Source organism: Mustela putorius, unplaced genomic scaffold (assembly GCF_011764305.1).
Source record: "Mustela putorius furo isolate JIRA1106 unplaced genomic scaffold, ASM1176430v1.1 tig00000224_pilon_pilon_pilon, whole genome shotgun sequence".
NCBI classification, from domain to species: Eukaryota; Metazoa; Chordata; class Mammalia; order Carnivora; family Mustelidae; genus Mustela; species Mustela putorius.
In genome coordinates, this window is record NW_025421321.1 from 6148702 (window position 1) to 6273372 (window position 124671).

General features: G+C 40.1%; 1 protein-coding gene and 1 non-coding gene across 2 annotated transcripts; both read right to left on the minus strand.

The window, feature by feature from the left end:
- Nucleotides 1-2679: 2679 nt before the first annotated feature.
- MRPS9 (mitochondrial ribosomal protein S9) lies at nucleotides 2680-67699 on the minus strand. Its single transcript, XM_004764378.3, has 11 exons — nucleotides 67509-67699; nucleotides 56155-56334; nucleotides 36047-36109; nucleotides 35931-35961; nucleotides 22590-22669; nucleotides 14140-14225; nucleotides 13000-13075; nucleotides 10372-10537; nucleotides 9324-9432; nucleotides 5591-5760; nucleotides 2680-3879 (listed from the first exon to the last, which is right to left on the minus strand). Exons 1-11 carry the CDS (start codon nucleotides 67641-67643, stop codon nucleotides 3788-3790), a joined length of 1188 nt encoding a protein of 395 aa, XP_004764435.1. The 5' UTR covers nucleotides 67644-67699; the 3' UTR covers nucleotides 2680-3787.
- Nucleotides 35758-35898, minus strand: LOC123391410. The gene has a single exon (XR_006606093.1). It is a non-coding gene; the product is annotated as a U4 spliceosomal RNA (small nuclear RNA).
- Nucleotides 67700-124671: the final 56972 nt, after the last annotated feature.

A 124671-nucleotide genomic window follows, 5' to 3' on the forward strand; every position in this document is an offset into this window, starting at 1 on the left:
ACTTCCTCCTTCCTCCACTGTCACTGGTGCTGCTTCTGGCTCGTCTCCCTCCTTCAGGCTTTAAACTTCTCTTTTGTTTTTCCTTCTTCCTGCCACACATCCCTCCTTGCTGGTTCCAGCCATGTTTCCAATGTGTCACCAGGTACTAGCCTCCCAACCCGGCCACTGGCCTGATGCCCCTTCTGAGTTACAGCCCCTCATTTCCAACTATCCCCAAACACCTGAAACTTCATCCCAGCCCCTCTGGTGTCACTGTCCCCTCTGTCGCCAACTGCCCTTCCTATAGTTGCATTCTCTGCATTACCTGCTTGCTCTCCTACTTGTATCTGCCCCTGCCTCCTACAGCCAATCACCAAGCTCTGCTCCGGCCCGCTCTGGGACATTCTGCACACCCACCCCCATTCTGGTCCCCCTTCCTTCAGTCACAGCGGCCTCCTGATGGGTCCCCTACTTCGAGTCCCTCCTGCTCCTGCAACAACTCTGATCTTCCTGAGGTAGACACTCTCCCTTGGAGGTTCCTGAGAGCTGCCTCACAGGGAGGTGGGACCTAACACACTCTTTTGTTACAGGCTGACCCTCGTATAGTGTGGGGGTTCGGGGGCCAATCCCTGTGCAGTAGAAAATCCATATAGGACTTCTGACTCTCCCAAACATAACTACTAATAGCTTACTGTTGACGGGAAGACTTACCCATAACAAATAGTTTACTATGAATTTTGTGTATTATATATTTCTATAATAAAGCTAGAAGAAGTGTTAAGAAAATCCTAACATACACAGTACTGTACTTACTGGGGGAAAAAAAAAATCCAGATATAAATAGACCAATGCAGCTCAAAGGTCAACTGTTGGGCACCTGGGTGGCTCAGTGGGTTAAAGCCTCTGCCTTCGACTCGGGTCATGATTCCAGGGTCCTGGGATCGAGCCTCACATCGGGCTCTCTGCTCAGCAGGAAGCCTGCTTCTTCTTTCTCTCTTTGGCTGCCTCTCTGTCTACTTGTGATCTCTGTCAAATAAATAAAATCTTTAAAAAAAAAAAAAAAAAGTCAACTGTACTGTTTGTTATGATCTTACCTAACAGTTAAAATTTTCAGAGTCATGTTGCTTATAGTTTGAAATCCTTGTTCTAATCTCAATCTTCATGGCTATTTCCTTGAAGGAGAGATACCAGGCTCAGGCATGCCCCGTGGGCAGCAAGCGCAGACACTGCTCTGTGATGTCCCAGGTCGCCCCAAACCTGCACCGCACCCTCCACAGCAGCAGCACCCCCGCCTGCTGTGCCCCCCACCACCCCAAACACCCGTGGACTTGCTTTCCGCCTGTCTTTCTCCTGTTGCCGGGGTCTGCACTGCCGCCACCTGCCCTTGCTCCTGTCTCAGCCAAGTCTCCTGTCCTCTAGGGCCCTGGCCCGTGGCTCTGTTACTGGCTTCCCTGCACCAGCACCCTGGTCATCCCCATCCCCCAGATGTCTCCTCCACGAGAAGCACTGGCGGGTGCTTGCCGAGACCTCAGCGGACCCGTGCCACACAATGGCGGGACTGCTCCTCAGTTCCTGCTCGTCGAGGTGACAGCACGCTCTGACAGAAGCGGAACAGAAACTGCCCCAACTCCACAAAGAATGCTGTAGAGAACCTGAGCACGTTGCCTACGATGCCATCCGAGATGAACAATGCACTGGGTACAATGTGGGGGTGCCTATGCCCTCGTTTTCCTCGGATTACCGTATGGTGTAAGGATTTCCAGTGTATGTACGCATTTTAAAAAACAAACTTACTAAGAAATCAGTTGTCCTAGAGAAAGGACAACTGAACATCAAGGATCTAATTTTTGAAGTATTGTTTTTATTAAAACTATATTAAAATGGATTTAAGGCACCTGTCACCAATTACCTTCCCCCCCCCCCCAAAAAACCTATTGCAAAATTAAAACAAAGTTAAAATCCAAGTTTCTTATATTAAATAACTTTTGAAACCCTGTAACAAACTCTTCAATTTAATACTTAGCTCTGACCGAGGAGTCCAGCTGTGGGCAGACACCTGTCTATGGTCTTTCCGACCCAATGGAGGCGATCACAGAGCCCACCCCAGGGACGCAGCCCTCCCCACCCCTACCCTGCAAACAGCCAGGGTGTGGCAGTCTCTGGGCAACCTGCAGTCTAGAACTTGCCACCTGGGTCCTCCCCTTGCTGTTCTGCCTCTGTGAACTCCTGGCCTACCCACCTTCCTTCAGAGCCTCCGCATCTCCTTCCACAGGCACCTCTGCTGAGCCCTCCATGGGCTGGGGGAGCGCTCCCCCAGGTTCAGCATCTTGCTTATGCTACAGCAGGAAGCGGTGCAGGCTTCACTGTTAATTTCACCTGGCTTACCTTTCCAGCTTTACTGAGGTAGAACGCACAAAGTTGTAATGTATTTAAAATGTACAATGTGATGATCTGATCTGCAGTAGTCCCCACCTGTCCCCTACTCCCCGGCCCGTCTGTACTTTCAGATACCCAAGGTCAACCAGAGTCTGCAAGCAAATACTGCTCCCCCTGCTGGATCGTCAGAGGGTTGGAAGGGGCCTAATGCTGTGCCCCAGGGCTCACATCCTTCCCCTTACCTCACCTCCTCCCTGTGGGCAGTTCACCATCTCACACCACCATGAGGAGGGTGAGTACAGGACAACAGGGTATTCTGAGAGCTACCACATTCACATAACTTTTATTACAGTATACTGTTACAACTGTTCTATTTGATTACTAATTATTGTTGTTAATTTCTTACTATGCCTTATATATAAATTAAACTTTATCATAGATATTCATGGATAGAAGAAGAAAACCTGTCCTATATCAGGTTCAGTACTATCTGTGGTTTCAGGAGTCCACTGGGGGCCTTGGGATGTATACCTGTGGATGGGGTGGGGGGGACTACTTGTATGTATCCATGGGTTGTGAAAGGTTCCTACCATCCAGTTTATTAACCCACCCATCACCTCCTAGTTACCCCCCAACACTTTTTTTTTTTTTTTTTTTTTTTGGTGATAGTGCTTCAGATCTACTAGGCAAATTTCCATTATAGAATACAGAATCACACACCATAATCACCACCTTAGATCCTCAGAACTAAGTCATCATCTAGCTGAAAGCCTGTATCCAACCTGGAGGGCACTGTGTTTGGGGAAGTAAGCTGGAGTAGACAATACCACACGTATGTATGTAGCCTCTCAGAGCCGAACTCCTACAAACAGTAGAGTAGTGGCTGCCGGAGCCTGTTGTCTTAGGCTGCTCCTTGGGACACTCGGCAGTTCAGCCCTTTCTGGCTCCTGACAGACTCCCACAACCGACCTCATTCTCAACAAGCATTCTCACCTCTCATGTTGTAACAATGGCTGTAGGGGAAAACAAGAGAATCAGGAGAAATGAGTTCTTTCATTAAGTTAGCAGTGTAGCTCTCAGGTCCCTTCGTTTTGGAGGCTGGGCCTTCTCATCCGCAAACTGAGATTACTCAGTTGACTATATGCTGTTGAATGTTCCTTTCAGATCTAATATGCCAAGATTCTATGAATCATGCTTCTAAAAAACTACCTTCTGAGAAAGTTTAAAAAATAAAGCAGAATGAAGTTAAATATTTTTTAAAAATTATGTTTACAAGGTAACCTTTACAAAATAGCATTTAAAAATAAATCCTCTCCCAACTCAAATGCCTGATAGTGTTGCCCTCATACCAGCCAGCAAATATTTATTGTATGTCTGCCGCATGCCAGGCACATATACACGGCGTTTCCTCTCCTTGCCCGTGAAAGAACACTTAGCGCTTCTTCCAGGTAAACTTTCTGCGGGCTCCCTCTTGGCCTGGCTTCTTCCGTTCTCGGACACGTGGATCGGCAGTCAGCAGTCCAGCTGCGGTGGAGAAAGAGAAGTCTTTATGAACCATGGAAAATGCACGCTGCCTAGCAGGAAAGCAAGCAGACCTGTAATAATTTACCAGCCCGGTGTAAGCGTCAGGACAGCAGTTTGCTCTCACTCTTTTAGGATGGTTCCCCCATTTCAGAGACCAACACCAGGTACATCATTTGAGTCTGTTCTTCTCCTAGGAGGCCTATGGCTCCCTGTAGGTTTTTTAAGCCGTTCCACTAAAGAGAAGTCTGCTCTTGGGTGCACGGTCACTATTCACTATGACTGCACTGATACTGCCTGCTTATTATTACTGATGTGAAAGTTCTAACACAGACCAGAAGCAGAAAAAGACACTATACAGCAAAGTAAGAGGAAGTAGGTGGACACTGTAGACTTAAGAACATGAATATACAAACATACATATACAGTATGACTTAACAAACTTCTAGAAGCGTTCACTCTCCTAACCACAAAGAGTGAATATGATTTCTAGGCAAGTGATGAGTTTCTCTCAGCAGACGCCCCGAGTAACATGCCCCTGAGGTGGCCAGAACCACAGATTTCAAGAATAGCAGTGATGAGAAAGCTCTTACGATGCATTGATAAATATGTAAACAGACCATAGTTTTGCTTCTTTTTTTTACTCTTTACACTAAGCACTTCTCCTCCCTGTAGACAAGCTGTGGGTATCTTATTAGGAGTATTTGAATGGGAGGAAAGCAAAGGCAAATTTCAACCACTTGTTATATACCCCTAAGTTTTTGCATTTACTTGTCTTTAATAAAAAGGGCATAGAATAAATATTTTGGACAAAATGCAGACAAGACCTGTCTAAATTCCAGTTTGAATTGTAAGTAATAATGCTTTATTACTTTTCAGTATGCCCACTAGGTCAACCTGGCAGAATTATGAAATAAGGTCCTACAAGTTACTAGAATGACCAGACATGAACCCTACAAAACAGCGAATTGTTTATAAGCGAATGGGTTTTTAGACACTTCAGGAGTCAAGCAGCCTAAGCTGGAAGTGGCGCCTCTACAGTGCAGCAGCTCATGCGGGAGGAGACCGGCCTTCTTCCTTGCCCAGAGAGGCGCTGCATGGCCCAGTGGCTCGGTGACTCGCCCGGGCCACACAGCTGGTTAGTAGTGCCCCCAGTGTTCTCTCCCGCTGGCCAATGGTCCGAAGACAGGCTGCATCAGAAGTGTTGAAAGCAGCGCCCTAACGAGCGAACTGATGGCCTGTCCTTTCCCGCGCCGCGGACGCTTGTACTTGTGGCGAGGTGACAGAGTCACCCAGTACTCAGTCATATCACAGTGGAAAAAAGGAAATCTCCAAAAATGTTGGAAAGCTACAGTATGGGCTTCATCATCACATCTAACACAAGTCCTGTGATGAAACAAAAACAGTCACTGACCCGTCTGTTATCCACCACCACAGAGCGGCGCTCGGACCCTGGCTCAGTGGCTAGGCCGAGGAGGCAAAGGAAAGCTTCCCTGATGTTGGGAGGGCTCTGTTTCTTTTCCTAATTCAAATTCCCCTCACAGAGCCCAGCACGGAAAAGCGCAGGTACGGCTCTGGAACATAGAGAAGGGAAGCCAGCCAAGGGCAGGCCCATGTAGTTAATGGAATCTTTTCTGATTTTGGGGAACTGGCGCGGGAACCAGCGAGCACTCCCAGACAGGGTGGAGACAACCACCCTCTCCGCAGCTCCTACCTTGTCTCATCCATTCGACCTCTTCCTCGGTGACAAAACTGCACAAGGCTCTGGCCACCGCCAGACGTATGGCTCCAGCCTGGGATGACCGCCCACCGCCCGAGACCATACAGGTCGTGTCGTGTTTTCCAAGTCGATCGAGGAAGTGGAAGGGGAACATCAACTGTTCTCTGGAACACATCGCAAGCAAAGGCAGCTCACTATCGAGATAGTTGTGTTCTCCGCTACTCGCACTGTCAACATTCACAGAAAGCGTATCAGGCACACCGGTGTGCCTGCTTCAGTCACCCCTAACAGAAACACCTCCTGGTGTTTCTGACGTCGAGAAAGCTCTGCAGACAGCCACATGTCGTCGTCTTCTTCCTGGATAGAGCAATACACACCCTCTCACAGTTGAACCCTTTTCTCTCATGAGAACCATGCAAAGCTTGAAAATAATCTTGTAAAGAAGTCTCAGAGCTGGGAAATTCCACTAATCAGCGGCATCTCCCTGGATTCGGTGATAAGTTATCGAATGCCAGTTACAGTCACTAAACCAACTGTCCCATTACATACCTGTGTGATGTAGGACACATCCTGACGTGCTTTGTGTAGTTATTAGAACCACATTCAACTCCTCCCCCTCCCCACCCCCAAAACACCTCTTCCTATGACTGGTTCCTGAAGTGGCAGGGCCAGGCGACACAGTGCCAGCCAGTCCACTGCCCTCGGCAGTCCATGCCTGGCTGGGCCCTGCAGGCACCCCAGGAGTGGACAGTGGAATTCAGAGAGAACGTGGCACCAGACCTTCTCTTGCTCAACCAGCAAGTGTCTGTTGAACACTATTTATGTCCCTGGTCCAGTCACCACTGTCTCTGTCACGTACGTTGATCTTGCTATTTTGCCCTAATATCTCTAATGAAGATTTAGGAAAAGCCGATTTGTTGTGCACGGACTTGCTTTTTCTGACAGTGTAGCTTTCTAGGCCCTGAATAAAAAAGCTTATTATACCACAGTGATGCTGAAAGATACGGAAAGGACATTCAAGTGTTACTCCTCAAGCTACAGATGGACAGAACCTTCTCTCTGAACAAGAACCTTCCACGGTTAATGAGAATCTGCAACAGGGATGCTGTTTTAACAGGGATGAAATGACAACAAACACAGGCTCGAAACTACATAAATCCACACTGTTTTTTTTTAATAAAGCAAACCAAATAAAAAATAGGAATTTTATAAAAAACAGAACTGTTCTAGTAGCCATAAAATCACAATAACTAAAGAAAATTAGAGACTGATAAAGTAATTCCACCATTCCACTTTTCTAGCAGGGCAAGACAGGCCAAGACCGAATCTATGAGATTGCCATGTGGACGAGTGTGTGGGGGTTTCTGGGTTGTCTGACACAAGTAAATGGTTAGTGATATAAGTGACATTACTGAGCAGTTCTGGTCACCCACTTGTTTGGGAGCTTAAAAACTTACCTGTGTTAATTCCTAAAATTCTAAGATTCCCTAACAAATGCTTATATAAAGAAATAGTGACAAATTCAGAAAAAACACATTCTCTAATCTACTCCAGATACACTAGAGTGACTGAGCCAGGGGTCAAGGTAAGACAGACCACCCAGAAGGGTCTGGACAGTTGGGAAGTCGGTGCACACTGAGGAAGAAAATTTATATGTAAGTGTGATCCAAAGGATAACAATTGAAGATGACTGTATATAGCTATTGATTTAACTAATCTGGACTGCAAACAAATCTGTGCAAAAACAGTCTTCCTCTGCTCTCGGGCGTCTCCAATGGAATCCTAACTTTAAAAAATCAGATCTATTTTGCTCTTTATTATCTACTCAAAGTTATTTTGAAAAAAAATATAAAACAATCTCATTTCTATCCACTCGGAACAGAACTCCTTATGGCACCAATTCAAAAGCTTATAATTCAGCATATGTACAAATGCATGATCTTTTTGATTTTTCTTCAATTGCTGAGAATGCTAACCTTATCTCCCTTATTACATGGCTAGTGCTGTGTGAGGAACATATTTCTTTGGGACAGATGATCAAGAGTTGCATTAGTGGTTGGCTGACAGAGCAAAGGCCTTTCCAAATCAGAAGGGTTATTAATCTTTGTATTCCACAGTACTGGGCACTTAGTAATAAATGTCTGTTGTATAAGTGAAGGAAGGAATGAATGAACAAGAATTTTCTGATAACACTGGGAAGGCAACACAGTCAACGTTCATTCCCAATGATCTATTTGTGCAAAGAGCCTGAAGAAAGGACTCTGCAAAGACAGCTAGCTAGTCATCCAGCTGACTTACAGGTGAGCACTGGAGAGATCAAGTCCAACTCTCCTACGCTAGAAGACAGAACTAGAAGCGAGATCACTTGATAGCCATGCCCAATCCCTACAACCACTTTAACATGATGAGACGGTCCTGGTGCCCATTTCTGCCAAGACTCTTGACTTAGGCTTCCCAGTCAGAGAGGAAGTCTCTTGATGAATGATATAATATCCTAAATAGCTCTGTCTTCACAACTTCACAAGATGGTATACACCAACAGTCCTCAATAAATGCCTGCTGAATTCAAATTGGAAAATACGTTCTAAGGATACCACTGAATGATGAGATCAAGCCATAACTGAGATTTATGGTTAAATCATCAGGAGTTATATCTGAAAGCAGACTAACTGGTCAAATGCCATTTCCCCAAGCAGTTTTCTGTGCTGACGTTCCGGGCCTCTCTCTGGCTTTTAAGGGAAAGAAGAGCTTCCTCTACCCCTCTCTCTGTGAGAAGGATGGAAGAATTAGTCTACTTCATTTGAATGGAGATAGAGTGGGTTACTCCTCGACGCAGACACATATACCAATGAAATAAACATACATTTCCCAAAGTCATTATTCAGTCCAGAAACTTCCACGACATTAACAGCGTCCTCTTTTCCTTACATAAGCACTGAGATCAGCAGAGCTTTTGCCCCTTTTCACCCTAAATAGTGCACTACACATTCAGGAAACAGGAAGATTATGGAGGTGGGCCTAATCATGCAGAACTTGTGTTACTTGTGGATAATGACAGTAACTACTAGAAAAATAATAACCGTCTCCAAAAGAGGCCTTTAGATAGTGATTCACAGAGATCGAAGATGAGCATATTTAGAGGACATGAATTGTAATACTTATTTATGATTAATGTCTATTTCTCCACGGGATACAAAGCTCAAAAAATAAAACTGCCATATTTGGCACCGGGAACTAAAGCAAAGCCTGATGAGCTCTTATTTTAACACATCAACGTCAGGTTTCTTTGCTTGCTCAATATGTAATCAGTTTCCTCTGAGTAGGAAAAAAATTCAGAGTGATAAAGCAGATTTTTTCTGGTATTTATGCTGTTAAGGGCCAAGGTTGGTTTGTGTTGCTTTGTGCACATATGCCCTCCAGCTAGGGAAACAGAAGGTGGGACTCGATTCTCCTCTCATTTTGGCTCAGTCTGCATTTCAGACAAAAAGATACATCTAAAATACTCAACTTCCAGTAGGATCTGATGGAGACAGGAAGATTCAATTAATGAGGAATTCTACAGAGGCCTTTTCAAAATCTGGTAAATGGCATAAAAAAGATAGTGACAGCTTCCCTCTAGCTAGTTTGATTTAAATTAATTACATCATTCAGAAATATATAATCAGAAAATCACAAGCCTTTTTAATAAATATAAAGACAAAACGCAAACGCAAAACGAGAAACAAACCTGTCTTGTGTCACTGGAAAATAAAGCAGGTAATCAATTCCATTTACTTTTATTCTTCCACTTCCATGCTCATAAACAACTGCTTCTGCTTTTGCGCTCTTTCTTTTACCTTTGTAAATATAAAATTTCTATTAGTAAAAATCTTCAAGGCGAATGTTCTGAGATAGGTAAAATGACATTAGATTTTCTTCCCCAGAAGGACAATATACTATTACACTATATGTAGGAAAGTTCTACGAGTATTACAAGTCAAACAAAAATAAAACAGGCAAACTACACCATAATCAATGTAATAGAGCTTACTATGGGGTAATTTTGTTCCTCAACTCTATTTTAGGAATACCATAATCATTTAAAATTAGTTTCAACAAGTGATGAAGTAATTCATATTTATTAACCTTACTTTAGAAAAACAACCAATTTACAGTGGTCTTCTTTGATAATAAGGATATATCTAATCACAGAACTTAAAACAAAATATGAGTAGTATGATACAATATAACTGGTAGAAATGAAAAGAATCCCCAGCAAAGGTCCCATTTCTTTGAAGTGCCAAAGGAAGAGTTGAAGGTTTATTATTTATTAGGCCAGGCCTTAAGAGCTGTGTCAGAATGAATGTCTGCGTGGCTCCAAGGAACATGCGAGGTTGATGGCCTCAAGTTTTCAGGTCTCATAGTTTTGGTATCTGATAAGCAGGTTCCCTGAGCATTTTACAGGGGAAACCTTTACTACAAACAGTTTTTGTTTCTGGTAGTTGAAAATGTGAAAATAAAAAGATTTCATATAAATCTGTAAAAATAAAAAGTGTTAACATGATGGGGTAGGTACGCATCCACATTTTTTCTTGGGACATGAGAAGGTTCAGATTTTTGAAACTTCAACAGTCTTAAGAATTAGAATATCCAATGTAGCAGTAGCAAAAAAACAAAAACAAAACACCAAAAAAACCAAATGAATCAACTGAATACCAGGGAGTGATAGCAAGTAAAAATAATTGTCGTTTCTCAGTTTTCACGAAATTTATTTTCTCCCCACAGAATGTCATTACCTTCGCTGGTGCTGAAGGCCATTCCTTGCTCGTCATACTGCACAGGTTCAATCAGGTGTTTTTTTGATTGAATAGTTACACTCCTACGGAATCTCTGTACAAATTCTTCTTCGGCACCACAGTGCAGTGTCAATAACCTTTCTAGCAGCCGAATGAACTGTGCATACTGCAGACAATAAAATCAAAATTCATTAGAAGATGCAAGTGTAATTGCATTTGCTAAATTTTTTCTATTTTTGTATACCTGATCTTTCCAATGTTGCTTTTCCTGATGAATTTTGACAGGATGACACTCCCGCACCTTCATGCTGCTTTTAAAACACAGCATGCAGACACCGCGCCTCCCCGTGTAGCCCTCAGTGCCCAATCTTTTCTTTTGAGAAACAAAAGAGACTTACCAAGCAAAGAAAAATCAGTTTCTCTGTATTATAATTACATGAAATTGAGGTTTAAATTCATTTTCAAAAAATATTTAGATGATCTTCAAGTGTAATTTCTACTCTTTTATTAGCTGGATCAAGAGGAGGTTTAAAAATAATTTCCAGTTATGTATAGTAAAATGGGGAGAGTTTTGATTTCGAGAAAATGCCCCTCTTAAATTATATTTCATAATACATTTGGCAAATATATCTTTAGCTGTTCAAGCTGTGTTACTTTAATGTTTATGATTTCCTTTAAAACCGAACAATCAAGCTATTTAAAAATTCAAGAGATACTTGACTTAAAGGGCAACCTCTTGAAATAAATTATCGCTGCTACTCTGTGCGTTTTTTTTAATAGTTCTCGAACATGTGATTAGAAAGTAAACAACTTGGTATTAACCCCTTAAAATTAGACGCCAGAGTAATCATTCTAAAGTGTTTATGCAGAAGGAGACAACTAATACTCGAGATCCTTAGTTAATGTGGAGTGTGAGACCCAATTTTTGATAACCTTATTTGTGTTTCTGTCGACCCTAAAAATCATATGCCTCTGTCGCCTCTGACTTTATCATGAACATCTGCCATTAATAACCTGAAACATGGAGAAATCTCAACAGTAAGTTTAAAAAGATTGCTTCAATTACTGCTTCCCATGCTGTCACAATAAAAAAGGGGAATTTTCTAGGTAAGGGTGACAGACTTCGCCACCTGCGGTTCCTGGACTGACACAGCTCTGTTCTTTCCCTCCATTTCCAGGCCTGTGCCCTCTGCTCTCAGCGGTTCTCTCAATTCTACTGCACACTGACCATGAGCATACAGAGGGGTAGCTACAAGTCTGGCACGGCCTTTCTAATGCGCTGGGGGAAGAAGTCCCTACCTTCCTCATCTTGATACCAGCCAGCAGCTTCAGGATTTCTTCTGCTATCCAGTACCCCAAAAGTATAGCAGACTATCATCTACGCATCTACTGTCTATGCATAAGAGATATATACATATCATTACGTGTATATACAGAAAATGCATATATTTGTTTTGTTTTCCCAGTTGCACACCTCTGAAAAAAGTCCTTGGGATGTTTTCAAAATGGAAAAACAGAACCAAGAAACAAAAGCCAAACTTGCATTATTTAAAAAAAAAATAAATCAAAGCAACCAAAAAACACAGGAAACAATGAAATGATACACTAAATGAAGAAGCAAAGAGAGATTTTTCAGTTAGATCCAAATGCAGCAATAGTGACTTGGCAGTTAGGATATTAGAAATTAACTCCAGATCTACCACTCAACAAATGCCTGACACCTTGTTAAGCAAATTGCAACATTTCCAAATCATTAATTTCTCCAATATGTTAAACGAGAAAAAGAGCAATTTAAATACATGACTTAGAATCAACATGGGTGGCAAGGTACTAACAATGTTAGCCAGTGCCATGGAAGGAAAAAGCCTTCTTGGAACAATTTATGAAACTTACACTCAAATATTCTACAAATAATCTAAATTTAGCACATCAACATATTTAAAACCATCAAATTTCCTCAGATAATACTGGCACATATTAGAGCACTTAGCAAAAGAGCACTCCAATTAAAACCTAAAGCCCAAACTTTATAGGGTAGAAGACTCACCTGGGGAGCTGGTTAAAAATATGAATTCCTGGGTGACACCCCTGGAAATTCTGAGCGAGGGCTGAATCTTAGGAAACTGCATTTTCTAATCAGTTTTCTGGCTTCATTTAAGTGATTCTGACATAGGTGGTTTCGCAGATTCCAAGATGAAAAATACCGCCCTTTTAGAAACTACACACAAGTAGGCCAGGGAGCGGCAAACTGCACAAAGGCAACCATGTGCTCCCTTCTTTTTCTACTTAACCTGTGATAACTCCTTACACTTGTCATTATTAGCTTGTAAAATTAGCTCTCTGCTTTACTGAAGGAGATGAAAAATGACACCTGCCACGTTTCCCAAGAACCGCTGGCAGAGGACTACAAGGGCACTTGTGGATAGGAGGATCTGGACAGCAGGCATGTCACCTTCCTGACCGCAATAAGGCCCCATGGCAGAAAATGACTATAAATATGTTTCAGAAAGGGAACTGTCTTAACGAACACCTGCCCCTGAGAAACATTGCTGTGAGATCCTAAATACAGCAATTGTCTACATTCTTACTGTACAAGGTCCCCTTAAATTTAAAAGATTAATTACTCACATCTTGATCTGATAGTTTTTCCACTAACATTTCTTCTAGTTCCTCCTTAATCAGCCATCTGCTGCCAATCAGGTCTCTGTTAAAATATCACATATATTCTCTTTTAAATTAACCATGCAATTAGAGTTCTATCACAAAAGATCCCACATGTAGTAGCAATTCTTGATTGGGAAACAAATTTTTGTATTCCAGAGCATTAAAATTTCACCCAAGTGAACTATTTTTGAGAAGTGTTATTTCATTCCCTCACTCTACTTTAAAAAAGACACCCAGTCTAGCAAATGTTTTGCTGGAGGACTTAAACATGCTCTTGTGGAACTCATCTGATACACCAAGATACCAGGTTTCTTAAAAATTAACACTGCACTTATTTTTCACTATTTACCTCAAAGGAGAAGCAATGGACACAGAGTTGGCCTGCCTGTGGAATAAAGTAATCATCAAGTCCAAGTAAAGAGCTAGCGGTCGTGTGTACAATTTTGAAAAGGGATTCTTGAAGACTTGTGTCTTCTGCATAAGAAGTAGTAAGTGGGGGCTGCCTGGGTGGCTCAGTGGGTTGAGCCTCTGTCTTCGGCTCAGGTGATGATCTCAGGGTCCTGGGATCAAGTCCCGCATCAGGCTCTCTGCTAGGCAGGGAGCCTATTTCCTCCTCCCCCTCTCTCTCTACTCGCCTCTCTGCCTACTTGTGATCTCTCTCTGCCAAATAAATAAAATCTAAAAAAAAAAAAAAGAAGTAGTAAGTGAAGCAGCAGCCCAAAATCACCCAGCTGACAGATCTATCCTATCCCTGTCTGTCCAATGGAAGTCCAAATCTTAACATTTATAGGCCTTGTTTTTGGCATTTTAGTAAATACACAGCTATATAAACAAAAATTCTGAAGACCTCATCTTCAAATATAAGTGCCATTTAATTCATAAATCTGGAATGAAGATAAAAATAACAGCAGTTACATCTACTTCCTCCCAAAAACTCACAAAAAACTCACCTGTTATTTTGACCCCTAAGTTTAATGATTAATGCTGAAACAGGGAACACACTTGTAAGCTTTAAGTATGCCTAAATACTAAATACCACCAATGATAAGTGGCATGTTTTTCATTCAAAATTTTCATGTATTCTAATGCAAGAGAAGAACTTACTTGGTTTCAGTTTTTTCTGAAAATAGACCTTTGGCTTGCAACTGACTCTGACGTTTTTCTGCTTCTAGTAGCTTTCCATATGCTTCCTGTGGCAAATAAAATACATGCGCTAAAATAAGAGTTCTGGTACATTATGACTTCTATTTCATATTTTCCCTGTGAGCATTCCTCAGTTCAGAAGGGACCTCCTCACAGAATCTGGCTGCACAGCAAATAATACTGAAAATACTTTTTAATTATACTGTTTCTCAAACTAAAGGACAGTGGTGTAATTTCAATGAGAATTTAGTATAATACACAATAGCATACATTAACCGATTTTTAAATAATTCTGTAAGATATTTACTCTATAAAGAACTCTATTAAAAAAAAAAACTCCAGTGAGGTTGGTAAGCACAAAAGAAAGCTACAAACTATTTTTCTTTAAGTTCCACAAACAGGACAAAAAATTATCCTGTTAAATTTATACAGCAATATGCACTTTAAATTCAGGGAATTAACCAGCAAAGTTATGGTATTTACAGCTGAACTACTTATCTAATATTCAGTATTTATATAATATTTAAGTCCTCACCATGTTAGTCTATATCTTAAAAAGTTTTCTATTATATTTGTTTTATTATTTGATTTCTTTCCATTAATTTACTTCCCAACAAAGTCTTGTAAATGTATGTCACTTGTTAACTTTTAATATAATCAGGGGGAAACTGCCATTTTGGTAGAACTTGTAAAATGCAATAATCTGGCAATGAACAGTATCAATAAAATATTTTCCAGGAAATCAGTTTACAAAAGTAGAATCATGCAAGTTGTCTCCTAGTTTTTTGACTGAACAAGTGTTCACTGAGGACTCACATGCAGTATGTGTGTATTCACTTACGATTTAACATAATCTACCACACTGATACCTCATAGTAACATTTTCAAAGGATGAGCCAGAGATGATATAAATGACATTTTTACCCTTGCTGATCATGTCACCTTCCAATATCACCAGCTACTGTCCAATAATGAAGATACAACCAGTTACTGTAGACATGTCAATCCATATCCCAGTCTTAGTAATTGCAGATTTTGGAAGGGCAACTTCTTGTGGGCTCTGATTAAGCTGCCGTAAAATTCACAAGGTTGCTCAAGAAGTTTGCTCTAAAAAAATGGAAAGTGTCTCTGCACAGGTCTCTGTCTGTACGAGCATGCATACATTAACTGCGTACATGGGGATCTCAAACAAAGTGAAACCATCACCAGTTCGGTAACTGCAAAGGTCAGTTCCCAGGGAAGCAGCAGCAGCACAAGAGTAGAACTGGTTAGAACCGTAATTTCTCAGGCCCCAACCCAGACTTTCAGATGAGGAACCTCTGGGGTGGGCCCACTGATCTGTTTTAATGACTCCAAGTTACATACACTGACTTTTGGATCTAAACACTAGACGTACCAGGAGCCTAGTACAACATAACATAACAAAGGGAAAAATTCAGTTAATTCTATTCTCTTGTTCATTATTAAGTGTAACAGTCTCTACAGCTATATCCATAGTACAAATCCATTGCCTGTGGCAACAGAACTACAACAGTCTACCCCCAAGAAAGCAAAAATGAATGTGAACCATCCACATGTAATATGTATACCTGCTACTCAACTTAAAACTCTACAATTTATCTCCAAAGAATTGGTAAGCCTCATTTGACTAGCTGTGTAATTTATCTCCCAAGAACTGGTAAGTCTCATTTGACTTATAACTCATTTTAGAAAGCTAAGGTACTGGGTTGTGACCCCAACTGGATACTGTATCGAAAAAAATTCTGTACACCTGTTTCTAGAAAGGAATTCTCAAATGCTCTGACCAGGTAAAATAAAGGAAGAAACAAGAACCCACAAGAAGTAGACAGACTCCACGCACACTGCATCTCTCTGTACACCTGGCCCCAGGCTGTTGGCAGGCCGGGCCCAGCCACACTGCTACACCTTGGGGATCTGGGGAACAGAACAGGTCTCTCTGGTCCGCTCGAATCTGGACGTTCTGAGGGTACGGAAGCCAGAGATGTAGTATCTTTCAAATCCAGCCAGCCAAACAAACAAACAAACAAACAAACCAAATCCTAGAGAACACCACCAACAGTAATAAGATGCCTTCTCTGGTTTGTAAGGCTGTTAATTTCTGGAATAACTACAGCAACTATGAAAACAGTAATAATAATGAACCTGCCTCATCATCAAATTTTGAGTCACTTGTGGACTGCTAAAGTAATCATCATTTTCCAATGACTCTGGACCAACTTTAAGTCCATGCTCTTCTTCACATTTTTTTTTTCCACTGTGCCATTACCTTCCATGGTTATATTTAGCTCCATAATCACTTGTCAATAGTGCAAGTGAGATAATCAGAAAAAATGTGTACTATGAGAAAACCAGCCAAAACCAGTACATGTCAAATTTCAAACATGGTAAATTCACTTACAGCAGATGCTTACACTTTGATGGTTGTAATCCATCGAACTACATAATTCATACATTTCTTTAAATAGGAAAACATGCATCAGTATTTAGCTCAGTGCCTGACCCATGGTAATGGTCAAGAAATGACAGCAGGGGGAGGGATGGCATTCAAGAGTCTAACAATGGAAACACTTTTACTGGTGGACCATTTCTATTTATTCTTTCTCTTCTATATAATAAGACCACTCTAGAGATTCTATCTGTTAGAGACAACAGCTCTCTGGAAAGTAGAGTCTATAGCTTTAGCTCCCTGAAGAGATGTGTACTAACCTGCATCAAAAAATCCCAGAGGGTATAAAATATGTCAGGAACTGTCAGCATCACAGATTATCACTGGTAGCTTCTGGTATATTGTTAAGTTTCCACTTAATTTTTAAAGGACACTAGAGAATTAGCGTGACCCCACCCATACTAAGTTTATATACAGTATTTAATAGTATAATTTTCAAATATGACAGGAATAACCCAGATGTGAAATGCTGAATCATTAATCACAGCTATGATTAATATTTCATAAAATCAAAGCAAGCCTATCCACCCCTCATGTCATCAGATTTCCATAATGTATGAGTCAAATTTAGAAGGTGCCTAATTTGAAAATACCAGATGCTCAGGTTGCAGAAAAGGGATGCTTAAACGAAATCCTTCCAAGAGCATGAGCAATATGATTTTTTAGTATCCTTCTCAAATCTGTTTTGGCTAGGTTAATCATGTAGAAATTCCAATTTTAGGAAGGGTAAACAAATAAAATTTCTTGTGGGGGTGGTATAGAAGTCTATGATACCCAAATGATACCCAAAACATACAACAGTGAACTGACAGTAACTATCCTCTTAGATACTAGTTAAGTAAGAGGAAAGTAATGGACTTAAAATATGCATTTGTGGAAAAAAAAAAAAAATCACAGAAAATCAGATTTCCTAAGTAGCAATCATCCCAATTTTTGGCTACTGGCATATAAATGAAATAAAATGAAATAAACATAATACGGAATTCATTTATCACAGTTACTGCTATTTATCTAATGTTTCAAGTGACATATCACACACCCTTTGCTATCACTTTGTGAATACAATACACTGCATATATAGCCTTAACAGAGCAGGCAGAAATGTCACCACCACCCTGCAGCTTTTTAAAAATCAGCACTCTGCACAGTTTTAAGGAGTTATTTCATAATACCTCATTTAGAGAAGGATCACTGTTTTAACTCCATTTTTAAAAGATAAGGGCACGAAATCAGAGATTTTAAATATTCACCACAAGGTTACAAAGATGATGCAAACTACGTAAGAGTTCTGTGGCACTAAGTCCCAGGACTTTTGTTTCTTGAAGTCTGGGATCTTCACATAGTGAAGTCACTTCTAGGGCTGTTGTTCTCGTGCTTTATGAACACAGACGGTTACTTAAGTCATTTAAAATAAACCAGATAATTTCTAAATAAGCCAGGCTTCTTTCAAAAGGCAAATGAATCCCATTTATGCATAAGTTATCAGGATTAGAATTACTTGGTTTTCTTTCAAATTTTAACCTTTTTCTTTTCACTTCAGCAGAGTAGTTTAAATAATATATAATGATCTATTTATTCCTTAACTTCCAACTTTTTTGGGAACAGATTTCATCTGTGGCCATGTAATTCCTTCAATTTACAGAAATCCTTTGAAAATATTCCACTGTTTACTATAAAGTGAATCCTAAAATATAAATGAGGCTTATAGATTTAAGAAGCTCAACTCCTGGTGCAGTAAAAACTGCATCAAAAAGAGATGCACAACTGTATCACAGAAATTGGGGTGAGGGAGTTTGTGTGAAATGTCAGCAAATGCCCAAGGTATTTGATAACTGATTTCTTAAATGTCTGTACGGCCTTTTCCAAGCACTGGTCTCATGGAACATTAATAGGGGCTCCGGGCAGCAAAGGTTCCGTGACTCAATGTTTGAGCAGCAGTAGGTTACCGCAACAGGCTTCTTTACTGCCACACTTTATAATGCTATCCCGTAGCTCCTGATGGAGTTTCCCAGGACTCAAGGGGCAGCACTGCCAAACTCACTTCATGGCAGAACCTTTGTCATGAAGAATATTTTATTAACTGTGTTTCTTAGCAAACTTTGGGAAAGGCTGCAGTAGACAAGCCCAGACTAAATGAATCAAATTTTATAAAAGGTTTCCACTTTGGAGTCAAATAATCCCTTCCCGTAATGAATTTTAAATAATTTTCAATTTGCTTATAGTGAGTGAATTTAAAATTTTTCAAGAATGTGTATATATTAATGAGTAAACCTGAATTAACATTTTTCCTACAAGTAAAGGCTTTACCCAAACTCAGCCATGGCTGTCCAGGTTGTAAATGTCTTGCTCATGGGTAAAACCAGGCTCCAGCTGCTGTGGGCAAGGGGAGCCACCCCCCTGCCCCCGCCAGACTGGCAGGCCCCAAGGGCAGACAGACCACCCTTCCACCCTGTCCCTTGACTGTGCACACATGGCTTTCTCCCTCATCTAGACCAAGGCTATTCACAGCTCAGCTGCACCATGGCATAGCATTTTCTTTAGTGCACACATACCTTTATCCTCTTTAAAAAGTCTTCCCTTTCCTTTACACTTCGGCTCAGTTGTTGCAGGAAACTTCTCTTCTTCTCCCTCTGTTCATTCCTTCTGCTCCTGAAACCCTAAACTCAAACTCTAAATCATGTCTGAGAAGTATACAAGTTCTACTCATCATATGGCCATTAAGGAAATGGAAAGCCATCCATTTCTGGTGAGAAAAGACAGATGAGCCAATGCCATCAAGCGTGGAGCTCCCTTTTCAGTACTCAAGGACCTTCTGAGAAACTTCTTAAGTCTCTTACTTCTTTTTACTTAAACTATTTTGTACTCCTTAAGACACTACTTGTTTGTTCAGTCCTATACTTTTTACATTACATATGTATCCCACATCCACTACAGTGTAAAATAAGTGGGTTTATACTGACTTTCCCAGGAATCTGAAGACATATATTATATCCATAGGAGAAAGGCAATCCCAAGGAAGGGGGGCAACAACCTTTGGAAAGTAACACATTTACAAAAGCTGAGACCGCTACGGATCAGCACGTTTCCTCCACTCCACTTCACGCTTTCCTATCATACTTCACATCTGGGCAGGAACAATAAATTGCTTCTTTCTTCTCGTCCTCATCTTCCCTCAAAAACCTCCCTGCTTCTCCACGAAGACCGGATGGACTGATGACAGGCCAATTGGAAACAGTGTTCACTAAAGCACTGGAGGTTATCCTTAACTATAAGCCACACAGGGACTCTCTTGTATTAGTTGCTGTGAGGTAATACATAAGCCTACTACACCAACAGTGACTAAATACCAAAAAGAGGAACTGGCATTATTACAGAAGACAAAAAGGTTAACTGATGTCAGAAAGGTCTCCTGGCCAGAACTGCACACATATTTGAGACCCATGAGGTTTTTTGTTTGTTTGTCAAAAAGCTTGGCCCACGACTGCCATGCCTCACAAAATTACAGTTAGCTAACCAGAAAACCTAGTTTGCCTTAGGGTCTTTTTACGGTGTCACATGGTAAGAACCTGTATCAAAAGAAATGGCAACGGCAAAGATACACTTCCAAGTGTTTAAGGCCTGCCACAGTCTTTGGGGGTCGACTCCTTGTTGCAGTGGGATCACTCTCCCACAGAATCGAATGGCATCCTCACCGCCCTCCCCACCCCAAGAGGAGGCAGAACAAAGGAGTGAGCCAACACATGAAGCAGTTTCAAGTTTTATCCTTTTTTTCTTTATACCCGATGCCTGGCTTCCCTACAAAACCACTTCTGTAAAGTGACCAGTGGATATTTAGTCACAGTGCTTCAGAGTAGCAGAGGGTCTCTAGGAGGGTGATCAACCTGCACCATCTAGGAAACGAGGCTGGCACGACCACAAGCTGTTAAGAGCATCGGCCATACAGGAAGCTGATGGGCGCAGATTTAGGAAAGCATTTGTCCTTTTTTTCCACGCATACATTTACTTTAAGAGTCCATAAAAAGTTGATTTAGAAACGTAAGATTTTATTAATGATTTGAATTAAAACACTCAGGTCAAACCAAACAATCTGTCATTCATACATGCAAACTGTTCCCATAAGCACTACAGCAAATGCTAAGCCCCACACTGCCTGGGGAGTCAAAACACCCGACACAATGAACAGACCTAAACTACAGAGTTGAACTAGAACAGAAAAGCCTGAAGAACTCAGATCTATGTAACAGAAACTGTATTACTCAGAACAAAACAACAACAACAAAAGAAAACCCTTTATTAATCAGTTGTAATTTGACATCTTCAGTCAGACTACGGTAGTGAAACCGACCGTTTTCTTGAGCAGTACCTTCCTAAAACACAGAAACCAACCCAAACCGATGTTAGGACCCTTCTACAATGTGTAATTTCTTCATTATGATGGAATGCAACAAAATATCTTGCCCTTGGGTTGCTCAGTTTCAGCCCAAACAAATGCAAATGGCTTGTCAGCTGACAGCTGTTTGATAAGGCTCCCCTACAAGACCTGCATACTTTACTTTTTTCCGTGAAACTCGGGATGAAAGGCAGAAGGCAGGAAGAGAATTAATGTAGCATACAGTCTAAAGGCAATGCTACAACCGTGATTAAGTAGAAAAGTTAAAAGGCACAGATTTTCCACAGCTTCGCTGCGTGCAACCCATCCGTGTAACAAGTTGACAGGCCTAGCGCGTCAGCTCCATCATCCCCTCCGACAGCTAAAACGCAGCATTGCATCCCTTTTCAGAGAAAATTTGCGTCTGCACCATGAAGCGTTGTACATTATTTCTTAGCACTGCAGGGGGCTCAAGTCCATATGGAACCTTCACAAATATTACCACAGATCAAACCAGCGGTGTTTGGAGGCAGATTTGACATACCTATTTAAATGAACAGCAGGAGTCCTCGGGCAGCCTCGGGCTGCGGGGGAGGCTCGGCGGAGAGCCAGCCGCAGCTCCATTAGTCAGCAAAGACACACTCTACATTTATCATTCATTTCATTTCTGCCAGGGCAAGAAGCTCATTTGCCCAAGGTCAACAAAAAGCGAAAAGAAGGTTTTCTTTTTTTTCCCCAAGAAATAAATGTACCTGACAAGTGGGGATTTTGTCCTTTGGGTTTGTGGAGCACAAATAAACACCAGAGAGTTCTAAAAAAGCCGAGTGAATGTGTGCCTGGGATTCAAGCAACCTGAAAGCTGACTGAGGCCGGGGAAGCCCGGTGCATGTTTTTGCAATTTTTTAAAAACCGTATAATGAAGAAAATAAAACTTGACACCATGTTCTTAAAGCAAGATAGGTTCTGTTGTCCAAAACTGGGTATTAGCAGCTAGCCATTTTATTCGTAATACCCTAGGGAACCCCCAAATTTGCATGCTATCAGACACTCAGAGCACTGAAACAACAACGAGAAAAACCTGCTCCCGGTACACTCAAACGCAGTTGCAAGTCAACATGTAATAAAACCATTTCTTAGGTCTTTGGAGGGCACAAATTCTAGACTCATAATGCTGCATTCGCCTCTGAAAGGCAAAAACTGTATAGGATAAACAAAAAGTACAGACAACAATTTGCCCATGGCAAATGCTTTACAGCCCCTGACAGCAGCCTTACCCTCCACGCACGTGCATGCCTTATGACTGAGCGGAGCACCCACCTCCAAAAAATGATCTCAATTTTTAAATACCAGCATTTTAAAACCAGACATTCAGATATAAATTCTATGGTGTTTATTTACCTTTAGCAAAAATGGTTAGTAAGATATAAAGTCTTTCGACATACTGCCTTACCTCTAGAGATCTTAATTTTGCTCAGTCTGAAACATACTAGGTAAATCCTGAAGCCAAGCAAGATCTCTGCTACAGTCACTTAAGCTTACAGTTCATATTATTAATCATCGATGTAATATACTTACATGCATTAATGAATAATACGACTGTTTGCCGGTATAAAAGAGAAAATGAAATGGACGGCCATCTTCTCCCCACTGGATTGCTAATAAAAAGCGAAATGAAAATAAGCAAAAATAAAAATTTATAGGTATATTTAACTGAAGTTAGGAGACATGTCTACAATTCTGATTAACTTTTAATGACAAAACAGCGTTAATATTTGGAATTTTAGTATTTGGTTCAGCATGTTTAACATGCTGGAAACTATTTAGGATATTTAATATTTCACACTCATTAACATAAAACTGTTCATAACTGATAAAATATTCCTGTGCAGTTCATCATGAGAATTTCTAGAACTTGTTTTAAATAAACACACATAAAATAGCAAAAAATCATCTTGTTAGAACAAAGAATTTAGGTTTGGCTAAAAATACAACACACTCCATATTCTTAAAAAGGGACGCTGATAAAGTCAATGATGTCATACATTCAGGAAATTAGGAAAAGGCATAAAATAACAAAGAAAAGACTAAATGGATTTTTCCATGCCACATTATTTGATCCAACTCTGTGGTAACACACCTCTTAGAACTCCAATGTCTAAAACAGAAGGGCCCCCACAAGGTGTTATGTGTAATTCCTTTTGAAATACAGATGGTCATTCACATCTAATAAACACCAAACAAACTGAGGAATGGACTCACTGTAGTAAATAAACCAAACCTGACTCCACATCCTTTGCCCTTATTTCTACTGTTGTTTCTTGGTTAACCATTTGTGGGAACTTCAATATGTTAAAGGTACACTCCTCTGTCAATTACAGAAGTTGAAAACTCTTTTCTCCCAATCTAACACTCACTTCTTAAAAAAATTTTTTTTTAGAGAAAGCATTTTTTTTTTTTAAAGGAATGAGGTCCTTTATCTTTTTTTTACCCCCCCATGGGGAGGGTATGTGAGACAAACACAGACAGCCTTAATGTGTTGAAATCCTTTGTCACCCACCTTTTACTTTGGTTTCCAGTGTCTTTCATAGTCAAGAAGTTTAAAATATATGCATACTGTAGAATCTGTCACTTTTCTCTAGAGCATGGTTTATTGGCTGTTTCTCACTATCACCCCTACTAAGTGAGCCTCGCTAGACATCTTTTTCTTTAATTGCCTCCCTCCCCATGAAACTTCAATATCACAAATATACCATAGATCTGTTGATGTATACAGAGGTCCTTTGGAGGGTCATAAACATTCTAGCAGTTCAGCCTTTACTCACCTCCTATGAATCCATTTATGTCCCCTCAGGGACAATATCACTTCTATGGAGAGAGCATGCTTTAAGACTTTGGGATTTCTAAAAACTATTTTCCTATATTTTCTTCTGGAATTTTTATTTTTATCGTGCTCAGAAATTTCATCTATTTGAAATCTATGTTCATCAGGCAGAATCCAAGTTATTACCTTGTGCAGCAAAGAGAGTCTTTGTCCCATCAGTTTTTTGATACTACACTCTCCCACTGAGTCAAGGTTTTTGTTGTTGTTGTTGTTGTTGTTGTTTTTAAGATTAATTTTAGAGAGAAAGAGAGTGCACTCAAGCAAGCACGAGCAGGGGGGAGAGGCAAAGGGAGAAGTGAATCTTAAGTACACTCCATTCTGAGAACAGAGCCCAAAGTGGGGCTCGATCTCATGACCTCGAGATCACGAACTGAGCCAAGACCAAGAGTCAAACGCTTAACTGACTGTTCCCATCCAGATGCCCCACTACGCTCTTGTGTTGAAATACCACCTGTACAATAAGTAGGATATTTCTGCTTCTGAGGGTAACTGACATTACACACAGGACACTTTAAGTGAATATATTTAAAACAAAGACCAAAATTTCATAATAAATTCTGAAGAAAAGTCTTGACAGGGATTTTAGCTTGAAAAAGAAAACTAGATTCTTATATGCCAAAGGCAGTGGATAAATTAAATACTTCTCCAACATCATTCTCAGACTTCATGAAATCCTGCATATTTTCCAATAGTTGTAACTTCACTATGCAATCCATTTGCATTGTATGTAGTGTTAAAGGAGTCAGAAAGTGCCTAAGAAAGACAAATATCATTGCTGCACATAAGACTCTACTGTAAAACTTGGGAGGGGTTTTTGAGTGGGTCTCATTTTGTGTGTGAGTATATAGAAGTCCGTGTGTATATACTTGATTTCATAATATTTCATTCAATCCAAGATGTCACAGATTTTAAGATGCCCCATCATGTGTCTTATACAAAGAAGGAAGGAGAAAATGCTGAACATCATGGTTTACATTAATTGTAAAATTAATCCTGTGGTCAAAAATGTTAAAACTGAAAAACTCTCTTAGAATTCACAAAAAATGACATTAACAAACATGCTGATGCTGAATATTCTAATCTGGTCCATTGGTCTGTCAGGACACTGCAACACCACCACCTTGGACTAAAATAAGCTTTTGCTGCATTTGATAGCTGATAGGGTAAGGTTCCTACATTACCCTTACTTCTTTTTAAAAAGTTCTCTCTGCTTCTTACACATTTACCCTTTCAAATTAAGCTTATAAATATCTCCCAAAAGTCCTACTGGGACTTTGATTAAAATTATATTACGTTCGGGGGCTCCTGTGTTGCTCAGTTGTTATTCATTTGCCTTCTGTTCGGGTCACGATCCCAGGGTCCTGCGATCGAGCCCCACATCGGGATCCCTGCTCTGGGAAGCCTGTTCTCCCTCTCCCACTCCCCCTGCTTGTGTTCCTTCTCTGGCTGTGTGTTTCTCTGTGTCAAATAAATAATAAAATCTTAAAAACAAAACAAAACTATACTACATTTGTTCATTTTTAAGGAAGTAACTTTCCAATATCTTTCCTTACAGAACATGAAATCTTTTTTCTAGCTATTCAGACTTTCACCTATGAGGTTTATAATTTTATTAATTTTCATATTTACTACATAATAATTTTCCTAATTTTCTACATAAAAACTCATGTATATTTTTCTAAGTTTTACCTGTATTTTAGTTTGTAGTGTTCTTGATACTGTCCCTTCATTTAACTATGTTTTCTATAAAATTAATTTTAAGCGATATGCCCTTCTTTCACTATTTTTTCAACGCTTTTTTTCTTTTTTTTAAGAGCAGTTCACAGCAAAGTTGAGAGGAAGGTAGAGATTTCCCATATACCATCTTTGCCCCCAAATATGCATAACCACATCCATCATAAAACATCCCCTGACAGTGTGGTACCTTTGTTACAAGTGATGAATCTACTCTCTCTGGAGAATTATTATCACCCTAAGTCCACAGTTAACAGGGTTCACTCCTGTACACTTGGTGACTTTGGATCCAGTACTATAATATCATACAGAGTGGTTTCAGTGCCCTAAGGATCCTCTGTGCTCCACCTACTCCCCTTAACCACTGGCAACCACTGACCTTTCCACCGTTTCTGTAATTTAGCCTTTTCTAGAATGTCATATACGTAGAATATAGTAGGTAGCCTTTTCAGATTGGCTTCTTTCCCTCGGACATTTGCATTTAAGTCTCCTCCATGTCTTCTCATGGCTTGACAGCACCCTTCTTTTTAGTGCTGAAGAATATCCCATCATCTCTACGTACCACAGTTTCATTACCCATTCAAATGCAGAAGGACATCTTGGTTACTTTCAAGTTTTGGCAATTATGAATCAAGCTGCTATACACCTTTCTACAGGTTTCTGGGTGGACCTAAGTGTTTAACCGCTTTGGACAAATACCAAGGAACACAAATGCTGGATCATATGGGAAGAGTTATATTTAGTTTTGTAAGAAACCGCCGAACTTTCTTTCAAAGTGGCTGTACCATTTCTGCATCTCCATCAGTGATGAATAAGAGCTCCTGTTGCTCATCATCCTTGGCACAATTTGGTGGTGTCAGTGTTTTGGACTTTGGCCATTCTAAAAGGCCTGTAGTGGTATCTCACTGTTGCTTTAATTGGCATTTCCCTGAGGTGAAGCATCTTTTCATGTTTACCATGTATATACCTTCTGTGTTATCTATTAAGAACTTTGACCAATTCTTAAATTGGGTCGTTGGTTTTCTTACTGTTGAGTTTAAGATTAAATTCCTTGTATATTTTGGTTAACAGTTCTTTATCACATACATCTTTTCCAAATATTTCTATAATCTGTGGCTTGTCTTTTCATTCTCTGGACAGGGTCTTTCTCACAGCAGAAAATGTGAATTTTAATGAAATCCAGCTTCTCCTTTGGTGTTGTACATAAAAAGCCATAGCCAAACCTCAGTCTTCTGGGTTATTAATTACTGATTCAATTTCTTTAATTGATATAAGCTTATTCAAATTGTCTACTTCTGGTGTAAGTTCTGGCAGATTGTATCTAAACTACAAGGAATTGGTCCATTTCTTATAGGTCATCACATCTGGAGGCACAGAGTTGTTCATGGTATTCCTTAATGATCTTTTTAATGTCCCTGATCTGTAGCAGTATCCTTTCTTTCCTTTCCAGTACGAATCATCTGTGTCCATGCTCCCTTCTTTCAGCTAGCCTGACTAGAGGCTCATCGATTTTATTGATAAAATAAAACTGACGTATAAAATCTATTATCAAAGAACCGGTTTTTGTTGATTTTCTTCACTGATTTCTTGTTTTCAACTTCACTGACTTCTGCTATGATTTTTATCGTTTTTTCTTCTGCTTACTTCAGATTTAATTTGCTCTTCTTTGTCAAGTTTCCTAAGATGGAAGCTTAGACAAGTGATTTTTAGATCTTCTTTTCTACTATACACTTTCACAATGCTATCAATTTCCCTCTGAATACTTCATTTGTCCACTGTTTTTATAAAGATTAAATACCAGAATTCCCTTGCCACAGACAAGGCTGAAATTGATTGTTCTAGACTCTTTCAATTTATTTACCTATGTCTACCTACCTACTGATATACAGAGGACTGTCTGCATGTTTTTTAAAAACACAAATGGTATTAAGCTGTATTTACATTATATACTTCTTACAGACTATTTGTCTTCCCCTGCCCCCAAAATTCATGTTGGAGCCTAATCCTCCATGTGCTGGTATTTTGGTATGGGGCCTCTGGAAGGCGATCAGGTCATACGGGCAAAGCTATCATAAATAGGATGAGTGCAGTCACAGAAGGAACCCCAGAGATCCTAGGCCCCCTTGTAAGAACACAGGGAAAGACAGCTGTCCATGAACCAGGAAGCGGGCTCTTGAAGTGAATAGATTTCTTGATTTTGGACTTCCAGCCTCCAGAACTAGGAGAAATACATTTCTTTGGTTTGTAAGCCACCCACTGTACAGTAACCTGAATGGACTAAGACAACACTACACCATTTTCACTTCCTTTTCTCACCCAACAGTGTGTCTCATTTGTACTAATGCAACTGGAGCTGCCTTTTTCACTTTCAATTTGGGGAGTGAAAGAGAGGGAGTGGGAGAGAGCGAGCAGAAACGCATGAGTGAGGAGCGAGGAGTAGGGGTAGAGGGAGAGGGAGAGAAAATTTTAAGTAGGCTCCAGTGTCTGTGCGGAGCCTGATACTAGGCTCGACCGCACAACCCTGAGATCATGACCAAGCCAAAATCAAGAGCTGGCTGCTTAACCGAGACCAAGCCACTCAAAACCCCTGGAACTAGCTCTCTCTTGATTATCAGCACATTACTTCACAGTAGATTCTCCGACATTTAGTTAGCTACCCTATTTAGTGAACATTTAGACTGTTTCTAATTCCTTGCTAACACATACTATTTACAATTTCTAATCTGGTAAGTGATAATGATCTATCATTGTTTTATAAAACACTGTTTCTGATCTGATAATTCTTATGTTTACTGGTTACTTGTATTCTCACTTATGAATTGACTATTTTCCCCTTTGCTTACTTTGTCGGATGCTTAACTGACTGAGCCATCCAGGTACTCCTGATGCTTGCTTTTTAAATTTATACTGCCTTTTTTCTAAAGAGAAGTTTTGAATTTTAAAATAGGTAATTTACCGATCTTTGTCCTTTTCATTTTTTTGTGACTTAAGGACATAATATTATCCATTATTTGATAGTTGTATGTTTATCCTTCAACTAACAACTTTAATTCTATTCTAGAGTGTGAACTTCTTAATTCCAAAATCATAATGAACTTTTAAGTCTTGACCCAATTCTGTCATGTTCTGGATACACTCTATTTTTTTTTTTTTTTTTTTTACATTCCATTGAGTGGATTAAGAAATAGGACACTTCTGGGCCACCTGTGTGGCACAGCTGGTTGGGTGCCCAGCTCTTGGTTTCAGCTCAGGACATTGCCTTGGGGTCAGGGGATTAAGCCCTGTGTTGGGCTCTAGTCTCAGTGCAGAGTCTGCTTGAGATGCATTCTCTCTCTCTCTCCTTACCCCTCCCACCTGTGCTAATTCTCTCTCTAAAATAGGTAAATCTTTAAAAAAAAAAAGGGGGGGGGAGTGGGGGACACTTCTGTCCACAGAAATGTGGATGCCTGTCCCATTTATTTTTTAAAGACTGCTACAAAAATAAAACAGAAAATGAGAATAATCCAAATGCTCAGCTGAAGAAAATCATCCTTAGTAAAACCAATGACAAAACAGAAGGAAAGTGAAATGCAACACTCCAAACTGAATTAAATATTTTCAAACAAGCATTTGGGTTTACTGGAGGATACTCTGCATCAAATCTTCAAAATATGAGCTCATAATGGACAAAAAAACTGAAAGTAATGAAACTTGATTAAACTCAGAGAAGAATTAGGAAAAAAGCTAAAATCATCAGAAATGTAGACTGATTTATATAGAAGAAATAGATTAAAAGAAGAAATAGAGGGGCGCCTGGGTGGCTCAGTGGGTTAAGCCGCTGCCTTCGGCTCAGGTCATGATCTCAGGGTCCTGGGATCGAGTCCCACATCGGGCTCTCTGCTTGGCGGGGAGCCTGCTTCCCTTCCTCTCTCTCTGCCTGCCTCTCTGTCTACTTGTGATCTATCTCTGTCAAATAAATAAATAAATAAATCTTTAAAAAAAAAAAGTTTAAAAAAAAAAGAAATAGATTAGAAGAATAGATTGAAAACATAATAAAGGACACTGGAGGAAAAACTACAAAGACCATCAAGAAAATGAAAATGAGACAAAGAAAAAATGAAGATGAGTCAGAAAGACAGACTAGAAAACAACCAAAGAAGGAATAAAATTTACATAACTGGAGTCCCAAGGGGCAAAACAAAGTGAAACAGAACTAATATTTAAAACTATTAAAAAAACCTTCCTGGATATAAAGAACTTGAATCTACAATACCGAAAGAGCTCACTGCCAGCACAATAAGCTAACTTTTCATAATCAACTCAATGTCATACTTCCACAAAGCTACTAAACAAAGGTAAAGAATCCTTAGGACCACCAGGAAAAAAGATTAAATGACTTATAAGGAAAGAATAGCTGGACTGATCTGAGACTTCTCAAGAACAACAGACAAAGCAGGACAACAATAGCACAGCACTTCTAAGAAACTCAAGAAAGTGTGAACCAAAGATTTTTCCCTCTAGCCTAGCTGTTCTTCAAGTATCAAGGCTATAGGAAAATAATTTTAAACACGTCAGTGCTCAAGAAATTTTGTAATCTATGACCTCTCTTTGAAGAATCTACTAGAAGATGAACTCCATTCAACCAAGAGATGACAAGGGAAACTTTAACAGAAGTTTAATAATTTAATTATAGATGTAAAATTAGAACAGATAAAGTGTATACAAAGAAATGTTGAAAAAATAGAATACACCCAGATACCTATTTTTCTATGTGCATATGTAGATATGTATTTGTAAAGCTGGAATTCAATGTTTCTGAAACAGCTCCTGTCCACCAAAATATAGGTGAGAAAAATCACAATTTATTTGTTACCAATGTGACCATTATGTTACTTAAATCATCATTACACGCCATTCCATACTGATTTGTGTGGGTTTGGCCACCATGTTGTCAATCGGCAGGATGCTCATATTATCTCTGTACAATTAGCACTTTGCCCTTCACCTATACTGTGGCACGTTTTTATAAGAGTACCACTTAAGGGGCACCTGGGTGGCTCAATCGGTTAAGCGTCCAACTCTTGATTTCGGCTCAGGTCATGATCTCAGGGTTCTGAGACAGAGCCCCAAGTTAGACTCAGCATAGAGTCTACTTGAGTCTTTCCCCTCTTCCCTCTCCCATCCCCCTTTGTTGCTCTCCCCGACTCCCTGCAAGTGCTCGCTCTCTTTCATGTGTGCCCTATCTAAAATAAAACTCTTTAAAAAAAAGAGTCTCATTAAAAAAAATTACAACTCACATAGTTTAAATATTTTCAATATTCAGATATCCAAATAAGGATATTCTACTGTAATTCTAATATGGTTTTTAGTTTGTGGTCTGTTTTTTCTAGGTGGGCAATCTTAACATCTATGAATAATAACTGACTTATTCCTAACCTCTGTGCCTTTTTTAATCACACTGGTTAAGCCTTTCAAAATAATACCGAATACCACAGGCAAGTGCAGGCATACTTATCTTATTCCTGGACATAAGATAAAGTAATTCCAGTGCCATGCTTTTTAATTTAATGTGTTTGTTTCTCATGATAGTTTTTCTCAAACTAATAAAGTTTCTTTTTAGTTCTAGTTTAAGAGTTTCATCAAAAAATGCTGAATTTTGTTTAATGACCTTTTCTTCATCTATGAAAATATTTACTTCCTGACTCAAGCAACTCATTAATAAATTCCTAATGTTAAACCATCCTAATATTCCTGGGAGTAAAAAGGTCTTCTGGTATTTTCTCTTAATATTTTATTTATATTTATATTTATTTATTTATAAACAAGTATATTTTATATTATAATTATATTAGTATAATTTAAATAAATATAAATAATATATTTATTTATATAATATTCATATATTTATTATAAATATATTATACATAATATATAAATATGTTTATATATTACTTATACATTTACATATTATGTGTTTATATATTATATAAATAAATATAAATATTTATATTAAATATATATTTATATAATATATATCATTTGTTTATTAATTATATATTTATTTATATTTATATTTCTTTATTTCGTTTGCTATCATTTTATTTAGTGAGAACAGACTACAAGTTTTTATGCAATTCGTATCCAGATCTAGTAATTGTCTGAGCCTTTAAAGTGAACCTGAAGGTTTTGTTATCTTTCTGCTCTGCAACAGTTCACATAACGTAAAAGTTCAAGCTTTCTCAAGTATGACAGAACTCACAGAACCTCTGGGCCTGGTGCCTCTCTGATTAGATCTCTGATCACCTCTGACTTTCCCAGCTTTTAGTCTAACCAGTATTCTCCCTAAGATTATTACTACCTGTTTGAGAATCAGGGAAGTGTGGCAGTGCTTTGCAGTTGAGATTGTTAGGGCCTACCTATATCTTGTTTCAGCCACTTCCTTGTAGACCTGCAGTTTTGTTCTCTCAGACTGACTTCTTGGGTGTTCAGAATAATCTGCTATTTATCTAGCTGTCTGAAGGATGATGCACGTTTAGGGTCCCACTACTCTTTCACCATCTTAACTCTAGCCCCTCTGCCTCAGCCACTTCCCAGCTGTGTTTTTGGTAGATTACTCTCCAGGTTTTAATTCCTTTATCTGTAAAATGGGGCACGTAACAGTATCTACTTAATGAAACTGTTGTGAAGATTATGAGCAAATACAAAGCACTCAGAACTGCGCCTGGCCCACTCGAAGTTTCAATAAATTCTAGTTATTAATTAGGATATTTTTCAAATTAATTAGAATAAAGCTACCCACAACAATCTTTACTTCAAAAATATCCTCTGAAGGGACTGAGCCCCACATCGGGCTCCCTGCTCAGCCGGAAGCCTGTTTCTCCCTCTCCCACTCCTCCTGCTTGTGTTCCCTCTCTTGTTGAGTCTTTCTCTGTCAAATAAATAAAACCTTTAAAATTTAGTAAAAATAAATAAATAAAAATATCTTCTGAATATTATTGAAAATGATTAATATTGTCCATTTATGTTTTTTTTCCTTGACCAGACTTGCCAGATGTTGATCAATTTCACTGGCTTTTTCAAAGAACTAGTTGGCTTCATTTATCCTACCTCATCTTTAAAATTTCTTCATTCATCAATTTCGTTCCTTTCCTACTTTCTTGAAATGAATACTGAGTTCATTTATTTCCAGTCTCTGTTAATGTCTATTAACTATGTTTGCCTCTGCATAATACCTGCCTATATCCCATAGGGTTTGATATGAACTGTTCTCATCTTTCTACATTTCTAAATAATCTGTAATTTCAATTCTGGTTTCCTCTTTAATCCAACAGTTTTATGGTTCTAGTGATCTGAAGTCAGAGGATCTAACCTATATAATTTCTACATTTTTGGAACTTGTTAGATTTTCTCTATGACCTCTTACATCATAATTCTATTAATATTCCATTAGCATCTATACAGAAAAATATATTTTTGTACCTGTATGTGTAAGCTATAATATCATGCTGTGTTATTCGAATTCTTTAGAGCCTTATTTAACAGCTTTTGCTACGAACATTTCAATGCTAAATGCATGGTACAAAAAGGTTCATGGTCATCAAATCCACTTAAAGGATATTAGATTCTATCAATATCAATTAACATTCTTGTCTCATCGAACCACTCCTCGACCCCCCTGAATTCCATTTCATCTCGTTAGGTGCTATTCCTTGCGTCTGTCATCAATCTGGCATATATCTTTGTTTTTCTGACATTTTTATCACTTGCCTTAAACAGTAGAGCAAGATTTTTATGTTAACTCAATCTGGAAGCTTCCATCTTTTAATAAAGGAAGTGGTGGCACTTTACAAGCATCATAATCTATTCAAATCTAAATTTTGCTGATTTTTTAAGATAAAAATTAGTCTGTCTTATGTTTACAAAGTATAGCAAAATTGGTAGGTAGGTGGCAAAAAATATTTTGCTAATTCTAAAGGAATTCTGTCTAAATATAGTTAACTGCAGTATGTAATAAAACCCCACCAATACTGACAAAATAACAGAAGCATTCTGCAGGGATGTCTGGAAGTTTCAGTTGTTACATTCTAGCTGATAGTAATGACAAATTTCTAATACTGAGAAGCTGGTATGATTTGAAAGAACAGTTTTAAAGGCACAGATATACAAGAGATGCAAAGAGACAAAGAGACAGGACATGTAAGTGAGGAGCCTGTGAGGCTGATATATAGAGAAGCTACTAAAAACAAAAAAAAAAATCAGTTACCACATTTACAGAAAAAGCCATTAAGTTTCTATGTCCTGTATATACAGTTCTACTTCGATAAACTTGAGCTGCACCTTTAAAACGGATGTGCACTTGTAACACAGCCTTCGTTTATTATCTCCCCAAGAGCTCTCAGTTGAAATGATGTTATAGTTTATAATCAACTATGTCAGAGAAATGAAGAAATATGAAAGACAATTCATTTATAAAAGGGCCCCTAATTTTTTTAACAAGATTCAAAATAAAAGTTATCATTTCAAAGAGCGAAGTAGAGAAGTAGAATGAAAGAACATCTAGCTCTGGGTGCCTCTGGGTGGCTTTCAGTCAGTTAAGTTTCTGCCTTCAGCTCGGGTCATGGTCCCAGGGTCCTGGAATCGAGCCCCACATCGGGCTCCCTTCTTGGCAGGGGGTCTGCTTTTCCCTCTGCCCCTGCTCATGCTCTCTCTCTCTTGCTCACTCTCCTTCAAATAAATAAATAAAATCTTAAGGGGAAAAAAAAAGAGTGCCTAGCTCTGAACACAGGTTAAGACTTAGCAGATATATCAGTGCAAAAGAAATACATTTTTTTATTGAAATATCTTCTCTCTTACCAATCTCTACTGAATCAGCTCTAAAAGAGACTGAGTAATGCAGCCTGTACAGTAAGAATTTGTGGCTACCAGGCTCTTCTCTATGAAATCTACACATCTTTGCTGCAGAGTTAAATGCTTTGGAAGAGTCAGCTGTGTCCATTCCCAAATCTATTTATTACAACTGTATTTATTTCTGTAATTATGTGAATTAAGTACTATATAAGCAGATGATATATGAGTAGAAATAGAAAAGACGATTTTTGGTGCTGTGAAAACGAAATTGAATGCTTCAGAAAAACGGAAAGGCAAGCTACTAAAAAAAAAAGTCTGTTCCACTTCATTGTGGTTAGAGGAAAAATCTGTAGAAATACAGAAATATTCTGCATTTAGATTTCTTAGAAATTTAAGTTCTTTGTTCCACTGTGAGGAAACCAAAACTAAAAAACTTTGATAATGGGGATAAAAGGAATGGGGAGAAATAGATACCTACTGAAAGAAAAAAACCATCTAGAGTTATTATAGCAAAAGATTGATGAATAAGTATAAATTTATACTGAGCGTTTTAAAGAAGTAATTTCTAGCTTTAGTACTTAAAATTTTTTGTTGTTGTTTTTTAAATTAGGCTTAATGCCCAGCATGGAGCCCAGTGTAGGGCTTGAACTCATGACCCTGAGATCAAGACCTGAGCTAAGATCAAGAGTCCAAGGCTTAACCCACTGAGCCACCCTAGCTTTAGCTTTTTAAATTAACCGATAATTACCACCAGTCAACACTGGCTAATAGGCTTTCTTTTAATGTAAATTGGAAAACAGTAATTATTATTTCCTGGCAACCTTAAAGCCTGATGTATGTTTTCTTCAAAATTTAATTTTACACAGTTAAGAGATAAAGAGAAAATCTTAGAAGAAATCAAAGAGAAGGCCAGACAGGATGATGGCTAACTGCTTATCAGAAACAATGAAAGACAAAAGACAATGGAATTATATCAACAAAGGAAAGAGCGGGGGTGGCAGTGGGGGGGATGGGGGGTGGGAGGGTCTATACTCAGTGCTTCCAAAATGAACAAAAATTTTCCATTTTTGAATAAAGGTGAATTAGTCTCCAGCAGATCTATACCAAACTCTTCCTCAAAACGGCATCTTAGAATGCAGATAAATGAGTGTAACACTAGTATAGGCATAAACTCTAACCTGATCTAATTGTAATATCATTTAATTAAAAAGAAATAATTTGTAAATTCTAGTCATTTATTATTAGTTATAAAATATTGCTGACCAGCCTCACAACTGCCATGACACAGGGGCATGTCCCCACCATATGTGGGTGGCTGCTGATACGTAACCTGACATTGCAGTGAAGGAAGCACTGCTCATTCATTCTTCAATTAGCAATAATCAGCAATAATCGCGCCTCAGATAAACCTCATTGGCTACAATACTGCCACTGTGCAAAGCTACTGCTCATTCATTAGGAGCAAACTTACTTACCTCTTTGTTTTGGAAAAATCTGTTCAGGATGCTGTAAAATAAATTACAGTGCATTAATTACTGTAACATATTACAGACCTAAGTGAAATTTTAAAAATATTAGTGAAGAAAATTACCTTCATTACTGGCCTGGCTTGCTTCTCAAACAAACCACTCGGAAAAAGGTAAGCAATAGCTCTCTGAAAATATACACAAAGGTTAATTAACAACTGTTATAAACACAAGTTAATGTTATGACTAATACTTTCTGAGTGCTTAGTACATGCCAGAGATCTCATAATCTTTTAAACAGGAGAAAAAAATGACCACATACACATCCCCCAGAGAAAAATTATTTGTCACTATTAAACTGTTTATTAACAATTTTCAAGTGTCAGTTTCAAACATGCATGTGCTCCCACGAATCCCTCTTTTGTTTTTTATTATTATTTTTCAAGATTTTTATTTATTTATTTGTCAGAGAGAGAGAGAGCACGAGGGAGCAAGCATAAGCAGGCAGAGGCAGAGAGAGAAGCAGGCTCCCTGCCAAGCAAGGAGCCCAATGCGGGGGACTCAATCCCAGGACCCTGGAACCATGACCCGAGCCGAAGAAGGCAGTGGCTTAACGGACTGAGCCACCCAGGCGTCCCCAAATCCCTCTTTCAAAAGCAAACGGGAGGTGCCCCTCTACAACCTCTGTGGTAATGTGCTCAGGAGCCCCACTTTGGACTCCCTGTTAGCAGTGCGAGTATCAGAGACCGAATACTGAGAAGAGCAGGCTCCAAGCCTCACCCACCGCGACAGCCCCAGTGTTTTTAGATGCTCTCTGAACTCTTCCTAAGAAGTTTTGAGAGGTTTTTATACTACATTTTCCCAACCGGGTTCTCTGAAATGTCTGTCTCTCAATGGGGACACTATTGGCATTCTGAGTGTGACAACTCCCTAGTAGGCAGCCTTGTCCTTCCCTGTCCTGTAGGTCACTTAACAGCCCTGGCCCTTCTCCACCATCTCTGCTGGTAATAACCCTAGCACCTGTGACAAATCTTGCCCGCACACATTTCCAAAAGCCCTCCACCTCCCAGGACTGCCACCAACTTGAGAACAACTGTGTAAGCCATGCCAGTGTCTTCGCCAACACCACTCCTCACAATCAAAAGCAAAGCACATGCGTTTTCCTTTTTCTCAAATGGTATCAGATGAGAAGTCTGTGGCCTTGGATCTTATTAGCACTGCATCTGAACTCTAAATGAACTGGCAGCTCACGCAGACACAGCGCTGCTCTGTGGAGAAGCTGTTCTCAGGATGGGCCTCTGTGCCCGCCCACACAAAATGCTAAGACCGGATTCCACTCCCGAAAGTCAGGGGTCTGTAACCTGGGGCTTATCAATTCAGTTATCTTAGGGAGCCCATCTGTGTCTCTGAGTCAAGCTTCATTCTCCCATTTGGGCTTCTGGCAATAAAATGGACACTTAAGAAACCCTTCGATCACACAGCAGAGTGCTAATTTTGTGAACATTTTTTTTTTTCTTTTTTAAAGCCAGGGACTTTCCTTCTCTGAGGGAGAAAAGGTGGACTTTTTAATAAGTGATGTTGAGACAACTGATTGCCATTTGGAAAAAGATAAAAGTGGACGCAAACCCGACACCATATACAAGGATAAGCCGCAGATGGGTCAGACGGTCGAACACAGAAAATCAAACAAGTATGAGGAGAAAACATGGCGAATTCCTCTATATAAGCTACACCTCCACAGGCAAAACCAACACCATCACAGGTTATTCGCTGATTTACAACCGCAAAATATTAGAACCCCCACTCCAAGGTTGGCTGCATAAATGATGGCATGTCCATGCCACCAAGCACTCTAGCATAAAAAAGGATTGATAAAAGCAAGACACAAGGGAAATGTGCTTAGAGTGTGACCTTTGGTACAAGAAAAAAAAAATAAGAAAATACATATAGGAATGGGGAAAATATACATAGGTTTCATTCCACAAGGAACGGTACAGTGTAAACAAATAAAAATGATCATTTATTAAGGAGGAGGCGGCAGTAGGGTGAGGGCTACAGGGATGAGTAAGGCTTTCCTGGGGATGCCTTTATTCAGCTGAACTTGGAAGCACAAATATGCTGATGTATTAAAGACCAACATTTTCAAAAGAAACTCTAAAACTTAATATAAACAAAATAAACAAACCTCATCCACTAAAGTAAATGCGGATACATTTTTTAAAGATTTTATTTATTTGACAGAGAGAGAGAGAGAGAGAGAACACAAGCAGGGGGAGTGGGGAGAGGGAGAAGCAGGCTCCCCACTGAGTAGGGAGCCCGATGTGAGGCTGGATCCCAGAACCCTGGGATCATAGGCTGAGCTGAAGGCAGAGGCTTAACAACTGAGCCACCCAGGTGCCCTATACAAACCTAATTTCTAATGACAAAGACAACAACAACAAAACACCACAACAGCAAAAGAATTCTTCAACTTTACTCAGAAGGCTTATTGTTAGTAATATTAATATTAAAATTCTGAAACATTTTGTGTCTGTTCTAGCATAAAGTAAATAAAGGTATCAATTTTATGGTGACCAAGATGTTACTCAAGAGAGAAGATACAAACATAAAAGAAATGTAATGTTAAGTTTGAATTAGACAAACCAAAACATACTTGGGATCTTTAAAAAATATTATTTCCTGGATTATTCCTATAATATTTAAAAGAGATTACTTTTTAGTTCTGACCCCTCAAAGAGCACAGGCTTAATGAAACTCTAGAATCAAGGAGTGGACTCTAGCAACCAAATCTTGGTTTCTAAATACAGTTTCCTAGTATAAAGAATAGAGCATCTCAGGAAAAGGATTAATCCTAGGCCTAAGGCAGGGAAAGTAAAGAATAAGCCTGAGACACCTTCCTGTGCCAGAAAACAAGGAAGTGCTCGAAAGGACAGAGAAACCAGCTTCAAGAAGCTTCCATGGACTACACTTGCGACAATGTGAACATCAAAAAGAACAATGACAATGCCTGGTAACATACTCAATACATACATGTTGAAGAGTGTGCCTCTACACACACACACACACACACACACACACACACTCTCTCTCTCTCTCTCTCACTCTCTCTCTCTCTCTCACTCTCTCTCTCTCTCTCACTCTCTCCAGGGTTCTGAGGTAGGAAGCAAGGAGAAAAGGAAGGCCTCTTTATGAAACAATACCAGTTAATAAAAGTAGAAGGAATGAAAGATGTAGAAAATCACCGTTTTATAACCTCCAAAGTAATCTTCAATTTCAGCCAAGGATCACCAGTGGATGAAAAAGTCATTGGCTAAAAGGTTACTGGGCCCTAGAATATTCAAATGGACTTCAAATAATCACCCTACAGATGACTTAGTTATGAAGGGAAAAAAATCACTTTTACAATAAAGAGGTCAGTGGTCACCACATTAACCAAGGGGTCAGATGTACATCAATAGTGGGACAAGCTCATTATATACCTCCTGGTGTGAGGGAACAAGAAGTATACAATATCACACAAGTATTACCCTTTATACATTCTAAATCTAATCACCAGGAGCAAGCAGAAAGCCAAAATGTAGACAACCATGTAAGACAAGTGGTCTGGATTCTACAAAACTAGCTAGCTATAAAGACATTTTCGGGAAAACTGACGAAATTTAAGTATAGACTATAGATTATAGAGTGTTACAGATTTATTGTTAATTGTACTAGATATAAACGTGGTTACCATGGAAAAATGGTATGAAGGATGCATGTATGTAGGGCTAAAGTAAATGCGGATACATTTAGGAGTTAGGTGATATGATACTGCATTTTCAACTTACTCCAAATAAGTTTTATATATACAGAGAGAAAGGGAATGTGGCAAAATGTTAACTGTCAAATCTATGTAAAGGTATGTATGTGCAAGTGTCTTTGTATTCACCGAATATTCAAGTTTTCTGAAAATTTGAAAAATTTGAAAATAAAAAGATGAGAAATGTTAAAAATTAAAAAGTTAAGTCCATCGGATCTTTCCCAATCTAACCTGTCTCCGCAGGGCCACCATGAGCCTACAGCACCTGTAGTAGCCCAGCTAGCCTTCAGGCCTGGTTCCCACAGTCAGCTATGGCACTCCCAAGGCTGGTCAGACATCTTAGCCTAGGGGCTACTGACTCAAGGCCTGGGTGAGAATAACAGCATGGAAGACTGATGTACAACTCTGCAGCCCGGGGTAAGCATGCCAGGATTACACGGCTGAAAGTCCAACCAACTTCTGAATCAGGTTCAAGCTGTCACTGGTATCATTTTCAAATATAAAAATTACTAGTACTACATGAACAATGAAAGAGTTCAAGAAAGCAATGAAAATGTAAAGAATTTCAAACCACAGCAGATTTCTCATGAAAACTAAGACATACACAAGTCACGAGGAAGTTAATCAATAGAACTTGAAAATAAGGAACTGACTGCAAAGGGTGTCTAGGTCTTACAGGCAATCTCTGTATTAAAAAAAAGTTAGTAAAGATTTTGGTAAAAATATTCTGAAATTTCCTAGAAGGATCAGAAAAAGTAGCACTGCCTTAAAAACAACAACAACAACAACAAAAACCCAAAAACCTCAGCTAAGAAAAAACACGTATTTATTAATTCATAATTCCACATTATATTAGATGATAATGTTGATTTTATTTATTTTAGAAAGAATGTGCAATGCAGAGGGGGTGGGCAGGAGCAGAGGGAGAGGAAGCAGACTTGGTGCTGACCATGAGCATGACACAGGGCTCAATCTCATGACCCTGAGATCATGACCTGAGCCAAAACCAAGAGTCAGATGCTTAACCAACTAAGTCACCCAGGTACTGTAGGTGATAATAATAACACAACCAACTACACTGTATTGTATTAACTATATTATACTATATTATATACTCTATTACTAATTACTGACAGGGCATGTACAAGGTGCTCTGCTATACTGTACCAACTATATTATATTTGTACCAAATTACATTAGGTTTTGTACTAAGTACTGTGGAAAAGGTCCATAGAGTAAGACACCATGTTAGATAAACAGCAAAATCACAGGCTCAGTAAAAATAAGGAAAAACAAAGGATGGCAGAAAAAAGAATGAATGAAGATACAGAACATAAAAGAGTTATCCCTCCAAATCCGTATTACATCTTTTTCACCAAATTATGAGGAATAGGTTTTCTAATTCCAGGGGAGTTATGATGTATTAGTCATAAACTGGTTACTTTTTAACCAAACAGAAGATACAAAACAGGAAAGGCACAATAGGAATGCACATTTCGTCATCCGTCCAGCATGCAAGGGAGAGTGGGACCACCACCTAAGGCAGCACTTCCATTTACCTACTACAGGCACTCTGAAGAGATTTCTTACAAATTTTGAGGCTAACAAAGGACTACCTGGATTTTATGAAAAAATAATTTTGTTGGCTTTCTGGGACTGCAGTTGTTAAAACTCAAGTAGGTGAATACCGTTTTTTAAAAAAAAAAAAAGAATTTATAGGAAGAAGAGAATTTTGAGTGTGTGCATGAAGCTGCAATGTTTGGAGCAGAGCACCATGTGCTGTAACAGAGTAAAAACCCTTACTCTCACTGCACTTCAGAATTCACAACAGAGAGTGCTAAATATCTAAGTAACGTAAGACCTTTACTACATCCTATAACCACAAAAATATTCTCCAGGAACACCATTCCCAGTGATTTTAACTTGTGAGAACATCGGCTTTATCTAGTTGTTGTGAGGATGAAATAAGGTATTTGCAAAAGCACAGCACCCCACAGGCACTAGACAAATGTTAGCTATACGAAAATGTTCTATGTGAAACACTTTCCACATTATTTTGTATTAAGACTTAAAGTAGCAAAGATAAGAACCTGGACCTCCTGAAATTTAGTATCTGAATGTGCTCTTCCCCGCCGAGGTCAGGGAGCCAACCTAGGTTTCTCAGAAAACGGATTTACTTCTCCACTGGCATCAAGGACATTCACCTCGTTAGAGGTAAAATTAGGAGAATAGCCTAACTATGCTCAAAGGAAAATAAATTGACCATTTACTGTGAACCAGTTTTACCTCAACCAATTTTATTCAACAAATACTCATTGTACCTAAGTTACAGGGACTCTGTGAGTTTAGGAAGCTATAGTTCCTGACCACATTCTAGCAGCAGAGACAGATGCATACATAATCTCAATTACGGGGGTCACTGTCACAGTACACATGGAATAACATGGCTTAGTAAAAGGATATTTTACAGGACCTGTGCTGCAGCTATTTCTAGGTTACACAGATGGAACCAAGGGAAGTGGTCACGAGCTTTTTTCAGCAATACTTTTCATCTGACTTCTTAGCAGTCACTTGTCCCTTGCCAAGTCAGGTCTTTTACATACTGTTTTCTCTGCCTGGAATACCATTGTTCCATCTAACATTTTCCTGCTTCTCTTTTGAGACCTAGCTCAAATGCCAGCCCTCCAGAGCGACCTCCCCTGACTCCCCAAGGGCTCTGTCATTTCCCTTCTTTGTTTACACCTGTGGGAGTGCTCTCCACATTTGTCTCCTTCCCTATGACATCAGTCACAATGGACAGAGCTCTCACGTCTCTCTAGAGACTTGAGAAGATCACTGGCCAGTCTGTTATCTTCTCCTCATCCTTCCTCCTGGCTTGAACTTCCACACTTCTTGCAGCAATCACACAATCCTTTCATTTACATACCAATTCCTGCCCTGGGTGTGAGCCACCTACACAAGACTCCCAGTGTCACCCAGGCCAATAAACCCCCTCAATTCCCATTTCTATCCTTAGAAGCACACAACCACTTTCTCAACGACCTTACTCTTCAGCCCAAATTCTGACCCTGCGATTGCTTGGGCTCACCAAGCCTTCCTCTGGAACCTCATGACCTACAGCCAGGTCTCTACCACAGAAGGTTGCTGTTTTCCCACTCACAGCCATGTTCTCCTCCTACCTCTCTCCAAGTTCTTCCATGGTCTCTTGTAAACACAGCTCTGCTCCTCGCTTAAAAGCTAGTTCCCTCAGAGCTCCATCTTTGATTCTCCTTCTGTCAAGCAAATTCATGCAGAGAGGCTAAATCTATTTCTTTAGTTTCCAAACCACTCCCAACTGTCAGTTGTCTTTAGGATTGCTCCACTGAAGTATCCTAAAAGCACATTCATAGCTGCTCCTCAAATAACTTACTTTTGCCTCCTCAAAGTTCTTTCTCCCAGGCCCTGTTACCAGTTCTTTGGATTTTACCTTGGTCATATGTAGAAGGTGCTCTCAAAGGCAAAGGACCTTGGTTTCTTAGTCACCGTTGCCCACCCCAGAGGGAGAACATTGGCAGGTATCATAGTCCCCCTTACTTGCGGATGATACGTTCCAAGACCCTCAGCAGCTGCCTAAAGCCGCAGACAGTACTGAACCCTATATATACTATGCTTTTCCCTATACATACATGTCTATGATAAAGGTTAATTTATAAATTCGATACAGTAAGAGGTTAACAAATAACAATATACTGTAATAAAGTTATGTGAATGTGGTCTCTTTTTCAAAATACTTTATTGTACTGTACTAACATCTTCTTGTGATGGTATGAGATGCTAAAATGCGTATGTAATGAGATAATGTGAAGCGAATGATGGAGGCACTGTGATGTAACGTTAGACTACTAGTGATCTTCTGATATGACAGAAGGCAGATCATCTGCTTCTGGATGGGTAATAGAAACCACAGAAAGCAAGACAATAGGTAGCAGGGGAAAACAGTACGCAAAGGGTAAATAAAGAAGCAAACTGAGTGCACAGTCCTTGAGTGAATCAACTAGACTATGTAACACTTTATAGACAATTAGGGAAATTTAAATACAGATTAATATACAAATGATCCCATACTCGGTCATATACTCAGCCATACTGAGTCCCATGCTCAGACTATATTAAAATTAATTTTGTTAAATGTGATAATGGTATTGTGGTTATATAGGAAAATATCCCAACTTTTTGGAGATGTATACTCAAGTATGTAGGGGTAAAGTATCATAACTTTTGTAACTGACTTTAAAAGAAAATAGTTCAGTGACACCTGGGAGACTCAGTCGGTTAGACTCAGGTCATGACCTCTGGGTCCTAGTATCAAGCCCCAGGTCAGGCTTCCTGCTCAGTGGGGAGTCTGCTTCTCCCTCTCCCTCTGGTCCCACCACCATACCCTCCCCATGTTCTAAGAAAGAAAGAAGGAAGGAAGGAAGGAAGGAAAGAAGAAAAGAAACTAAGAAACAAAAAAAAAAAAGAAGAAGAAGAAGAAGAAGAAAGGAAGGAAGGAAGGAAGGAAGGAAGAAAGGAAAAAAAAAACAGTTTAGCCACAAAATATACAGGGGGAGCAAATATGGCAAAATGTTATTTAAACTAGGTGATGGTCACATGGTATGCATTATACAATTATTTCCTCTTTTCTGTATGACTGAAATTTTTATAAGAAAAAGCATACAAATTAGTGTTTATGGCTATCGCTATTGGCTTAGACTATTTCAGTTTTTCAATTTTGGTTCCTACTCCCATGTAATATACATACATAAATACATATACGTATGTATGTATACATGGACATATATACATATATACACACACATATAAGTCATGAAGCTTTTGCTCGTTTATAATTGAATAACCAAACAACTGAAATTGTTTTAGTAAACCTGTTGTTTCAGTCAGGTAAAAGCAACCATTTCCTACATTTCTAAATTTCTATTTATTCTTACAGTGTATTTTTGAACTGTTTTCAAAACCAATTCTTCGGATATTTAGAATCATGTCATTGAAAAACAATATAAAAATGAAACTGCAGAATATTACTTTTACTTCCAAAGTATTTCCTTTCTTTCAAATAACACAAGGCAAAAAAATACAAATTCTTACTTATGGGGAGATCACGGAGCAATCCTCTGGTTAAACAGTCCAGAAGAACTTTCTCCAACAAAGGAAATGTCCGATAATCTGTGGGCTGATATGATATGTAGCCCATGTGGTTACTGTGCATTTGACATATGGCGAGTGCAACTAAGGAATTAGACTAAGGAACTAAATGTTAATGTTAGTTAGTATTAACTAACTTCAAACAATTCCACACAGCTAGTGGCAACCACACAGCTCGACTATTTTAACCAAAGCCCTCATGCAGCATGACAGTCTTGCACTGATGTTACTACTGTGTATCTCAGCAAGGTTTTCAAACTCCATTAAATTGGTACAAAGTTATAAGATCTGTGATTTAATTTTACTGCTCTACCCAACAAATACCTACATTCATAACAGAGAATATTAACAACCAAATTGTCTTTGAATAGAAGATTTCTAGAATGAATCTGGTCATGATAGCCATCCCTCTTTTTCTCTTTATGAAGTGAGAGCATTTTAATACTTCAGATTTGTGATTTGATTCCCTGAGGGTTTGAATGGAGAACTCAGTATTATGGAAACCACGTAGAAAGCTGAATTTCCTGACTTCTCTCTTGGAACTACTGAGGCCCTATTCTACTAACCAGAATGACTTTAACTTCCTGTGTCTAAGGCAAGAGCACTTGGATTTTATACCTCATTTCAGCCTGGATTTCAGAGCTGGGGGTAGGAAGTAGAAACATTTACATACAGGAAGTTGCAGGAAAATATAGGTATAATATACATACAAGTACTCATATGGGACAAAATGAAAGTAACATCACAAAAGACTCCAGATACCCAATGAGTCTTCTTGCAATGTTTATTGATTCAGGACAGCTCTCATTGTCCTCCTCCCACCTTCCATATTAATCGTAACTTGCTATGGGAAAGAAAAAGACATAAATATCCAGTTGTGACCAACACTGAAAATTCCCGCTTGTTGTACATCTCCTTTCTCCTAGAAAAAGCAGAAACAAAACAAAACCAAACTGTCAAAAAACAAACCAAAAAAACCAACCAAACTAACAACAAAAATGACAAGCATCCACTTCTTTCTTAAAGCCTCGGAACGCCTACCTGAAGGAACAAGGTATCCTCCAGAGCCCATGAGGACAGAGCCTTGTCTGCAACATGCCCTCCAGGGGACACTCCAAGCCAGACTCTGCAGGGCCTTCAGTCCAGGTCCACAGTAACTGTCCCCACCACCATGTCAGAGGCAGGAATGGTGAGGGGAGGAAAGCATGTGTCAACTTTCTCTCCAAAGCCTGGTGCTAGTAGGGACATGGCTTCTGGACATTCTGCACATTTGCCAAGTATGAGAACATGTGTGCTACAGTCTGCTGTTCCAGAACCAACCTCACCGGCATGGCCTCACTAAAGTCCGGCATCTCCTGTTAACTACTAGAAGCTCTGCATTAGCTATGAGGGCACTGGTCTCTGCAGTGGGAGCAAGACCCATCAGGTAGCACAACAGCCTTACTGTTTCCTGCCTTTCATACCATCTTCTTACCCTAGGAGCCCCAATGATAAGATTATGCCTTTCCTGACCAGGATTACTTGGTTTTAATTCAAGGTCAGGCGAGGAGAGGTTAGCTCAGTGGCCGGCACATCCCACACCATAAAGTAGTCTGTTAGGCTCTAGTGACTTCACACCTTATTTTAGTAGAAAGGCATTTGTGCAAGCCCTTCCAAATATGGCATTTAACCCTCCATCTCCCTCCATACCCCACTAAATTTGCCCCTTTGGCTTCCTCAGTTGCTTTCTATTAATAGCCACAGGCTCAAGAGACTTCCTCAAGCTTTCCTTGTAGGTGGTAGACAATATCCTCACTCCTTACAACTGACAGCCTCTGGCCCAAACTGGAAAAACATTTCAAAGGCTGATGTCTTGAGTCTTTGGGGCTTTCCAAAATACCCAACAGGAAAATACTATTCCCAGTTCAACATAAAGCTGTAGATGGTATTTCAAAGAAGAGAATTATAATAAAAAGTAAGTAACAAAAGTGGTTAGCGGCATAAGGGCTTTTCCCATAAAATTTTTAATTAAGGTAAAAATTTAGTTGGGAAACGTTCAGAAGTACCAGAAAACAAAAACAAAAACAAAACAAAAAAAAAAAAGGCAGGCAAAGAAAGTGTTAAAATACTTGTCATTTTTAAGCAATTTTCCTGATATAATTCAAAAATATCTGTATTAGGATGGTAAAAGTGCAGAATTTAAATATTTTGATAAGGTGAAATTAAGTCAACCAGAAAATCAGAGGAAGGTGACGAGAGAAATACTTGACTCTCTGCTAATGTTAACCCATCTATCAACTATAATGTTCTCGAATTCCCAGGTGCATTGGGCACTTAGCAGGCGCTAGAGACGCACCAGCAAGACATGGCCTAGGTCTTCAAGTATCTTAAAATTAGAGGAAACTGGGCATTTCACATGTGAATTGTGGTTCTGCCCGCTTAGACTATGTTTTTCAACAAAAGAACTAACAAATTTCCTAATTATCTGGTTATGTAAACTGAGAAGCACCCAGTTCTTCCACAAAGACAAAAGACAAAAATCGATGCATTTGTCCCATGAACAACAGTTTGAACTTCTGAGGGTTCATGTATGTGCTGATTTTTTTTTTTTTTTAGAAATTTTAAACATCAAATTTATTCATAGATGTTTTTGTGTTGATTTTTTTTGATAAATTAGCACAGTACTGTAAATGTATTTTCCTTATGATTTTCTTAGTAACATTTTTTTCTCTAGCTTGCTTTATTGTGATTATACAGTATGTAATAGACCTCACATGCAAAATACGTGTTATCAACTGCTTATGTTATAGGTAAGGCTTCCAGGTAACAGTAGCCTTTTAGTAAGTAAAGTGTTGGGAGTCAAAAGTTACATGTGGATTTTGACTTTAAAGGGGGTCAGTACCCCTAACCCCTGCGCTGTTCAAGGGCCAACTGTCTATCAGTTGGGACTCAACTCCTCAAGAAGCTTGGAAACAGTATTACTAACCTAATGTTGTTATTTGTTTTAGGTTAGCATTTGTGTTTCAAAAGAACATTTTCTCAGACTAGGAACCAGATTCCAGATGCAGACTGTAGTTTAACACTGGTATGCAAACACCAAATCATTGCCTTACTCTAATTTTGAAGCTGTTGATGACTTACTCTTTCAGTCTGAAGTTCAGTCAGAAGAAACTCTGAGACAGAGGGAGAGAGAGAGAGAGAGAAAAGAGCATTTTCCTATAATAAGTTCTAGCTTAGTATTTCCTATATTAAGTTCTGAAATTTGTATGGAATTCAACGTGGCTAAGTTCTTAGGTATTTTAAACTTATGTCACACATGAAAAAGTCGTTTCATTTTTGAAGTAGGGTTCAACGGTTGTTATTTGTTGTCACAATAACGAACAAACAAAAAAAGCCATACTTCTGGGCGCCTGGGTGGCTCAGTGGGTTAAGCCGCTGCCTTCGGCTCAGGTCATGATCTCAGGATCCTGGGATCGAGTCCCGCATCGGGATCTCTGCTCAGCAGGGAGCCTGCTTCCCTCTCTCTCTCTCTGCCTGCCTATCTGTCTACTGTGAACTCTCTCTGTCAAATAAATAAATAAATAAAATTTAAAAAAGCCATACTTCTTTTGGAAATAAAAAAGTGGAGTATACATTTAACGGTAAGTATAGGAAACTTAAAAAATTTATTAGACCATAGTACTGCTTGCCTGGATCTAAAACAAAAAAATGCTGACAAAAATAAAGAATATAAATTTAAAAAAAATTAATCCAAATAAATCATGGACTATGGCAATTCTCCTTTGTGTATATGATTCCTACATTTTCAGATTTTTAACTAGAATACAGGGAATTCACGGGTTCCCTAAAATGAAGGCAAAGTATTTAACTACATTCTTAGGCTTAAATCAAAGTATAAAAGGATTGCAGGCTCAACCCAGGAGGAGCACTGGGTCAGGAATGCAATCTCTATTAATTAGGTATCCCAGCTGGGCAGTGGGTCTGCAGCTGTTAACTTGATCAATGACTTACCTAAATGTCATCTCTACTGATTCGCTTATAAATTACCAGCAAGTGAGACTAATGTACAGGTGCTAATTTATTTAAACTGTTCTCTACAGTTCTACATAGCTTTATAAACTGCATCTGGCACCTAATGTTAGCTGTCAGTTGCACTTAGACATGCCTGTCCTAACGACTCTGTTCATTAGAAGTGAGCACAAATTATGAAATATTGTGAAAAATGATACATCAAATGGAATGGGCATAGCAAATCAATTAGAGAAACTTCATACAGCATATTCACACTTAGGAGAATAAAACATTCTGGTTTCAGAATGAGGTCTATAATACCAATTAAAAAGTAATTGGTAGACTTCAGCAGTGTTATATATCAATTTGCTGGCTTTTTTCCTGAAATTCTATAGTTATGGAGAACTCAACTTTAATTCCCAAATAAAGACATTAGTAAATGCAAGTGCAATTTTGTATCCATAAAACTTAATGCAAGTGAGATGTCTCCAACTTAAAATTGGTAACTGCTATCACTTCATTCAAAAAGGAAAATGCAAACAGCAGTGGTTCTCAACTTTCTTCTACGCTGACAGCAGATTTCGAAATTGCTGTCACCCAGTGTCTGCTCCAGCTTAATAACATGTTACAGGGTCACCGGACAAGGCTTTCCCTTTGGGTCACTGAAGGAAATCGTTGCAGCCCCGCCTCTGTTATAGGCTCTGGGGCTGATTTCTTTACAGTCTTCAAACATGCAGAGTCTTCCCTTGGCCAGACTGTAACCACTTTGAGCTGAGTTACAGAATCCACTCCAGTGCAATGTTCAATCTGATGGTTCAGTTCTCTTCATGGTAACTATAGGGTGAGAGTCAAAAATATTTTTTACACACTGATCAACACTTGGCAGCAACCTGTGAAAGGCTGAGGAATGAGAGTTGAGAACCACGGCATTAAGATACATTTTCAAAATGGCATGCATGTCAGCACTTGCAGCAATGGGAGTATATTGTATACATGGACACCTGTATATGTGTGTCACCGTATATACTACTCACTGCTAACAAGGGGGCATCCGCTTTCCTTCAGCCATATTTCCCACAGGTGATCAGGGGCATCATAGTGGTTCAGTGGGAAATTGCAATAGGTGGTTTCTTTACAAAAGAATTTAAAATATTAGGCAAAGATGAAACTATCTTGAAATGGGGAAAATCTGTACTTGCCCATGACTAATTTCTTTCCAGTTAATTCATTGTTTCACAAACCAAAAATAACTTTTCATATAAATGCAATACCAAGACTGAGCATTAAATATAAAAAAGTAATTTTGTAGAAACAATTCTAGCAGATACACAATGCTGGAGCTTTAATAATAAACTTCTAAATAATGTTAACTTTTAAGTAAATATTAAAAATGACAATCATTTTTATTCACAAAATTTTATGTCATATCCTTTCTATTTTACCAACTCACATTTGTACTCTTTTTAAAAGCCTTTGTAACTGAAAGAACACTAACATGTAAGATTAGCCGGGTGTAATTTTCACATGTTCTATATGCTGGACTCAGTAAAGCCAGGGGCCAGATTTCTATTCAATTTCAACCTTCTGGAATAAAGTTCTAAACCTAGAAATCCACCAAAAAAAAAAAAAAAAAGCCCATGAAGAGCTAAAATAGATGACCTAAATTCATGATTTTACTTAGTAGGAAGGGCACACAGGTCCTGACGCCAAGTCCAAGGGCTCTTACATTTTAATTCACAGGGCCTAAAGTTTAGTTATGCTAGAAGCCTGGAAGGCGAGAGCTGCCAGAGGCAGACACACGCAGACATCCTGACAGGAAAGGATATGTCAGGAATCAGTCAGTACAGGGACAAACAGAAACTACGAGCCCCAGCCAGGGTATCAGCTTAACAACCACACTAAAAGGAAAATCCTGAGGCACTGTAAGGTTAAATTATACTCACTGTAACAAAGTTGGGGGAGAACCCTATTTTACCCAAAAAATTAATCTTTGAAAGTGTGGAAAAACAGACTTTGCATATAGGAAGACCTTGTATAGCTCTGGATTCCTATTTATAACAATAAATACCAACCCCATAATGTTTTTCTAAAGACTGAATCTGGTAATGTAAACCAGGTTCCCAGATAGCATCTTGAATGTATATAGGAGGTTTTCAATAAATGGTGATATTTTTCATTACAAGTAACAATTAAAAATAGGTTTCCCTTTTCTGGAAACTTCACTTGTGTGGAATATCTAATTTTCTGATCACACATAAAGTAAGAGAAAAATTACTGTACCTGGTTTTAAATTCTGTATTAAAAGCCAAACACATTACAAAAGAATTACAAGCTCTAAATATAGAAAAGCAATCATGATGTTCTTCCAAAAATTATCTGGAAGCTTAAAATATTTTCCTGGTTTTGGATATCAAATTATTTGGTTTTGTCTTTGGAAATAACTAAGCATTCTGTTAGTATGAGAACACTACCTAAGACTCATTAGCTATATACTCTTTTTCAGGTTACACCAATAGCCAAATCTCAAACAAAGGTAAGAGTTTTGAAAAGACACAAAACCAGGAACCACAATGGGTATATAATTTTAACACTTTGGTAACAGTTGGCTGTCACTGTCCTCTTTTGCTTTTACATCTACTTAGACGCCAAAGAGAGTCCACTAAATTTAATAAAATGCCCAAAGAGTTCATTGATATAAAATGTGAGACTTAAGTGAGGCAGATCAATTACTAACACAGCAGAATTACGTCACTGGTGTCAAGGAAAGGGGCTAACACTTCCTCGTAGTATTTAGGCTGGGTGAGACAAGATCTCAACCTGTGTGTATGACACCACCTCCAGTGTCAATCACTCCATGATAAACCAGTATGTTCAACAGTACTTCCTATTGTTCTCAACACACAGTCATAGGTGGGATGGAAGATTTGTGTGACAAAGGCAATCTTGAATGTAATTCAAGATTACATCCTTCACTCCTAACAAATGCTTAGGAGTGAAGGATTCAAATTATGGTAGATTTTACTTACAGCATTTAATAGTAATAGTAATAGTAATAGTAAAGGTAATAGTAATACAATGGCACCTAAATTACCAATGTGAAAATTATACAGTGAGCCTAGGCTTTCAACCAGGTAAATGAATTAAATTATAGGCCATGTCGACTACCTGAAAGTTAAATCATCTTGAAAATATTTTTAACAGCCCAAACAAATAATTCTGATTAAAGATCCAAGCACTGAACTAACCAAACAGTTTTTAATATGCTATGAAAATGGTTATCTTCTCAGACAGAATTACAAAATCATTGAACAATTCTATTTCTTTCAATGAGCTAAATATGCTCCATGTACACCCAAAAATGTAGTAAACTCAGTTGGGTAGTAGAAGCCTCTTGCTCAAAACAGTTACTCAGGGACACACAAGTCACAGGGAGAGGACAACGGACCAGTTTTAAATGCAAACAGTAATATAAAAAAAACTACCCCAAAAAATCCCAGGGCCAAATGATTTCAACCAAACGTTTAGAGAATTAATACCAACTATTCGCAAACTCTTCTAAAATAGAGGAAAACACCTACCAACTCTATTGAACGAGGCCAAGTATTACCCAGATATTAAAATGAGACAGAGACACATATAAGAAAACTATAGATCAGTATCAGATGCAAAAATCACAACAAATACTATCAAACCAGGGCACCTGGGCGGCTCAGTGGGTTAAAGCCTCTGCCTTTGGCTCAGGTCATGATCCCAGGGTCCTGGGATCTAGCCCCCCACTAGGCTCTCTGCTCAGCGGTGAGCCTGCTTCCTCCTCTCTCACTGCCTGCCTCTCTGCTTACTTGTGATCTCTGTCTGTCAAATAAAATCTTAAAAATCTGTCTGTCAAATAAAATCTTAAAAAAAAATACAATCAAACCAAATCCAACAATGCATTAAAAAAATCATTCACCACAATTAAGTGATGGATTTATTCCCAGATGCAAGGGTGTTCGATATTCACAATCAAACAACATGATACATCACATCAATAAAAGAAAGGATAAAAGCCATATGACCATCTCAATAGATGAAGAAAAAGTAACAAAGCACAACATCCAGTCATAATAAAAGTCCTTAATAAGGCAGGTTTAGAAAGAATATACCTCAACATAATAAAGGCCATAAATGAAAACCTACAGATATCATTATACTCATCAGGGAAGAACTGAGAGCTTTTCCCCTAAGGTCAGGAGCAAGACAAGGATGTCGACTCTCACCACTTTCATTCAATATCGTACTGGAAGTTGTAGCTACAGCAATTAGACAACAGAAAGAAAAAAGGCATCTGTAAGGAAATAGTAAAACTTTCACTATTTGTAGATGACATAATACTACATATGGAAAACCCTAAAGACTCCACCAAAAAACTACAAGGACTGATAAATGAATTCAGTCAAGTTACAGGATACAAATGTGTAGAAATCTGTTGCATTTCCATATGCTGATAATAAAGCAGAAAAAAGAAAAATTATGAAAACAACCCCATGTACAACTGCACCAAAAATTATACGATACCAAGGAATAAACCTAACCGAAGAGGTGAAAGACCTATACCCTGAAAATTACAAAACACTGATGAACACTGATAAATTGAAGATGACACCAAGAAATGGAAAGACACTCCATGCTCATGGACTAGAATAACAAACACTGCTAAAATGTCTATAATACCCAAAGCAATCTACGCATTTAACACAGTCCCTATCAAAGTACCAATAGCATTTTTCACAGAACTAGAACAAAAAAATCCTACAATTTATATGGAGCCACAAAAGACCCTGCATAGCCAAAGAAATTTTGAAAAAGAAAAACAAAGCTGGGGGTATCACAAGTCCAGACTTCAAATTATGTTACAAAACTGTAGTAATCAAAACAGTATGATACTGGCACAAAAACAGACACATAGATGGAATGGAATAGAAATCAATGGAATAGAACAGAAAACCCAGAAATAAACCCACGGCTACATGATCAATTAATCTTCAACAAAACAGGAAAGAGTATCCCATGGGAAAAAGACAGCATCTTAAACAAATGGTGTTAGGAAAACTGGACAGCCACATGCAAAAGAATAAAACTGGATTGCCTTCTTTCACTATACACAAAAATATATTCAAAATGGCTTAAAGACCTAAATGTGAGAACTGAAACCATAAAAATCCTAGGAGAGCACAGGCAGTAATTTCTCTGACATCGGCCATAGCACCATTTTTCTAGATATGTTTCCTGAGGCAAAGGAAACAAAGCAAAATTAAATTAATGGCTCTACATCAAAATAAAAAACTTCGGTACATAGAAGCAAACAATCAGCAAAACCAAAAAGCAACCTACAGAATGGGAGAAGGTATTTGTAAATGACATATCTGATAAAGGATTAGAGTGTGTGTGTGGGGGGGATTATATATATAAACACAAATGTACGTTCTTTATATCTCATATATATATTACATATAAAGATCATACACAACTCAACACCCAAAAAGCAAATAATCCAATTAACAATAGGCACAAGACATGAACAGACATTCTTCGAAATAAGACATCCAGATGGCCAATAGACACATGAAGAGATGCTCCAACATTACTCCTTATCAAGGAAATGCAAATCAAAACTACAAAGAGATGTCACCTCACACCTGTCTGAATGGCTAAAATCAACAACACAAGAAACAATAGGTGTTGACAAGGATGCGGAGAAAAAGGAACTCTCGTGCCCTGTTGGTGGGAATGCAAACTGGGTAGCCACTGTGAAAACAGTATGGAGGTTCCTTAAAAAGTTAAAAGTAGAACAACCCCACGATCTAGCAATCACACTACTGAGTATTTACCAAACAAAAAACAGAAAACCAAAAACCAAAAACACTAATTCAAAGGGATACATACATCCCTATGTTTATAACAGTATTACTTAAAATAGCCAAATCACAGAAGCAGTCCAAATGTTGTGCATGTGCACACGCACACACACACACACACACCTCTCTCTCCACACTGGAATATTATTCAGTCATAAAAAAGAATGAAATCTTGCCATTTGCAATGACATGGATGGAGGTAGAGTGTAATGCTGAGTGAAAGAAGTCAGAGAAAAACAAATATGATCTGATTTCACTCATGTGGAATTTAGGAAACCAAAAAAACAAAAAACAAAAAAAACCCCACAAAACATGAGCAAAGGAAAAAAGAGAGAGAGAGAGAGAGAGAGAGACAAACCAAGAAGTAGACTCTTAACTATACAGAACAAACTGATGGTTATCAGAGGGGAGGGGGTGAAGGGGCTGGGTGAACTAGGTGATGGAGATTAAGGAGGGCACTTGTGATGAGCACTGGGTGATGTGTGGCAAGTGTGGAACCACTATATGGTATACCTGAAACTAATACAACATTGCACATTAACTACACTGGAATTCAAAATAAAATTGTAAAAAGTTACAACAAACTTCAAAGTGGTTAAATTTAAGTATCTTTGCTAGGTATGTTGGGATGTTTGACAAAAAGTTTTTTTTTTTTAAAGATAAAAGTATTATTTATTATTACTACTTTTATCACGGTTAGAACAACTCAAGAGTGGAATAATAACAGAGTTCTAACTTTAATTCTCAAATCATTTAGAACATGCCCTGACTTTGAAAATTCACATATTTTAGTTAAGATAATAAAAAACACTCAACTCAGGTTTACTTATGGGATTTCTATAAACTTCACTATATTTTCATCACCATCTGTTTTACCATTTTGTAAGAAAGCGGAGTTTAAGACTCCACAATAGGATAAATGTTTCCAAATTGTGTATGAGCATTCACAGTGGCTCCTAAAACCTTGAATCAAGAAAATTATCCATTTCTGATTAAAATCTAAAACTTACTACGATTCATAATGCTTAAAATACAAAGTAGCATCTCTCTTTGAAACCTTGGTTCCAACTTGCAATGCATAGTGGTAGTTGTCCTTATTCTGACAGTTTGATGAAAACTAACACAGAGCTAGGGGCACCTGGGGTAGCACAGTCGGTTAAGACAAAACTCTTGGTTTTGTCTCAGGTCGTGATCTCAGGGTCATGAGATCGAGCCCTGCCTCCAGGCTCCGAGCCCAGCACAGAGTCCGCTTAAGCTTTCCCTCACCCTCTGCCCCTCCCAGCTAGCATGCTCTCTCGTTCCCTCTAAAATAAATAAATCATAAAGCAACTCTACAGCAATTACCTTCCCAACCGACAACTGCACTTACGTCAATGTCCTCTTGCGTGAAAGTTTCTGGATCTTCTCCCATCATGTTGGCTAAATGTCTCTTTCCTATGTTGAACTCTTCAATTTGCTTTTTAATAAAATCCACTGTGTAAGTTTCACGTCTTAAGGCTGCAACATTTTTCTTTGTTGTTACACCTGTGGTGTGCCTTAGCCTTAATATCTAGCAAAAAATATAAACAAAAAGAGAAAAGATTTTAAATTAAAGATTATCTTTAGGCTACCACCTCTAAATGAAACAGGATGTTCAAACAGTTCTCTTTATTATAGTACTCAGTTGGCAAGAGTCTGGAAACAGGTAAAAAGGATTGTTAAGAAAGCCACTGGAAATTGTACTCCACTTATAAAAGCTTGCTTTTAAAAGCCTCTGCTTACAGTTTACTGGCATTTCAACACATTAAAACCCCCCAAAGCCCAAATATGTAAGTGATATGCTACCTCCTTATCTACTACAAACATCCACATTTGATAGCACTTGGCCAATGTCAACTAGTTGTGATATTTGACACACAGGCAATGAAAAGTAAAATGACACTCCCTCAAAAAGAGGCAAATGCACTTGCAGACAGAACTGAGCAGGCAGAAGACAAGAGAAGGAAGAAGCATGTACTGGGGGACAGCACACTTTGGCTACTAGAAGTCACCTTGTTGTAAAGTACAAACATGGCCCATCTTTCAGGGCCTCAAAATAATAGTTTAGCTTAGCTTGAGACTATTCTGTGGTCCTATAAGTTGATACAGGGAAGAAACTGCTTCACTAAGCACTGACAAGATTTATCATTAACTTGGTTCAATACACTAACTTACAGAAATAAGGGCTTTCCCATCCTTTTAAACTATCAGTAATGATATCACAATTGCTGCTGTTGATCCTTTTATGCTGTAGCACTAGGAATTTCCCCTCAAGGCATTAACAGTTCACCTACAATAAAGGGTGCTAAAGAACCAGAAAAATGTTTTCAAATGACTGTTCAGCCACATTCAGTGGCTGGATATAACTAGAAAAGATATTTCTGGTCCTGGCTTTTCTCAAAATCTTAATCTGTGGTTCTCTACTTTCATCCCAGCCTCAACAATTTTAAACGCTCTTAAGCAATTCAGACCTTAAGAACTATAATTCTTAGTAACTCCTTCACTTTTCTTTTTATTAACATAAATTTTCTCTGGCACATACCATCACCAACCCATCCCTGCCTCATCCATTCCCTGACCCTTTGAGAACCAGAGATTTAAGTAACTATAATAATTTGTCATCACAGTAACAATAAAAAGCAGAAGAAAAAAATACAGGACAAATATTATAATACCCTATTAATAGTAAAAATTATGTTCTTAAATGCTCACAAATCTAAACAGTGATAAAATGATTTCTTGTTACTCTTAAATAAGATAGGGCCATTTAAAATTCCATGAAACCATCTAGTTTATTTTTCCTCAGGGGAGCACAAAGAACTTTCTCTCTTTATATTATTAATTAAGAATCTTCTTTTTTTAAGATTATATTTATTTATCTGAGAGAGAGAGAGAGAGGGAGCACGAGCAGGGGGAGGGTCAGAGGGAGAAGCAGGCTCCCCTCCTAGCAAGGAGCCTGATGTAGGACTTGATCCCAGGACCCTGCAATGATAATCTGAACTAAAGGCAGATGCTTAACTGACTGAGCCATCCAGGTATTCCATTAATTGAGAATCTTAAGATGCTTTATAAATATACAGTGCTGCTAACAATTAGTAAAACACGACTCAAACTTGCTTACATACAGTGAGCCTGCCCTATTACAGCGTCTTTGTACACCCCTGCTATCTTTCCCCACTGCCAGTGCCAACAGCACCAAATCCTCATTATAAGTTTTGCCATCTTACTCTATTTTTACTTTTTCCAGGGTTTGCTTCTGGTTTTTTTTTTTTTTAAATGATTTCATGTTTTCTTTGAACACGGGAAGATGTTGCTTCCCGTGTTCAAAGTGAAGAGAAAATGCCTGTCTGCCCCAAGAATCATGGCAAAGCTGCGGATTTGGAGGAGAAAGCCGCTGTCCCTGTTCCCCTGCCAAAAGGATGATTACGAGGCTGGTTTTGTAAGTCACATGACAAAAATGTTTTTGTCCACAACTAAAAGAATCCATTCATAATACAGGTGAGCCTACTACACTTTTTACCAATCACCAACCACAGCCCTCAGGAGAAATGAGTCTCCCAGTGAATACGGGAGACTTCCCCTCACTGAAATAATGAGTTCTAAAGGAAGAGTAAGATTAGGAGGGAAGTGATGAGTTCAATTTGGGGCATGAAAAGTTTGAGATGCTTGATGGGCATCTTGGGAGATATAAGTGTCCTCAAAGCAGATGGCTCTGTGGGTGAGTATACAGGAGAGACTGGAGCTGGAGATGCCGTCTTGTTAATAATCAGCACGGGACATGATGTGACACCATCTAAGTAGGGGAAATGGCAGGCATTAGTGTTAAGAGTAAGAAACATCTATTTTACTAGGCAAAGAAACAACACAGTTTGTGAGGGAAAGCATAAGATTACTTATGTATTATGGCCATTATTTTTATGAAACAGGACAAGAGATGGGTCTGCAGAGTTAAGTGGGGGGACAGGTTTGATGGACTGAATACTCCATATTCAAAGAGCGATGATACAATGGTTGTAAAGAAGACAGAACAATTAAAGGAAGAAAATAAGAAAAAATCTTAAGCACCCCTTTATACTGGATGTGGGCCAGGAGAATAATGCCAAAAAAAACAGTTATTGAATCTATATTCATAGAATAGCTATAATATTTTATTAATTATCTTCCTGTTTCCTATATATTTCCTTTGTATGTTTCAGTGGTACATTCAATGTACTAATTAATTCAGAAGAGTTCTATCATAAGGCAAATTGTACCTTCAAATTATAAAGTATTCCATTCTCAGGCAATACTTTTACCTTGAATTTAATTGCCGAATCACAATATTGCAACCCTTTCAAACTTCTCTTTGCCTTTTCCTGGAATATCACTACCCATATTTTTCATTTAAATTTTAAATCACTTCAGGTTTTGAGTCAATCTGACTTTTTTAATACATGAGAATATCCTATTTAAATGGACTTAATAGATACTGTCTCATTTTTTCATCTTATTTTGTCTTTATCGTTTTTATGTTTTCATTCCTGTTTTCTTTCTTTTGCTAGATGGTCTATAGTTTTTTATATTTGTCTTTTGATCCAGCAATTTAAATACCATACAGCCTACTTTGATTTTAATAGTGATCACCTATAAGTCTCTTAAGAAAGTGTTTTAAATTATTTCTCCTATCAACTTCAGAAAGTAATACTCACTGAATTCTCACTTATTGTTTACTTCTTCGACCATAGGAATTATCTGTTTTTCTGTCCTCCAACCATATCAGCTTCTCTCAGTCTTACTTCTTATCCCTTTGTTCTGCATCCTGTATGATTGTTAAACCTTTACTCCTTGGGTTTTCTGTTTTCTGCAGTGTTAATTCTGCAGTCACTCTGAATGTCACTGGTCCATCTCCAAAAATCTTTCCTTAACCGTTTCTTTAATTGTATCTTGTCTTATAGCCTATTTCATACGGCTCTCCCTCACCCAACCTTTTAAGAATGTCCCTGACAGTTAGTTATAGTTAAAATAATTCTTCCATTTTGTTCAGTAAATTTCCTTTGTGTTTTCTTCATCTCTCTTTCCCACACTGTTCCTTTTCTTTTGTTCCAATAACACTTTAATATCACCTCAAGCAAGAGAGTTGATTATTGCCTTGAGGATTCATTTTCTTCACCTGATTTAAAATTATCTTGTATCTATATTCTTCAGACTTTGTGACATGTGGTGGTTTTCTTAGTTCTAATATAAATGAGGCTTAAAAAACTAAATTTTTTTATTGTTGTTCACTTCAGAAAGAGTTTTGTTTTTTTTTTTAAAGCCCCCACTTTGCTATTTTTCATAAAATCTCTTTAGGATCTTTTCAAAGACATTTGTATACATTGCCAGAGAATATGACACTCTGGAAATTCCTATTTATTATAAAGCCATCACAGCATCAATGCCAGATTACTGAATAGATTTATAAATGTTCTAAATTATTCCAGCAAGGATTCACACAAAAATATTTACATTCAAAAGAGTCCATTATTCATTAGTACAATCCGTTAAGTAAGATGAGGTTAAATGTGAATCAACTAGGTCTTTAGCTAGGAACAGCCAGAATTCCTGGAGAGAACATGCTTTGCTGATTGAGTACAAATCCCCAACAAAATTTTCTACAGGTTCTACTTCCAACTGAAAAGCTGTAACAGTGAATTTTTCTCACACTTTGCTTTTAGGGACTGGTATAGATACAACTTGACAGATTTGTTTCTTTTTTAAGATAATCAGTGGGTCAGACAACTATAATTTCAATCAAGCAGGTTGCCAAAGAAGCAGACACATCCTGACAGAGCAGTGATGTCCCAAATTTGGCCAAATGCCAGTGCCACACACTACTTTAATGATATTACGAGTATTAAGGAGTTTCCTTTTTGTTCAATTGGATAAAAATGGAACAAAGAAGAACTGCTGCTAATTTTAAAAGAAATGGCAAAAGAAAAAATACTTTGAGGAATAAAAAAGAAAAGTAAAGACTAAAGTCAGATTAGAGAAAACATGGATAGAAACAATATAAGGACATCAAGAGAGAAAGGATAGTAACCCTTTTGAATGAGTTTATATTTTTATCAACTAGCATTCTCTAGATGCAAGCAAAAGAAAATGACTTTGCTTAAGGAAAGGAGACATTTCTTAGAAGACTAAGAGGCGCCCAGGACTATACTTGAAGCAGGCAGCTAAAATCAGGTACTCTAATGATACACAACACATTCAAGAAGTCTGTGGCCATTGAGATAAAATGCTATTCCAACTTTCCTTAGCTCTTTGCTCAGGATCTCACCCGCGGGACTATCTAATGAGGCTACCTTGGGTCAGATGCCCCAGATTACAGTTCTTCCCCATTGTATCTAATGGGGAGGAACTCATTCCTCCTGAGAAAACAGGAGTGCCTGGTGAAAGGGAAATGGACACCAGGTTAAACGAACAAGGAAATCTACTACACTACTTGAGCAAAATTTCACCATTTATATTCTTTCCACAAACTTTTAAAACTTAGAGCCTCAACATACTTCCCAATCAAATGAAATATAGGGGCTTTGCTTGAATTGTACTTTAAACAAACCAACTATAAAAAATTATTGCTGGGACAACCAGAGAAATTTGAACATGGAACAGGTAATAGATGATATTAAAATTATTGTTCATTTTGTCAGATATTTGCATAGTGGCATGGAAGCTATGTGTTGTTGTTGTTGTTTAAGATTTATTTATTTATTTGAGAGAGATAGCATGAGTGGAAGGTAAGAGCAGAGAAAGAGAAGCAGACTCCCCACTGAGCAGGGAGCTGGATGCAGGGACTCGATCTCAGGACCCTGAGATCAGGACCCAAGTGAAGGCAGATGCTTAACCAACTGAGCCACCCAGGTTCCCCCATGATGGGTTTTTTTTCCCCCCCTTTTAAAAACTGCCTGTTAGAGATGCACATTCAAGTGTGTGTGTGTGTGTATGGGGAATTGTGAGATTTATATAAAAGCTCACAGGAAAAAAAGGGAGACAGATGAAACAGGATTGGAAAACAGTTACAATTATTGAAGTCAGCTGACTTATACACAGGGTTCATTATAGTATTCTATTTTTATAAATGCCTGACAGAACATGGTTTATTTTTCATAATAAAATTCTAAAAAGTAAACTATTTTACAAGTTCATTTGACAAATTTGGGCAACTACAATGGGCCAGGCTATCTACAGAATTTTAACAGAAATAACTGTCAAGCAGAACCGAGTTGGTGTTAAAATGAGAACACTGCCATACCGAGAGAAGGAAATACGAAGTATGGTCAAATTGCAGTTTTCTTACTTAAGTTACCAATCTATCTGGCAAAAAGAAGTGTGGCAGGTGATCACATGTATACACATGTGTATATGCACATGTACACATGCACATAATCCTATATGTAAGAACCCTTCCCAAGTTCAAATTCAGGAAATGAGTGAGCATCTAGGAGGTATCTATGGGCACTGTACTACGCATCAGAATAGGGATACAAAGGTTATGCTATTTATCTCAAGAGGTTTACAGCTAGGGGAAAGACCTAAATACACAAGACACTTATTTCATAAAAAAGAAGTAAATGTGGGTCTTTCATAGTTGCAAACAGCTTTCAATGGCTCCCAGTAATTCTACCATTGGTATTCTTTTTTTTTTTTAATTAAAGATTTTATTTATTTATTTGACAGAGATCACAAGCAGGCAGAGGCAGGGAGAGAAAGAGAGGGAAGCAGGCCCCCTGCCGAGCGGAATGCCCAACATGGGGCTCGATCCCAGGACCCCAAGACCATGACCTGAGCCGATGGCAAAGGCTTAACCCACTGACCCACCCAGGTGTCCCCCAACCATTGGTATTCTTTCTGTTGTTCAATCTCCTCCCCTTGAGCGTGGTCTTCTGTAACTTGCTTGAGTAACCTCTTTCTAATGACCAGAATATTACTAAAGTGACAGAGTGTCACCTTTAAGATTATGTAACAAAGACTGCGCTCCCTCTTTTTCTTTCCTGTCCTGATCAACCTGATGGAAGCCAGATGTGGTATGCTGTACTACAGAGACCCACATGACAAGAACTGAGGGTGGCCTCCAGCCAACAGCCCATCCAACAGCCTGCAGGATATGAATCCCACTAACACCCACAATGAACAAACTGGGAGAAAGATTTCCACCCTCCAGCCCCGAGACAATTAGAGCCACAGCCAACACGTGGAATGCTACATTATGGGTGACCCAGAAGGAAGACCCGGCAGATTGCAGATTGCCTGCAATCCTGACCCATAGAAACCATGAAATAACATATGTTTGCTGTTTATAAGGTGCAGAATTTGGGGGTAACTTGTTAGGCAGCAATAAGTAACTAATTCATCATCCTACTTACAACAATGAAGCATAATAAAAGTAGATTTAGTACATTAACTCTATCCTTAAAAGGACAGGATGAGATCTCAAAAAAAAAAAAAAAAATACCCTTATCCCATCAAAGGAGTTTTAAATTCCATTGCTAATAAAATGGGATTTTTAAAAAATTCAAAAGTTACCTAGGGGAAAACATAACCAATTTACCGAGCTGCAGACAGCATTTGATACAAATGGAAGTCAATTTTTAATTTCAAAGAGTTTTTAAGCAATTTATCAGTAAACTTTATTAAGACCCTATCATAAACCAGCCGTATGCTATGATAAATACAGGACATTATAATCTCTAGGCACCCATAAGATGAAAGAAGGAAAGAACAGATACTTAAGACAAGAACAATGTTTTTACAATAAAAACAAAATACACAAGGGCTAAGCCACCAAATGTTATTGGTCATTCCTTGGCAGACAGTCCGATTCAACAAGGGCGGCGGGTATTGACCCAGTGAACACGGAAAGTTTAAGCACTAAGTGTTTGGTAGAAAATAAAATTAAAAGGATGTATCATTGATAACTGGCTTTCAAAACAGAAAACTGGTCTACTGGTTTTCCTTATTATAAAAGTCAAAGGGGTGCCTAGCTGGCTCAGTCAACAGCATGCAACTCTTGATGTCTGGGATGTAAATCCAAGTCCCATGCTGGGTGCAGAGATTACTTAAAAATAAATCTTAAAAAAAAAAAAAAAAATCAAGGGCACCTGGGTGGCTCGGTCAGTTAAGCATACCACTCTTGGTTTCGCTCAGGTTATGAACTCAGGGTCCTGAGATGGAGCCCCAAGTTGGGCTCCGTGCTCAGCGGGGGGGCGGGGAATCTACTTGAGGATTCTCTCTTCTCCTCTTCCTCTGACCTACCTCCCCTGTGCTCACACACACTCTCTGTATGTAAAATAAACAAATCTTTTTTAAAAAGTCATAAATATTTCAGAAAGCTAAGTTAACATTTTTACATTATATTGATAGAGGATTTGGGAATCCATGGGTAGCCTTTGTAGGACATCATGACTGTCAACTGCTTATAATGCCAGTGCGGCTCTCACTAGTTTAAGACAAAAAAACAAAACAAAACAAAAAGCCCAAGTACCTTAGTATAGCAAAACAGATCATAATCTGGGCCCTGCCAAAGTTTCTTATCTCTCACCATTCTTGCACAAATTACTACACCAATTATAACTGCTATAACCAATTAGTTGTTGCTGCTAGATCCACTGACTGTAGGTCTCTGTCCCTTCTGTACCTATTAACATCATCATAGAACAGAACACCTCTTTTTTCATGGAGCTCCTAACTGCTCCTGAAGACTGTATCATCTCCTTTGAGAAGCTGCCCATCACTCTATCCATTTCAACCCATTTGCACTTCTGTGCTCTTCTGTACTTACCTCTGCAAACCTTTATGGTAAACTGTGTGTAGGTCACCAATATTCAGGGGTTTATAACCTGAAGTTTCACCATTCACAAATAAGATTCCCTCCTCCATCCCGAATTTGGTTTACTTAGATATTTGTAATTGTAGTGGCATTAATACAAAGCATGTATATAAGATGGGTACACAAGAGGAAGTCTGCTAGTTAGGGTCCCAACTAAGCACACAGGAGTCATAGTTTAATGGAACTTGTTTCTTTTTCCAGATGGCATCAGTGTTTTTCACTTTTTTGACTGTGAACCATAGTAATAACTACTATTTAGATCACCACCTAGGACACACTTATACATATAAAAAAATGCAAAAATACCCTATGAGATGTATTTGTTATTATTATTCCATCCTTTTGGAAATATGGCCCCTAAGAAAAATGTAACTATATTTTTCTTTTCCTGAGTGAGAAAGAGAGCATGTTTGTGTGTGCGCAGGTGTGGGGGCAGAGCGAGAGAGGGAGAGAGAACCCTAAACAGGCTCTATCCCCAGCCCCCCGTTTTGATCCATGACCCTGAGATCTTGACCTAAGCCCAAATCAAGTTGGATGTCCAACCGACAGAGCCACCCAGGTAGCCCAAGAAAAATATAACTATTAATGTTAGATACAGAAGTGAAGGAGTATTAATATTTAAGACAGACAAAAAAAAAAACTTTTATGAATATCTTTAATCACATATATGGTAATAGTAAGGGTCTGAGTGGGGTCAGTTAAGTCCTTTAGTTATACGTGAGATGCGCTTCTTGTGGTAAAATATAAGCTGTGACACTACAAAGGAATTTGGGGATTCGGCAGTTTCAGGATCATCCCTGGAGAGTACTAAGGGTCAAAACTGTCTGGTAATATATTATTTGATAATGATTTGTTTACTTCACAGTGGCTGGCTCAAGTAAAGTGCTCAGTAAACATTTACCATATGGAGGGGGAAAAAAGCTTTATTTTAGTCAAGGAGATGAAAATTAAAGTAGCAAGGAGAAATCGCTGTTCACCCATCTTCCTGAAAAAAATAGCTAATGCCAGTAGAAAAGCATATGCATGCTCATATATCAGTGATGGGAGTGTGGATTGCTACTGCCTTCCTGGAAAGCTGTGGAAATATCTATTCAAATGTAAGATGTACACATACTTTGCAACAATAAACTCCCAACTGGAATGCTCTTCTACACAAATAAAAGGAATAGTACCTAAGAATTATTACAGAATGTTAACATATTAATGGTAAGAAAACGTTAACAAAATAAATGGCCATCAACCATTACCACTAACACATATGTATGCATATGATAAAAAGGATCATAGAGAAAGACAGAGGATACACAGATTCTGGAGTCTGAGGGAGGGAAAGAAAGTTAGCACCGCTCCCACCCCACACATACATACATAAAGTGTCAGCAATGAAAACATTCTATATGCTACAGCCCCTTTTATAGCTAACTAAGCATATGCAGGGAAAACATACTCGAAAGAGATGCATGAAAAGATGAAAGTTTCAACATATTTTCCAACAATAGAGTATTAAGAGGTGCCCGGTTGGCTGAGTCGGTTATGCATCCAACTCTTTTTTGGCCCAGGTCATGATCTCAGATCCTGGGCTGGAGGCCCAAGTAAGGCTCCACGACTGAGCAGGGAGTCTGCTTCTGCTTCTCCCTCTGCCTCTGTGTCTTCCCATGCTCATGCTCTCTCTCTTTCAAATAATAAAATCTTTTTTAAAAGTATTAAAAAATAAGTGATGGATAAATGAATAGATGGACTGGTTGATTTAGATTAAAATATAAAAGATTTTAAAATTTGATTAAAATATAAAAGAAAGATAATTTTAAAAAGCATTCCTTTTTTCAATAGTTTCTATATAATATTTGACTTCTTTACAATATTTGGTACTTGTTTATCACTTTCCCTACTTAAAACATTCGCCTGTTTTCCAGGACATCACACTGTCTGGTCTCCACCCTACTTCTTTAGCAGTTCATTCTCAATCTTTAGGGTGTTCTTCTTTCTTGACTGCTGTCCTTCAGGACCTGTCCCTCCATTTATAACAATTCAGGACAGGTTCACTAGGTGTTTGAATTCACTTCCAGAGCCTTGATTACTATCTACAAGTTAACGGAGGCTTTGTAAATCAGATCTCTCCTTGAACTATAAACCTGTCAATCTTTGGGCCTACTGGAAATCTCCTCTTGGACATCCCAATTAAAACTGTATAATAAACATAATTACATCCGAAACTTAACTCATTTTCTTCCCTCTCAAAACGTTTCCCTTCTTTTGAGATCCCATGTCAGCAAATGGCACCATCACCCAACTGAGTTCCGTGAAGCTAAAATCTTGGCTTCTCACTGCTCTCAGGAGTCAAGGAAATGTGAAAGTTCTGGTCTCCATCTCTCCAGAGACAAGATTTTGGGGGAAAATTAAGAAAACAGAAACTGCACAGATGCAAGGCACTTTTAAAGTCACTACTGTCCATCTCATCCACTGTGACTTTCTCCAGTAAGTCTTCCAGCCTACTGCAGAAGTCCAGTTCTCATTTACCGTCCCTGGCGCGGCCCTCCTCCACACTGGACCGCAGGCAAGTCGGAAGGACCCGACCCACCACACCTAAGGCATGGACTCCCCTCAGCTTGGCAGCCAACTCAAGGAAGAGGGGTGGCTCTAGTTCTGTCTGCAGACAACTTCCTCACTGCACCCTACGAAAACCAGAAACAACCTGGACTGGCCGCTGCAAACCAATACCCATTTCTCCTCTCTCAACCTCAGACCTCAACTAAATACCCCAGACCCCTAAGTCCCCGTCTGAGGGCACGTGAGACGCCAGAGGAAGGTTGCGGCCGCGTATCCACATCTTTGCGCTACACGAACCAGTGCTTCTCCCTTACCTGGAATCCAGTATCTGTCTGCAACTCAGCAGCCGCGGCTTTCCAAACGCCTTGTCTCCGGGTGAGGCTAACCCTACCTCCGAGAAAGAGCCGGTAGAAAGCTGCTGCGCCGCAGAACACACAGGGAGTCGCCATATTGGCTACCAGAGAGCCCGGCGGCCGGGCAAAGGGGCAGGACTTGATAAAGCCTGCGCAGGCGCGGGTGGGAGCTGGGTTCCGGGGGCTGTCGGGAAGAAACAGGGGGCGTGTTCTGCAGGGCGGAGCGGCTCGTCGCTGGTTGGGTGTGTGAGCCCTCGGGGCGTGTCCGACTCCACCCCCTTGCTCGTCGTAGTCCTAAACTGAAGCGCTTGGCCTCTTTCCTCTCCCGCAGCTCCTGAATTCTCTGGTGGTTTAAGTCTCGGTAGACTTTCACGTGGCTCTTCAACCAGCCCTTCCTTCCCTGTCTGGGGCTGCACCTCGAGCCGGCTCTCCTCGAACGGCAGAACTCGCGCCAAAGCAGAGGCTCTTGTTCTTGCTCACGCAAGAATGAACTCCAAGCCTTGGCTGCTTTATATGTCTTTCTACCATGGGTTTCCCCTTCTCTCTACCTTTCCACGCTTTCAGGGTCCAGGGTCTCCACCTGCCTCCAGCAACTGCCAAACCACTCTACTTTCCATGGCGCTCACACTAATATTGTTGAACTGTATAACGCGCAGGCTAAACCATTCACAGATGAGGACGAAACAGCCTTAGCCATGTTTACGCGCCTCTCCTTGCAGTGTCAGCACTAAGCCTCGCTTGAAACCCAATCAGAATTAAATGCCCCGTCATGGAATAAAAATGAGTATAACTTGCTTCCGGAGACTTGTGGGCCCTTGAGAGTAACAAAATACATTTTTCTACAAAATACATTTTTAAATGATGCAGTAAGCCGCTCTGAAAGGATTTCCAAACATTTAGAATGGAAGGATCAGTAAAATTAAAACACAAACACACAAAGTTGTCAAGAAAATACATATACCATCATTTCTTAAAACACATTTAGTCATTAAAAAGGTAGAAATGACATAATCCCAGAAAAAAAAAAAACTGTTCTTTTAAATGGAATGTATTTTGCTGAATTGAAAACTCACTCTTGTTCTGTTACTACCTTTTAGAATAGTAAAACTTTCATCAGAAATTGGCAGAGGTTCACAAATTTGGGAACCAAAACTTCATAGCTCATTCAAATAGGTGCCTTTAGACAGCAGTTCCCACACATTGTCACAAAAAGGTTTTTAACTTAGTTGTGGGTATTTAGTTAAATAGAAAACAAATAAATATGTGGAAGCAGAATTTTTACTATTTCTTTTTAATAATGACATTCTGGAACATATAAGAACTAAGTAAGTTTGGAAATTAAGGTGAGGGATTGTAGGGCTTTTTTTCTTTTCTTTTTTTTTTTTCTCCTAAAATCCATGTTACAATATTTCATTAGATTACAGTAAAGTGAATGTAATACATTTCCTGCCTCTAGGGGCAACACTTGGACTGCTGCATGAAATTTCCCATGTAGCCTTTGAGTTTGGAACAAATATACCATTATAGGTTGACATTAGGTACATAATTTGGAGTCAGAAGAAAAGACTGGAATCAGGAATGTGCTGGTAAACTTTTAAAATATGTAAAAAAAAAAATTGTAGTTTTACCACACAGCTAAAACTTAGATTCATTTAAGTTTCCTCTCATTTTCTGAACACCTCTTATGTCAGTGGCATCAGGCATCCTAGGCACAAGGCTCATAAGTCCCGAAGGTCCAATATGGTGGAATCACATCTAATGTGAGGGTTTGGTTCTAAAGTCAGCTTATAGTCAAAATGAACTAACAAGTGCTGCTGAGATGTGAGGTAGCAATAACTTGTAGATGCTTCTGGTGGGAGTACAGACCTCCTGAAATCAACCAATCAATCAATGATGTTAAAAGGAGTATACCCTACAATCCATCAATTGCAGTCTTAGGTATATAGCCTGTATTATCATAAATTCTTGGGCAGTATACCAGAAGACATGTATCTATGTCATCAGCGAGACCACTGCACTCAAGAAACTTCTAGAAGCTCTGATTAATTGTAAATTTTTATGTTTTAGAAAATAACAAATTGTCAGAGGCAGGCCTCTGGCCAGGGCGGCCTCCGCCATTAAAAGATGGCGCCTGGCTAGTTGCCAGGTTAGGATTGCCTCCTGAGACTAAGCGGAATGCCCAAAGAGGAAGTAAACAGCATTGGTTGCTAGCGAAGTTGTTCGTTTAGGTGCACAGCCTGATTCGCTCCCTCCTGTACCCTGCTCGCTGATTGGTCATGTAAGCGTATATAAGTGTGTAGACTTGCGGAAATAAAGAGGGAGAAGATGCATCCGAACTGGGGCTTCTTGTCGTCCTTGTGGGGTGAGGGCGATAACAAATGGCTGGAGCAAGAAAAAAAAACAAAAAACAAACAAAAAAAACCTTTGAATACGACCCTCCCCCCAGAACAGACATCTGGGCAGATGAATCATGAAGTATCTGAGTTTCATTATAATGTTAAAATCCCCACACTGAGAGGAACATAGCCTCATTAGCATAACATACAACATATGTATAGACATGTTTTCTGAGTGGGAATGTGTAACTCTATGCCTGACCATTGCAAGTGACGATGAAACCTTCCCCTCTAAATATCCATCCCAAACCCTAATAAAATGAACTTCCTTATCCCTGCTCTGGGAGACACAGCTTTGGGAAGATTCACATGATCTCAGGCAACTCCACCTGGTGTAGTCTCTGTGGCTAAGTCACCAAGGAGCAGACACACATCAGTGCATAAACATAAGAATATTCATAACATTCTTTTCTGGGTTTTTTTTTGTAACAGCAAAAGTAACCATTTATTGATCAGAGGATGGATGGATGTCAATGACAATGAATGAACCACAACCACACAATATGGATGGGTTTCATCAGGTAGAGAAAAAAAAGTCACATATGCTTACCTAGTCTGATTCCATTTATATAAAGTTCAAAACCACGTAAAATGAAACGAGATATTGTTTAAGGGTCTATCCCTATCTGTCATAAAACCATAAAGAAAAGCAAGAGCATGATCAACACCCACTTGGGAATAGTAAATAACCCAGGAAGGAGGGAGAGGGTGCCGTGAGCAGGGCACACAGAAGTGTCAGTGTTCCTGCTAATGTTCTTTGTCTTTAGATGACTGGTGGACATACAGGTGTTCATTTTATCCTTGAATTTCTAAAAATATAGATACACATAACAGGTAGAGCTGATTTCATCTCACCTCCTGCCGTGACTCACACCAGGAGATGTGGCAGGCTATGGTGGGAGTGTAAATTGGTACCAATTGTTATTTCTTTTTCCTGTGTTTCTCGTATCCCATTTCCTTACTCTTCTCTTCTTCAGTATCCCTTCTTCATCTCTTTCTTCCCCCTCCCTGTGTAGATTGCTTAATGATGAATGATGTCATTTCCAGAAAAATCGTACACACACGCACGCACACACACATACACACAGACACACACCTTTAAAAGATTCCTGGAACTAGAGTTTCGTGAATCAGTGTGAAAAAACTTAGCCTAAAAAAAGCACAAAGTCTTCATGGGTCCACAGATAACTGAGCTCTTCAGAGAACTTCAGGTCAAAGATGAACAAACACTCCATGGTTCATGGAAAGTGCACTGAATTTGGATTAAGAAATATGTGTTATTGTCTGAACTCTGCCACAAACTCTTTGACACTTGGTGGTTCGTTTAGCTTATGGAAAACCTACGTTCCTCATTAGTGTAACTGAGGGGTGGATGAGATCAGTGGTTCTCAAAAGTATGGTCCTCAGAGCAGGAACCTCAGCATTCCTAATTACATTGTATATTAAATTGTGTCCAATTCAGAAGATGATGAAGTCCTAACACCCAGTACCTCATAACATGAACTTTTTTGGAAATAAGAGTTGTTCCAGAAGTAACCAGGTAAAAAAGAGGTCACTGCCGTGGGTCTTAATCCAATATGGTAATATTTTAGGAAGTCTCAGACCTCCAGCCTCCAGAATTGTGAAATAATAAATTTCTGTTGCTTAAGGCACCAATTTTATAGCACTTTCTTACAGCAGCCCCAGGAATATACCCAGTGTATTGTTTTTTTAAAACGTCTACAATTTTTGGTACTCCTCCTTTTTTATTTTTTAAGAGAAGATTTTATTTATTTGAGAGAGAAGGCATGCACAAGAGGGAGTATGAGTGAGAGGAGGGGCAGAGGGAGAAACAGAGTCCCCACTGAGCAGGGAGCCTGATGCAGGACTCGATCCCAGGACCCCGGGATCATGACCCAAGCCAAAGGTAGACGCTTAACTGACTGAGCCACCCAGGTACTCCGGTATGCCTCCTTTTAAAAGGTGAAGTCCTTCCTTTAATATATGAGCTGGATTTAATGACCTATCTCTGAAGGATAGACTTTGGATACTAGTCACAAAAGCTGGCTTCCTGCTTGCTCTCTGTCTCTTGAAGCACCCACTCTGGGGAGAATTTAGATGCTGTGTGGTGAGACAGCCATCCGGAGAGATCTGCCTAGGGAGGCACAAAAGTCTCTTGCTAAGAGAGGTGGGAGTGAGCCATCCTAAAACTGGGTCCTCCAGCCAAGTCTTCATATGACTTTAGTCCCCAACCAACAGTTTGATTACCACCTCATTAGAGATCCTGAGCCAGAGACACCAATCTTAGACTCTGGGCCATAGAAATTATGCAAAAATATATGTACGTTCTTAAAAGAAGCCACTATGATATGGGGTAATTTGTCATGCAGCAATAAATAAAAAACACACCTGGGAATTCCTTAGAAATGCAAATTCTTCAGTCCCAGTCCAGACCTACTACATCTCGAAGTGAGACCCAGCATAAAGCCTTCCAAATCATTCACAGTTCTTGTCGAGAATAGATTCCATTACATTTCATCTGGTGTCAGTATCCTTTCATCCCGGCCATCTGGTCTGACCCTGCAGATTCCTATGTGCCTTTTGTGTGCATGTGTGGTTAAAAAATACATAATATAAAGTTTACCATTTTAACAATTCTGAGTGTATATAGTTCAGTGGCATTAAATACAGTTACAGTGTTGGGCAATCAGCACCACCATCCATCTCCAGAATGTGTCAATCTTCCCAAACTGAAACTCTGTCCCCATCAGACACCTCCCAGTCTCCCTCTTCCCACTCCCTGGTAACCACCCTCCTCCCACTTTCTGTCTTCATGTATTTGACTATTTTAAGTACCACAGCTAAGTGATATCACACAGAATTTGTCCGTTTGGGCCTGCCTTATTTTACTTAGCATACCATTTCCAAGTTTCACCCATGTGGTAGCATGTCTTAGGATTTTCATTCCTTTTTAACGATCAATAGTATTCCATTGTACATAGGTTCCACATTCAGTCTATCTGTCCATCCATCATGGGACACGTGAGTTGTTTCCACCTTCTGGCTATTGTGAATAATGGTGCTATGAACACTTGTGCACAAGTGTCTATTTGAATCCCAGCTTTCAGTCCTTTTGGGTACATGTCCAGAAGTGACATTGCAGGATTCATGTTTTTAATGGGGCCAGACTTCCAACTTAACCTACCCAGGCAGGTGCCCACACATCTTCAGTGAAATTTAAATCTACAACTTAAAAAGTTTTTATTATCTAGACCAGCTAAATACGCGGTATACATGGAATAAGGAAATGAGTAATGCAAATTTCACTGAAGTGTAAAAATATTTATGAGAGGTAATTTTAGTACCTAATTGCTATATATGAAGCTTCTATAACAGTTTAAAAACTGAATCCATCTCAGCCTGCAAGTAAATCTATTCTCCCCAAATGCATATACTTTACAATATTAATTGCATTTTAATTAATAACAAAGAGAACAAATATCTTCTTTGGTGTTTTCCCCCACTGCGTTCAATGTGGACGCAATCCATCCACATATGCTCTTTACCCACGAGCTGTCAATTATGCTTGCTATAAAAGACACAGCACTTAGGGAGCTGTCAGTCAAGGCTGTTATGATGCTTCAAGAATCATTTCTCCAGGCTTCGTTATCAAAAATAAAACAAATTTACATGGAGCATAAAGGTGGATCGATCACACCATTTGCTGTGCATTGAAAATGATTTCCAACATACATAGTTTCACGGCAATGTGCTTAGGGCCAGTGTCTTCTTGACCATATTTGTAATTATTTTGCATAGATTAAGACATTTTTTTTTTAAGTGCAAGTAGCCAGTAGAAGTAGATACTCTGGGTGGTGGAATTAGAAGTGGTTTCCATGTTAGGAATAGTAGCATGTACAAAATGTTCTACGACGTTCTGGGTATTTCTTTCATCCATGCCCTCCCTTCGCATGGATTTGACTCGGTACAGGACTCCCTTGTGATGAGCCCTGAACAGAAGTAAAGAAGGTCTAGAAAACGGGAGCTAAACAGCCAAGCTTATAGACTGAATATAGTCAAGATACTGGGATTTCAGAACAAAACAAAACAAAAAACGGTTAGGAAGGAATATAATTGGAACCAATAAAATCAGTGAGGGCCTGGCTAAAATAAATATAGACTTAATAATCAAATGCCAGAACACTAGAGCCAAAATAAACTTCCCCAGGCATAAAGAGACTATTTTAGGACAAAGAGAGGAGGTGCCACTTTACACAGCAGGGAGTCGATTTTAAAAGTGGATTGTGGGGAAGAAGTTGATGCAGCCTGAAAATGTAAATAAGTAGAAGATTGTCATCTGGGCCTGAAAAAAAAGAGATGTTCTGAAGTATATTCTTCATTCTTATGCTTTTGAGGAAGTGAAGGTAAGAGCAACATATGCCAGCATTTCTGAGAAAGCGCCTGCATTTCGATGGACCATGAGACGCAATTCTAAGAAATATGGAAGAGAGCTGTATAAATTATACATCGTATGCAAGTGAACACACACAAAATATTAATTGAAAGAGTATTGTGTAATATTACATGGCAGTCGCTGGATAAAACTATCTCATCTCTTTATGAATAGTTTGCTGTGATTAGATTGTAAACACCTGCGTGGTGTTATTTTGACTTTAGACTCAAAGTAACAGTTTTATCCAGGGTCTAAGTTTTGCCTCATTGGATCGTAGCAACATCCTTACGAGGGAGCTACTATTATTATCCTCATATTAGACATAAGGAAGTTGAAGCATGGCTGTGTTAAGTAATTTGTGTAGGGTCTTACAGCTAAGGAGGTCTGGAGCCGAGCAACATGGTACCAGAAGACTCATGCCTAACCACACTTCCATATAATGTCCTGTCCCAGGAGAATTGTGAGTTAGTTAACCAGCGTGTCTTGAGAACCCTAACTCTCCCCTTTATATGTTCTATCTGCTTGCTGTTCATCTCTTCAGGGACCCATTTCATTTGTCCTCTTGGGTTAGCATCCAACCCTGCTTAATTCTGTCTGTTGCTCTCACGCTTCTCACCCATCCCATCTCCTGTGTAAGGGCATGAGAATACATCTGTCTACGTCGCTCTTCAGATACATTTTCTTTTGTTTGCACAGTGGTGTGTGTGTGTATGTGTGTGTGTGTGTTGAGTTCAAATGTGCAAACTTTGGGTTGACCACATACATACCCTCCATTCACGGTGTCCCCTCCACTCTTGGAGCCCCACTTCAGGCTGTTCCCACATATGCTCATATTCTATCTTGCTTTCTGTACTGCCCACTGTGGCTGCAACACACATGAACTTGAAAAATGTTTCCTGATATAAACATGAACCCCAGCACTATTCAGATTTTGCCGACTCAAAGATAGCTAGGAATGCTGGGGCTCTAGGGCTCAAAGGATTTGACCAGAAGGGCCAACCAAGGAACTGGTTATTTCATAATCTGGAGGCATAGATAAATCCACCTAGGAACTCTGCTGACTTTGCCACCCAGCTGAAAAGTGGAAAGTTATTACTTTAGGAATTGAAGTGAGAATTCAGTCTATACAAAAACTGTGTCTTTATCACCCAATATGTATTGATACCTACTTTGCAATGCTCTGTGATAGAAACCATCTGAGTATTAATATGATACCTGTCTTTCAGGAGCTTATAAACTTATAGGCAGAAAAAGATATTTACACAAATATCATTCGAGAAAGACTGTGATATGGTCACGAAAGAACCGCAAAGTAATTTGGGAGTTTGAGAAGGAAAACATTACTTCTTGCCAAATGGATCAAGATGGCTTTATTTCCCAAATCTTTTATAGAGCTGTAAATCAAAATAAGAAAACTTTCTAACTCATTTCTTTACCATATTGCAGAATCACTTTCAAACCCTCTCCGAAAGCATTTAACCTACCCCATTTTATAATACCTACCAAGTAGGATTTTCTATCTCAATTTATCAGATCAGGCGATTAAAAATTATTCTTCACTATCCTTAAATGACACTTAAGCATTTGCATGTCCTTTCTCCAAATTCCACTGAAGACACATTGCTGGCCCATTTTCCAAGTGTTTTCAAAAATCGAGTATCATATCTGAAATCTGAAGTTGTGTCCAATTTCCAGAAGCATATCACAGCCTACTGTCTGATTAAACTATCTCATCTCTTTATGAATAGTTTGCTGTGATTAGATTGTAAACACCTGCGTGGTGTTATTTTGACTTTAGACTCAAAGTAACAGTTTTATCCAGGGAAATACAGATTCCTGAAATAAGCATATCCATTTTCAAAACCAAGCTTTTAGAATTACATTCTTAATGACCTTTGAAACTTACAAATGTTTATGCCTCTGTGGTAAGTCCGTGATTTCCTGTCATCTTATATATACATCTGGCACTTTTAAGACATAGGTTGCTGACCTTAAGGCTCACACTTGTCAAATATTCATGTTTCTTAGAACTTCTTATCCAATCAGCGAAATGTATTTCTTTCTTTCTTTCTTTTTTTTTTTTTTCATAGAGAGAAATCACAAGTAGATGGAGAGGCCGACAGAGAGAGAGAGAGGGGAAGCAGGCTCCCTGCTGAGCAGAGAGCCCGATGCGGGACTCTACCCCAGGACCCTGAGATCATGACCTGAGCCGAAGGCAGCGGCTTAACCCACTGAGCCACCCAGGTGCCCCAGCGAAATGTATTTCTTTATGCAAGCAGAATCAAGACTTCAGTTTAAGAATTAAACGACTTGTACAGTTATTCCAGAGAAGATAGAATTGATACTATGAGGTAGCAGGACTTCCAAAGTTTCTAAAATACATTTGGCCTGTTGGAAAGAGAGAATGTAAGAAAAGAAACAAGATTTTAGTTTTGATCTTCTATTGTGTGTCCACAAGCGCGCATGCGCGCGCGCGCTGGTACACACACACACACACACACACACACACACACGATTTCATTGTAGATTTGCAGCTTCCTAGCAGCTAGGAGGAATCCTTCCTGACAGAAGGTACAAGCTTGGGTTAATTACACTGTGTCAGTTTCACTTTCAGGCACTGGTATCCACTCTTAACTGGTTTCAGCAGAAAGGGATTTACTCAGGTATTCAAAATCTCATTGAAAGGGCTGGTGGATCAAGCCGCAGCTGCACTTTGAGGAACATCTCCCTGAGGACCACATAGCTATTACGTGCACCAGCCAACTGGATATGCCTCACACTCTGCTCATCTTCTCCCACTTAAACCAGTGACAAATTCCAGTCTCACATGGATACCTCTGATCAGCGGAAACGAAGGCATCCCTGGAACTCAAGCTGCAAGGGAGTCTTTAACTTCCCTGCTTTAACAGTACAGGGAAAAAGTAATTTTGTAATTGCTCTGCTCACTCCTAACCCTGTTTCACACAGTACCCGGGATCTGGAATATACAGGTTGGTGAAAGGAAGGAAATTGGAAGGGCTGTTGAACAAGCTAATACGAGGTTTTTGCAACAACCACTTAATAGGGTATCACAAAGGGGACTTACGCCTCTAGTAGATGCTTACATGAGATGAATCTGAAGTCCTTTTCAAATCCCTCGAGCACAGGGTCCATGTGTGTTTTGTTCATATTATATCCCCAGCTGGGCTGTGCCTGGCACAATACAAGGCAATCAATAAATGCTTGTTGGTTAAATGAATGATTACATGAAACATAAAATAGCTTTTTTCGTACTGCCGCCATCCTTCAGGAGTCTAGGGTCATATACAGATTATTTTCCAATTTTTGTTAGATGTCAGTTAGATAGCTCTGATAATTCTGTCATTTGATTTGCTTTTCTTAAGGAGGTCTAAAATTGAGAATTTGTGAGCACTTTCGAGTCCACCTTCTCTGTATACTGTCAGCTACGTTTATGTTGATGCCTGGGTAGCTCAGTGTAAGTGTACTGGCCACTACAGTAACAGTGTGGCTGCCCATTGGATCCATTTCTACTTTTATTGCAGAAAAGGACCACTGATGATTTTTACCCCTCAGAGAATGCCTTCCTTCTAACCTTAGAAAGTGGCATCTTAGACCTCGAAGCAAGACAAGGGCAACATGATGAGTTAGAAAATAATGATCCTCAGATCTGTATCCCAAACAGCATGTCCTCCATATGACTGTTTCCCAAACAGCATGTCCTCCATATGACTGTCTCTGTGATTTGGGGTGAAGGATAACAAAGAGAACTGCCGTTTTCTTGGTAAATGCTTCTCTCTTTTGTTTCATATTCATAATACTTGAGGGTTTGTTTATTTTTTTTACTTATTTTTTTACTTATATTAAAACCCTGGTTTTTTTCATTTCCTAAGAAATTTCACTGATGTTTCATTTTCTGTCCAGACATCTCCATTATCTTCTGTGTGAAGACCCAGTGTGTACATATCTCCATAAATGAGTTATTGTAATGATTATTTAATTGAGGTACCCAAAGTTCAGCACCTTTAGGAATTAATTAAAGCAAATGGATTGCTCATTATACACAATTCCATGTTTTATTTTACAAATTTCCACTAAGATTTGTCTTTCTCTAAAACTAGATTTATAACCATATCTAGACCAAAATGTACACTTTATTCAATAAATTATATTTTTCAAAGGGTTTTTTTTTGTATTTTACCTCATTCGATTCTCACAGCAATCTAATTAGAGTTTAAGCATACCAAGAACTGTCAAGTTTGGATACCCTAGCTTGCATATTTTAAGTGTCAAAAGCACATATTAACATTGGGAAAGTGTTATTTGATCTTTAGAAAGAAAAAAAACCCATTAACCCTATGAAAATAAAATACTTCAAAGGAAAAATAAGACATTATCTAGGTAGATTGGTTGTGAAAATGGAATTTCTTAAATTTCTTAGATGTTCTCAATTTCTTCACACACACACACACACACACACAATCAAAATACCCTGAACAATGTGAAAAAAATACTACAATGATTTTTTTATATAATTTCATGACTGTAAACACTAACTTGCCCTAAATATTGGTATCCAGGTTTCATGACTACTTCCTTGGCCAGGAGTTCAAGCTTATTCTCCAAGTTCATATTAAGTAAGACTGAGTAATTAAGAATTTAGAAAATCAATTGGCTGAGATATCCCCCCCGCCACCTTTCTCTTTTCCTGGCCATTTTCCTCCTTTGACTTATAATCCTTTCCACATAAACCTTTTCTCTTATAACTTGATATTAATATCCCTCTTTTTTTTCATTGTGGTAACATACACATAATGTAATATTTACCGTCTTAACTATTTAAAGTGTAGGTTCAATGGCATTGAGCACATCTGAGCTGTTGTTAGACCATCACCACCATCCATCTCCAGAACTCTTTTCATCTTGCAAACCTAGAGAAAACATTCCCCCCTCCCAAACCCTGACAACCACTATTCTCTTTTCTGTCCTTACCTTGTGAATTTGATGACTTAAGGAACCTATATGCCTTTTGGTGACCTGCTTATCTCACTTAGCATGATGTCCTCTGCAGTCTTAGCAGCTTGAATATATCAGCCCACTGCCTCCGGTTCCAAAGTTTCTGAACCAAGTCTGCTGATGATTCCATTGAGGATTCGTGTTTGTTAAGAGCCACTCGTCTTGCTGTTGTCAAGATTCTTTCCTCATCTTTGACTTTCAACACTTTGATTATAATGTGTCTTGGTGTGGTTCCTTCAGATTTATTCTGCATGGATTTCATTGAGTTTCTCATTTATAACCATGTCTTTCATTACATTTGGGGAGCTGGGGCCCATTATTTCTTTAAATAATCTCTCTTCCCCTTTGTCTCTCTTCTCTCTTTTGAGATGCCCATTATGTGTATGCTGGTTGGGTTATGGTGTCCCACCAGTCCCTCAGTCTCTGTTCATTTTTCCTCAATCTTTTTTTTCTTCTCTCAGACTTGAGATTTTCCATTTTTCCATACTGATGCTCACTGAGTCTTTCTTCTGCCTGCTCAAATCTGCTTCTGAATCCCTCTAGTGAATTTTTCATGTCAGTTCTATTACTTTTCAGTTGCAGAATTTCTGTTCCTTTCTTTTTTTAGGTTTTCAAATCTCTTTTCTGTTATTTTTGTTTTGTTTATACACCATTTTCTTTATTTTCTCCATGTCTGCCTTTAGCTCTTTAAGCATCTTTAAAACAGATGTTTTAGAGTCTTTGTCTAGTAGGTCCATCATATGGTCTTTCTTGGGGACAGTTTCTGTTGTTTCCCCACCCCCCACCCCCTTGAAACGAGCCACACTTTGCTATTTCATTGAATGCCTTGTCATTTTGTTTTATTGAAAACTGGGCATTTGAATAAAATAATGAAGTAACTCTGGAAAGCAGATTCTCCCTTTTCCCAGGGTTTGCTGATTTGGGTTTTGTCTTTAGTTTTTGATTGTTGTAGGCTGCTCTGTTTGAATAAAATAATGAGGTAACTCTGGAAAACAGATTCTCCCTTTTCCCAAGGTTTGCTGATTTGAGTTTTTGTCTTTCTTTTTTGATTGTTGTAGGCTGCTCTGTCCTGGGGATCAGCCTGAGGTATAAACTAAAGGTCTTCTCAAGTTTTTTCTGAGCCTGCTCTTTTTCCTGAGCACGCATGACTTTCGAAATTCCCCACTATATATGTGGTTGCTTTTAAATATCCTAGAGCTTAACTATCTGGCTCCCAAAAGAGGAAATGAGGTGTGGGGTGGGGGGACAAAAGAAAATTTTAAAAGACCTTGGCCCTTTAAATCCTCCACAGTCATTTCAATCTGAAGAGAAGAGGTTTGTAACAGTGAAGGGAGGAAGGCAACAATGCCTCTCTGTGTCTGCACTCTGCGCCTGTTCTTCTGTGATCAGAAACAGCAATCAGTGATCACAGCACAGATCCCGGATATTTGGAGGCAGAGTCCTTATTATCCACCCTGGCTCCCTCAAGCTGTATGCAAGCTGCTCTTGAAACATGTGCACAGCTGTCTATTGTAGGGCCAGAGGATGGGAGATGGGTAGTTGCTACAATGAAATTGACTGAAATTAAGTGCAATTTACCATCCAGAAAATTTACTTCCCCTGGAAGTAGCAAGCCTTCAATAGACTCCAGAGTTCCAAAATAGTTATAGCAGACAGAATCTGCCAGTGCAATTACTGTCTAGGTGGGGAGACAGATTCCTGGTGCTCCCCGCTCTGCCATCTTCCCAGAATCCTCCCTTCATTTTTATAAGATACAAGGTGGCTTTCTTATTATTTCTTAAAATAGTTCTCTTTGTTTAGTATTTTTAAGACAATGAAATGTTTCCTTGCAGATTTCTGCAAAACTCTGACTAGCTTGTCCCTGCACCAATTAAATAATGTTTAAATAAATACCAAATAACATATTAATAGGGAGATAGTCCGATTATTTTTGCCCAAAGCAAGACATTTTCCCACTAAAATGGTATCATATCAAGGAGTAGATTTTTGTTTGTTTGCTTGTTTTGTTTTTTATAGACTATGAACAAAAGCCATATTAGGAAGGGCAATAGATATCCGTTTGCAAGCGCCATCGATATTGAGACCATATTCTATGCCAAAGGTTCTTTACATTGCCTGCATGTTGAAAAAACACTGCCATCTGGCCCTAGGCCCAGAGATTGTGATTGAATGGTCCGGGGTATGTCCTGGCCTTTGGGAGTTCTAAAAGCTCCTGGGTGATTCTAACGAGCATGGGAATCTCTGCTCTATGCTCTCTTTCTCTTGTGGCAATGAGCATGCCACTCAAAATATGACCCCTCAGGCATCTTTGTACTCTTCCAGGACAAAACTTATGATTTCTGAATGAGCACTGTCCTCATTTTACAATTCCGGGATATTGTCTAATGTTCCTCTGTGTATTGGACATAGCTGGGGCTCAGCCAGATTCAGTTGGATCTCTTTTATTCTTCTGCACCCCTCCTTTGGCTTCTGTATGCTTTTGCTTGTAACTGTCCACACCTGCACCTTTCTTTGGAGGTCTGCCCAAGGTCGGCTGAAGTCACTTTAGGCACAAGTACGGAAAGCAGGAAATGCCTGGGAGGTCTTGCCTCCTCCGGGAAGCCCCTAGCCCATGGCTGACTGGTGCAGACAATGAAAGCCCAGGCTTTCTTGCCTGCAGTTGGGATAAACTGAGGCAAAACTTGTAACCCAGTTTCCCTGCCAGGTCAGGTTAGTTCCTCTCTTCAGTGAACTTTGCATGAGATCATACCCTCGCTTGCTTTTTCCCTTTCCCTGTCTTGCTTCCCTCATACCTCATTAGTTTCTTCGGGGAGCACTTCCAGAAATAAACTATTTGCATGCTTATCTTTGTCTCGATATCTGCTTCCCGTGGTTCCCTGGTAACTAACCCTAGAAGTAGGTTAGTTAAGAGAGGAAAGAGAAGGTAAGAGAAACAGAGATTGGAAACAAACGAACCAACTTATTCTGCAACGCTTGAAGAAATTTTAAGGTCAATGAAAAAGACTTTCTATGTTTAAACTTTTGAAAGTTTAAAACATTATTTTGTGTGTTTTCAAAAAACTGCCCCAGGCTATCATGCCACAACTGCTGATATTTTCATCTATTAGGAAACAGCACCAATAGCGAAATATTTTCATATATGTGATCATTAGTATCAAATTTGCAGAGATGAGGATATGTATTGTGCCAGCATGACTTAACTGGGCTGACTTTGGCAAACTTACACGTCCTAATTATGTTCTTTGGTTACTGGCATGAAAAATCATGACATGCCCATGCAGGGACATAGCTCCATGAAAAGTCAGGGAAGACAGGATTTCTCTTCCACTCATGCAAAGAAAACATTGGGTTACTTTTAAAGAGGTCATAAGAGCTCAAGAATCATTTTGGACCAGTTGCAGGTAAAAAGCATAGTGGGCTTCAATCTTCTTTCTGACACATAGCATTTCTGTAAGAGATGCTCATTTTCACCCTGAAGACTGTAACCTTAGCAAAGAAGTGAATGCAACCTGAAGGTTAAAAGGGACCTGAGCCTTCAAGTCTCAGTAAGGAATTGAGGCCAACAGCAGCATCGAGGTAGTTCTTTTCTCAATACACAGATTCTGAGCCTGAGTAAAAGGCTTCATTTTCCAGAGCTGTCAGTCTGATGCATTTCTTGACAATTAGATTTACTAAAGAATTTTATAGAGAAAGAAAAAAAGAGAAATTAAGCAAAATGCCCAGATGTCATCTGTTAAAAATGTTTTATTGAGACAATAAACAAATAACATCAACAAGTACTAAAATTTTAATTAAAATATGATTTACAATGTTGCTATACACCATTAGAAGCGTTCTTATTGATAGGAAATAAGATTGCATTGTTTGTATCCTTAGGACACTCAAACATCCCATTTGACTTTGTGGGTCTCCCCCCAAGTAGGGCACTCTTACGATGTACTTTCCATGCCCATGAGCATGAAAATTTTCTTCAACACTTTAAAACACAATGGCGGTATCAATCGTTGCCTTTCATTGCTGGCTACATCACTAAATAGATGTATATTATGTTCTCGTGCCTTCTGCTCAGAAAAATCTAAGTATTGCATTTCTGTCAATTCATTGATTGAAGAGCTTCCCCCTCAGAATGTTGACAGCTGTTTCAGACGTTTATAAAATAACTTGGATAACAGCTGCAAACGGATTGGCTAAAGAAGATTTGGAAGCATGTAATTAGCATTCATCAGATGCACACATTTCCATTGAAAACCCTCTCCAACCCAAAAGTTGACTACCAGGAAGCTGATGACTCTTGTTCAATCTGGGAACAGGCCCTGCTAACACTTAACTTTCCATTAGCTGATTTAAAAAGGAGCATATTAATATAGTTACTATTGAATAGTATTGAATGTGTTATTGGTGAATGCCGTCCGTAACTGATTTTGTCCTTTATGAAACCGACAAGCATCGTGTGAGAGTGGCAGGCCATTTCTTAATAATGTAAATAATGGATAAATTTCTTGTACTTGAGCAGATGTAATTCCCAGATATAAAGTAGAAATACACCCAGCTAATTAATTACCTTTATGGACCAAAAAATTGCCCTTTGCAAGAAACAACAACATGTATATCTTTGTCACCCCTGTGTTAAAAAGTGCCTTAAAAGCCTCCAAGTAGGGGTGCCTGGGTGGCTCAGTGGGTTGAGCATCTGCCTTGGGTTCAGGTCATGATCTCCAGGTCCTGGGGTGAGCCCCACTTCCGGCTTCATGCTCTGTGAGGAGCCTGCTTCTTCCTCTCCCTCTGTCCTGCCCCCAACTCCTGTGCATGCTCTCACTGTCTCTCAAATAAATACATAAAATCTTAAAAAAAAAATCCTCAAAGGAAATGTCAAAATGTTAACAACGGATGGTTAGTGTGACATGACCGTGGGAGTTTTCCCCTTCTTCCTGTATATCGTAGGTATTTTATTTTAACATGTGATTCTTACATGACTGAGAAAATAAACTTTATATGAAAAGTCTTTGAGCACTTCCAGGATGCTACAAGCGTACCTTCGGAAGCCAAAGGAGCACTAGTCTTTCTTAACTGTCTTGAAAGGCCCTTCCGTTTAAAAAGAACTTCCCCAGGCACTGGGGTCCTATGGACATGTAAGTAGATATCACAGTGCTTGCTACATAAACAATGAAATGCTTATCAAAGGGCTGGAGTCTTCCAGAGAACGAGGATGTGCAAATGGGCTCACGTTAGGAAAGACGCTATTTTCTCTGATTGGTAGTATGACTACAGATCTGAATATCCATATAGAAAACATGCTACCAGAAGAGGTGATGCTACTCGGGAGCCCCGCCCCAAAGCACACCCAAGTCTGTGCATTTGTTCAGACTGTCCAGTCTCTCTGGCATCCATTCCTTCTTCCTCACTCAGTATGACTTCTTCAGGGTTCCTTTGGATTGTTGGCTTCTTCCCTGAGCTCGTCCCTCTTTCCTGGACGAGTGTGCCTTCCCCTCCTCAACCCCATCTCCTCTCTTCTCTAATACAACTGATTTGGTTCTGGGTTCATTCTTAGAGACCATGAATGGCTCTCTCACCATGGCCAGGAGTTTTTAGAGACAGAACTGGCTTCTTCATCACTCACTCACCATGATGAGATATCATCTTTTTTTATCTTTGTCAATGATGCCTGTATTTATTTTAATTTTTTTACCAGATATGAAGGACTAATAATTTTTTACAGCTTCATTGAGGTGTAATTGACACACGCAGATTGCACTTCTATAAAGTGTACCACTTGATAAATTATTAGATATGTACCTCTGTGAAATATCCTCACAGTCATAATAATGAACAGATCTACATGCCCAGAAGTTTCTTTGTGCCCCTTTGTCATCCCTCCATTCAACCCCAATCCCAGGTGACCACTGAGTTGCTTTCTGTTACTAGAGTTGAGTTAGAATTTTCTAGAATTTTTTGTAAATGGAATTATGCAGTATATACTTATTTTTCAGAGAGAGAACTCTGATTGCTTTAACTCAGCTCTTTAAACGTTCATCCACATACTTCTGTATCAATAGCTCATTTGTTTTTATTTTTGAGCAATATTCCTTGGTAGAGGTTAATCAAAACTGGTTTATCCATTTGCTTAATGTTAATGGGTCCTTGGGTTCATATAGTTTACAAATACATGTTTGTGTATTTATATATCTATAAATATACATACATATAAATAAACATACATATATATTTATATATTTATAAATATACATATATATGTCATTTATAAATACAATGCAAGTTCTTGTGCAGACATATGCTTCCAAATGTTTAACTTTTTAAGGAAGTGAGTGTTGCTCTGGATCCTTTCCAACACTTGGTGTAGTCAGTCTTTTTATGGCTAGCAATGTGGTGGGTATGAAGTTATGTCTCATGGTTTTCATTTGAAGTTCTCTAGTAACTAATAATACAAAGCATCTTTTCACGTGCGTATTGGCCACCTGTATATCCTCTTCTGTTCATATCTTTGCCCATTTAAAAAATTGCTTGCCTTATTCTTGAATTATGAGTTCTTTATCCTTTATCTTTTGTCAGATATATGTTTTGCAAATAACTTCTTCCAGTATGTGGCTTGCCTTTTCATTTTCTTAATATTGCCTTTTAAACATTTTTTAAAAGCTTTCATTTGTTTATTTGACAGAGAGAGATCACAAGTAGGCAGAGAGGCAGGCAGAGAGAGGAGGAAGCAGGCTCTCTGCTGAGCAGAGAGCCCAATGCGGGGCTCGATCCCAGGACCCTGAGATCATGAGCTGAGCAGAAGGCAGACACTTAACCAACTGAGCCACCCAGGAGCCCCTTAATATTGCCTTTAGAAGAACAAAAACTTTTCATGTCAATGAAGTTCAACTGATTTGATTTTTCCTTTTATAATTCATGTGTTTAGTGTCATATTTAAGACCTCTTTGTTGAACCCAAGGTCACTAGGTCTTCTCTTATTTTTTTTTATTCTGGTTGTATTTTAGTTTTTGCTCTTATGTGTAGATATATGATTTCAAGTTAATATCTTTACATGGTATGACATAAAGATTGAGGCTATTTTCTGCCTATGGTTATCCCATTATTCCAGCACCATTTGGTGAAAAGATTATCCTTTTGTTGATGAATTGCCTTGGCACTTTTGTTGAAAATAAATTTACCGTATATGTATAATTCTATTTCTAGAACCTCTATTGCATTGATCTATTTGTCTAAACACCAATACCACACTATTTTTTTACTGTGACTTTATTATAAAGATTAAAAACAGATAATTTAAGAGGCACTTGGGTGGCTCATTTGTTTGGGCATCAGACTCTTGATTTGGGCCCAAGTCATGATCTTAAGGTCCTGAGATTTGAGCCTCACATCAGGCTCTGCACTGAGACTGCTTGCGATTCTCTCTCCTTCTCCCTCTGCCTGTCCTTGCTGGCACACTCTTTCTCTCTCTCAACATAATTAATTAATTAATTTTTAAAAGCCCAGGTAATTTAAGTCCTTTATCTTTGCTCATCTTTTCCAATATCATTTTGGTTATTCTAGGTCCAATGAATTCTAGGACACCCACTTGAGCTTCAGTGACCAGGGTCTTTCTTGGGTCTTCATTGCATAGGCATGATTGATAGATTGCCATGTGGTTGACCTCAGTCTTGAGGCCAAGTGTGTGACCACATGCAGAAAAAAGGAGGTAAGGATTTGGGAAGGAGAGGCAAAAAAAAAAAAAAAAAAGGAATGCTAGTTGGATGGTGAAAGTCTGGACACCTCTTGGGGAACAAAAACTGATTAAAATCCAGAGTGGTTCAAAAAAGGCTTTTACCGGGGGTGCCTGGGTGGCTCAGTTGGTTGAGCAGCTGCCTGTGGCTCATCATGATCTGGACTTCCAGGATCGAGTCCCGCATCGGGCTCCCAGCTCCTTGGGGAGTCTGCTTCTCCCTCTAACCTTCTCCTCTCTCCTGTTCTCTCTCACTCATTCTCTCTCAAATAAATAAATAAAATCTTTAAAAAAAATAAAGGCTTTTACCCTTTTTTGGGTAAAAAAAAAAAGGTAGAATTTTTTACCAACAGTAAAAAATGTTGGTGGGAATGCTAACTGGTACAGCCACTGTGGAAAAGAGCATGGAGTTCCTCAAAAAGTTAAACATAGAACAACATTACAATGTAGTCTTACTAGATATTTACTTAAAGAAGGCAAACATACTAATTCGGGGTGCCTGGGTGGCTCAGTCACTTAAATGTCCAACTCTTGGTTTTGGCTCAGGTCATGATCTCAGGGTCCTGAGATTGACCCCCAAGTTGGGCTCTGCACTCAGCATGGTGTCTGCTTGTCCCCCTCCCTCTGCTTCTCCCTGTGCTCGTTCGCTCTCTCTCTTGAATAAATAAATGAAATCTTAAAAAAAATACAAAAATATTAATTCAAATGGATACATGTGCCCCTATGTTTATAGCAGCATTATTTACAACAGCCAAATATGGAAGCAGCCCCAGGGTCCATTGACAGATGAATGGATAAAGATGTGGTTCTTTCTGCCTGTGGACACCACCAGGTAAGAATTGTTAAAGTCTCCCCAGTTCCACCACCATCATGTCAAAGTCAGTCTCTCAAAGAGCCTGAACAGGTGCGGAAGCTATTCATTGGAAGTTTAGTTTTGAAACAACCAAAGGAAGTCTGAGGAGTCATTCTGAGCAGTGGGGGATGCTCATGGACTGTCATGGTCATGAGAGATCCAAACACCAAATGTTCCAGAGGCTTTGGATTTGTCATGTATGCCGCCATAGAGAAGGTGGATGCAGCCACGAATGCAAGGTCACACAAAGGGGAATGGAAGACTTGTGGAACCAAAGAGGGTGGTCTCAAGAGAAGATTCTCGAAGACATGGTGCCCACTTCATTGAAAAAGATTTTTGTTGGTGAACTTAAAAAAGACACTGGAGGACATCATCTAAGAGATTATTTTGAGTAGTATGTGAAAATCAAAGTGACTAAAATTATGACTGACCAAGACAGTGGCAAAAAGAGAGGTTTGCTTTTTTAAAATTTGATGACCATGACTCTGTAGACAAGATTGTCATTCAAAAAGCCCATATTGTGAATAGCCATGACTATGACGTAAGGAAAGCCGTATCTTAGGAAGAGATGGCTAGGGCTTCCTCCAGCCAAAGAGGTCAGAGTGGTTCTGGAAACTCTGGTGGTGGTCATGGAGGTGGATTTGGTGGGAATGACAACATTGGCCATGGAGAAGACTTCAGTGGGCAAGGTGGTTTTGGTGGCAGTCGAGGTGGTGGTGGATATGGTGGCAGTGGGGATTTGATAGTGATGGAGTCAGCTATGGAGGTGGCAGGAGCTTCAATGATTCTGGCGATTACAACAGTCAATGCTCAAATTTTGGACCCATGAAAGGAGGAAATTTGGGAGGTAGAAGCTCTGACCCTTATGGTGGTGGAGGCCAGTACTTTTTTGCCAAACCACGAAACCAAGATGGCTGTGGTGGTCTCAGCAGTAGCAATAGTGATGGCAGTGGTAGGCAGTTTTAATCACTGCCAGGAACCAAAGCTTAGTAAGACAAGAGAGCCAGAAAAGGGACGGGAAAGTCATCAATTATGACAGATTTGTGAACTCTGTCAAGCAAGTGGGGGCAGGGCCTTGCTGCCACAAAGAAGCCAGGTTTCAGACAATACTTACCTGCTCTGGCAAAAAACTTGAGAACTGGATTTGTGACTAATTGTACAACAAGTTATTTTAGTTTCTGTTCTGTGGGAAGCATAATGCATTCCAACAATGGGTTTTAAGGTTAGATTTTTTTTCTTTTTCCATCCATGCTATTGATTGCTAAATACAACAATCTGATCATGAAGCTGAATAGATGTGTCTAAAAAAAATACATATGCATATATATATTACTCAGTCATGAAAAATAATGAAATCTTGCCTCTTGCAATGACGTGGATGGAGCTAGAGAGTATTATGCTAAGTGAAATAAGTCAAACAGAGACAAATACTATATGATTTCACTCCTATGTGGAACTTAAGCTACAAAACAAAATAAGTGAAGGAATAAAAGAGAGAGACAAACCACAAAACAGACTCTTTATTACACGAGAACAAACTGGTGGTTACCAGAGGGGAGGTGTGTGGGGGATGGGTTAAATAGGTGACGAGGATTAAGGAGGGCACTTGTATTAGATGGAAATGTTGAATCACTACATCATACACCTGAAACTAATCTTACACTGTATGTTGACTAACTGGAATCTATTTATTTAATTAATTAATTATCTATTGATTTATTTTAAAAAGATTTTATTTATTCATTTGACAGAGAGTGACACAGCAAGAGAAAGAACACAAGCAGGGGAAGTGGGAGAGGGAGAAGCAGGCTCCCCATGGAGCAGGCAGCCCTATGCAGGGCTCAATCCTAGGACCCTGGGATCATGCCATGAGCCAAAGGCAGACATTAACCGACTGAGCCACTCAGGTGCCCCAACTAACTTGAATTTAAACAAATAAAAACCTTATGAAAAGGTTTTAACAATAGGAATGGTTAACACACAATTTAATAACTTTGCTGTGTAATGCATATGAAGGCCCCCTTTTATAATCACAACGCTTTATAGAATTTATATTCTCATAAATGTGGGCTGAATTGTGTTATCCCTAAATTTCTATTGTAGGGGGTTTGATGTTCTAACTCTCCATTTCCTCATAATGTGACTGTATCTGAATCAGGATCTTTGAAAAGGTAAATTAAAATGGGGTCATTAGGGTGGGCTCTAGTCCAGTATAGCCGGTGTCCTTCTAAAAAGAAGAGATCAGGACACAGACACACACAGAGGGAAGGCCATGTGAAGACACAGGGAGAAGATGGCCATCCACAAGCCAAAGAGAGAGGCCTCAGAAGAAATGAACCCTGCTGGCACCTTGATCTTGGACTTCCAGCCTCTAGAATTTTGAGAAAATAAATTTCTGTTGTTAAGCCACCCAGTGTTAGGTACTTTGTTGGGATAGCCCTAGCAAAATGATATACAAAATACAAAATATATACAAAATACAAAATAATACACAAAATACAAAATACAAAAATGATCACAAAAATATAGTGAGAATAGTTTAATAAATACACAAATCAATGAATGCCTTATGTACATAAACCAGGGCAGACCAAGTACAGAACAGAGGAAACCCAGGCAAAGCCAAAGTCTAGAACTAAAATTCACCTTGAGAAATCTTGAAATCCATAAAAACCTGGGGCGAGGGACTGGACACCCAAAAGGAGATCGGGCCAAAATTACCCAGATCCAGCCATTTATCCAGACCTGGTGTTCATTTTGGCAAGTGCTTGCTTACATCAAACCCCAGCCTGTGGGCCAGCTCCTTCTCACTGGCTGTTTTTGTAAATAAAATGTCATTGGCACCCAGCCATAACTATTTGTTTACATATCGTCTAGGGCTGCTTTCGTGCAAAATGGCAGAACGGCACGGTTGCTACGGAGGCCATATGGCCTGTGAAATCTAAAATAGTTCCTAAACTTTACAGGAAAAGTTTGGAAAGTTTGAAATGAAGTGGATATTAAACAAAGTGTTTCCCAACGGGTGATGAACTTGCAGCTGTTCAGGCCCCTCAAGTTCAAGGTGACTCACGTACACCTACAATGGAACTCTGGGAGCCTTGCCTTCCGGGGCTGGGGGTGGGGCAGGGGTGACCTCATGGAACCCTGAGCTGGAGAAGGTAAAGAGGCGCCCTCAGGGCACTTTGGAAAATGCTGTTTGGACAAACGGAAAGAAGGAAAGGTGAGTTAATACAGCAGACAGGCTGAGTACAGGGGACTGAACCCAGGACGTTTTGAGAACCCAAAGGTCTGGAAGACTGTTGTCGGGGACTCAGGCAGAGAGCACCCAAGGTGCAGGAACGACTCTGGAGAGCACCTTTCTGTTCTGGAAGCAGAAGGGCCAGACCCCCAGATGTCAGCAGGAAGGAAGTCTTCCAGACCCTGGCTCTCCCAGCGGGGCTGACTCAAAGCTTTGTGGATGTCCTACCCTCCCTGCTTTCCAAGATTTCTAGAAATTCCTGAGAGCTTACTTCCCTTTGGTCACGTTTGTCTCCAAGCTCCTCATTTCAGTGAGGCTGTCTTACCTGCTACACATCAACCCGGATGGAACATCCAACTGCTTCTGTGAGTTCATTTCATGCACATGCGTGTATACACACACACTCACTCACTCACTCACAGAAAGCACTCAGCAGAAGAAAATATTTTACTGTAAATTTCTGAACCGTGGCTCACAGAGTTCTTCACAACTGTTGTCCTTAAATAGTCTTTGGCTGTTTAACCAAGTGGTACATTCCTCTGGGCTGCGTTTCACTGCATCCTCTCCAGCCTAGACCAACGCACTCTCCCCCACCGTCTTCTTCGTCCACATCCTTCCCCTTTTCCTCTCCACCTGCCTCTCAAGAGTCAGGAAGAAATGCAGCCCTGGTAGCTATCCTCTTTGAGCATCCTTAATACGTTATCCCTATGTTCTTGGTGCCAGCGATATTGAAAATCTGATATACTTTGGCCCTTTGTATGTGATTTGCTTTTTCTCTGTAAAGATCTGAGAATTTTTAGTCATAATTTTCTTTTTCAAATTCTTCCCCTCTGTGTTTCCCCTGGTCCTTTCGGTACTCCTGTTACCAGCACATCGACTCTTTACTACTTCCTTTCTTTCTCTTGTTTTAAAATTCATTTCAGAGGTAGAATTAATACTTTCTGCTGGGAGGGTTCCTCGACCTGATCTTTCGCTCATAAAAATCTGCTTTCGGTGGAATCCATGCTGACTTTCACTCTACCCATTCAATTCTTGATTTCGGCAATTACAGTTTTCAATTATTATTTCCACTTGGTTTCTTTTTTTAAAATAACTGCCTGTTATGAAATAGAATTTAATATTCCATTTTCTAGGAGGAAAGGAATAATGAAAGACTGCAGGTTGGAAAAGTTCACAGGCTAGGTAATAAAATCAATTCTACCTCCGAGTAGAGTACAGTAAAGTTGAGAATCTCAAAGACAAGAAAGTTTAGTGTGTTTTCTTTTCAAAAGGGAGTAATCTGTAAATAGCAGCCATCTTTCTCTTCTTCTTTCTTTAATAATGATAATGTGAAAGTATGGTATTGGCCATTAAGTTCGGTAGTCTTTTTCATAAAAAGTTTTATTTACTTATTTTTTAGTAATCTCTGCACCCAATGTGGGGTTCAAACTCATGCCCTCCAAGATCAAGAGTCGCACGTTCTTCTGACAGAGCCAGCCAAGCACCCCTTATGTTAGATATTTTTTATCATGTCCAGGAGATAGTATTTTGTTTTTAGCTTTCCAAGAGTTTTTATCCCCATTACAGTTAGATGTTATTTTTAACTATATAATTTCTAAAACCTGCATGTTATAGACTAATGCTGTTTGTACCTACTGTTGGTACCAATTGCTTGCCATGAGCAACTTTTAATTCACACTCTGCAATTTATTAGACAATAAATGTCTTGAATTCTCTTGTAGGATAGTGCCGAGACTCTTACTTAGTCTGCCTTTTTCCTTGAAGCCTGATTGAAATTTGACATTTCAGGGCAGCTGGGTGGCTTAGTCAGTTAAGTGTCTTCCTTTGGCTCAGGTCATGATTTTGGAGCCCTGGGATGGAGCCCCACTTTGGGCTCCCTGCTCAGTGGGGAGTCTGCTTCTCCCTCTCTCTCTGTCCTTCTCCCTGCACCTGCATGCTGTCTCTTTCTCTCAAATAAATAAGTAAAATCTTTTATTTATTTATTTTTAAAGGATTTTATTTATTTGAGAAGGAGAGAAAGAGAGCTGGCCCACTGCTAACTGGATCAGTTGAATTTTATTTTATTGATTTATTTTTTAAGATTTTATTTATTTATTTGACAGAGAGAGATCACAAGTAGGCAGAGAGAGAGGAGGAAGCAGGCTCCCCGCTGAGCAGAGGGCCTGATGTGGGGCTCGATCCCAAGACCCTGAGATCATGACCTGAGCCGAAAGCAGAGGCTTAACCCACTGAGCCACCCAGGCGCCCCTGGATCAGTTGAAATTTAAATACTGCTTACTGTGTTCTTCCCTTCTGAAAGCCCTGGTTGACTTTATTCAGAATTGTTTGCTCTTCTGTCATATTTCCAACTCTTTCTTGAGCAACACATCAAACACACTTGCACCACACACTGGATCTTTAAATTTAACATTTGTTTTTTTATTTATTTGAGGTAGAGCCTGCAAGTAGAGTGAGGAACAGAGGGAGAGGCAGGCTCTCCTCTGAGCAAGGGAGCCCGATGTGGGCCTCGATCCGGAGACTCCAGGATCATGACCTGAGCCCAAGGCAGATGCTCAACCGATTGAGCCACCCAGGCGCACCTAAATTTGATATTTCAAGCAATGGTTCCTAAACTTGAACGTATATCAGGATGAACTGAGAACTTGTTCAATCACACGTGGCTGGGCCTCACCCCTGGAGTTTGTGATTAGCAGGTCTGGGGCAGAACCCAAGAATTTCTGTTTCCAAGAGCTTCCAGGAGATATTGATGCTGCTTAGTCTAGGAACTGTGTTTTGAGAAGAACTCATCTGAAGTCAGGTGAGGCTTAGGTCAGGCTGAGCTAGATCAGGCTCTTCTAGCTCTGGTTGGTTCTCTCTCTCATGATGCTTGTGCTTTCGTGGCTTGGTTTGGTTTTGACAGAAAGCTACTCATTATCCTTGTTTGTTTCTTTTTGCTTATTTATTTATTTATTTATTTATTTATTTTTGGAAGGGGGAGAGGAATTCTGGGGACTTGGGACAAAGGGGCATTTATGAAGAAAGGATTTGTGTTTGCTTTTGCTAGATTTCTGGGGACACTAGCAGACCATTCTAGATTAAATTCTTGACTTGAGGTTTTTTGAAAGGCCTAGTGAAGATAAATTCAGGCTTTTTCACTCATTGCCTTAAGGGTGGGTAATAGTTTTGCTGCTCAACAACCACTTTTGAGACTGGCCATGTCTTTCCAGTCCGATGAATAGGGGAAGTGTTATTTCTAGTTTAACTCTACTGTGATGGTGTCACCCTTTCATGTTTCAGGTTGGCGGGGTAGGAGTTAGGCTCCTATTTAGCCCCTACTTTGGACCTTTTCTTCCACCCCTGTCTGCTGAGCTGCTGAAAATTGCTGATTAGGCTCACGAGTCACCAAAGCTCTCAGACTGAAGGTAGAACGCAGCGCCCTGCTTCTCTGTTCTCTGAGTTGTAAACATTCTCTCTTAATCCATTTTGTCTTTTCACTTTGTCTATGGTATTTTTTCGACATAGAGCAAATTTAAATTTTAGCGGGAAAATCTAAAAATTATGTTCAATTTTCTCTGGCTTCTGGATTTTATGTAGAAGGTCATTTTCCCATAAAGGTTTTTAATAAAACCTTTCTTTAAAATTTTCTCTAATAATTTTGTAAACCATCACAGATAAATACACATATGTACATAGAGATATATGTATCTCACAATGCAGGAATCAAAGTTTAATTTACTTAAAGTGGATATTCAGTGGTTTCATACCCACATATTGAATAATTCCTTCTTTACCTACTGATTTAAAATGTCACATATTTCATATATCGAATGGATATGTATTTCTGAATTACATTATGATATGATAAACTATTTGTCTATTACTGACATAATAACATGCTACTTTAATTGTAATAGTTTCTGAGGACATTTTCATATTTGATAAGACACATCTCTACTCATTATTCAGTTTTTCAAACATTTCTTTGCAATTCTTATGGAATTACTGATCCAAATGAAATTTTAGATCAATTTATTAAGTTCCTTCAAAAATTCCTTTGGTATTTTGATAGAAAAAGCATGATGCTTATATATGGCATTGGGAAGATTGACATCTTTATGTTATTTGAGTCTTCCTATCTAAAAGTACTGGGTTTTCCCATTCGGTGGGGGCCTTATTTCATGTTTATCAATAAAGCTGTGTAGTTTTTCTTTTTTTTTACAGGTTCATATATGTATATTTTTTTCTTATTGAATATTTTTTAGTTGTCATTTTTGCAAATGGGATTTTGTTTTCAATTCATTTCTAACTACTTATGGCTAATTAGAAAAAATGATATTAACTTGAAAATGCTTATTTTTTATGAGATACAATTAACATGTAACATTATATTCACTTCAGGTGGTTTTGGTCTAAGTAGACAATCATATATTTAAATAGTATTTAAATTTTTTTGTTACATCTTTTTATAATGGATATAGGATTTTATTCATATTTTGTACCTATAAAAATCACTACCAGTTATTTGGCTTTTATTTTTGATTTATTAATGTAACATTTTACTTTTTTTAGAGAGAAAGAGAGACAGAAAGAGAGTGTGAAAATTGGGGGGGTGGGCAGAGGGAGAGACAGAATCTTAAGCAGTCTCCATGCCCAGCACAGAACAGATGTGGGGCTCGATCTCATAACCCTGAGATCATAACCTGAGCAGAAATCAAGAGTCCAGATGCTTAACCAACTGAGACACCCAGGGGCCCCACATTTTAAATTTTTTAATGCTGAAGCATCTTATCAATCCAAAAAATAAATCTTATTTAGTTATTTTATATCATTGTAGAATTTACTGCTTGACTATATATGCTGATATCTTTCTTAGAATTTTGGTTATTTATTCTTATGCTATTGTTTTCTCATGCAGAACATGGTATGTGTCTGCATATAACTTAGGGCAAGTTCATTTTGGGTTGTTGCTCACCTTTAAATGAGATGAGTTCTTCCCGGACCAGTTATCTATGGGAAGTGCATGTCAGACAGCAGGCAGGGTCATGTTCCAGGCTGGCAAGAATTCCTACAGCAGTGATCTATGTGATGGTTTATCCAGCATCACTCTTCCTGCTTCTCAAAGCTTCCAATCAAACCAAGGCCAGGGACATCGCAACAACTAGCTCTCAAGAATGATTTCATTTGCCCCTCTGAGTGTGTTACTTACTTCTGAGGATGGCGCTTTTATTTCAATCAGGATTCAGTGGGGAAAACGGAATTCCACCAGTTATTTCAGCAGAGTGAGTTTAATATTTGAGCTTGATTAAACAGATACTGGAAGATGGAAAGTGAGAAAAGGGACACCGACTTAACAAAGCAATAGGAACTGTAGGAGGCACCTACCACTCTCAGCACAGGAGGAAGTCAGGAGAGAGCCTGGGGTCATCACAGCGTAGGAACTTGGTGGGCGGGGGAAACAGACCGCTCAGACGGAGGTCAGCCAGTTGGTTGCTATTTCAGAGGGGATAAGATGATGTTCTAGAACGCAGAAAAATCTGGAGACTGAAATCAACTCTTTGTGGACCCAACGGCCACTACTGGGATGAACCCCAGCCCTGGACAGACCCTTTCCTCTTTCTGTTCCTTTTCTAGCGCGCCCCTAGTGGCAGACTCCAGCAGGAGAAATGTGCCAGCCCCACGGGATGAGTGGGAAGCTGAGAGCGGCTTCATGATAGGCCTGGGTCACTGGGGATCTCTGGACACCTCCCACTTCTGTTTCACCTTCCCCACCTTTGCCAGCCCTTCCTCACCGCTATGGTTCAGGGTTACAGAGGTGTCCTCATTTCAGTGGAAACGAATTTTTCTTCTGTTTTTCGTTCTTTGAATATTCTCATTGGTACATTTTTCCCCCCCCCCCGTCCTCCAGCATGATTTTTGAGGATAGGGAAGGGTAATCCTCTTTCCCCCACTATTTATCTTATTTTTTTAAAAAGATTATTTATTTATTTGGCAGAGAGAGAGAGTGAGAGAGAGAGAACAGAGAGAACAAGCAGGGAGAGTGAGAAGCAGGCTCTCCGTGGAGCAGAGAATCCAATCCCAGGACCCTGAGATCATGACATGACCCAAAGACAGATGCTTAACAGGCTGAGCCACCCAGGCACCCCTTTGCTTCACCATTTAAGAACTTGAAGTCATAAATGTGCTATTGGCTCTTTAAGTTCCTTAAACAAATCTTGATCTCTCCCAGCTTTGTGGATAGCATTTTATTTTGATTTATTTTTTCTTTCATCACTGAGAACATAGTTGTCTTTTCTCACCCTGATAAGATGCATAATTGTTACTTAAACTATCTTCTGCTTTCTACAGTCATTTTCAGAAATAGGTTTTCCTTCTGTATTTTGAGAATTATGCTCTGTATCCCCTAATGAGCAACAAAAAAAGTATGTACAGACAGACAGACACACACACACACACACACGGACGCACACGTGCTCACATACACACTGGACTAGAATGAGAAAGAGTCCATCTAAGACTTGGTTCCTAGCAGTTAACAGGATGTGTAGATTTCCCTAGGCCCCAAGCATCGGTCATTTTTATTTTGCTAGAATCTCATTCTCATTTATATTCCAGAGTTCAGATTGAATTCGTTGCATGGCCCAGTTCTGAGTGTTTGGCAGCTATCTGTAAATGTCACTGCGTGGCGTTGCAATGGTGGAAGGATGGGGACCAGTGAATTGTGTGGCCTTTCCGCTAGCTTCCCCTAGGGATGCCAGCGGTGTTGATTGAACGCCCTTTCCAATACATGTAGGAATCCGTCAAGAGGATACCTGTATGAGATCCAAGATAAATAGAATTGAGCCTGGGTCTACGTACCAGCACTAGCACCAGGGCCTTGTTGACATCGCTTACTGAGTGATGAACAACCCCTGTTGGGGAATTGGAGAATGGGAGGCACACATCTAACCAGGTGAAGGCTTCTGTGAGCCACCCCCACTCAGCGTCTTCTCTGGGGGACCCATCCTGACTTAATGACCAGGATTTGGAAACCTGTGCTTGGCCTTGACGAGACCTCATCTTGGCTCTTACTGCCTGTGCTCATTACCCACCCTGCAATCTTCTTTGTTAGTTTTGTTGGAAATTTTTATTTTGAGGGGTGCCTGGGTGGCTCTGACCAGTTAAGTGTCTGACTCTTGATTTCGGCTCAGGTCGTGATTTCAGGGTTGTGAAATTGAGCCCTGAGTTTGGCTCCATGTTGGGGATTGGAGTCTGCTTGGGATTCTCTCTCTGCCTCTCACTCGCTCGCTCTCTGCTTCCCCCCTCTCTAAAAACAACAATAATAACGACAAAAAAAACCCACAAAATTTTAGAATTTTATTTTGAAATCACTATAGAGCGGCCAAAATCTAAGATATAATTAAATGTTAAAAGAGTCAAAATCGCTCCAGTTGCAGAAAACCTTCTTGCAGGTTTCAGGTACCCTTCCCTAGTTCCTCTCAATGGTAACATCTTACACAACTATAGAATAATGTCACACCAGGAAATCGACAATCCACAGATCTTCCCAAATTTTACGAGTTCTACATGCATTTTGAGGGACAGGGATCTTGGAGGGAGAGAGACAGAGGGGTAGGGGAGTGTGTAACGTCCAAGTGTATGTTCTGTGTAAATTCAGGTACTCACTGCGACAGTCAAGACACACAAGTGTTCCATAACCACAGAGGCTCTCTCCTGCTTTCTACTCGCAACTACCACCCCTTAACCTCTGGCAATGGTCAATCTAGTTTGTCTCTATAGTTACATTTTTTAAAGAATGTTATATAAAGAGAATGGTGCGAAGATTTTGAGTGATGTGTGTGTGTGTGTGTGTGTGTGTGTGTGTGAGCATGAATCCCTGGAGATTTATGCAAGTTGTTGTGTGGGTCAAAAGTTTGCTCCTTGTTATCGCTGAATAGTATACCAAGGTCTGGACATACTACAGGTGGTTTACCTTTTGCTTATTGACGGTCATCTGGTTTGATTCCAGTTTTAAGGTATCGTGAACAAAACAGCTACGAACATTTATGTGCAGGTTTTTGTGTGTTCATCAGTTTTTATCTCTCTGGGATAAATATCAAGAATGTCATTACTGGTTGTATGATAGTTACAGGGTAAGTTTTACTAAAAACCACCAAATTGTTTTCTCGAGCTGTGGTACCATTTTACATTACCACCAATGAGGCCTGAGTGATCCAGCTTCTCTACATCTTCACCAGCATTTGGTGTCAACATTATGTTTTTTTTTTTTTTAAGATTTTATTTATTTATTTGACAGAGAGAGAGAGAGATCACAAGTAGGCAGAGCAACATTATGTTTTTATTGTTGCTTTAAACAACTAATGGTGTGTAATGTTATTTTGTGGTGATTTTAAACTACATTTCCCTGATGACTAATGAAATTGAACAGTTTTCTCTGTGCTTATTTGCCATCTGTGTATCCTCTTCAGTAAAATGTTCATGTAGTTTGCCTACTTTCTAACAAGAATTGTTTTTTATGATGAGCTCTGGGACTTCCTTACATAGTTTAGATATAGTCTTTTGTTGAATATGTGGTTTTCAAATTATTTTCTCTTGTTAGCAGTTTGTCTTTTCATATTCTTTAAAAAAAAGATTTATTTACTTGAGAGAGAGAGAGAGAACACAAGTGGGGTGGATGGGCAGAGTAAGAGAGGGACAAGCAGACTCGCCTGATCTGGGAGCCCCAACACGGGGCTTGATTCCACGACCCTGAGATCATGACCTGAGCTGAAACCAAGATTTGGAGGCTTTAACTGGCACACCCAGGTGCCCCCATCTTTTCATACTCTTAATGGGACCTTTCACAGAGCAAATGTTTTTAATTCTGTTGAGTTCTAATCTGTTACATTTTCCTTTTATAGGTCACACCACAAACTTTGGTGTCCAGTGTAAGAACTTGAGGACTTTGCCCTGTGTTATTTTTTTTCCAAAGTTTTATATTTTATGTTCAGGTCCATTCATATCTTTTTTTTTTTTTTTGAATTTTTTTTTTGAATTTGCTGCTAAGTGAAGACTAGTGTATCTTGTAAGTTACATTACTATTACTAGCCCATGACTATTGCCACTAGTAGAATGCAGGGGGCATCCACACTACTTTCTCCTTCCTCTTCTTGCCTAATTCTCCAATATACAGGACTGATGCGCTATATGGAGACATGTGTCTCCCAGGAATGCTTTTTAAAAGTTTTTATTTATTCATTTTAAGTAACCTCTATACCCACCATGGGGCTGGAACTCATGATCCCGTGATAAAAAGTCTCATGCTCCTTCACCCAAGATGGCCAGGTGCACCACTCCTAGGGACATTTTAGAAACTATTAAGCTTAGAACTAATTTGCTATCTCTAGGCCAAGTGATTTTCTGATTCTTTTCAAACTGTCTTTTTACAACACCAAAAGGAAAGGTGAGTCAAATTCAATTCCCTTCTGAATGTAGTATCACAGCAGTTCTTGGTTATCACCTATGCAAATTCTGGCCCTCTACGGGGAGCTTCTAGCTTCATGGTAAGGATTAGATCCTCAGACGTACCACTCTATCTGCAATAATCGAGACTTTAAGTTTGACTTAGCTGCAAACTTCTCCCCTACCCAACTGGTGTCTTCTGTAGGAGGCCCAAGGAAACGGACTGTGGCCCCCTCTCCCTTCCCCTGGCTCTGCTCCCCATTTGCCCATCAAAGCAGAGGGAAGAGGAAGCAGAAGAGTGGTAAGTGAGTAGAAGCATCGGACTGCGACTTTCCTAGGACAGTACGCTGCCCTCTGATCCTGGAAGTTATCAAGTTTAGTCTTAATTTTGGGGCATTTCTGTTAATTCTTCGGAGATTCTTGTCACTGGGGCCTTTTAAGCTATAGTTCTTTCAACCCAGGGGAATGCTTTTCTTGCAACTTAATTTGTATAATAGACTAGAGTTAATTTCTTTGTTGACCAGCATACCTTATCTAGAGAAACCTTTTGATTTTCACAATGAAACGTATCTTTTTAAGACAGATAAAGTAGTTGTTGATATAATCACCCTTGGCAGATTAAGATCTGTTAGAAACAACCTCCCTTCAGTAGAAAGGATTAAGGAAAGGGAATCCTGGTTGAGAGGGCTGTGATAGCCTGTAGGGCTTGTAACAGCTATCGACTGTTGTGTAACAAACCACCCCAAACTTGGGCAATTTGGGCTGAGCTCACTGGGGTGCCTCTCTGGTCTGTTCCCAGCTTGACTTTTCTTGGCAAGACACACTCCTGTGTTCGGAGCCTCAGCTGGAAGTCTGGGACAGCTGTGAGGCCAGCTCCAGATGCTGTTTCATTGTCCAGCAGGCCAGGCTGGGCTTATCCACATGGTGGCCAAAGGGTTCCCAGCAGGGCCTCTGGGTGGCTCAGTCACTGAGCGTCTGCCTTTGGCTCGAGTCGTGATCCTGTGGTCCTGGGATTGAATCCCACATCGGGCTTTGTGCTCAGTGGGGAGCCTGCTTCTCCCTCTCCCACTCCCCCTGCTTGTGTTCCCTTTCTGGCTGTCTCTTTCAGTCAAATAAATAAATAAATAAAATCTTAAAAAAAGAAAAGAAGGAAAGAAAGAAAAAAGAAGGCGTTCCCCGCAGCAACAGAATCAGCAGCAAGATCTCTTGACAGCTGGGCTTGGAATGCACACAACCTCACTTTCCTGCATTCTGTTGTTCAGACCTGGTCCCAAACAGTCAGAATTGAAGAGCTGGAGAGACGCACTTCAGGTCTCAAAGAGCGCAGTTGCAAACTATGACTACGTTCAGTAAAGCTTTAACCTAAATGCCTTCTTCTCATCTTCCCCAAGAGACTAAGCCAAGAGACAGAAAATAGGGAACCAGGAAGAGCCAAGCCAGACTATAAGACAGGTTGTTAAATTACTTCTCTGCCCACTTAGAATCCTCCTGAGTAAGAGTGCCCAGATCACAAAGGCAGTGCTGCTTTGGACCAAGGAAGTGAGAATAGAAAGATGAGAGATTAATGCAATTTATGTCTTCTTTTTTTGGTGCATAGTTATCAAATAAATACACCCTTTGATTCCTTTTATAAGTACTGCATTCTAGGACTGTTTAAATAGGGCCCAGGAGAACTGAAATAGGCTTTCTGTAAATAGCCCAAGCTGTGACCAAGGCCATTTTGTAATGAAATTCAAGTTCAACCACTGATACTGTATGCAGATGCTATATACTATTTTCCATTTGTTTGACACTGAGTGCGGGGAGAGGAGGCATTTGCTGCACAATTACTATCTCCCATCCATGTGTTTTTGAAATTCTTTGGTCACCACAAATTTATTGTGCTTGGGTTTAAGAAGACATTTTTTTCCCCTTGCATCCATGGCAAATAAGTTTTTGAAAAGACAAGTTGCAAATGTACTGAAATGGTCTTAATCTAATTTTCCTGTGTATGAGTGAAGGTTCAAGGCAAAACAATAAGTATGACAAACATTTTGGCCTATTAGCCTAACTATTTAGGGTTGTTGATTTTGAACTGTTTTCAAGGTTTCAATAACATAAACGTATCAGCTGGAAATGAAACATTTCTACCCATTTCCATCCACCAACTCAGATGGAAAAGCCCATATATTTTTACAACTTAAAAAATCAGTTATTTTCCCAGGAAAATGCATGAGTGGAATGTTCAAGACACTTTCCAACATTACACCTGCATTCTGGAGACAGAATCAGCTTCTTTGTGTCTCAGGAAGGGGAAAAAACACCGACCACTGCATACCTCGTGGCTTTGCACAATGACACTATTTAGTATGATATGTATTTAAATTATAGATGTGAACCAGGATTTAGGCCCTTAGCCGGTACGTAATGACTGACATTATTGCTGAAGTGGCAGTATGATGTGGTGTAATATGACGGTGGAAACTTGACCCATTCTGTCTAGATTTTTGGTACACTGCTGAACATTATTGATGTTTGTTTCTCTGGGTAAATGGCAGAATCATGCAAAGCGTTAAAATATATATATATAGCAAAGGTATACTTTGCTCCTTTGGTTCCGACATTGTCACACTTTAGAGTAATCTTAGCATGAAACTGTTCAAATACCTACCATCCTACTGGCTGAGTTCATAAAGTATGTGAACATCTCCTCTTGTGAACCACTGTGTCCAGGGCCTCCTTTGAGCTGTCTTGTATTTTCCAGAAAGAACAGAATGCATTCGGCACTGCAGACTGCTGAATTCCCCTTGTCCATTTGCCTTTAAGTATATTTTATTCTTAAATGTGCAATTCTCATTTTTCCCAGGAGAATTTTTGTGTCATAAATAGAAAGTTACTTATTTCTGTTTTTGTTTGTTTGTTTGTTTGTTTGTTAGGTGAGATACCAGGGTGTGAGGGAAAAAACAAGGGCTTTGCTGTCAGACACTAACAATTTGGTCCAGAATGCATCACGGCCACTTTCTAACTCCTTGAACTTCAGCCTCACATCTGTGTCACTGGGACGATAGCCCCAGTGATGCAAGTGGTTGGTGATAATTAGCACTAAGGAATGTAAATTTCTTAGCACATAGTATGCCAGTGTGTCATAAATAGTGGATATAATTATAATTGTACTTTGCCCAGAATATGCCTGTATGTTTGTGTATAGTTCATCTTTTAGTTGTATATTCTAGAATTTTCTTTTTCTATGTAAAACATTTTATTTATACATTGAACTAGTGCTTACATTCTGTTAGGCTCATTAGTGTTCCTGATAACCACTTAGCCAGAAGCACTGTACGGCAGTTCGACACCTAAGTGGGTTCTGTGGGGACAGAGCATGGTAAACTGCGTTGTCTGCTCAGTATATGGTGTTCGGAAATTGAGGGGGTTGAGGGCAGGACACTTGTACTTTTGTTTTTGAAATTATAAACTCTAGTCGGTGACATTTATCCTGATGAGCCCACAGAACAGTGTATGATAAAATGACCACTTTCTAAAATGTTACTATTTGATCTTTTATTTTTAAAAATTAAAAAAAATAATTTATTCATTTCAGAGAGAAAAAAACAACCAGTGGGGGGAAGGAGCAGAGGGAGAGGGAAAAGCAGACTCCATACTGAGCTCAGACCCCACTTGGAGCTCGATCCCACAACCCTGAAGTCACCACGTGACGAAACCAAGAGTTGGATGCTTAACTGACTAAGCCACCCAGGCATCCCTAAAATGTTATGATTTTAAATAATATTACTATTATCTTTTAATAATCTTATAATAATATAAGATTATATTATTATAATAATATAATAATTATTGACAATAATCCTAATACTTTTAATAATGATTAATATTATTAACAATAAATAATAATTATTATTATTCAATTATCTTGAATTATTTTAAAATGCTTTTAATTATTTAAAAATGATACTCTATTATAACTTTAGAAACCTGTCAGTGGAATTATGCAGTATTTGTCTTTTTGTACCTGGCTTATTTTACTTAGCATAGTGCCTCAAGGTTTGTCTGCATTGTTGCAAATGGCAAGATTTCCTTCTTTTTAAAGGCTAAATAGTATTCTACTGCTTGTGTATACAACATTGGCTCTATCCATTCACCCATTGATGGACATTTGGGTTTTTTCCACATCTTGGCTTGCTGCAATGGACATAGGAGGGCTCCTTTTTAGAGATCCTGGTTTTGATTAGGGAGACTATAAACCCAAAAGTGGGATTACCAGAGCCTATGGAAGTTCTATTTTGGGGGGGAATCCTCCATACCATTTTCCACAGAGGCTGCACTCTTTTACATTCCCACCTACAGTGTATGAGGATTCCAATTTCTCCATATCCTCGTCAACATTCGTTATCTTTTGTTTTTTGATAATATCCGAACTCCCAGCAACAGATTAAAAAGGTGATTGCCGTGGCTGAGGAGAAGAGGGAATGGGGGGTGGTTGTATAAGGGGTGTCATGTTTCAGTGATGCAAGATGAAGAAGTTTGAGAGCTCTACTCTACAGCATTGTACAACAAAACTGTACTGTGCACTTGTAAATTTAAGAGGACAGATTTGGGGTTAAGTGTTCTTACCACAGTAAAAAAGTCATTGCCACATGCATTTATTTTAAATTACCTCGACTGTTGGTATATTTGTGAAAAACCCACAAAAGGGCAAAAGAGCTACCCCCCAACTAGGGATTTGGGGTATAATGTGTCAGTTTGGTGACTTGATTGTAACAAATGTACCACAGGGCGTGGGATGTTAATAGTGGGGACGTTCTGAGTCGTGTGGGGGCAGGGAGGTGTGGAAACTCTCTGTACTTCCTGCTCGATCTCTTTGTGAACCAAAAACTGCTCTAAAAAATAAAATCTAGGGGCACCTGGGTGGCTCAGTGGGTTAAAGCCTCTGCCTTCGGCTCAGGTCATGATCTCAGGGACCTGGGTTCGAGTCCCGCATGGGGCTCTCTGCTCAGCGGAGAGCCTGCTTCCCCCTCTCTCTCTGCCTGCCTCTCTGCCTACTTGTGATCTCTGTCTGTGAAATAAATAAATAAAATCTTAAAAAAAATAAAATCTATATTTAAAAAATGTTATTAGCACATTCCACCCATGTCGAAATATACCAAAATCTACGGGAAGCTCTCACAGAGACCTCACATAGGCAGTGTGACACATACCGTCCCCTGCCTTGGTCCCACTTCCCTATGAGCCACTGTGCCATTTTTCTGCTCTCTTTCACTGGATCATTTGCCGAAGGCTCTCCTTCCATCCTGTCTTAAACTCATTTTACTGGCAAGGCCCATGCTGATTTCCAGTTCGCTAAATGCATTACTGACTCTCAGTGGTGACATGTCGCGGCACTTGGCACAGCTGGTTGGCCCATCCTTCATTTGGCTCCCAGCTTACGGCAAGCTCCTGGTTTCCCCCCTCCTCTTGCCCATTCTTCCTCCATCTCTCTGCTTCTGGAGTGCTCAGAGCACAGCCCTGAGACCTGCATGCCTTTCCAGCTTCACTCACCTCCCTTGATAATCTCGTGCAGTTTCATGGCTTCAAATTTCAAATTTGAATATTCAGTTCAGAACACCCCTGGCAATTCCCACTGCCTTGCGTGGCCCCTTACTTGGGGTCTGGTAGACATCTCTAATTTACCATTCCCCAGAGTCGGATGACCTTAGCCCCTCCCCCAGCCCTGCTGCTCAGTCACTCTTCCCAGACACCTGCAGACACTCCTGACTTCCTGTCTCACAGCTGACATTCAGTGTCGGAAATCCTGTTGCCTCTACCTTGAAAAGGTAGCGTTGACTCATGTCTCCCACCTCCACTGCCCACAAATTGGCTGAAACTATTCATCTAGATTGTTGCATGAGCCTCCTGAATGACCTTCTTACTTCTATTTCTGTTGTCTTGAAATGTCAGTGGGACCCTGTCCCCACTCAAAACCTTCCAATGGCCCCCATTCCATTCAGAGTAAAAGGGAAGTCTTTACAATGTCTACAACCTTCCTGCGGGATCTGCCTGCCCCACTCCCTACCCCCACCAGCCTGCACTTTGCTTTCTAATTCACCTCCCCCACTGGGGTCCCCTTACTCACCTGCTCTAGCCATGCCCACTCTTTTTTAAAGGGTTTTTTTTTTTTTTTTTTTTTTAAATTTGAGAGAGAGAGAGAGCATGAGAGGAGAGAGGTCAGTGGGAGAAGCAGGCTCCCTGCTGAACAGGGAGCCCAATGTGGGACTCAATCCCCGGACTCCAGGATCATGACCTGAGCCAAAGGCAGTTGCTTAACCAACTGAGCCACCGAGCGCCCTATGCCCACTCTTTTTTTGCTGTTTTACAAATATGCCGAACATGCTTCCATGGAGGGCCCTGTCCCTAGCTCCTCCCCGATCCTGGGTCCCTCACGCCCCAGATACTCACAGATACTTGCCACAGTTACTTCTATGACACTCCCAAGAGTATTTTCAAATGTCCCCTTCTCAATGACTCGTCCTTGCCCACATTATTTAAATTGCAGCCCTGAGCCTTTATCCTCCTTTTCTTCTTCATTTTTCTTCAAAGCACTCATCATCATCTTTTTTTTTTTTTTTTTTTTTTTTTTTTTTTTTTTTTTTTTTTTTTTTTTTTGAGAGAGAGAGAGAGAGACTCTCAAGCAGGTTCCATGCCCCGGGCTGAGCCTGACAACGGGTTCTGTCTCACAACCCTGAGATCATGACCTGAACTGAAATCAAGTCTTGGACATTTAACCCACTGAGCCACCCAGACACCCCCATCGTCTTCTTATTATATATTTATTTGCTTGATTTATTGCCCATCTCCCCATCTAGAATGTAGGGCACTGATGAGTGTACTGATTTTTTTCTCCCTACTGCCATAGCCTTAGTCGCTAGCAAGCATAGTAGACATTGCTCTAATACATGAATGAATGGATTAGTGAATGAAAGTCTGTTTCCTTTGACTGAACTGATAGCCCCTCCTCATGCAAATGAGAGATAAATGCCTAACTATGCTCTTGAATACGTTTCCAAGTCTAGGAAAATGTAAGTCAAAATCTTTTTTATTTTTTTTTAATTTATTTTTTTTTTTTAAAGATTTTATTTATTTATTTGACAGAGAGAGAGATCACAAGTAGGCAGAGAGGCAGGCAGAGAGAGAGAGAGAGAGGAGGAAGCAGGCTCCCTGCTGAGCAGAGAGCCCGATGCGGGACTCGATCCCAGGACCCTGAGATCATGACCTGAGCCGAAGGCAGCGGCTTAACCCACTGAGCCACCCAGGCGCCCTAAGTCAAAATCTTTAGAAGGATTGTTGCCGTAAATACAACTGACATATTACACTACAGCTCAAAATGTAAAGTAAACATCATTTTCATCAGAAAGAAAGGTAGTTACTTGCACTAAACCCTGCTCATCTAGGTGCTGAAGGGTAATTAAAGAGGCACAGGCAGGATGTCTATAGATCCTGAAAGGCAGGATAAATCTTATTTTTGAGTTTATGGCTTGATTAGATCAATTTGTCTTTCTTCTACTTTTATTACTCAGTGAATGAAAAACGAGCGAAAACATTTCTCACAATTCTGTGCAAAAATTTTAGGACGTTTTTAAATCTAGTAAGAAATGTGTCTTAATTTTTCAAAGCTCTCCCTAAGCGTAGAATTCTTCATTTTATGTTAGTCTCAGTTCAGAAGGGAATTTCAATGATACGTTTAGTGTGGAAGGTAAGGTGCACTGGGGGAAAGGGATTTGTGTGTGTTTGGTTTGGGTTGATCCCCTTCTGCCTTGGTCCATAATTTGCTCTGGAATTCCAAGGAACTCCCATCACTCTTCAGTTTTCAGGCTGCAAAATATGAAGAAGAAAAATTACAGCTCTTTTGTAAGAATGCTGTCGTGTTTTACAAACCGATGTTAAGAAAGGTAAAAATACTTTAAAATCTGAGAAAGAAATTTACAATGTAATGTCAAGTGTACTCAACACATACTCTGGGAAACAGTGATCAAAGGCTTCTGCTGGAAACGCCTTTGCAAGGTGATAACCCTGTCCTCACTGATCCACAGATCCCCTCTATGGCTTCACGAAAGTGGTCTGGGCTGACCCCAACGGGCCAGCTTTACATGATTGATGAAACATTCTAAGAGCCCAACTTCCAGGTCTCCGTATTTTGGCCTATTTTGGAAATGGGTAGAAAATGAAATCGTCAGTAAAGGAAACACACCAACGAAAGTATTTTTAAATGACTCTTCAGGGGTGCCTGGGTAGTTCAGTCCGTTAAGCTTCTGACTCTTGATTTCAGCTCCAGTCATGATCTCAGGGTCCTGAGATGGAGCCCAGACTCCATGCTCAGCGGGGAGTCCATTTGGGTTTCTGTCTGGCTCTCCCTCTGCTCCTCTCCCCACTCGTTCGCACACTTTCAAATGAATAAATAAAATCTTTAAAAAAATAGCTTTTTAAAAGTGAGTAAATTATCTAAACTAACTTGAAGTTTTGGAATAATGAAGACAGGCTTTATATTCGAGCCTGGGGCTGGTTCTTTTATATCCCATTTGTTTTTTTCTCTCATTTCCTTTTGCTTCCTCTCCTTTTCTCTCTCATTTACTGAGTAATAAGAAATAAACTGATGTCGATAAAATTTGCCTCTTATCTCATCTGCTTGATCGGTATGTGTTCTCCCCCGCTCTGTGAGTCTTGTGGATTTTTAGCTGTAAAAAGCCCTTCCCCATCAGTCTGTTCTGCAATGCTTCATTCTCCTGTGCTTAGGCCAAGATGTGGATATTATTTAAGTTTATATAGACTGAGAAGTAGCTATTATCTCAATCTGGTAGTATTCCAGTTGATTACTTCCTGAAGTACCTCTTTAGATCAAGAATCCTCCTAATAAAACATCTCTAAAAAAATGCTTTTAAATTGCACAATGTGGAATTAACCAGCCTCCATGCACCACTCAGGCCTCTCCTGGGCTCAGATGTGAAAGGCCCCCTTTCTCCTCCCGGAATGCCACGGAACTGGGGATTGTAGGTGCAGTAGTAGTGCGTTTGCTTAAAGGTGACAAGCCCCGGGTTCAGCCTAGAACCAATGACCAGGGAAAGATCACTGGTTTTCTCTTGGCTCCTCTTTCCGACACAGAGCTCAGAATAGAGTAAAGAAAGCAAAAGGCCTGCGGGGGGAGCGCTTATGGAAGCTCCAACTATGATTATCCCATTCGGATCAGATTTCTCTGTTTTTAAGTATTTCAGCTTAAAAAAGAAAGCCAAACTGCTTACATTCGGTAGCAGTGAAAACTCCCTGGCTTTTTTTAAGTCGCTGCACCAAATGTTTCTATTTTATAGTGGCTTCGTGATGGCGTATCCTTCTTCTGTTTTTAGGTATGACGGATGCCGGTGCCATCTCCGTGGTGCTTGGGATCGGGAGGCAGAGCCATCAGCCGGCAGCTCTCTCCCGGAGGGACTTACTTGCTCATGTCCTTGCGAGGCCAGGATCGCTTTCCATTTGCAACCTGCTTGGGGTCAGCAGAGGAGAGCCTGTCTGATTCTCGCTGAAGCAATGATCACTCGTTTAGTGTCAGGTGATACTGAAGTGTTAATTCTGCCTTGTCTACTAATTTATAAAACCCTCCTCTCATGACCTTAACCTCTTCTTTCTGGAGGTGAAGTCATCCTGCCACCCACCTTCAGAACCAGAGACATTGCTGCCATTGTTAAAGTACTAGAGTCTCTCTTGGGTATTTTTGGACTTTTTAAAATGTGTATTCATGGAACTGTAAATCTCCTTATCCAGGGTCAAATATTCTCCACAGCATCGATATTAACTAGAATATTTGGAAATAAGAAGTAAAATATTCCTGACATAAAGCCTGGGGCCCTTAATTTTTAAATATTTTGGTATGTTTTAGGGAATTCTCACTGTGACATCAATTCCTTGCTAAAAAAAAATCAGAATTTTCATTTTTACCAAGTCCTCAGGAGAGGGAAGCTTCTCTCCTTATCCCATCATTCACTGGAACACGGTAGATGGGATCAGGCAGTGGTCAGGTCTGTGGGGTTTATCAGCATCGTGCCTGGCACCTTGAATGAGTGAACCAGGATCCAACTTCAAATGGCTAAACTTTTCTCAGTTCAGGGACAAAAATCCTTTTCCTCTGACCAGCGTTTAGCTGACTGGGTTTAGACGCCATCCATTAACACATATGTGCAATGGGAAGTAAAATTTTTGCATGAGTTAAAGAGGTTGCCCTGGGGATTAAAAAAGGGAAAGATCTTAAAAAAAAAAAAAAAAGTACAAACAATACCCCATTACCCCTTTACTTATAGAAACAGTGTTAGAGGAGCCTGGTCTAGAGGACAAATTCTCAGTGTGGGGGCTCTTCCAGAGATGGTAATGGAGAGAGGCCAGAAGAGTAAGAGTAAAGAGTAAGAGTAAACTTGGAAGAAAACCTTCATCAATTTTTTTTTTTTTTAAAAGATGTTACCTATTTATTTTGGGGAGAGAGAGCACACGCCGGAGTGTAGGAGCAGTGGGGAGGGGCAAAAGGAGAAGCAGACTCCCTGCTGAGCAAGGAGCCTGCTCACCCAGGGGGCCAGTGGGATCATGACCTGAGCTGAAGGCAGATGCTCAACCGCTCAACCTCAACCCACTGAGCCGCACAAGCTCCCCTCCTTTAGCAATTTTTTAATGTGGAAAGGCAAATCGGATACTTTGTGTGGGGTCCACTTAAGTGCAAAATGTACCTGAGGCAGAGAATAAATTAGTATGACTTTGGATGTTAGCAACTGGCAGCCAGGGAGGGGAGGGAAGGCGTAGGGAAGGCCCAGAGGGCAAGTGGTTTGAAAAGATACCAACAGCATGGGGCCAAAAGGATAAACTTGGCCTTCTCCATAGCAGAGGATGGCAAAACTTTTGAGGGCTGCTAAGTCAAGTTGTATTGTCATTACACCAATAATTTGTTCAGTAGGTATTTATCGAGCACCTGTTGCATGTCGGGCAGGCTCCAGGAATACAATAATTAATTTAAAATTATTTAAATAATCTTATTTAAATAAAATTTAAAGGTGGGGAGCCTGGGTGGCTCAGAGGGTTATACCTTCAGCTCAGGTCATGATCTCAGGGTCCTGGGATCAAGTGTCCTGTAGGGCTCTCTGCTCAGTGAAGGGCCTGTTTCCCCCCCTCTCTCTGCCTGCCTCTCTGCCTATTTGTAATCTCTGTGTCAAATAAATAAATAAAATCTTAAAAAAAAAAAAAAAAAAAGAAAAGAAAAGAAAAAGAGGGGCACCTGGGTGGTTCAGTCAGTGGAGCAGCTGCCTTCGGCTCAGGTCATGATCTCAGGGCCCTAGGATTGAGGCCCTCATCGGGCTCCCTGAGCAAGGAGCCTGCTTTTTCCTCTTCATCTGCTTCTCCCCATGCTTGTCCTCTCTCTCACTCAAATACAGAAATAAAATCTAAAAAATAAGAAAGAAAAAGACAAGGTCTTGACCTTCTGGGACTTGCCATCTCATGGGAAACAGGCTAGTCATTAGATAAATGCCTTTGGATTACGAGTTATAATTACAATCCGGAAGAAAAGGAACAATGTGGGAGATCTTCCCTAAATTGGGTAAAAGGTGGAACAAGGGAAGCTTTTCTGAGGAAGTGACTTCTGGGCTCAGGGATGAAGAAAGTGTAAGAGTCATATGCACAAAACATGGAAGAAAGAACATTTTGGAAAGCAGAAAATCCGGGGGGAGCAACCGACACACAACCAGAGCTGACTGAGCTGGGAAGAGAACTACACCAAATAAAGTCATCAGGTTTAGCAGTGATGAGATCATGCAGGGCCTTGGAAGTTCTACTAAAAAAAAATTTATTTCAGTCTCAAAGACATGGAAACTTCTGAAAGCTTTTAAATGAGAGAAGGGCACGGTCCAGCCAGAGCTTTCCAAAGCTCGCTCCGTCTGAGTTATGGAGAATAACTGGAAGGGGGCGAGGACAGGATGATGACGCCATAGGCAAGACCCAAGACACACAGACTGGGTCGTGGCAGTGGACACAGACAGATGGCTCGCGTGTGTACCCGCATGACGGACCAGAAACACATGAGATGAGCTGTCCACACTTTTAGCACGTCCTGCAGCTCTCCCGCGATCTGAGGAGGTGGGTAGACACCCATCGTGGACATGTTGAGCGGAGGAGAGTCAGCAAGCTCGGGTCCAGGCATCTGGCTGGTGAGTGAGTCAGTACGGTTGACTTCTTTCTTGACGAGCCACTGTGCATAGGCAACCCTGCCCTTGTGCCCATGTTCCCTTTAGAACACATGCTCCCAGGGAATGGCTGTGGGTGGTGGATCCATTTCAACTGGGAGCTGTTTGAGCTGCTCTGCTGGTCTACACCTTTGCTGTCAACACCTTTTCGGAAGCTACCCACCTTTGATCACTGTTTGCCAGGCTGGCCTGTGTGTGTGTGTGTGTGTGTTTCTCAGGTCATGGCCCCACCCCGTACCCATCGGGATCCCTTACCGTATTGACCCAGGGAGGGCCAAAAGATTCCCCAGTAAGAATCTGGAATTGAAGCAGGGAAACGTGAGAGCAAGGCTGTGAAAATACCCTGCTAAATAGTAGGAGAAATGTAAATGAAAACCACTTACCAAAAGATGCCTTTTATAGCATCTACATTATTATACTAACAGAAGTAAATTATATTTTGATTGTGGCCGGTTGAAAACCACATCCTACATGTATGAGGTATATAATCAGCTTAATCAGTTGCTGATCCCAGGACAATTTCATCCCAGTGTATTGGGAGAGTGCAAATAACATAGAGTTTATTCCATTCTTCTTAGTAATTTAAATGTCACTTTGTTAAATGAACTTGAAGACAGATTTGCATTACTTCAATGCAGGGTTTCCAATAATAATGTAACACTTTTTTTCCCCCTTCCAGTACCAAGGCAATCGCTTAATGTAAAAAGCAAGTGGTTAAATTCAAAACATTTTCCCAAATGCGTGTCTTTTAGGGCTGTGATTTCGGGGGTGGGGGGTTAGGGTCCTGGGGTCAACTGTATTTTCAAAGTCTCACTAAATGTACCAAGTGTTAAGCTATTGTGTCTTGGCCCACTTCTGCAAACCCACTTGCGTATTATTTTAGGAACTGGGGCTGGAACTCACACTCTATTGCTCCGCCCGCAGCTTCCCAGATAGACTTTACCAACAGGGGGCGCTTGAAGAGGGGGAGCTTTGGAGATATAGAGGGTTGTTGGTTCTTTGGCCTTTGCCTCCAGATCCACCAACCGTGGCGCCTCGCCGAGGCTCACCTCTCTGCTCACACTAATGTTCGTTCACATAGTAACAGCTGAATCACCTCTGGCGGAGCTCATGCCCCCAGGACCAGCTTCACCTCCCCATCCATGGACAGTGCCAGCACCTTCTCAGACCACCAGGTTCCAGCTCTGCACAGCCTCTTCTTGGAGCCTCTAGGTTTAAATCATCTCAACCTCTAGCCCTGGGGGGAGAGGACTACAACCTGCAGTGGCTACCGCTGTCCTATCTTAGTGTTTCCTTTTTGCCTTTGCCACTCTCGATATCCAGCTAACGCTTCTTTCTGTTAAATGATCTCTGCTAACGTCAGATGGTCTCAGATGTAGTTTTCTCTCCTGGCTGGACGTTGAAGGACACATAAGTTCTCATGACCCACTGACTGCTTTCTGTGGGGCTTTGACAGGTCGGCCTTCTTCTGAATCCTGAGACTACATGGATCAGGACTTGGTGTCGCCGAGACGTGACCTTCACGGATCTGTGATGATGGAGACTGTGCAGCTTGGTGCGGTCACTGCTGGCTGAGAACCTCTGCGTCCTGCCAAGCTTCAGTTTTCATCTAACAGGCTGAAAAGGTCCATTCCATAGGAACATTATAGAAATGATAGAACCGGAAGCCGTAGAAACACCTGCCGATTCTTCCAGCTGGGCACTGCTGAGAATTCTTGAATAGTAGAATACAGAGATTTCTTTTCCTAGAGGGCACTGATAATATAAAACAATTTTCGGCTCTGGGTTTCAGTGACTGCAGCCCAAAGCCCCAGATTACCCTCTTACTATATGTGTGGCCAGATTTACATCTGGAACTCAGGGAACTATGGTTAACAGTAAAGTACTTTTCTTCTTCATTTATAGACATTAGATACTCTGGCAACAAAATGCTAAAGAGAAGCTTATTAAAAAAACACACAATCCATAGCACGGAGGTGGGGTCAGAAAGCCACGGTTTCTATGTTTGTCTCCAGCCTTTTTAAGACTTAGAGATCTTTGCTGAGTTATGTTCCGGCTTCCTCATCTCCAAAAACACAATGATGATTTCTGCCTTGACTGACTGTCTGAAAATTAAATAAGATAATATCTGTAAAGCTTGGCATCCAGTGCAGGTACGGCGTTGTTGGCAGCCTCTCTCCTTCCCCAAGCATCTGCTCCTCCAAGGCAAAACCGACCAGGTTGGTGTGAGGATGGCAGTACTCTCGCCGTATTTGATAAGAGCCACAATTCCCCTTTGCTTTCAGTGTTTAGCTTAGCTCCCCCACCCCCAGCCCAGGCCCCCATAATTATGGTGTTCACACTAGCTAGCCACAAAGATAAACCAAGACATGCCTCTTACACTTTATGCCGCTGGTTCCACATCCCACTTTGTTTCTATCCGTCATTCATTTCTTGGCTTCCTCTGGGACTTGAGGAAGTTACATTGCAACGTGGCAGAGAGAATTCAATCATCCTGAAGCTTCTCTTTCTGGTGGCTCTGACAGCCCAATTTATCTGGGCCGAGGCTTTCTGCTGTGGGGACCACAGGATCTCCAGCCAGGTCTGTACTTTCTCGAGGCATTTCAGAGGTCCCTCAGCCATGGCGTCTCACCCAGAAGAGAAACAAGCCATTTCCTCCTGATCTAGTCCATGGGTCCCAAAATCAGTGCTTTGTTTGTTTGTTTGTTTTGAAGATTTATTTATTTATTTGAAGGGGGGACAGGCGGGATGTGTGCAAGTGGGGGGAGGGGCAGAGGGAGAAGAAGAGAGCATCTGAAGCCAGCTCTGTCCTAAGAGCAGAGCCCAACTCGGGGCTTAATCTCACAACCCTGAGATCAGGACCCAAGCTGAAACCAAGAGTCTGACACTCAATGGACTGTGCCACCCACACATTGCACCTGCCCCCAGAGGCCCAGAATCAGTGGTTTTTTTTTTTTTTTTAAGATTTTATTTATTTATTTGACAGAGAGAGATCACAAGTAGGCAGAGAGGCAGGCAGAGAGAGAAAAGGAAGCAGGCTCCCCGCTGAGCACAGAGCCCGATGCAGGGCTCGATCCCAGGACCCTGGGATCACGACCTGAGCTGAAGGCAGAGGCTTTAACCCACTGAGCCACCCAGGTGCCCCCAGAATCAGTGTTTTAAACCAAACTCAAATCAGATCCTTCTTCTGCTTCAAACCTGCAATGACTCCCAGTTCTCTGTAAAGTAATATCTAGGCTCCCATCTGATCTTCAGAGATGTCGCCGACAGTCAGCCATATCACCCTTTTGCAGTCCCTTTGGTGCCAAGTCTGGGCTGAGAGCAAGCCTTGGAAGGCTAGGTCACAGTTGCCTTGCAGCTTCTCCCTCATTCTTTTGGAACACCCATTCTGGGGGAAGATAACTGCCCATGTCAAAAGTCCAACTACCACCGGATACCACCACCGCATGAGGAAGGCAAAGGGAAAGGCGGAGAGACTATCGAGAGAGGGGGAAAGGCCAGCCACCCTGGTATTCATGTCAAGTTTTCAGATGACCACAGCCCCAGCCACTTACTGACTGCGGTGGCAAAGAAACTCCAGCTAGACCAGCAGGAGAACTTCCTGGTGGAACCGAGTCAGACCGTGGTTGGGACCCCAGGAGGTAGGGACAGAGAGGTGGGGGGCTGGCCAGCATCTCTCTTTATTTTCCTCTCTCTTCATGAAGTCTGAGGGCTACACCGCGTGTTGTCTCCATTGGGGGGCTCCTTCTGTATCAGTCCCGTAGTTCCAGAGCCCAGGTTCAAGGGCAGGGGATGCAGGTACCATCTCTCCCTAAAAGAAGTTTCAGGATTCCTGGCCACGTTTACAAACAGCCACGGTCTGACCTGTGGCCGCAAGTTGTTTCTCTCTCTCTTGTGTGCAACATACACGCCCCCTTCTCTCTTTTGCCTACACCCTGCCATTGCAAACATCACACTGTTTTAATTAGTTGTTTACATGTTTGCCTGCCCTCTGAACTTCCTTCAAGACAGAGAGGGTGTCTAATTCATCTTTGGATCCCTTGTGGCTCATATGCTTATTACCCAGCATATAATATATATCCAGGAAAGGTTGAACCGTCATAAATTACACTGCACACACATACAGTAAGTGGATTGTAATCAACATAAATTGAGAAAGGAGAATATCAGCTAATGGTTAGATTAAATCCTGTATTTAATTACATATTTCCCAAACAGATCTCTCTCTTTTCAACTCATTAGGATCATGTCGAAAATTAAAAGTAAATTTGAAAAACAATGGGGGAGTGTAAATGGAAACTGCAGAAGGCTGTTCTTCGGTCTTGCTAGGGGAACAAATAATTATATTAATATTCACTCTCCTGCTCTAACTGCTCATGTTTCATCTTTATTTTTGCCTTCCTTTCCTACTGAGCAGGGTCAGGGAAAGGGCAGGAGTCAGAAGGGTCCAACCACCTGGTGTGACTTGACTCCGTAAGCAGGCGGTTCACCAGCTCCTTCAACCTCTCCCGTCAAAAGCACTTCTCTTCGATCTAACGCATCCGAAGTACGAGGGAGGAAGTAGGTCAGTCCTGACTGTGAGCCATTGTGGACAAGGGTGAGAGAAGTAGAAGCAGGTTTGGGGGAGAAGTTTGACTTACATTAAAAACAAAACAAAACAACAACAAAAAAACAACAAACCAAACCAAACCCAGGAGAATGTCCACCGCCGCCCCCTGCCATCAGCACCCCATCGGCACCCTGCCAGCACTGGGTCTTCTCTCATTTGGCAATAAAGGGGACTCAGGGAGAAGTTTTGAGCTCCAAATGTGATGTGTGATGTCAGCCCCCTGTCTGCAAACTGGAAGGAATGCCGTTCCTCCTTGATCAGTCGGCATAGAACCTGATACAGGATCGAGTTTTCAGGAGAATGCTCCTGGAAGGCATAGAGCCAGCCTGGAGAGAGAAAACCATTATTCATTCACTTATTCTCTCACAAAGGAGCATCTCTGTATAGTCTGTCCTGTGCCAGGCACTGGGCCAGGCCCTAGTAAGAAGATAGAGCACGAGACAGCCACGGTTTCCACCCTTGGGGAGCTTGCCCTCCAGTGAGGGAGATACAGGATAAGTGTTAAGTTAAAAATCCTTAGGGCGCTCAGTCAGTTAATCCTCTGCCTTCAGCTCGGGTCATGATCTCAGGGTCCTGGGATCGAGCCCCATGTGGGGGATTTCTGCTCCGTGGGGAGCCTGCTTCTCTCCCTCTGCCCTCTCTTTCTCTCTCCGTTATTTATTAAATAAATAAAACCTTTTTAAAAAATTAACAACAACAACAAAAATCCACACACTGCTTGTGTTGTGGTGAGTTCCAAGAAGGAAATCAACAAGGGGATAGTATGGAGAGGAAGCAGAGAGGGTGTTATTTTAGGCAAGGCAGTCAAGGAAAGTCCTTCTGAAAAGGAAACATTTCAGTTAACACACAAAGGGCAAGAGGGAATCAGCCACGTACAGCTAAGGAAGAAGGAGACCCCAAAGCAAGAGGGAATCAGCCACGTACAGCTAAGGAAGAAGGAGACCCCAAAGCTGAACGAATCCTGGAGGTTCTAGGCATTGGTGGAGACGGGCAGGGTCCAGATGCTGCAGCCCTCGTAAGGCAGGCTGGAGAGGGCAGGGTTTTATTTTAAGTGCCATGAGAAATGATTAAAGGATTTTAAGCTGGGGAGTAAAATAATTATATTTTAATAACTTCAGCCTGCAGGCCAAGTGGAGAATAGAATAGAATTGGAGAAGCCAGTTGTCAGACTGTTCCAACGGTCCAGACAGGACACAAAGGTGGCTTAGAGTGACAGTGGAGATGGGGAGGAAGGAGTGAATTTAAGGTGTACTTTGAGAGTTGAGCCAGAAGGACCTACTGGTAGATTGGCTGGGCGAGGGTGGCTGGGACGGAAGTGAGAGAAGCCTCTCTGATTTCTTTGGGTGGGGAGACCTTTGAAAGCTTGTGGTTATTTGGAGGGAAATGTCAAGGCCACGGTTGACTAATGAGCAGGAGCACAGAGGAGTTCCAGAGATACCAGCACAGAGGTTGAAATGCATGAGATCAGATGAGCCTACTGATGAGAACATAACGATCCAGGAGAGACGAAAACTCCGGCCCAAGGGCTCCGATGTTCAGAGATTACGCAAGGACTAGGGATGCGTTGGCTGAGGCGAATCTTTATGCCTTGGTTCACACCATTCTCTTGGTCCTTGTCCTTGTCTCCTTTCTTCGCCTGGTAAAATCCCAGCATCTTTCAAAACTCAAATAAAATGTCACCACTTCTGAGAGCCTCTTCTGACTCTCTATCCCGGTCCCCACCATAGCAGAATCAGTCGCTCCCTTTCCTGTCTTCCCATGGCTCTTTGTTCCCAGGCTTTCTGGGTCCTGAGAACGCTGTGTTCCAGACAGTTGTTGACTTTTCCATTTCCCAAACTGAGCTGGAGCTCTTTGGGGCACATACTGTTGCTTTATTTATTCTTATAAACAAGTACAGTTCCAGTACCTAGCAAACCATAAATATCTGCTGAGTGAGGGAATGAGCGGAAGAATGGTACCCACAGTACAAATGAAAATAATCCCTGAAATCACCGGTGGCTCTGGGCCACCTGAAGAGATTGCCTGATGTAGGTTAGGAAGAGGGGACTCAGACCCTTAGAACCAGACCTTAGAAAACTCAGTTGCCTGCAGAACCATGTCCCAGATGATGCTTGTGAGAGAAAGATTGAGGATTATCTTTTGATGAACGCTCACCACGGAGTCTTTGATCTCATCTAAGAGCACCAAAGTGTCTCCTGGAAGTCAGTGCAGAGGCCCTGGGGAGTCCGGTTGAAGGTGAGGGAGTCAGGGTGTGCCAACCTCCAGCAGAGGTCCAGATAAGAGAATGTGAAGATGCAGAGGCAGGAAGAGGTTGTCCTTTTCTGGCCTGTGGTTCCTTTCCACTGAGCTGAGCTCTGGTGTGCTGCTGGCAGCAAAGAACTCACCTTCCCAGGAAGAGGGAGAAGAGCTTTGCCCAAGAGGGGCTCAGACAGGAAGCGTAAAAGGAGCAACAGATCGTGTCTCTGCTCACTCATAAGAAATTATGTGTAGATCATTTCTTGAAATCTCTCTGTCAAATTAGATCAGCATTCTGCCCAAGGCTTTGTATGGAGTATATACACAGTAGGTGTCGGCTCACATTGAATTTTACATGGTCAAATTCTATTCAACACCTTCAATACTGCCTTCTGCTTGGTGATTTTTTATAATGCGAGATTCATCATCATCACCGTGATCACTCCTGACCTCCTTTCCTAGTTAGGGTGAGTGTCATTGCAATGGAAACCCCAACTCAAATTAGCTGTCAACATCCATACGATATGTCTCATGAGGACATTCTGCAGATGCGCTGCAGAGTTGATATAATTGATTCAGCAAATTAATGATGTCACCGAGGATCTAGGTGCTCACTATCTCTCCTCAGTGGGGGTAGCAAGGCTGGTAGCAAGTACCAGCAGCCACTCTGGGTGACATTCCTGGAGAAACAGTGTCCTGTGGTTCCATCTGAGAAGAAAAACCTCTCCCCAGGAGCTTCTTGGGAAGCTTCTCCTCAGGGCTCATCCATTAGGATGGAGGCACAAGCCCTTTCCAAGTCCGTGACCAGCACGACTTGTCTGCACTTCCTCTAAAGCACAAGGGCTCTTGAAGGATCAACGATGATGTCTACCACACATTTGTAGAGTGGCTTCAGTTTACCAAATGCTTCATGTGGCTACCCAATGGCATCACCGTGAGGTAGGTAAAGTGCATCTTATTGTTCCCATGTTATGTATGAGACATAGATGTCCATAGAATAGTACCTTGCTTTTAAGAAATGTGTTTTCACAGGGAGACCTGGGTGGCTCAGTCAGTTGAGCATCTGACTCTTGATTTCAGCTCAGGTCATGATCTCAGTGTTCTGAGTCTGAGTCCTGCATTGGGCTCTGTGCTCAGCAGGGGATCCACATGTCCCTCTCCTTCCCCCTCCACCCCTGCTTCTTCTCGCATGCTCTTTCTCTCAAATAAAAAAATAAATAGATAAAATCTTTTAAAAACGTGTTTTTTTTTTAAAGAAATGGTAGAAAATAAAATACCACTACTCAAAACCCCAAATAAAAGAACGCATTTAGCTAATAAACACTAGGGGTGACTAAGCCACTAGGTGAGCAGCTAGTGACAAACCTAACAATGGGCTGGTCAGTTTCATAATGCCTGAACCTATTAATCATTCTTAATATCATGAAAAAGAGAGGCAGCTGGATAGCATCACCTCCTGATGTGATATATTAAGAGGTACACAATGTAAATCCGAGTCTCGTCAAGCGTCTGATTCTACCCACCAGTTTATGGGAAATACAGGAGACAGAAGAAGAATACGTTAGAGATACTATGGGAATGCAATGAAACCCCACAAGTGGGAAACTTTACAAATAAACAACCTGCTGTCTTCAACAGATAAATGGTAAGAAAAAGGAAAAAGAGGAAGGGGGGAACTTATAGATTAAAAGAAATTTAGGAGACTTATCAGCTAAACGCTGATGGGATCTTGTTCAATCCTAATTTAAACAAAGTTTTTTTTAAGCTTAATGTTTTATTTTTTCCTTTTTAAATTCAAGCACAATTAACATAGTGTTTTTTTTTCTTAAAGCTTTTCATTTATTTGAGAGAAAAAGAGAGAGAGCACGAGAAATGGGGGGATGGACAGAGAGAGAGGGAGAAGCAGACTCGCTGCCAAGCAGGGATCCCGATGGGGGGCTCAAACCCAGGACCCCCTGATCATGACCTGAGCCAAAGGCAGATGCTTAACCAACTGAGCCACCTGGGTGCCCCAACAATATAGTGACTCAACGATTCTAAACATTTTATAACATTACATACATCAAGTTTTAATAAAAATTATGAGACCATGTGGAAAATCTTAATGATGGTTGAGAATTTCATGGTATAACGGAATTTTTATTAATTCTGTTGCATATAATAATAGTAATGGGTGCAGATTCTGAACCATATATGGATGAAATTATACAATGTCTGGGATTTGTTTTCAAATAATCCAGTACAGGTCGGGGGTTGGTGAGTGAGTGGAGAACAGATGGTCTTATGTAAACAAGCATTGGGGCTGGGTCATGTGTAGATTGGGGGCTCATCCCATTATTTTTTCTACTTCTGTGTATGTTTAAATATTTCCATAATAAAAGTGAAATGTATAAAAAGAGAAGACAGCATTCTCCTACAAATCTGCTCCTATCCACTGTCCACAAGGCAGGTGTACTGCAGGTTTGTGCTTTTCTTAATAGCATTTGCAGATCTGAATTTATGAATTGACTCGCCTTGAAAGGGTGAAGCCCTTCGAATAGTTTCTTCTTTGTGTGACTGACTGGCTTGACATGTAGATTTCATCATTTTTACCCTTCTTTTCATGTGTAGATTTACTCATTTATGAAATAAATATTTACCGAGTCTGTCCTCTGTTCCAGTTAAATACTAATCACTGGCCATAGAGTAGTGAGCAAAACAGGCAAGGGCTGAGCCCTCTTAAAACCTATGGTCCCAAACCCAAACAATGAGTGGGTGAGGAGGGCATAGAAGGATCCAGGGTAGTTCTGGGAAGTTCCGATTCCACTGGTCTCTCCTGAGACACGCCTGTGATTTGTCTTCCTACCGGTAGCCCAGTCTCAACTCAAATACCAGATGGAAATTGACGATCAGGACTGAGTTTGCCAAAGTACGTAGCTATTGAGGATTAGAGAGTAGAAAATATAAAAATGTCTTTTATAATTTGTCCCAAATCAAATGTTTCCCCATTTACAACTCCTTACCAGAGACTGCAGGTTAAATCCTGTAACATAAGAGAAGTTGTGGGGCTCCTGGGTGGCTCAGTCATTAAGCGTCTGCCTTCGGCTCAGGTCATGATCCAGGATTCTGGGATCGAGCCACGCATTGGGCTCCCTGCTTGGCGGGAAGCCTGCTTCATCCTCTCCCATTACCCCCGCTTGTGTTCCCTCTCTTGCTGTGTTTATCTCTGTCAAATAAATAGATAAAATCTTAAAAAAAAAGAAAAAAAGAAAAATTGTATATTTTGCTAAAAGTTGTATCACATGCTTTTGTGAAGTTTTATGCAGGAAGTTTTAATAGTTTGATCGTAGTAAAACCTAGAGATTCAAATACTGGCTTGTATTTTGGAGAAAGACGATAACAGAACTGGCATCTGGGGTTTTCTGTTGATAAAATAAAAATGGAAATAAAATCAAAGTGCCAAACTCTATAACCCCACTTCTTATAGCATTCTGTTTATGACAATGGACAATTTCATTATTGTCTAGTGTTACACAGGTATTTAAGCCTTTGCTACCAGATTGAGCTCCATATATTCCTCCCTTCCCTGTCCCCAGATGTCCACAGGTCCCCATTCATGGATCTTTCTGCAACTGAGGGATGAGATAGATGGACAGTTGTCCCAGAATGTCAGATTGTTCTATGGATTAAATAGAAGAAATCACTCCTGGAGGGTTTTTCTGGTTTGACACTTTGAGCCTGCCTGGGAAAACTGGGGATCTCATGAACATGCAATTGACCCAATGGATACATCATCCACCTAGACACATCCTACTCTGGGATGGTTTTCACCACTGCACAGATTTAATTTTTGTTCTTAGTTATACATTATGTTGTTTAAACTTACATTGGGCCATTTGAGTGGAAAGAGAAGTGTAACAGACATTGACATTGCAAAATAGTTACTAATAAGCATAAAATGGCAATGAGTCTGCAAATTCTCTTGACACGACCTATAGAATGTCTCAGATTGCACACAACTATGTCACTAACTCTTCAAAATTCAATGTTAAAAAGAGAAAATATATCCCATTTGGCTTTTAATTTGCTGGGAATTAAAAATGTGAAAGTGATTTATATAGTCAATGTGTTGTTTGCAAAGTTTGACAAATATTAGTGTGAGATGTTCTCTCTTACCTTGTCATGAATGGGAAAAAAGTGAAAGTGATAAACACGAGCCAGTAAATTTTTGAAGAGCAATATGCAGGATTTCTAACCATTGGGCCATGGGATAGAGTTTTAGTCCATCTGACACCATAATGTGTTGTTAAATTTCAACCTGCATTTTAATATACATTCAAGTCTCCAAGGTTGGGAAAATACATCGTTTGAAAATTGATTCATCGACCAAATTAATTCATCAATCAGTTCTCAAACTGGTATTTCAAAGTGAAACATCCTATGCTATTCGCATCTTGATAAACTTAAATTTAATCTTTTTCATAGGTAATAAGAAGTAAAGATAATAAAATACGACCCTGAGGAGAAGACTGATATAAAACATTGGTAATGGAAAAATCACAAAACAGTGAGATTATTTGGAAAAATAAGTCCAGGATGTAAGGGATTAGATACTACTGTTAAAGGGGTTTGCAGGAAAAAGGGAAAAGGCAAGAACCACTGGTTGGTAAGACCCCACCAAATGCCCCACTCTTTCAGTGTCCCTGTGCCATATGCTTTGAGATTTTTCCCTTGGGGTCTGAAGATCTCTGTAAAGCACCAATATTCCGTAACCAGAATTGATTGATTGCCATCAAATTAACAGCTGCTCCTTGGAGCTGGCTTTCGGCAGCCTCAAAGCCCTAGGAATGGCTGAGCAGAAACCTGTCCTCCTCCCAGATTCCAGGAAGGACGTAGGACACTCCAATGATCAGCTCAGCTTTGTGGGAAGTGCGTTTTGTCCCCTGGTTGGCCCAAAGCTCAAGCAGGACCATCCGTTTGCAAAACGGAATCAAGAATCTCT

Bases quoted from the DNA above. Each gene is read 5' to 3' on its own strand.
- MRPS9 (XM_004764378.3), bottom strand. From the start codon at position 67,643: ATGGCGACTCCCTGTGTGTTCTGCGGCGCAGCAGCTTTCTACCGGCTC. The intron at 10,538-12,999 runs GTGAGTAATTAA...TATTGTCTGCAG, and splicing joins AAAAACTATCAGATCAAGAT to TATGCACAGTTCATTCGGCT. The intron at 3,880-5,590 runs GTAGGAGCTGCG...TCTCCACCGCAG, and splicing joins GGTCGAATGGATGAGACAAG to CTGGACTGCTGACTGCCGAT.